Source organism: Neolamprologus multifasciatus, chromosome 6 (assembly GCF_963576455.1).
Source record: "Neolamprologus multifasciatus chromosome 6, fNeoMul1.2, whole genome shotgun sequence".
NCBI lineage: Eukaryota > Metazoa > Chordata > Actinopteri > Cichliformes > Cichlidae > Neolamprologus > Neolamprologus multifasciatus.
This window is the reverse complement of record NC_140444.1, coordinates 20805478-20918325: the sequence shown is the minus strand read 5'-3', so window position 1 is coordinate 20918325 and position 112848 is coordinate 20805478. Positions and strand designations below refer to the sequence as shown.

The following is a 112848-nucleotide window of genomic DNA, read 5'->3' as shown; positions in this document are numbered from 1 at the left end:
TCACACCTTAGCTCAGGCGATTAGAGGATCATCAGGGGGTCCTTTTGTCCCTCTGTGGGGGGACACTCCCACCAGGTTTATATCTGGGACTCTCCACCATTTGACCTTAGAACTGAAGAAGCCTCTCGGAGGAGAGGTGAAACGTCTTCAAGTAACTTAAAGAAGTCCAGACGCTTTTCTTTGCAAGCTCCTTTGACTACGATGACCTGGATGACTGAGAACCTTCACAGACATATCTTAGTGTTTGTCTCTTTCATGTGTATTATGTATACTCAGTTAACCCTACTTTGTATTCTTTAGTTAATTGAGTGTCTTTCCTTGAGATGTACAATATGTGGTTTTTAAAGGCATAAGAACTGCTGGATAAGATTTTTACTGCAGTCCTAGTTTTGATTGCCAAATTTACGCCTTGGAAGCAGGATGTTGACAGTATTTCTACTGGAATATTTAGTCTTGGTATTTTTCTAGAATGTGTTGTCATTACTTTGGGTGTGTGTGTTAACACTAAGAGCAAGTTTGACTGCATTACACTGTAATCCCAGTTACTGGCAAAGGCAAAAAGAAAAACAAAAGAACATTTCTAACATTACTATTTCTAACGACATAGTAATGATAAAACCTCCGCAGACTAGGCAGAGAAAACAAAATGCAATGCAGAAAAGGATCATAACTAGGGCGACCAACCGTCTTCTTTTCCCCGGACATGTCCTCTTTTCACGTTCTGTCTGGGGCGTCCGGGGGGATTTTCGAGATTGATAAAAATGTCCGGGTTTTCCAATAGGGCTTTGGAGTTGACGTTTCGTCGCAATGTGTTGTGGGAGCGCGGCGCCATTTTCCGGGTCCACAAATCAAAACAAACACACTGTGTTGGAACGACGACAACAAGAAACATGCTTAAAAGCAGCTGAAAAGAAAACAGACGGTATAGAGACCGATTGCGTCCAGAGGTGAAGTGGCGGTACTTGCAGAAAATTGCGTGCATTGGAAATGTGGACCTGTATGAAATACGGCCGTGGAGTAGAAAGACCAACTGCTATTGAGGCAGCCTGATATACAGGGTGGGCCATTTATATGGATACACCGTAAGAATAAAGTTACGTTGAAACCAAGCACACCATTGTTTTTCTTGTGACATTACCAATAAGTTTGATGTGTCACAGGGCCCTCTTCGTATTGAAAAAACAAAAATTGTATCCAAGATGGCCGACTTCTAAATGGCCACCATGGTCACCACCCATCTTGAGGGGTTTGCCCCCTCACATATACTAATGTGCCACAAACAGGACTTTAATATCACCAAACATTCCCATGTTATTGTGGTGTATCCATATAAATGGCCCACCCTGTATTTTCGTACCTTGTCTGTGGAGTATGTAATTTTATACATTGATTAATGACCTGCAGAATATCCTTATCATATTAAGTGATTCATAATTGTCCCTTTATGCTTGTCTGTGTGTGTTTCAGGTCCTGCACTCTCAAAGACTGAATCAGCCAGCATTGCAGCCACGGGTCACTGTGAGCATCACAGGAAAGGTTGAAGCCGCCCACTGCACCTGTTTGGCCGGAGTCGCAGAGACCTGCAGCCATGTCACTGCTCTTCTGTTTAATGTAGAAGCAACAGTGTTGATCGTGGCACAAGGACTGTTACAGATGAACCTGCATACTGGGTTTTGCCTGGTAATATGACCAAGATACAGCCAGAGGTTGGCCATAAGATAGACTTCTCCTCTTCAGCTGGCGCCCAAAAAAGGCTCTGGATCAAAACATAAACAGACCATCCGTATTGAAAGGTAAAAGGAGCCGTCCTCAAAAAAGAAAAATCCCACCTGCTACTGTGGAGGAGTTGTCACCACTATTGGATACTTTGCTGGAACACAGTAAAGCTGTGGGTTGTGGGAATGACCCATAATGTTTTATCTAGATTTATGCCTCAAGTGCACTGCCGTGTAAATAATTTGCATTTACTGAATATGTACTGACTGAGTACCACTGTTCAAAAGTTGAATAAAGAAACAAAATAATTTTTGCCTCTTTTTTTAAATTACAACCACTTTATAGAACATCACATCAGTTACGATGTAGAATCCATGTCATTTATAGTTTATAAAAGACAATGTTTACACAAAATCATGACAGTGTTTACATGATATCACCCACTACTAACACCACTTAATTTACTGTATCTTTTGAAAAATTACCACTATTTATACAGCACAAGACTTAAGAATATTTAACAGGAGCAAGTTTAATTTTTCCCTGGTTTTACTACCACACTGTTCACCAAACGCAGCAAACCTTCAACATCTTATCCAGAAGGGTCACCTCTTCACCCTCACATGGAAGAAGTAATCTGATTGTCATGGTGGTATGTTTGAAGCAGGTCCCTTGTGTAGCGCTGGAACCCAGTCACGATGTGTTTCATCCATTTCATTGGCTGGTTTGCTCCAATAATGCCAAATAATTAGCAACTCTATAAATAGAAGGTAGTTCTACAAAATCACTCAGTAGGACGTTTGTTCTAATTTGCTATGAGCTCAGAGCACATCGAAAATAAAACTAATAGGCTATAAAGAGTGATATGAACATATTTAGAACTTACTGGAATGAAAATGTCTGGAGCACACCAAAATATATTTGGAGATGGAAGAGAACTGGATATCAGCTCGTCTCACAGCTGCTATCCAGGCTAGACGCCTTCGTTTGGTAACATCCGATACATGAGCTCCCTCATGTTGCTTCCAGGTGGGGAAATAATGAAAAGACAAACCCTTTTTAAGCTTATTCTCTTGCCGGTCGTGTGATCAAACATTGCAGCAGACCGCACAGCAAGAACGAACCATGGCTGTTGTGTGTGCCTTCGCTCCTTTTTCACTTGCACTTTGGTTGGACCCGGAAAATGGCGCATCAGGCCAAAATCCTTTCCACGCCCACCCCCGTGACATCACGCTCCAAAGCCCTATATTCTGACAGAGGACCCATGTGTGTGACGTCATCCCCAAACTTCTGCTTTGTGAGTGCTTGTTCTGCACTCACAGACAGGACAGGCAGTGCGCAGCAACGCGCCTAATGATGTTTAAAAGATCCCAAAGCGCAAGTCCATCTTTCAGATGAACTGCAAAAGAAATTTACCTCGTACCGACTGTATATGGGCTGATGGTGATTTTTTGTTTTTATGGGCTGATGGGGGGTTTTTTTGGTAACGGTATAAACAATGAAAGGTGGTGGATTGGCCAGATGCTGGCCAATGTGTAAAAATAACTCAGTTGTTTGGTGGTGGTTGTGGCGGAGCTTCCACAGAGGCCAGCAGATGGATGAGAGAAAGGGGAGGCAGGAGGAGGAGAGACCCGAGGCGGCCACCTGTCCGAGTTTCAGGTGAGCTGAACTTCAGGTAAGAAGTTATGACCTGCAGTCTATCTGGGTCAGATATAAACCAAGTTTAGGTGTAGTTTATTTTTGTTATGCTGACTTTTTACAGTCAGTTACAATAACTCGTACTGCGTAAGAGCTAGCATGATGGAGTTTCTACAGCTGGGTGGGTGCTATGATGTTACTGATGTTGAACTTTATTCATAAGTTTAGTAGAGTTGCCAACCGTCCGTAAAAAACGGAATCGTCTCGTATTCAGAGAAAATATTACGCATTTCGTATTGAGGTGAAAAGGAACACACTTTGTCCCGTACTTCAGCTAGAATGGAAAAAGACACAAAGCTGGAGTTATTCTGTGTCTTTACGCTGTCAGCTGCCTCTTCTTCTCTCATTATCTCCCCCTCCCTCTCCTGTTGCTACTTCAATCATGAAACTGATCAATGATCAGCTGATCGGCTTTTCTGTCGCAAGTCCTGTCTCTCTTGTTTGTTTATTTTCCACTTTGCGCAAGAAACAGGAAACCAGCGGATGCCTCGCTAAACAACAGCAGCACGTTTAAGCTTGGTCAGCTGTTGTTAGAATTTATCATGACCAGCAGCTTTTTTATGGCTGTGGCTCCAGCAAACCTCAGCTGATACTAGAAATTAATATTAAATATCGGTTTGGATATCTGTTGAGAGGGAAACATGAAGATGAAACCAGGAGATGTCCTTACTGAATCATCAGAGCTGAACAGGTGATGGAAAAACAGGTTTACCTTTTAGGTGACATGAATGAGTTGAAGGGAAGTTATGAACTGTTTCTGAGAGACAAATAACACCAGGATCCTTTTTTACATAGCTGAAAGCTGATAACTATGCAGGGGCGGCTCTAGCAAAGCTTTGCCAGAGGACCAGGTAGGGCATTAACAGGGAAAGGGGGGCACAAAGAAATAGTTTTCTTTCTTATTCCCATTTAAAAAGTCTCCACGTATGGTCAATAGACAGTAAAGCTATTGTTTTGAATGACATTACTTTTCATAATATTGACCTTTTATGATTGAGTCTTTGCTTTCTCCTGCAAAAGAGTGAAGACGAAGGGGTAACAAGACATCAGATGTTGTGCAGAGGAATGTCCTTTTTGAAAGTGAGATAGATCAAGCAAGAAAATGTTTGGGAGATTTAGGGAGGAGTTAATGTTAAGTAAATATTAAACTCATTCAAATAAAGACTAAACAAGGATTTTTGTAACATTTCTGTCTGCATCATTTCAGGGAAACAACACAGCTAACGATTGATTACATCTTAAATGCAATATAGACTTCCTGTTTCTATGCATACCGTACAATACGACTTCGGATAATCCCACTAAATCAGGTTTTCCAACATTCTAGCAAGACAAGTTTAAATCCTCAGGGACTTTCCAACATTATAACTGCAGGTTTCGATGTTTGTTAACTGCTGAAAACTGTAAAAAGTTATACACACAAAATGTAAAACTTCCGAACACCTGGGAAGCAGACAGATGTGTGTACAGATCACCCTTATTGAACTTATGCATAAGCTTCCTTATAAATTTTTTTTTTAAGTTCCTATATATTAGGGAGTTATTTTCACATGAAAGCTAATGTTCTGCATTTATATTGTTTACATCAGCAAAACTCATTAGATGCCCATTAGACAACCTTTGCAGGGTTTATCATAACCTCTGGCCAAATGGCCTTGGGCAAGTTAAAAAATACTAGCAAGTCAACAGGACAACAGCTATGTTCATCTGTGACTTGGCTGAAGCAAAACCTGTTTCCTGAAAATGTGTTTGTTTTTCTTTTCATTAATCTATTTGTAGCTTCAGCATTCCACATAAAATGAAATATAGCAGGCCCCAAATATTAAGATAGTGGTATTGAAAACAAAACAGCAAGGTGACAGTGCTGGTATTAGGGCCAAATAGTGCACTTGCATTTGCAACTGAAAACAGAAAGAGTCAACATGCTAAAAATGATCTTCACTATGAGTCTCTGACAATTTGCTTAAACAAAACACTTTGTTGACAATAAAAGTATTAAACATCCTCACCCACATTGTTACCCAGTTTATGAATTTGACTACCATATAACTCAGTTATAACCACTGCTGATACAAGATGATTGCTTGGCTATTACTTTGGTAATTAATTGGTAATAACTTGCTATTACCATTTAAGAAGACACTTGCCTGTCAGGATATAATAAAACTTATTGGGATGGCAAGTCCCTTTTCCAGCAGGAATTAGAACTAGCCCAACACACCGACATTAATACCAAATAGTTTGTTGTCTATGATGTTTATGAGCTTGATTGACCAACCAACCAGTCCTTGGCTGAGCCCCACAGGAAATCTTTGAGCTGCTGTCAAGAGGAAGAGGAGAAACGTCGGACCTAACAATACAGGTAAATTCAAGGCTGCTATAAAAGCAACCAAGGCTTTGGTAACATCTCAGCAGTGCCACAAGCTGATCACATCCATGCTACTTTCTACTGATGCAGTAAATTGTGACAACCAATCACTGAGAGTATAACTGACCACACCTTCATAATTATTTCTATATTGTAAGCCTTTTTTTGACTGATTTAAAGATATACTCTGAAAAACTGAATTTCTGGTTTTCATCAGTTATACGCCATAACCATCAAAATAATAATTTCAAAAAATGCCTTAGCAGGTTTAATTTTATATATAATGAATTTAAAATAAAAAAAAATAAAAAAGGCTATGAAAAGCAATAATTAGACTCTGACACAAAGGACAAGATCATGACTCAGTTCTACTGGCAAGCTCAAGTGAAGGTCACAACACACACCCAATAGATAACCATTTAGGAAAGAATATAACACACTTGCTTGTCCGATAAGAAAAAAGACTGTCTCTGGTGAGTGGTTTAACCCTTACATAGTCTGCATTTGAACACAAAAACAAAAAAACACTGGTGACCGCCACTGCAATCCCTCAGCCTCCTAGTAATTTGAAAATCCTCTATGACTTCCTTCTTCAGTTATCACATTCACAAGATTTCCAGAAAACATGACATCTGACCTTGAGGTTTTCAAAAGTATTTAAAATTATTCATAAATCTTTATTTGCTTTTCCAGTTGCACAAAGTAACTTAAGCAAAACTGGTAAAGACCAAGATCGGTGGCTAAAATAAACTGCAGAGTTTGGTAGATCACTCTCATAATGTGGTTCATTCTTAACAACTTGGAACACAATACTTCTTACAGGAAAATATAATGAAAACACAAGAAATCTTGCCCCTTTCACAGCCATAAAGATTGGACACTTCAGCAGCTGGCTCTGTCTGATTACCCAATCACAGTCATGCTTGAAAGTTGATGTTAAATAAATCCTGCTAACGTGCACACAAACAGTGTTTGGCTCATGGCAACTAAAAGCCTCGAGGGCCAGTGTCCTGCAGGTTTCAGATGTGTCCTTGATCCAACAAAGCTGATTCAAATTGCTAAATTACCTCCTCAACATGTCTTGTAGTTCTCCAGAGGTCTGGTAATGAACTAGTCATTTGATTCAGGCATGTTGACCCAGGGTGACATCTAAAACCTGCAGGACACCGGACCTCGAGGCCTGGAGTTGCCCACCCCTGGTTTAGCAGATACTCTGTGATGGTTTTTGTTTTGTTTTCCGTCTTACTTTAGCTTTATGTGCGTACATTAGCTAATTAATTCATACTGAAAAGGATTTGAACGTTGTTAGGTTTTGTATTGTTTATTGTCATTTATGCTTAGAAATATCTACTTATATATGCTTAGAGTTTTATAATTAGTTGTAGATTGGTAGAGGTTTGATCCTTAATAGTCTGCAAACTTTGTGTGCATTCCAGAGCACATCCTGGGAGCATGGGTGAAGGCATACCTTTTCTTATTGTTTTATGGTAGGATAAACGTGTCTATATCTGGTTTAGGCTAAGTGCCTTTTGTTTAGATGAACTGCTGGACTTCCAGACCAGCAGGTTTAGGGAAGTCTTTATGGGGTCATACTCTGACCCCACACACACACACACACACACAGGCAAGGTGCTCTTTGTTTGTATGTAGACGTCATATGTTAATGAAGTTATGCATATTCATGTAACCTCAATAAAAGAGCAGTGTTACGGGGGAGCGGACGAGAGCAACTGGGGTCAAGTGAAGGAACGGCGTTTGTCTGGTTCTCTCCCATGCACGAGAAACATGAAGAACTTTGCCTACTTCGTGTCTTGCTTTGCTGTGTAATTATATTGTCTTGAACGTTCCAGCGAATAGGTTCAAGCTACAAACCTATCAAATGTAACATAATTTATTGTCATTTCACAAATGGTGGATTGAGCTACGACAATTTTATGGCTTGGGGCTTGGGGACACCTGTCTGATGTGGTCATTAGTAAAGTATTACATCACTTTAAACTTTATTTGTTGATCAACTCCAGAGTAAAGTTGCTAAAGTTAAGTAAAGAAAAACTGGAAACAAAAATGCAAAATAAATTGTGCTTTTTTTTTTTTTTTAAATAAAAGTTTGTAATTTTAGTCTGTCAGTTTGGTTACATTTGTGAACACAGCCTGTTTGGTGAGTTGTCTACATGACTGTGAGTACACCGCCTAAATACAGTGTTGTGATTGTTCTGTAATGCACTCTTAGCTTCATAAATCTTGACCCTGGTAAATAACCCACATATAATAACAATTAAAAAGATTGTAACTGACACTGAAACTAATGAAAACTAAACTGAAATGGACAAACTCATGCTTGAAACTAGCTGTAGTTAAAGTGCACTAAAATATCTCTTAATGAAACAAATTAAAAACTAATTACAAAACACATTTACCTTATAACTGTGCTCACTCAACTGAGTGTGAAGTTTCACAATGTGTATTGTGTTCCTCATGTTGTAACAAATTCCTTAGAACTCCTTTGCTGACATTCTTTCCACATACTTGACAGCATGCAGTAGAAGTGTGAACGCAACAGATAAGCAAATCAGTTAAAGTGATCAGGACATGCATGCTGTGCTAAACCAAAAATAAAGTACTTGTGAAGCCTGATAGAGACACGGATCTAACTTTCACTGTATGAAAGAGCCGTTTGCAGCAGCCATTATTTAAAATTAGCATACAAAATGTATACTAGTATACTAACAAGTCTCCCCCTCCATCTCACTCAGCACTGGAGTGCCTCAGGGCTGTGTTTTAAGCCCCCTGCTGTACTCACTGTACACTTATGACTGTGTAGCCACATCAGACACCACCTCCATTGTCAAGTTTGCTGACGACGCTGTTGTTGTGGGCCTGATCTCCGACAACATCGAGACGGCCTACCTGGAGGAGATTAGGAACCTGGAGACCTGGTGCCAGGAGAATTCAATTCAATTCAATTCAATTTTATTTATATAGCGCCAAATCACAACAAAAGTCGCCTCAAGGCGCTTCATAGATACAGAGAAAAACCCAACAATCATATGACCCCCTATGAGCAAGCACTTTGGCGACAGTGGGAAGGAAAAACTCCCTTTTAACAGGAAGAAACCTCCGGCAGAACCAGGCTCAGGGAGGGGCGGCCATCTGCTGCGACCGGTTGGGGTGAGAGAAGGAAGACAGGATAAAAGACATGCTGTGGAAGAGAGACAGAGGTTAATAACAGATATGATTCAACACAGAGAGGTCTGTTAACACATAGTGAGCGAGAAAGGTGACTGGAAAGGAAAAACTCAATGCATCATGGGAATCCCCCGGCAGCCTACATCTATTGCAGCATAACTAAGGGAGGATTCAGGGTCACCTGGTCCAGCCCTAACTATATGCTTTAGCAAAAAGGAAAGTTTTAAGCCTAATCTTAAAAGTAGAGATAGTGTCTGTCTCCCGAATCCAAACTGGAAGCTGGTTCCACAGAAGAGGGGCCTGAAAACTGAAGGCTCTCCCTCCCATTCTACTTTTAAATACTCAACAAGGAACAACAAGTAGGCCTGCAGAGCGGGAGCGAAGTGCTCTAATAGGGTGATATGGTACTACAAGGTCATTAAGATAAGATGGGGCCTGATTATTTAAGACCTTGTATGTGAGGAGCAGGATTTTGAATTCAATTCTGGATTTAACAGGAAGCCATTGAAGGGAAGCCAAAACAGGAGAAATATGCTCTCTCTTTCTAGTCCCTGTCAGTACTCTTGCTGCAGCATTTTGGATTAGCTGAAGGCTTTTCAGTGAGTTTTTTGGACATCCTGATAATAATGAATTGCAGTAGTCCAGCCTGGAAGTAATAAATGCATGAACTAGTTTTTCAGCGTCACTCTGAGACAGGATATTTCTAATTTTAGAGATGTTGCGCAAATGGAAGAACGCAGTCTTACATATTTGTTTAATATGTGCGTTGAAGGACATATCCTGGTCAAAAATGACTCCAAGGTTCCTCACAGTGTTACTGGAGGCCAAGGTAATGCCATCCAGAGTAAGAATCTGGTTAGATACCATATTTCTAAGCTTTTCAGCGCAGAGTACAATGACCTCAGTTTTATCTGAATTAAGGAGCAGAAAGTTAGTGGCCATCCAAGTCTTTATGTCTTTAAGACATTCCTGCAGTTTAACTAATTGGTGTGTGTTATCTGGCTTCATGGACAGATAGAGCTGGGTATCATCTGCATAGCAGTGAAAATGTATGCTATGTCTTCTAATGATGCTGCCTAGGGGAAGCATGTATAATGTAAACAGAATTGGTCCTAGCACTGAACCCTGTGGAACTCCATAATTAACCTCAGTGTGTGAAGAGGACTCTCCATTTACATGCACAAATTGGAGTCTATTAGATAGATATGATACAAACCACTGCAGTGCAATACCTGTAATACCTACAGCATGTTCTAATCGCTCTAATAGGATATTATGGTCAACAGTATCGAATGCTGCACTAAGGTCAAGAAGGACAAGCACAGAGATGAGTCCACTGCCAGACGCCATAAAAAGATCATTTGTAACCTTCACTAAAGCTGTTTCTGTGCTGTGATGAGCTCTGAAACCTGACTGAAACTCTTCAAATAAACCATTCCTCTGCAGATGATCTGTTAGCTGTTTGACAACTACTCTTTCAAGGATTTTTGATATGAAAGGAAGGTTGGAGATTGGCCTATAATTAGCTAAGACTGCTGGGTCTAGAGATGGCTTTTTGAGTAAAGGTTTAACTGCAGCCACCTTGAAGGCCTGTGGTACATAGCCGATTATTAGAGATAGGTTGATCATATATAAGATCGAAGAATTAATCAATGGCAGGACTTCTTTGAGCAGTTTTGTAGGAATGGGGTCTAAAAGACACGTTGATGGTTTGGAGGAAGTAATTATTGAAGTTAACTCAGAAAGATCGATTGGAGAAAAAGAGTCTAACTTAACATCAATGGTAGTAAGAGTAGCTGTAGATAATATTACATCTGTGGGATGATTATTGGTAATTTTTTCTCTAATGATAAAAATTTTATTTGTGAAGAAGTTCATGAAGTCATCACTAGTTAACGTTAAAGGGATGTTTGGCTCAAAATAGCTCTGACTTTTTGTCAGCCTGGCTACAGTGCTGAAGAGAAACCTGGGGTTGTTCTTATTTTCTTCAATCAGTGAAGAATCAGAATAACCTCCTCCTAAACATCAGCAAGACTAAGGAGCTGATCGTGGACTTCACCACAAAGCAGGCGAGGAATTACAAACCCCTCATCATCAGTGGCACGCCAGTGGAGAGAGTGGACAGTGTCTGATACCTGGGTGTCCACATCACTCAGGACCTGTCATGGTCCTGCCACATCAACACCCTGGTTAAGAAAGCCCGTCAGCGTCTCTTCTTCCTCAGAAGACTTAGAGACTTCCATCTGCCACTGAAGGTGCTCAAGAACTTCTACTGCTGCACCATTGAGAGCGTCCTGACGGCAAACATCTGCACCTGGTTTGGGAACAGCACCAAGCAGGATAGACGAGATCTGCAAAGAGTGGTGCGCTCAGCCGAACGCATCATTCAATCAGAGCTCCCTGACCTGCTGTCCATCTACACCAAGCGGTGCAAGTCCAAAGCTAGGAAGATTATGATGGACCTCTCCCATCCCAACAATGGACTCTTCTCACTGTTGAGGTCTGGGAAGCGCTTCCGCTCCCTTAAGGCCAAAACAGAGAGAATGAGGAGGAGCTTCTTCCCCCAGTCTATTCGGGCCCTGAACCAGGTGTAGGACTGGACTCTCCCACACACATCACTATAAGACTGGACTCTCACACACATCACATCACCACACGCACCACCACACATTTCCTATAATCCTATAATTCCTATTATTTATAATCTTTATAATCTCTTTCTGCTATTTGCACATTTTTTACTGTAAATTCCTAAGTTAATTTGTAAATTTTGTAGTAACCTGTAAATTGTAAATACTGTAAAACTTTTTTTTTTTCTGTCATTTAATGGTCGGGCATTGTACAGCTACAAGCATTTCACCCCCATGTCATACTGTGTATGGTTGTGTGTGTGTGACAAATAAAATTTGAATTTGAATTTACTGTAGTGCTGCAGTGAGGCAGCAGCTTTTTTTTTTTAGTATACTGCTGAAAAAATTGAGGGAAAACTCGACCGTCTCAATATAACAGGGTCATTGAAACTGATATCAACTGAATCAGTCCAGTTACAAAGCATAAGCTGCTGTTATTCACTCTCGCCTGCTTTGATGTAAATGGAAGTGACAGATAGATATCTGTGAAGTTTGACATTGAAGTTCATATACTGTGACCGAGTCTTACATTTTTTTGAGAAGTGTACAATTGGATTATCGTGACCCACATAATAATAATAATAATAAGGAAGTTTACTATTTCATCAACAATAACTACTGTTTGTTTTACTTTCCACTTACTTTCAATAACCTGTCTAAATATGAAACCCTGATCATCTTTATGAGTACATATATATTCATCTCCAAATACAAAAATCAATATGCAAACAGAAGTGGTGAGAATCTATTTTATTCAGGAAACTCTTATTCAATCTAATGTATATCCATGAAAAATATAAAGAAATCAAAATGATTAAAAAAGTAACCACACTGGCAAACTTTTCAACTTTTTCCATCTAAATCATTTACATACAAAAATGAGTTACGGATAAATCTTCAGACAAAACAAATGGAAGTTCCCACTATAGTGTGGATGGCATTAGTTCTTTACTCTACCGAGGTGGAAAGCCTCTATGTGGCCCTCCCCTACCCCTGAACCCTCCCCTGTCTCCACGGAAATTTGGTCGGTTTCTTTCTCGACCTCTGTCTCCCCCTCTTCCAGCATTTGGCCCACCACGCCCCCCTCTGGGTGCTCCGCCACCACGGTCCGACTTAAGTTTAACAGGGGGAGACTTGGGCCGGAGCCTCTCTATTTCTTCAGTGCAGCCAGACAGATGGCAGTTAGGTAAACCAAAATGTGCAGCGTAGGTTTCTGGGTTAAAGTTGGTGTTTGTCAAAGTAGGACCCACTGTCAGCCAGCCTAGAATGAGAGTGGAAAAAAAGAAACAATATGTGTAATGACAAACAAGAACAAAAGACAGAGAAATTGAATTGAAAATAAGTAAATAAAATGTTGTTGTCAACTAATTTTAAGTCAACATACTTTCCAAAGAAAAGCACATATCCATCGTACCTGGTCTGATGGTAGAGTCTCTTCCAAACAGGTGCAACCTCCTGCGGCCCAAACAGAAGTGCTCAATGATGTGGAAGATCTCCACAGGCTTCTCTACATTTCCCATCTCAGGCTCTTCAGTGATGATCAAGTCAATGTCTACATTGGCATGGATGAAGTCTCCATCAGTACTCCTACGCACTGTTCCTTTGATTCCCATTAGGCAGTGTTCCTGGAAGGATCGTGTTGTTTGTCATCATGCATCATACTATATAATTAGTCCCACAATTTACATCAATAATATACCAAATTTGTGTGTGTGTGTGTGTGTGTGTGTGTGCGTGCGCGCGCGCGCCCGGAAAATACCTTGGTTCTTTGGAATACTGCTTTTGGATCCAGTGCTTTGGTCTTTCCTGGGTTATTCTTGTTGGTCTTAATCCAGCAGATATCCTCACACCTCCTAAAGCCCCACTTCCTCAAACACTGAAAAAGAAGAAATAAACGGTAGGTATTATGACATCCCAATGTATTGTACAGACTGAACAAGCATTGTATTTAAAGCTGTTTAACTGAAAATAAATAAATAACATTTACTGTAGGCTAGGTCAATGGGTAACTCGTATATAATGTAAATTCAACTGCAAATCGTTATCTTTAAAAGAAAGCATATTTCTGAACTAATAATTAACTAATAATTGTCCTTATTGCTGTTTTAGAGAGGAGCGGTGCTTCAAAGGATAGTTGCAGATTTCTGTCAGAATCTGCAGATTATACAGTACAAATAAAATGTTCATGTTTCTCCAACATTGTCTTCCAAACAGTTTCACTGGATGGCCAGCAAGCGTTCGCAATGTCTTCTCCGGTGCTGATAATTGGCGTCTGTCTTGTGTCAGTGACATAGAAGACGGAGTCATGCAACATGACCGTCCAAAGAGCAGTCACTTTCTAAAACATCAGATATGTATCAGACTCAGTACCACATACGAAAGTGACCCTGATCGGATTTGAAAATATCGGATTTGTGCCGTTCACACTGTCATACCATGATCGGATATGGGTCGCGCTTTCGCCTGCAGTGTGAACGTAGCCTAAGAGGAATTTCCTCTTAACTTTGATACTATTCTGTGGCAATTTTATTTTTTAGAAAGTGCAAATGTTGAGGTTCAGACATTCATTCCAAATCATTTTATGCTTATGTCAACATGTGAACATATTTTTCTAAGGTCAGAACAGATCAGACTGTAAGTAATCTGTATTTAAAAACTGTAAAGCACATTTATGTCACAAGATTTATGTTGGTATGTGTTATATAATTTATTCTGAGTTTATTGGCAATCTGCGATGTCCGGCGATAACTTTCTCGGTCTTTACACTGATGACAGGGAACTGTTCCTTAGATAGAGAACAGCTGGATTGCAATTTAAGTGTTCGCCAAGACATTTCTACAGATTAAAGAATTCTAGGAAGTGTTCTGTTATCAACTCAATGAATGAGGAAACGAAACTGAGTCATACAGATTATTAAAACTGGGCAGGATAAGCTTGTTTTCTCTTTTCCAAAGACAACATACCAATATAAAGCACCTTGAGGCAACTGTTGTTATGATTTGGTGCTGTACATATACAATTGAATTGAATTGAATTAAATTGAATTCCTTCTCTCTTTCTTCCTGTACCTATCCTTCTAGATGGGAAAACCCACAGACCTCCCCTCATCTCTTGATTAACTCAGATTTTCCCTAAACCTGCTTTCTAGAACAGGATGCTGATATCAATAAATTTTCATTTCTCCAATTGTCAAAGAAAAATAACATTGACATAAACATTTTTAAGTTCAAAGCAAAAGTAGATATATTCTTCCCCTAAAACTCATAAGTCAGGCTTAGATTAATGTATCTCTATAAAATTATTACATAACCTAATTAATTAAAATTCACTTTTCTGATGTCTAACTCGGGGATAAGAAGCATACTGAATTAGGTTCTGAGCAACTGAAAATATGTCAATCTTTAATATGGCGAACCAGGAACCAGTAAATCAAATTATTATCTACTAAATTCTGGACAATTGTGGATTTTTCTGGCCACAACATTAAAACCACTAACAGGTAAAGTGTCTAAAATTGATCAACCTGTTACAATGAGAAATTTTGGCTCACTCCAGGACTGAATGCTTTTTTTAATTAATAAAAAATTGCGTTACCATCCTGCCCAGGTCCAATCCTTCACCAGAGCCACACCAGAGAAAGACAAAGGAACGTAGAGCAGATATCTCTTCTATCTCCAGTCTCATGAGCTATAATAGGAGAGTGAAGGGAATGGAAAGAGGAATAAGCGTAAATGAGAAGAACACTCCATGCTGAGTAAATAACTACTACTTACTCTTCTTTTCTAGCTCATAGGCTACCTTTGTATTTAAAAAAAACCCTGCAGGAGATAAAGCCATTCCTTTTTTTCCAGTCCTGTCTGGCAGCTTTTGCAATCAGAATTATGACACATTTTAACAGACTTTCACATCAGCAGATAAACAGTGCCATTTGGGATGCTGGCTGTTTTACAGGTCCAAACTGTTTGCTGTCCTTTGAGTCATGTTGCAAACCAACCCCTACCTCACCTTCACACATAAGATAACTTCTGCAGCTTATTTATTTTAGTTTTGTAGTGTTTTTTAAAAACAGTAAAAGTTTTCAGTATTCAATTACATGCTAGTCCAAATCAGTAAATGCAAACCAGACAGAAATAGTATACATACATCATCCCAGGTCCAGAAGCGTTCAGTGTGGCTTATGCCTGATTCTCTGTAGTATTCCTCTAGAGGAGGTTCAAGCAAAATCACATCGAATTTGCACTTCAAATCCTTCAGGTCAAAGTGCTCTGGGTCTGCCTGGAGGTACCTAAAAACACAGACAAACGTACCGAACTTGAAATGGTCAGTGACTACTTTACAGTGCATCTGGAACGTATTCACGGTGCTTCGCTTGTTCCATATCTTGTTATACACTTTTTACAGCTTTTTCCAAAATTGATTAAATTTATTTTTACCTCAAATTCAACAAACAATAAACCAGTGTCAAAGTAAAGAAAAAAAAAACTTTATTTGAAATTCTTGCAAAGTTAATAAAAATGTAAAACAAACAAACAAACAAAAATATAACATGCATATAAGTATATACAGCCTTCACTTAATACTTTGTTAAAACCTGCTTGGCAGCAATTACAGCCTCCAAGTAGGTTTTATTTTATGTATGAAGCTACAAGCTTGGTACATCTATTTTTGGGCAATTTCTCCCATTTGCTTTCATAGAACTTCTCTCAGGTTGATGTGCGACCAACCTATAAAACGTCCTAGTGGTTCCAAACTTCTTCCATTTGCAAACGATGGAGGCCATTGTGCTCATCGTGATCTTCAACCCTGTAGAAATGTTTATGTACCCTTCACCAGATCCTGTCTCAGATGTCTACAGACAATTTCATGGCTTGGTTTGTGCTCTGACATGACCTATCAACTATGGGACCTTATATAGACAGGTGTGCCTTTCCAAAGCATGTTCAATCAACTGAATTTAGAAAAAGTGGACTCCAATCTTTTGTAGAAACATTTGTAAGATGATCAGTGGAAAGAAGATGCACCAGAGCTCAAATTTAAATGTGTTAGCAAAAGCTGTAAATACTTCTGTAGATGTTATATTTTTGTTGTATTTTATTTTAATATATACATAAGAAAAACTTTTAAAAAATCAAATCAAATTAATGGATTTTGGGGTGAAAAATTAATTTTATCCCTTTTAAAATAAGGCTGTAACATGACAAAAGGCAGAATAAGTAAAGTGCTGTGAACACATTCCAGATGGACTGTAATTCAAGCATAAATTAATTGCACTCATCAGATAAACATTAGTATTCACTTAGCATACATGGGAGGGGTGTTGGTAGTGGCGATGAGTTCGTCCTTCAGTCTGATCAACTCTCGAAGTTTAGGGTATTCTTCAAATCGGTCGGCCAAGCCTTTACAACAGGCGACACAGAGGTCAGACTCACATACATGAATATAAAACAATCAAATAGCAAGCACACACTTACCAACATCTCTGATGAAGTTCTGTGGCCTATGCCCAGTGTCCACAAAATGCTGGCAGTAGTCATTGTGAGGATTCAATGACTGGGTACCCTGAGAATGAAAGAAAATTGCCATATAAAGACAAACAACATGTGAACCTGTGTTTTATCATACCTTTAATATGTGCCATTTTAAAATATTTAATATTTTTTTATAGCACATATTTTTCTTCATCCTGATTGGATGTAGATCATTGACAATCTTGTGCGTTTTGCACCGTCAAAGGCCCCTGAAGTAGCACCCAAAAGGCAGAGGAAGATGCTAACCATTGCACAAAAAGTTGGACTTCTGGACATGCTGAAGAAAGGCAGAAATTACCGTATTTTTCGGACTATAAGGCACACCAGATTATAAGATACATTAAGCAAAACAAAACAGTCAGATAAGTCAAACTTTACTCAACTCATTCTTCTTGCTTCCTCTACTTCCGTACCATTGATTCCTTAATGTTGACTTCTCTCGCAGCTGCTCTATTCCCATGTTCTGGACCCTGAACATGAACCCCTGAAAACAGGGTTCGATCTTTGGTTTCATTCTATAATACTGGACTTATTTTTCTATGAAGGTTTGAACTTTGAGAGTGTTTAAACAAGAGAAAAAAGTGTGAAAAGTTCACGCCTGTCTGAGAAAAGTGTATAAAGTGTGTAGTTAGGGGTTTTACAGCCTTAAAACATCTATAATAATTGTAAATAATAAAGCTGACTACTTGGCGGATTTCACTTATCGTGGGTTATTTTTAGAACGCAACTCCCGTGATAAACGACGGACCACTGTATTACAAAAATATAAAATTTATGGAACGTGAAAAAATGTGGAATCATATGTAAATATCAACACTTCACCGAGTTCTTTTGATTCTTCAGAGGCATCCAATGGAAGACAAAACACTGCTCAGTAGACCATTTAACACTTTATTACTTCTAGAAGGGAGATGCGTCCTGCATGACATGCTGCCGCGGATCTCAAAATGGCGGTGTGCCCCTAACAGTTTTATTACAGAAGCTCTCTCATTCTAGTCTAAACAACAGTGTCTCAGTAACTTTCCACTAGAGATGGTGCTCTCTTATGTGCATTTTCCCAGGCAAGCATGAGCGGGAGTCTGCAGCTTTCCACTCCCCAAGCACACATGGTCTAATGCCTTTATTTTTCAGGGCTGTGTCCACTTAATACTACACTATATAACTTTATAACACTTATTATTAATAAAAAGCATAGCATTATTGAGGCACTGCAAATTATTTAATTCCAACACATATTAGGAACAAACTGTGAAAACATGAATAATCCTGTTCATATATCCCTTGCTTGTCAGAGCTGATTTTTGTTTGTAACAGTGAGACTACTCACTGATTTTATTACACTCTTAAATCCTACTACTTATTCCTGCATCTTTTGTGATCTTACAAAGCTTCAAACGACGCGTCAACTATTAAATTAATCGTCGACAATTTTGATAGTCGACGTAATCGTGACTAGTTGACTAATTGGGGCAGCCCTAATTTAAATATAAGAGTACTCAAACAGCATAAATGTTTACAGTGCAAGTAGTATCGTGTTACAATAGAAACTGGCACTGAATGAATAATTTATTTAGTTAGGAAACATTCCACAGACTATCCTTAGTCCAAGTCAAATACTCATGCTGGCAAACAAAACTTTCACTTCTGGTTTGGCAACACCTGGGAGAATGAAACTTGTTTATCTTACATATGCTTGGCTGCTGATTACTTAAGAAGCAACTAAAAATGATATCGTTATAATTCTTCCTTCACTACTTCTTTTTTTCCGTTCTCTTTCAAGTTAACTCGTTGTCACATTGGTTGCACTAAATCTTCTGGGTAAAATCTAGGTTAGCATCACCAAAGCAATTTGAAAGGAAAAAAAAAAAATCAGTGCCTTTAAATTTAAAAATCTTTTACATATCATGTTACAGCACAGTGAAGTTTCCTGTTAGAAGCATGGCAGTGGCAGCTTGACAGTCATTTCAATTAGTTTTCTAGATTATTACATTTATTGTTTTTATGTTCAGTCTCAACTGTTACGAAGTTGATGTGCAGTTCATAAGTGCAATAAATATTTATATTGGAAAAGAAAATCGTGAGAGAATCGTAATCTCAATTCTAAGCAAAAAAATCATGATTCTCATTTTATACAAAATCGTGCAGCCCTAGTAAAAAACTATAACTTTAATCTCAGCTAAACCGATTTACTCAGGAACAAATAAAACACTGAAAAAACCGAACAATTTTTTAAGTTATCTAAGTGACTTATATATCATGTTTAACCTGAGTAGCAAAAGACAGCGGGGGGGTTGAAAACGATTTGCCGGGAGTTTGCTGTTCTCGCCGGCTCTAGTGAGCCTTGAACCCCGGCTAGCTATCGAGCTGGTGGATGACAGACATCTCCAAAAACGTCGGAGCGCTTTTGCAAATATGTGATGTCTTGATAAACCAAGCAGATATTTGAAGTTTGCACAGCTACATTCCCGCCTGAAAATAAGTTAAAAGTTTATTTTGTGACCCAGAAAGAGTAATAATAGTGATATTAAAACTAATTAGCTGCCGCCATTGATGGAATTGGCTGGGCCGCGCTATGAATCCTGGGATAGGTTGGGCCATGAAGGATACACCCAACCCATCCTTCAAATCTGGGGAAATGAAGGACGCATTTGTCGGCCGCAGTTACAGAAGTCGTCGAATTTGGACAGCCTTCGTCGCATTACTGTAACGTAACTGGCCTACAAATGCGGCCTCCGAAGGATGCGGCCTCTGAATTTGGACACAGCTACGATACCAGACACTGCTTCTTCTTCTTCTTCTGGGTTTAACGGCAGCTGGCATCCTTGTACATGCAGTGCTGCCATCTTCTGTTTCAGTCCGTTATTACACTCTTAAATACTATTACTTATTCCTGCGTCTTTTGGGATCTTACAAAGCTTCAAACGACGCGTCAACTATTAAATTAATCGTCGACGATTTTGATAGTTGACGTAATCGTGACTAGTTGACTAATTGGGGCAGCCCTAATTTAAATATAAGAGTACTCAAACAGCATAAATGTTTACAGTGCAAGTAGTATCGTGTTACAATAGAAACTGGCACTGAATTAATAATTTATTTAGTTAGGAAACATTCCACAGACTATCCTTAGTCCAAGTCAAATACTCATGCTGGCAAACAAAACTTTCACTTCTGGTTTGGCAACACCTGGGAGAATGAAACTTGTTTATCTTACATATGCTTGGCTGCTGATTACTTAAGAAGCAACTAAAAATGATATCGTTATAATTCTTCCTTCACTACTTCTTTTTTCTGTTCTCTTTCAAGTTAACTCGTTGTCACATTGGTTGCACTAAATCTTCTGGGTAAAATCTAGGTTAGCATCACCAAAGCAATTTGAAAGGAAAAAAAAAATCAGTGCCTTTAAATTTAAAAATCTTTTACATATCATGTTACAGCACAGTGAAGTTTCCTGTTAGAAGCATGGCAGTGGCAGCTCGACAGTCATTTCAATTAGTTTTCTAGATTATTACATTTATTGTTTTTATGTTCAGTCTCAACTGTTGCGAAGTTGATGTGCAGTTCATAAGTGCAATAAATATTTATATTGGAAAAGAAAATCGTGAGAGAATCGTAATCTCAATTCTAAGCAAAAAAATCATGATTCATTTTATACAAAATCGTGCAGCCCTAGTAAAAAGCTATAACTTTAATCTCAGCTAAACCGATTTACTCAGGAACAAATAAAACACTGAAAAAACCGAACAATAAAATTTTTAAGTTATCTAAGTGACTTATATATCATGTTTAACCTGAGTAGCAAAAGACAGCGGGGGGGTTGAAAACGATTTGCCGGGAGTTTGCTGTTCTCGCCGGCTCTAGTGAGCCTTGAACCCCGGCTAGCTATCGAGCTGGTGGATGACAGACATCTCCAAAAACGTCGGAGCGCTTTTGCAAATATGTGATGTCTTGATAAACCAAGCAGATATTTGAAGTTTGCACAGCTACATTCCCGCCTGAAAATAAGTTAAAAGTTTATTTTGTGACCCAGAAAGAGTAATAATAGTGATATTAAAACTAATTAGCTGCCGCCATTGATGGAATTGGCTGGGCCGCGCTATGAATCCTGGGATAGGTTGGGCCATGAAGGATACATCCAACCCATCCTTCAAATCTGGGGAAATGAAGGACGCATTTGTCGGCCGCAGTTACAGAAGTCGTCGAATTTGGACAGCCTTCGTCGCATTACTGTAACGTAACTGGCCTACAAATGCGGCCTCCGAAGGATGCGGCCTCTGAATTTGGACACAGCTACGATACCAGACGCTGCTTCTTCTTCTTCTTCTTCTGGGTTTAACGGCAGCTGGCATCCTTGTACATGCAGTGCTGCCATCTTCTGTTTCAGTCCGTTATTACACTCTTAAATACTATTACTTATTCCTGCGTCTTTTGGGATCTTACAAAGCTTCAAATGACGTGTCGACTATTAAATTAGTCGTCGACGATTTTGCTAGCCGCCGTAATCGTGACTTGTCGACTAATCGTGGTAGCCCTATTGTGCAGTAAGGTCAGATGCACTCCCTGGAAAAAGGTACACCATTTTTTCCTTGTGAAAATGCGACAAAATGTCATTGCTTGGAAGGAAGAAAAGAAAAAAAAACAGACATACGGGCAAGTTTGGCATTTGATGTCAAGGAAAATAATACACTTTGTAAACCATGTGGAACAACTCTCACTGGTAAAAACACAACAAACTTTAACACTTTATATTTTAGTCAACTGAATCAACTTTCAATTCATCCATCCATCCATTCGCTTCCGCTTATCCTTTTCAGGGTCGCGGGGGGCGCTGGAGCCTATCCCAGCTGTCATAGGGCGAGAGGCAGGGTACACCATGGACAGGTCGCCAGTCTGTCGCAGGGCCAACACACAGGGACAGACAACCATTCGCACTCACATTCACTCGCACATTCACACCTAGTGGCAATTTGGAACTTTCAATTCAGTCTACTAGAATTTTGTGATATTTGGTCAACTACAACTACACCAAAACCAAATCAAAATTTGCTGTCAAAATTAATAAGATGCCACACTAATGTGTGTGTGTGTGTGTGTGTGTGTGTGTGTGTGTGTGTGTGTGTGTGTGTGTGTGTGTGTGTATAAAATGCCCCAAAACAGACAAATGTAGACAGAGAGCAGTGACTGAGACATCCTGCTGCGTAATCTGTATCTCTAGGAAAGTCAAATTATAGTCCACTCAAAAATGTTCTTTTTCTCAAAGTTGCTGGATACTTTGTGTGGAAACAGGTTTTGCAAGTCCATATAAAAGTGACTGTGAATGTGAAGAAAGAATTTCCCAACCTTAAGAAAAGTACTTGAGTCCTTGTACACCTCTTCATATGGGTTGGTTTCATCTGGTTGCTGCACTTCCAGCTCATCCTAAAACACAAACAGCCCCACATATGCATGTGTGTACAAATTATGACTATGACTATAACTAAGACTAAGACAGACTATGACTATGGTTAGCAGACGAATGCAGCTGAATGTAATTGCAAAATAAAGCAAGAGAATGGTTAACTATATCGTCAACTATAACAAATACCACCACTGTTTAATATGAAGAAAAAGACTAAGACACAAACGTACAAAAAACATTAATCAGTTAGATGTTAATCAAAGAGTGAGATGGGACATTGTCAGCCAGCTAAATCTGTCCACATTTTCATATATTTGTTCTAATACATCTGAATTGATGCATTTTGCACTATATTAAAATACAACCCTAATTCCAAAAATGTTGGGGCACTTTGGGAAATGTAAATAAAAGCAGAATGCAATGATTTGCAAATCTTATAACCCATGTTTTATTTACTGCAGAAACTGAGAAAATGTACCATTTTAAGAAAAAAAATGCTCATTATGAATTTGATGGCAATAACACTTCCCAAAACCGCTGGAACAAGTCCATGTTTACAGACTTTGGGGCTGGAGCCTATCCCAGCTATCATATTTCACCAGCTCATTGCTGGCCTAACCATTTTGTTTAAATAAAATAGCAAAATGTCTCAATTTAAATATTTTACATGTTTTCTGTATTCTATTCGGTTCTATTGATTTGATTTATTAACACGCACAGCATGCAAACTTCTCTGAAATTGTGATTGTAAATCTATACTTCACCTTACAATTCATTAACTTCAGTTATAATCTGTTAAAACCTTTAATGGGTTGTAGTTTTAATAATACTTGAAAGTATTAAATGGAAAAATGAACTAATACTTCCACCTTTTTCATAAGTCATTTGTATTTACGTCATTATAGTCACGCAAAAGAACAAAGTCAAACTCTGGCTCAAAGACAACATTTACCAGACAAGATTTTAGTAGATTAGTTTTGTCCTCCAATCCAGTCCTTTACAAGCCTTTGTGTCCAAGTCACGCCACATTTCAAGGCACTCATGTATAGATGCTTGTAGAATAAGAGCCTTTATGTAATCACTAATGATGTCAGTGATAACTTTAACTATATTGTAAGAGAGACACTTTTGAACATAGCTTTGCTGTAGGCTCCACCACTTTATCACATATTACTTACTACTGCCTATGGCACAATGTTACAATACTTAACTCCTCCTAATGCATTCAGGCTTTTTAATTATGTTTTATTTATATAATGCCAAATCTCATAAACTCAACATTTATGTGGTTACACTCACCTTTTGCTCTTCCACATCCTCCTCTGTGTCCTCTCCTTCAGTCTGTGCTTTCCTTTTAGAAGAAGGGGCTGTGCTGTCATATGAAGCCCTGCAACAACAAATATACCTCAATATTTCAACATTTCCTAAGTCCCAAAGGAAGCATTTGGTACTGAAAAAATGACAACACAGAGCGCACAAGATGAAAAAAAAAAAAAAAAGTGTGCATGCAGTAAACCCAAAGAGAAAAATGCTTCTGAGCATTTCTGCAGTTTAGTAAACGGACTGGGACTCATAATGGTTCAGGGCAACTTGGGGGTTCAGTATGTTGTTAATGATGCTTTAACATGTGGCGTTGAGGAATGATCCGCCGACCTTCTGATGGGTGGATGCTCCTCTCTACCGCCTGAGCCACAGCCACCATCAACAGTACCAACACTACAGCTTACCTGCATGTTTCTCTAGTCTCCTCGATCTCTTTTAGTTCGTCTTTACTGTGTAGGACTGCTCCGATGCTGTCTGCGCTTTCAGCTCCCAGCTGTGGTAACGACAGAACAAGTAAATATAAAGGCCCTCCTGCTTGTGTTGTGTCAACCATACAGTGCCGACTATGAGGAAACATTTGCTTAATAAAACACCCCTTGGTGTTTTGTACTGCTGGTACGTGACTCCATAGCGTTATGGAGAATTGTAATGGGTCCTCAATGCGCTCAAATCTTTTTATTTAGGAGCAGACTCAATGTACGTGTAGTATTGAGTCTGCTCCTCTCGAGGGCGACCACTGTGAATGTTTGAAAGGGATAGGCAAGTTATCGGCACCCATGCATCGATGTGTTGGACGGAAAACTATATGAAAACCCATTTTGTATATAACACGCTTAGCTCCACGTTATTAATACAAATCCGTTAGGTATGTAGTTAAGTTGAGAGGCAGCTTGGGGGCTCGTTGTGTACTTGCCTGTTGAGCTAACAGCTGCCGCCTAAGTTTTTGTCTCTCGCGTATCTCTTGAAGACGACTGTTCATTGCGTCTCATATACTGTGTTCTGGCAAACTATTAAGTCCCCTTGGCCGCTGGTGTAAATAAAATATTTTCATATAACACTTACAGCTATCTGTAACAACAGTTAGCAACCGGCTAATGCAGGTTAACCGCTAAAAAAAAAAGGAAAAGTCGATAGATGCAATCGATTTCTACACCCGCACGCTCAGGCTCCATTTATTGCCCTTCCGCCGGTGGGGTTTGTTCAAAATGAAAGTCAAAGGCACATGTGTATTTGAATTTCGTTATAGCTCGTATACAGTTATGCCTAACTGTATTGTATACAGTTATGCCTAACTGTATTGGTTAAATCATCAAAGTATGAACAATATTTGGGTCTTAATAGAGCGATTTACCAGCTGTCTCGGCGACTGCCGGTGTACGCCGGTATTAACTAAAGAGTGAATGCCTTTGTGATTGAACGGACGCAGCGTGATGATGTCACAATCGCTGATGTCTCGTGAGTCGTCTTCCAATCAGAGACAGTTAGTTCTTCTCGCTCTTCAAGCAGCAGCGTACAGATCCCACGAGTGTTCCCGACTAATAATTTAAACACCAATCACAACAGAGAGCGCCCACGTTACCTCAAGGCGTACCAACCACTGACATGTAATGTTTTAGCAATTCCAGCTCACCTCACTGCGATAATTTCGTCGCTGACTTTATTGGCGATAAGTTTTCATGCACTGGTTCACTGATAAGTCATTCTTAGCATTTGTTATATTTCACAATATTTTAACTCGTGTTTTTAAACTCTTGCAGTCACAAAGGATTCAAGTTGCGATAGACACGCAGTGAAAGACAATTCATTTTTTAAAGGAGAAGATTGTGCAAAATGATAAAAGCAAGTGCTTCAGATAGCTCAACTGCAAGAACGCACCTCAAATTAAGTCCTTCCAAATCGGCTCCAAAAGACTGAATAATTATAATTCGAGCAATAAAAATGACAACAGCACGGTCTAAATTCATTAAAAAAAATTTTTTTAAGTAATTTTAAGTAAAAGCACAAATTTAAATACCATGCATTTTCATGTTTTATGTAATTGGAGCAAACGCCCTAATGTTTGAGAGCATTTGAATGCTGTGCGTCAGGAGGAGTTGTAGATTGTATTTTATAGAATATTTCTAAACTACTTGGTCGAGTGGGTAATGAGTTGTAAAGGGTGCTGAAACATATAACACAATGCCAAAAAAAAGATCTAAAAAAACATTCCTATTTGAAAATATAGGTACACTACAGTTGGTCAAATCAGTCATCTGAGGAAAATTACTTCCATCATGTAGCCCATGTTATTGAATTTTCGTTGGAGGACTGCCTTGCCTATGCAAAAAAGAAAAAGGGGTTTCATCGATCCGCAGCGTTCTCACTCTCGTCCCACGGCTGGGCGAGAGGCTGACTGGACGCGTGGAAACCCTTAGCTGATGATAGGATCCGTCATAGCCCTAACATGAATGTGCCATTTTTTGTTTTAAAAGCCGCTCTTTTGGCTGCGATCAGCACTCGCTGTTATGCCAGCAGCGTCCCTTCATTCATCCTGCCGTTCACCGACTGTGCCGGGAGTCGTGGGAAAGACGGCTTCTACCGGGGAGCGATAGACGTCACTGAGTCCGGCACCCGGTGTATGAACTGGACCGAAGTCTCCGGCTTCGACGAACGGTACCCGGGCAAAGGCATAGGCGAGCACAACCACTGTCGCAACCCGGACGGCCGAATCCGACCCTGGTGCTTTTTTAGGAACCACAGGGGCAGAGTAGACTGGGGGTACTGCGACTGTAAACAAGGTAAACACGCAGGCCTAGTAGCAGCAGCTTTATTGTGTTTTATAGGCGTTAACAGCCTCGAAATTGTACAACGTGGCTACAAATATTACACCTAGAAGAAGGTGAAATCCCCAGATGAGCAGGATTCAAGACATGCTACAGCAGATAAAAGGTCAATATGAATGGAATGAACATTTTTATATGGGCTGAGAAGCTGTTGATACATGTCTTTTTACAGTACTGTGCAGCTGAGTCATAGAGCATCCACCCATGGAATCATTAAAGCCTACCATACCTTTGGTTTACCAGGGTGTGAATGTAATTGTTCATATGAAAATATTTGTGTTTTCAGCTCTTCCTTTTTAAAAATCCATATGCAGCTGTATTACATTACAGTTTTGGTGTCAGTTATTGAACGTTTTAACAATTACATGCCGGTAAGTCAGGTGTTCAGATTCAGTGTGTTTACAATTGCACAAGGAAGACAGCCACAGGGTGCTCAGGCACCTATGAATATTTAGGGACATGCGATTGTGTAAGTGTGTGTTGGCATTGATGTGCACCCAGGCATTCGCTGTAAGCTTCTTACTTTACAATGTAAAGAAATCAGGTTACCCTGATGCATGCTGACACACTGAACGACTATACCTGCAAATAACAAATTTGGAAAACACATTCTTTAATATTTCACTTTTTGACATTACTGTCTTATTTTTTGTGTCTGATGTGGTGAAACATACATGAAAACATCACTGAAGCCATCTGGACAAATGGCTTCAGTGGCTCGCTTCTAAGCCGGTGATCTATGTGTGTTTTAGAGCTCGCATAGTGTCTCTTTTTCTCTCCTGACTTTGTGCCAGTTTTAGCTCCCCCCCCCCCCCCCCCCCCCCACACACACACACACACTTTAAACTCAGTGTTCCCCAAAAAGATTCTTTTGCACATTACATACAGTTTTACATCTACTTTTCTCCAACCGTCTTTCCATCTCAGGCTCTGTCCGTCTGCAAGGTGGCCGCTCCAAGCTAGATGGCAGGGTGGAAGTGTACCTTGGGGGAACGTGGGGGTCCATTTGTAGCAACGACTGGGGAGACGAAGATGCTACAGTGGTCTGCAGACAGCTGGGCAAGGGGTGAGAAAGCACAAACGCGTACACATATGCTTAAATGTGCAGTATTTATTTTATCCCTGCCTCTCACATACGTCTTTAGACAGAAGTGCAGGTTCTGTCACCATCGGCCGTTAAATTCATAACTGCTAACAGAGCTTCATTCAGGCACGCTCCTCTTTTCTGCTCGACGCTTCTTGTTTGACTCTTACATTCCAGCCCTCTATTCCCCAGAGGCACTTAAATACCTCGAGTGCCGTGCCGTTTACGTTGTTTCTCGCATACTCGTCCGCTCTCTGTTTCTGTTTCTCACATGTGCCTCTTACTGCGTCTCGTGGACTGGATTATGAGATGTTGTCATGCTTCTCAAGGGAGCCTGTAGTCAGATTGTATATAACAGCACAGTCCATAGTCAGTTGAGAAAGTGTCCTGTTCTCCCTGGAGAACAGAGAAACTCTTTGACTTATTGCACATGTTGCCACTAACACCAGCGCTGGCACACGTTCTGATACGAACACTTGCCTGGGTGTGTTTGTACTCACACAGGAGTCAATGAAAGTCCACAGCAGAAAGGAAAAAGGGCAAATGTCAGGCATATGTCATTTGGAGTGCTTGGTGATGACTTTCACATGCCTAATTATTGAAAGCTGTTGGGTGTAAGGACTACTGACGGCATTGGCCCAGAGCAACAGATTATGCATGTGCAGACAGCTCAAACTTACTGCTAGCAGGTTAATAAAACTGCCTGCTTGTAATTTGTAACTCTTGTTATCTAATGAGATTTGGATCAGTGTCAGTTGGCATGATGGTGCTGTGTGGAGCTTGCATGTTTTCCCTGTGCCTACTTCCAGGTTATCTGGTTTCCTTTAACACTCAAAAGACATGTTAGGTTAATGACTCCTTCTAAATTGGCCATAGAGAGGATGTGAGAGTGTAGTAGCCCTGTTATGGACTGCTTCTGGCCAAGTGTGAGTCAGAATAGTCTCCAGTCAACCCGTGACCATAATTATGAAAACGGATGGAGGGATGGATGGGTCATGTCAGCTGGAGTATAAAAAAGCTTTTCAAATTACTATAACTAACATGTTCCCCTTTTGATGTTCTTCCAGATTTTCAGGTCACGCTCGAGCAGTTCCTCTGTTCCGTCCAGGCACAGCCAAGCTCCACTGGACGGCAGTCCATTGCCAAGGCAAAGAGCCAGACCTGCTCCAGTGTCCCAAGGCTACCTGGAATGGAGAGGAGTGTTCTCTGGTTGCAGCTGTTACCTGCAACCAGCAGCCAGGTAATTATAGATCTGCCATGGGAGGTTTGTGAGAATAAGTTGAAAGAAATCAAATGATCTTACAAACGACAAATTTCAATAAATATATACTTTAAAAATATACAAATAAAAAAGCAGCATACTGTGTGTTTTTTGCTTGCTCACACTTCAGCAGGTGTGTCCCTTCCCATAAGGCTGGTGGGAGGCCGGTCAAAGTCAGAGGGCAGGGTTGAGGTCCTCCATGCCGGGGAGTGGGGTTCCATCTGCGATGACCAATGGGATGACAGTGACGCAGAGGTGGTGTGTCGACAGCTGGGGCTGAGGTTAAGTCGTATTGACACACACACAAAAATGCACGCATGCACACACACACACACACAACCACACACAATGATACAAATGTTCATATTCAAATTAGCATAAAGGAAATACACTGCCGGTGTGACAGAAGTGAGAAAAAAATGTGTGGCAGAAAGATACAGAAGGCAGCTGGAGATGAGTTTGTGTGGGTATCCTGCCGTCTTTCTCTCCCTCTGTCTCCAAAAGTATGACAAGTATTCTTTCTATTCAGACACACAGAAAGAGGAGCAAGCAGTAAAGAACATCTGGGGTCAGACAGTGAATCAGGCTCATTGTTCCTGCTAGAATTCTAGCACCACAGAGATATGCATATTTAGCAGCACTATACAGGGAGCAAATACATCGCAATGTTTACATTTGCAGGGATGTGCGTGACAAGCAGTTTCCTGATATTAAACATGACATATAATGTGCTCACTCTGTAAATCCTCTAAATTAAAGGAGAAAAGGATACGGTATTGTATGCACTGCATTTTGTACGTCATGTCCAATGAGCACATGTGTTTTGCATTAGTATTACTAGAGCCCAAATGTCTTAGAATTCTGCATCATTCCTTTTCTTTGTAGTGGCGTTGCAAGGGCATGGGGCCAGGCACATTTTGGCAAGGGTTCAGGCCGCTTGTGGTTGGACGAGGTGCGTTGCACAGGCAATGAGCTCACTCTGGAGCAATGTCCAAAAAGTGCATGGGGAGAACACAACTGTCTGCACTCTGAAGATGCAGGGGTCTCCTGCAATCCTCTTACAGGTAGGTCACCAAATAATCATTGTTAGGAGCAAAGACATCAAAGTGGGATACACACAGGCATGTTTATATATATAGAAATCAAAGCTTCTCACCTTATACCGGAAACATCAGGAAGTTCCCATGACCCTGAAAGATTTTGCTTTTTGCTTTTGTTGCTCTCTCTTCCCACATTTTTGACGTATCAAGCACAGGTGTAACTGATAACATTAACAACAAGAAGCACTCTGAGAGCGCAAACCTTCGCCAAGGCAGCTCAGCCTCTGGATTGTATTTACTTTTACGGGAGTAGAAGAGGTCTGTAGTAAAAACAACTGGCCTGTTTTAGTGCCCTGTGGAAACCCATTTTAATATCCTTGAATTAATTTAGATTTTAGACCCCCCCCCAAAAAAAGAAACTTATTCAGATCCATTGTATATGTATTCCAATTGTTATGTATTTAAAGAATTATAACCTCTTACTGTCATTTACATGAGAAAGTCATAATAAAATAATGTGATTTTTATAGTCTTACTATATCATCAGCTATATGTGTATATTTTGTCATTATAGCGGCAGTAAGAAACAGTTTTAAATAGTGCTATATAGCATTATTAACTCTTTGACCTTCATATCTAGTCAGTCTTTTGACCTTGAAGGAGTGGTCAAATGTGACATGATACTTTAAATTCTTACCAATAAATCCTTAGGCTGACCTTTGGTAACTTACATCTTGGTGCATTTGGTTCAGACAGGATTGACCAGAGGTTTTTTGTTCATTACAACATCAGTAATTACACTCTGAACGTTTACAGTGCAGTTAATAGCTGTGCTGTGCTGTTATTTCCTGCAAAACTTAAAAAAACGATAAAAGTAAAACATGTGACTTTTGGAAGAAATCTAGAAGAAATTAATTCACATTATCCCCAGTCACTCTCTCACTTTCTCTCCAGATGGTACTATTAGGTTGGTTGGGGGTGCCGGCAGCCACGAGGGACGTCTAGAAATCTTCTACCGTGGTCAGTGGGGAACGGTGTGTGACGACGGCTGGACAAACTCAAACACGCAAGTGGTGTGCCGACAGCTTGGCTACAGGTAATGTGAAGTATTTCCCACCCGTTCACACACCTTTGTATTTATTCCAAATCATTGCTCATAAATAACTTAAACATGTTTGTTCGATTGCGGATGTGTGTCTGCATGTGCAGGTTGGGAGAGACTCTCTCTCCTGGAGTGCCAGATACTCCAGTTCCACGCTTCGGGGTGGGCTTAGGTCCTATTCTGTTGGATGATGTGAGCTGCACGGGGAAAGAACCTAGTTTATTGCTGTGCAACAGGAGGGAGTGGCTGCACCACGACTGTACACACCAGGAAGATGTTAACATTGCATGCAGCCCTGAGCACAATGGAGAGGGTCTTCCAATCAGTAAGAGAATACATTAAAAGGTTATATATATGGGAGAGATGCATGGTTTTGTATGTGGTTATGTATACTGCAACTTGTATGTGACTATATATATGGCACAGTTTTTTTTGAAGCATAGTGCTAGTTGAAGCTTTAGGCTGGATTATTATAATAACATAGGAAATATATTGGGCGTGCAGGCATGCATAATCTCTAAATCTTTCTGGACAATGTTTTAGGAAAAGAGGTTGTTATGCACACATTCATACTGTTTTTTCAGAAATATAATTCAGGGCTCGTAGTTCATCATAAGAAAGAAGTGTATTTTTACATCCCCTTATAATATTTTAATGCTCTCCAGTTTTACTGATTTTAGTCCATATTAAGACTTTCAGTGTTGCTGATCAGTTGATTTTGTTTTTCCCCCTCTCATGTTTGGTTGGCCTTGGCCCAGTAGAGATTGCCTCATTGCATATATGGGATTCCCCAGGAGTCAATCAAACTGTTGTACTTTCCAAGAAATGAATTTAGTTTCCATTCATAAGTAGAATCTCAGAGATCAGTTTTCTTTTTATTACTGCGTGCATGAAGGTTAACATTAACATGAAGGTTAACACCGCCTACGCTTACACACCTAAACTGGTCTATGTAACAACAAATAAAGCAGACCATAATGTTCAACTCCTATTTGTAGACATTTGTAAATGGAATTTGGAAACAGCTTTGTCACTCATGTCTCAGTCAGTTATTCGGACCTATTACAGCTGAAAGATCAACATCAAAGATAATAAATCTGGTCTGTTGGGCATGCACCACACATTCAAAATTTCCTTAGGATGTTACACAACAGGCTTTGCTTCATTTCAAATACTGAACAGAAGGTCATTGCCAGTTTTCCATTGTTGCTGCTTACACAAAAACAAAGTGCAGAAAACACAGTGCAGAACTCCAGTGCAGTTCCATATTTAGTATAATTCTTTCATTTTACATAAATGTATTTTAAATTGCTGTTACAACAATATTACTTTATATCTGCCAGGCCCACTGATGGTGGCATCAGTGGGCCTGGCAGATATAATCTGCATGAGATATTCTGATAGATCCTTTTAGGATTAGTGGCCTAAGCAAATGTAACAAGGGAGACTAATAAATACACAAAATTATTACTCTTAGTAGCAAAAATACAAATTATAAAGGACTCTTGTATCCTGACTTTCCACTTGTAGGCCAACTTTATAATCAGGGAGAAATGGTTGTTTAATTTGATGGGTTTAGCCAAATGATTAAAACGTCTTTGTAATTTGCCTTTCCTTTCATTAAAACAGATAATGGAAGGGCAAGCTGATCTGAAATCTGTTCCTGACATGTCTGCCACAACCTGCAGGCAATTAGACACAGGGAGAGGATGATATAAGCCATGCTAACTCTAGTAAGCACAGCTGTCAGTTGGTTTTTCCAGCCTTAATAACTTGGCATCATGGTAAAGTCATCATGATCAAATGACTCCACTACAGACCCTTTACCTATAAGTCCTGATGGTACAATCACATCTGCCAGGCACCAGTGCACTAGTATGGCCAACCTATCGCATAACACAAGATCTATGTCTATAGCTTCCAGACAGCAATAAAGTTCTGCAAGGGTAAGAGATGCTGGAGGGCAAAGTTTCATACATCTCTGTATGGCTCAGATGGCTCAGGTTTCAGATCATTCTGCAAATGTCACATGCACAAGTCTAATAAGTCTAGCCCATGACACAGAAAACACTGTGTTTTTTACATCCTGAGTGAGGGCAGGTTTGAAGTTTGTGTAGAGAGAGCGCATACAAAATGAAATGGCTGCTTAATTTGGTGGGTTTAGATGGCTTACATTGTTTGGCAATAGCCTCAGGGACGCTCTTACCTTACAAAAATGCAACTCAAGAATTCTGTTATTACTGTGGAGCATTTGTATGCGCGTCTGATTACGTGTTTGTGTTTGAGTGTTTACATGTGTGAGCAAAACCCCGCTTCATCCCTCGGCATGCCGAAGACAGATCAGGCTGTGTTGTTTTTGGAAAAAGTAAAAAAGTAACCAGGCAGGCAGGATAAACCAGGCTCTCAGCCTTTCACTTCAACTCTCTGTTGTGATAGATCATCACATTAAGGCCATGTCAGAGCAGTAATGTAGCGTGTGTGCATATCTTTACTTTTGTTACTCATGCTGAGGGGATATAAATATGGCTCCACATAGTCACATTGAAAAGACCTTCCCTCCTGAACAGAGCTCACTGATGTAAATCATTAAAATGTACACTAAAGCCTTTTATGTTAATGTTGGCACTTGATACAGGTTATGATTAAAACTGGGGTAATCTGAAGAAAATTATATAGGTAATGTTCACTAGTTGATTAAACACAATTCTGTGTGTGTTTGTGTGTGTGTTAAGACAGGAAGAACTGTTTGTGTTTCTCAGGATGGACAAACATTTCCTTAATTGCCAACACCAACTAAGATGTAAACATTCCCACAATTAACTCTCCCTCCATTAAATCTCACCCTTCTAAATGTCCTATGTCCCAAAAGCACAGTCATTAAGAAAATTTTGGTATTTCATTTAATGTAATAGAGCCAGAATCATTTTATACTGAGGTTCCCTGCTTAGGAATGTTTAGACTACGAAACACAAAAAAATTATATCTCTGAAATGATCTCTTAAAGAAACACAGAAGGAAGCAAAGAAAGAAAATTCCATGAGAAAATCTTTCTTTTTTTGATCTAGGTATGTTGATTCAGTGGCAAAACAAAAAAAATCAGATTTAGCTGAAACTTGAAACTTGAAAGAATGTAAACTGATCCTGAAAATGTCTACAGACGGGAAAGACATTAGTACACACTTAAATGTGTTTGGTGTGAGTGTGTGCGTTTGTGTGTGCATTTTGGGGCATCTGTATGCTCACAACTATTAGATCAATGTAGAGCTTATACTGATTTGATTAACAGTGTGAGTGAACACTTGAAAGAAAGAACGAGAGAAAGTGTGTGCGTGTGAAAAAAATGAGATGAGAACCAGTAAAGATAAACAATCTTACACTGAGACACACACACACACACACACACACACACACACACACACACACACACACACACACACAGACTGTGTTTTTGTGCAAGAAAATAGACAGGTGTTCCAGCTACTTCATTTGTAGAGGGCATGTACACACATGCTTCTATTCACTAGACAGATCAGGTTTGTTAGAGGAATGTTTGCTTCCTTGAACATTTCAAGACTCTGGGTGTTAGACATCTTCAATCAACTGAGCCAACATGTGATCTTCATGCACTGTCAGCCTAAACTGTTGTGTCTGTATGTGTTCTTCAGGTGTACCAGTGAGACTAGTAGGAGGAGAGAGCCCTAGGGAAGGGCGTGTCGAGCTCTATCTGTCCGGTCAGTGGGGGACTGTCTGTGATGATGGATGGACTGATCATGATGCTGAGGTGGTCTGTAGGCAGTTGGGATATAGGTATGTAAGTTGGAATTGGCTAATTTCACACACACACAGCATTGATTCACTAGCTCATTATGTCCCAACCAATCCTTTGATTGACAGTATGTCAGAAAATAATAAAACTGGTTAAAAAGAAAAAAGTGCAAGCACTTATGGACAGGATCAGCATTTTGAAACAGAGGTAAAGCTTAGCTGAAAGTTGTAGAAATGCAATGTGATCTCCTCGTACATTATACTCACTTAAGTGAATCCAGACTGAATCTACTCGGTTTGCAAAATCCATCACCCCATCACTCATTTCTTCATCTCACAATCCTTACCTGCTTCCACGTTGCCACTTCACTCGTCATCACACGTCTGAAATGCTCAAGTTTATTTACAGTTTTTTTTAAAAAAAAAAGCTACCGTGGATTATAAATCATAAAAAATGACTGCATTTCATTATTTATTCATTTTCTTTCTTTGATTGTAGTTGTTAAGATGTTTTGTTATTAGCTTTTCATGGTGACCTTTCTGTTACCTTTACAAAAATAAACATTTGATTTAAAACACAGGCTAATGATGCAAAAGTCACGTTTGAAGTCTCGGATATGTTTCCTGGCACTGAACAGCTTGTCCAGAGGCCTCCTTTTCATTTTCTTCTGAGACGCCTTTTTGTTTTCAAGAACAATGACAATGAGATGACAAGGGAAAACCTTACTATAACAAACTGTCTTATTTCCTTTCTCATCACTCCTCAGCAAAAGATATTCATGCCTTAGTCACCAAGTTTTCTGTGACACATCTGTTTGCAGATGAAAGCCACATCTGGAATGCATAAATGTTAGAGAGTTAGTGGAAAGTGTGTTAAAGGCATGTAAAGCCATGTTGGAATTATCATTCTGTCTCATACGGGATGTAGTGAATGGTCTGCAAGGGTTGTAGGTTGCTCTGCTGGTGATAAAAATATACACATATATGTATATGTACACAACTATACAGATTACCCCGCCTCCCACTCAATGGCAGCTGGGATAGGCTCCAAACTCCAACAAACCTGAATTGGATGAGCAGAAAAGATGGATGTATGGATGTTTTTTTCCACAGCTTTGTCATGCACAAATGCGGAAGTCTTGTGGCAGAGACATGGCTCTTGTCAACAACTCAGCAAGAGTACTTGCTAACAAAGATTGTCCTAATATCAAGAGCTTCACTTCCAATAATATAAACTGAGAAAAAAATGTTCTTTAGCTAATGGGTACATTTACAATGGGGCTGAACGCAAGGAATATTAATGGAAGCACATGAAATATGATGCCTGAGAAAACACTTGGCCCTCCTTTCCAACTTGAGTGGTTTATAGCCAAAGCAGCTCTTTTTTTTCAACTGTTATTGTACGTTAACCGCGGGTTGCCTCGGAGATACACCAAGCCAGCATGATGTCAGTCTTTAGGCGTTGCTCCAAGCAACTCGGAGGGTCACTTTCTACATACATTGTCTAGGGAGCTATTGAGCACACAGATACAACATTAGATGAGTAAGTAAGAGACACAAGGTTCCCAGTGGATAACGAGACCTGTCCCCCAACTTACTCCAGGGATGCAACATAAGACCTTCTCTTTCTGTTATCTATCAGTCTTAATTAAATTCACAGTTACAGTCTGTACCTACACAAGTTCATCCTACAGGCCAGTGTGTGTTAGGTCTTTGCTAATTTAAGTCAGGGGTGAGATAATGGTGCAAAGTTTTGCAATCCTTTGTCAACCTGGTTTGCGTCACATTCTGAGAAGGTCAAATGTTGACATCTAAACCAATTTGTTGTCACCGCCTTCACTTACGCACCTAAACAGGTCTATGTCACAACAAATAATGTTCAACTCTTATTTATAGACATTTGTAAATGGAATTTTGAAAAAAGCCTCATCACTCACGTCAGTCAGTTTGTCTGACTTGTTACAGCTGAAAGGTAAACAAAAGATGTATGTTCTGCATGCGCCGCACATTCAAAATTTCCTTAGAATGTTACACAACAGACTTTGCTCCATTTCAAATACCAACAGAAGCTCATTGTCAGAGTTTTCCATTGTTGCTGCTTGTGCAAAAACAAGTGCAGAGCTCCAGTGCAGTTCCATATTTAGTATAATTCTTTTATTTTACATCAATATATTTTAAATTGCTGTGGCCATAATAGAACTTTATATCTGTCAGGTCCACTGATGGTGGGCACTAACTCTTCTTCGGAACTACCATCAGATCTCCCACGTTATCTAAATATTTTTACTAAGACTTACTTTTTTACTTAATTTGTGCCACTTAATTTTCCCTCTGATCATAAAGAACATGTGTTTCTCAGAATGTGTTACTTTTTGGACAGTTCTGCCTGTTCTTGTGTTTGTTTTCTATAATTGAGAAAGCGATGTAGTGAAATGCGTATACGTCTGTCCTCTCAAGTGGCGTGGCAAAGGCCCGCGTGATGGCATACTTCGGTGAAGGGATGGGGCCCATCCACGTGGACAATGTAAAGTGCACTGGTGAAGAGCTTTCTTTAGCTGATTGTATCAAAGATGTTCCAGGAACACACAACTGCCGCCACAGCGAGGACGCTGGGGTCATATGCGACTACGGAGCTCCGCAGCCCAGCTACAAAGTGGTGAAAGGTCAGTCAGTTAGTCAGGACCTGCTTTTCACTTTATAACTCTGAAAATAAATAGAGCTTCTATTATTCATCTGGAAACTATACTGTGTTTAGCAAACACTTCCAAAATGTTATACACACCAGAAAACTCAAAAGATATAAATGGCTGAAGAAAGGACCAGCGTAAGAGTTTAAGCAGAAAGTGTGGGACTTTGATGACTGTGTGTATCCAGATGGTAAAATGGAGAGTTTTACAGTATTATTGCTTCATCCTGTCAGCGACACGTCAGGGCAGACGCACACAATGCATTACCATTACCTGCACATGTTCTGATGCTTTGCCATCATGCTGAACCATTTCTCACATAACCAGTGCAGGACTGTATTTTGTCTCGTTTTGCATGTAGTTTTGGACATCACATAGACACAAACAGTGAAAGGAATCACTTTATTTATTTGTTAATTGAATTCAGGTTCATATTATAGTAGGAAAAGAAGAATTATGCTTTTGACCAGACTAAACATTTAATAAAACCAACACTGGAGCTGAGATGTATGGTTTAGCAATCATCACCCTCCCACAGGATCTCAAATATACACAACCACTGGTCCCTCTTTTGTCTCTGTCAGATCCTGTGGACTCAATTTGCGGTCTGCGGCTCATACACACTCGCCAGAGGAGAATCATAGGAGGAGAAAACTCTCTGAGGTAAGTTGGCAGGGAAAGCAGGGATTAATACCAGCATGGAAAAATCCTGTCAGAGATATAGAGTAAAGAATAATGGCCACATTTTCATGCAAATCTTAGATGGAAAACAGCTGATCTGAGGGCTATAGGCAAAGAAAACTGTGTATGCAGACAAACATCAAGATACATTGTGTGGGGACGCATGTTTTAAAACAAAGCAGGTCCATACACAGCACTGTGAAACAGTATTGAGCCATCCCTTATTTCATTTTATTTAACTAAGAAAATGGGAAATCCACCTCTCTTTTTTGGATGTCGGCTGCCTTTTGGTTCTATACTCTATCGAGATGATCCCACGCTTCATTAATGGTGAACGTCCTGCACTTGTCCAGTATTCTTAATTTGTTTAAGAGCACACACCATGCCAAGATGTGCCACGTTTTCAGTCAATAGCTCTTTGTTTTTGTAAAAATACAATTTTACCTTTAAGTTATTCAAAGTATGTGTTTATTTGATGTTTTTGTCATGAGCTGCTAGTAAGAAAGTGCCTAAAGATACAATTTAAAATTATTTGGCTGTTTTCTTTGTAGGGGTGGCTGGCCATGGCAGGCTGCTATCCGTTTGCGAGGATCTCGAGTAGATGGGAGGTTGGTTTGTGGAGCAACTCTCATTGACACCTGTTGGGTCCTCACTTCGGCACACTGCTTCAAAAGGTCAAAAACACACATCCGCTATTACACAAATACACTGACTTTTTTCATATCGCACATATTAGACTTTTGAAGTGGAAATGTGGATTGTGCTTACACATATATTTTGCTAAGTCTTAAAAGTGTTTTGCATAAAGTAGGATATTTGAATTCACCCCAAAGCAGCTCGACAATGTGTGCGCATGCACAAGACTGATGAAGGGCTGAGAACTGAACATTTGAGCGTTATTCAGTGCTGGTTTGGCTTTGGTTATGGTGCAGGTGGCAGGAAGAAAGGCAATTGCTTCATCTCAACTTCATCTGGACTAGAGGCCTCCACATGATGCCACAAACCGAAAATCTATCACCTAACGCATACAGTAGAGAAGGCAGTGGAAAAACAAATAGTCCACATTAAATGTTTACACAGTACATGTTGGATTGTCAGGCTTTATTTTACTGATAATATATTTTAGTTGTTACTGGGTTTTAGTTCCAGTGGTGGGGTTTGGTGGGAGAACCACAGCCCCGTAAAGACCCCAGAAGGTCCATGACTATAAATCCAAGTGTTTCCACATTTCAGAGAGGAAGAAGTCTTTCACTAAATCTTTCCCAGTGCCGTTTCCTGAGCCATTTCCAGACCACTTTAGCTGTCAGAAGCTGTATATGCAAGAACTCCTCTTTTCTGTGAAAGTGCTACTTTCAGCTACTTCGAAACGATACACAGGAAGTGCTCCAAATTAACTATACTTACTTACAGGAGGTAGATTTAGGTAGTAGTGATTACTTGGTGATTAGTAAATCACCAGGGTAAGATTAAACTGACGACTGTTATACTTGCTCAAAAGCTGCATTGTAAGCCTTGTGGAACCTTCGACAGTTATCCTCAAACATAATGCTTTAATTGTTCTTGCGCTGCAAGAGAACATTTTTCATAGTTTTTGTGTGGCTGCTGTTTTACTGATTCAGACAGCCAGAGCTGCTTAAGAAACAACCTAAAGGAACTCACCTTTTTAACTTGCGAGGTGGGGCTGACATGGAAGACTGATGAATGAGAGCCAAGTTTATCTAATATTAGCATCTCATTATTAGCCTATCCCTTGAACAGTACAGCTTCTTGACGTGTTTTCACTGCAATTTTAAGGCTTATCTGTATTTCATGAAGTCTAAACTGCAGTCACCTGAAGGCACTTTTCATTGTGAAAGTCATCACAGGTGTGAAAATCATATGTGCTGTTTTGTGTTGCACTCGCTGTTTAACCTTTGCGAGTCTTTGTGCATTTATGGTGTGACCTACAGGCCATAAATGCACATATGGGCACAGAAACCAGAATAGAACAGTTCCGCCCTGCAGGTCTCACCGTTGCCACAGGCACCCAGTTCTGCTATTTATGACTTCAATAGTGACAGTCAGTCATCTTAATTCCCTGATATCGGTTTTCAATGCCTCAAGCTGCTGGCCTCGGTCATGACAGCTATGAAAAGAAATTTGCTGTATGCGAGCCAAAGGACATAGACCTGTGAAGACTTCCGACTTCACGGTGTCGCCTTTCATCGAGTATACTCCAAAATAGAGCGATAAACAAGCACAAAGTTACACACAGCAACAAGCAACGTAATACTATGCGGCCCTTTTAGGTCAGAGAAATTAGATGAGCAACTTGGTGTATTCACTTATGTTCGCTCGATTTTGCCTACAAGTACAGATGGCTTAAATATGAAATAAGTGCAGCTGTTCAACCTTAGTAGCATGACCATGTTGTTTGATTCTCTGCAATGCCCTTAGTATGTTTATGAAAAATGGTCTCATCTTATTTCAGCCAACACATAAACCAATTATTTTGTTGTAGCTGTACAGCTGCAGGTGTGCCAACAATAATATTACACACAGATTTTAGCAGCAGCAGCAATATGTGAAAAATCCATCATATTCCGGAGATTTTGCCTTAAGCGCAGGAAGCCTGGTTGCTCGTGCCACTTCATTTACTTTTTTAATGTAAATAGTCAGTGTGAGCTTGTGGATATCAAAGTATTTGTGACTGTGTGCTTGTGAAGATTTACGTAGTCAAAAGGCTGGTCAGCAGTGTCTCTGCTCTGCCAGGGACCCGGTAGCATTCCCAGGTCAGAAGATCTTTCTGGAAAGACTGCACCATATGTAACGAGACACGGAGACTTGGCTCCTTCTTTAACTCTTCTTCATTTACCCGTTTCTTCGCACTCTGGTGCACCTTTCTATGTCCCTCCCTTTCCATTCCAAAGACACCAGACACCAAAGAATTAAATTGAATGTGTGAAAAATGCTGGTATGTCATGCTATGAGTCAGATAATCACAGCTTTGCACAGATGGAGTGACAGATTTGCTGTCACTCTTGTCTTTAGTCATACTCTGTTTGTTTAGACCAGGTTTAGGCAACTCCAGGCCTCGAGTGCCGGTGTCCTGCAGGTTTTAGATCGCACCCTGGGTTAACACACCTGAATCAAATGATTAGTTCATTACCAGGCCTCTGGAGAACTTCAAGAAATGCTGTGGAGTCATTTAGCCCTTTAAATCAGCTGTGATGGATCATGGACACATCTAAAACCTCCAGGACACCGGCACTCGAGGCCTGGAGTTGCCTACCCCTGGTTTAGACCTTAGTACAAGCATTTATGAGATAGATGAGATTTTTGCGTGAATATTTTGTGCTGGATTGTTCCCCCCAACATTTAAACATACTTTTGTGAATGTTGCTGAGAGAATAGTATTGTGTATTTGTACTGAAACCTGAAAGTCAGAGCCAGTCACTTTAGAGGATTGTACAGCTTTGTGAGCTTTGTGCATGCATGCATTTTAATCTCTTTCTACCATAACTCATAAAACTACTGTGTCTATATATAGATATATATAGATGATATATATATATGTGTGTGTGTAGATAGATAGATAGATAGATAGATAGATATACATATACATACATAATATGTATATATACATATATATCTACAATTCTCTGCAGGTATGGAAACAGTACCAAGCAGTATAAAGTTAGAGTGGGAGATTACCACTCCCTCGTCCCTGAGGAATATGAAGAGGAGTATGGTGTCGATCAAATTGTCCTCCATCCAAGCTACCACACCCATAGCAATGATTACGACCTGGCCCTGGTTCATCTGTCACAGGGGGCAGTGGACAAGATGCCGGGAGAGTGTGTGTCATTCAGCCGTCATATCCTTCCCGCCTGCCTGCCCGTGAGGAAAGAGCGAGTGCTCAAACAAGCCAGCAACTGTCACATTACCGGCTGGGGCGACACAGGTGAGGGTGTGTATGTGTATTTGAGTTTTGAGTGGATAGCCTAGGGTGCATAACCTGAATTCACAAAACATTATGCAATGTTACGCAAAATACCCATTAATCTTCATTCATAACTCTTTAACGCCACAGGGCCACAGTATTGTAGTGATTCCAAGAGGTCAAATGCACTGCAACTTAAAATAACACCAGCAAATACAAAAACGCTGCAACAGCACACAAAACACAACAGAAGTTGAATAAATCACAGTAGAAGAAAAAAAATCTCTTAAACCACAACAGGGTTTTTCTGGGGAGGCGATATCATGATGGACCAGCTGCGGAAGTGACAAAAACCAAATGATGAGATTTTCAGACCAAGTTTGAAACACTCAAAAAAGTGGAGGATTCATCTGTGGGAGATATGAGGAAGGAAAAAGATGGAGGCAATGTGTGTTTTAATCACATGCTTCATTTCATATTGTAGATATGTGTTTGCTGTTAGCTTGCCACTTTTTGAGCTGGTCCATCACGTTATTGTCTCCCTCTCCATTTTGTTTTATGGTTTTGTTATTTATTTCTAAATAACACAACAAAAACGAAGCAAATATTTATTCTATTTGCTGGTGTTTTCTTACATTGCAGTGCTTTTCACCTCTCAAGGCCAACATAGATTTCACAAGAATCTCACATTTGCACGTTTTCAGTTCCATGTTAATTGTTAACTGAATAGTTTGTCACAATTACTTCTGCTGTCAAAAAACGTATTTAAAAACTAAAAGAGACCTCCAGATGCCCCTCAGTGTTAAAAAAAAGAAAACCCTCAACAGTAAGGCGATAAAGGGAAACAAGTGCACCCAAAGGGTTGTTTCTGTATTCAGTTAAGGGTGATTCTCCAAAGAGCAGAAAAATTCTATTCTCAATTGAATGTGTTTTGAAAGGTCACCTGCAAAGCCAGATGAAGTAAAGACGAGTCCGTCATCAGTGCTGTAAATTGTACTTGTTTGACTTCATTTTCTGTCTCTGTCCATACACCTGACCAAATGCGCACATGCACATCTGTTAGTGATCTTTAAATTACACGCTGATGTCATTAATCACAGTGAGTCAAAAGAACACAGGACACGGTCAAGCTAGAACACACACTCCCTAAGATCCAGAGCGTGTTTCACACATGGATTCTAAGTAGTGGACTGTACGTGTGATAGAACATTGATGTTTGTGGAAAAGAGCGTTTTTATTAGCTTATTTAAGTGAGGCAATGCAGGCTATTCAGAGGGTGTGAGGACATGTGTGCTCAGTACAGCTGTTAGTGCCCCTCTGATATCACACACGCAAGCAAATTTTACACGTCTGCCATCCTAAGCTGCCTTGGATAGTTAGCAGTACTATGTTGCATTGGAGAGCATCAGAGAAAGAAACCACTCACAACTCCAGAGCTCTGAGCTGCAGAGCTCGGGGTGGCTGTAGCTCAGCTGGGAGAGCAGGTTCATCAGAGTATGAATGTGTGTGAATGTCAGTTAGATAGCACCTAGGAAAAATGTGCTTGTGCGAATGGGTGTGAATGGGTGTGAATGGGTGAATGCACAAGTTGTATAAAGCGCTTTGAGTGCTCAGAAGAGTAGAAAAGCGCTATATAAGAACCAGTCCATTAGTTTGGTTGTTTGTCCCAGCGACACAATTGTAGAAATCTACGGGTTGCTGTGGTCACAGTTCTTTTTGCTTCAATGCAAAAATGGGTTGCTGCTTGTTGTTTGGCCTTTAGGAGGCTTTGTATGCTGTAAAAGGTGTAAAATGGCTGTTTTTTTATAAAAGAGACGCAGCGTGGGAACCATGTGGAATAAAGAAAGCCACAAAGTTCAAAACTGACTTGTCTCCAAGTTCCCCTTCATACTGGCCAGTCAAGTTTCAGAAATTTAAACTTGACTGGCAAAAGTGATACTCGTGTGAAACACTGCTTCATAACCACAAGGATTAAAGGCTGTCTGGCACTGTGATCTAAATGTTTAAAACAGCATGCTACCATGTGATAATATTACTCAACGGAGTAAACATTTAACAGCTCAACATCATGTTGAGCCATGCAAACTTTATATTTACGTTTTGCACTAACCACATGCAGTCATGTGTTCTAGGTCATGTTTTGTGTCTAAGTTGATGGATAAACAGAAATTCTTGATGATGGCACTAAATGAGAATTCACTGTGAATAATCGTCATAAACACATCGTTTTTGTATGTTTGCCTCACTTTCCTTGAAATCCAATCATGATCGCACACACAATCTATCCAAATTTAATCTCACAACCCACACATCATACAGCATGTAGCAGCTGCTGTCAGTCAGAGTTAAAAGCTGAATCTGTGTCTGAGAACCATGAGATGCTGATGTTGCCGAAGATGCAGAAGAAAGTGCAGTTTTTCCTCCTGCTGCCCATTGAAACCTTGTTCTCTTTCTTTGGAGCATACATTCAGGCGCACCTTTGAAACCTGCTGTTCTCTGCTCTCTCCTTTTCCAGGCCGTTCATACTCCAAGACCTTGCAGCAGGCTCCTCTGTCTCTGTTTCCACGCCGCCATTGCCAGGAGCATTTTCACACAGCCTTCACAAGCCGCATGCTCTGTGCCGGCAGCATCCACTCAGAAAGGCGTGTGGACAGTTGCCGTGGAGACAGTGGAGGTCCATTGGTGTGTGAGCGCCCAGGAGGGGGTTGGGTCGTTTACGGGGTCACATCCTGGGGTCATGCCTGCAGGACACAGCAGTCCCCTGGTGTCTACACCAAAGTCTCCGCATTTAGCTCCTGGATACGCAAAGTAATTGGACGCGATGAAAAAAAGAAGTAATAAACTGAAAACAACGGTCTAAATCAAGAGGATTCATTGTCAGCCAGCTACTTGCATAAAAGGATATTTCAGTTACGAATACTTAATGTCATTCTTAATAATCCTGTGAGGTATATCACAATCTGACCTTTAGTGACATAAAGACAATGTTGGACTTTATTGTATTTTGTTTTTTGTCAAGGGAAATTATTCTTTAGCACTTATTTTACTAATTTAACATTTTTATGAGGTTTTCATTTCAAATGGTATATTCTGTAAGCTAAGCATCTCTTTGTTTATGTAGCATCACATGCAGCCCTTGATTATTGTTTTTTAAACTGTGTTTTCTGTGCTCGTTTTTGTTATGAAGTTATACCTTGTAACTTATGTCATGAAATATGCTATTAAAACGTTGAAAAGGGACCACTGTGTTAGAACAAGCATACTGTAAATGTGCATGTACTCATGCTGAAACAGTATGTAATAGCACAATATTGCATACTTGCACTACGAAATCCTTTTTGGTACTTAATGCATGACATCTAGTGCTTCTGTGTTAAGTATTTTAGTCATATTGTCAAAGTGAAATATGATTTTTAACCTCATTTAATACTTGTTTGTGGAACGTTTTTGTGTGATTTCAGGTCTTGGTAATTCTCAGGCTTTTGCAATTGTTATCCAGTCAGTATTTGTCCTTGACTTAGCACTATGTGACGTATGCAGAAAAAGGAAGGGGCGTAAGTCCTTCTGATTTAAAGCACAAAGCATTTTTGAAGTGTTGATCTATCACAGTGACTCAAAGGTCTTAGTCAGATAGTTGAGGATTGTCATGCTTCTAACAACAGTGAAAGGAGACAATCTGTTACACTTGAAAAAAAAAACACCCACTGCCTCCTTATTGTTAAATGATAAATGACCATGTTTTTTGTCTCAACATTTCTGGGTAAGCACAAATTTTGATAAAATTTATATTAAAAAAGATCTGAGTTTGTGTTTTTAATTTAGATGCCAACATATGTGCACAGTGTTCATATTTTATTTTTGAAGTAAAAAAAAAAACCCCAACGCATTCACGTCACTTTAGACGACATGTCTCGTCTTTCCACCACACCTAATAGGTCACAGCTGCTGGAACAACAGAGCTCTTTCAGGGTTTTTGTTTTTACTGCAAAGTGTCAAAGCAAGCATCCCCTTGTCAGATGATGTGTATGCACACCCACTGGAAAACAATGCCACTGGTATGTCGCAAAGTGTTTGCGGGAACTCCAGCCGGTACTCCTGATTTATGAGAAAAGGTGTAGAAGTTGTTGTGAATGCAAAACCAGCATTTTGTGTTTCTTTATGTTCTTCAAAATGTTTTAAAAGGTTACTTGAGGTTACTCAAGTATCTCATCATACTTTTTCAGCATGAGTAAATGCAACTTTGCTTTCACATGAGACAGTATACACTATAAAACTGTAGTGGTGGGGTTTTGGTTTTTGTATCTAATCCTGCTTTCTCATGTATCCAGAAGTATACGCCTCCCTCACGAATTAGTATCTCGACAGATTCCTACTTTCAATATACAACAAGAACACTCGTATTTTAAAATAAAACATTTTTTGGCAAAGATTTGGAAAATTTTTAAGATCTACAAACAAAGAATACTACACTCCTGTAAGTTCATGCTCACTTCTGTGCCTAAAGGCACATTGCAAGAAATGGTAAAATATACTTAATTTATCCCAAAAGGTTGGGATTAAACGTTAACATTATTTTAAATTTGCTATCACCTGCTGATCAGCAGGGAAAGAGGTGCCGTTTTCAGAGCTCTAAGTCTGACAGCCCCCTCTTGTGGTCATTATTTGACATTGCAAAGTTATAAAACTAGTCTTGTGTTGAATTCGGAAATGCTTTAATTCTTCATGTCAAGATGCTGAAAAACATTCCTCAGTGTTTTGGTCCATATTGACATGGTCATGCATCACAGAGTTGCTGCAGATTTGAATGTTGCAGCAGATACCAAGACTCATTAGATCCTTTTTCCAATTTTCTGTTATCCAAGTGAACCCATATGAATTGTAGTCTCACTTTTCTGTTTTTATCTAGCAAGAGTGGTGTGGTCTTCTGCTGCTGTAGCCCATCGTTTCAAGGTTGAACATGTTGATGTCTTCTGCGTGCCTTACTTGTAAAAATGTTGTTATTTGAACTGCTACTCAGTAATGACCTCGAGCATCAACTATTACTTCATATTTTCTGAAATATTCTCTGTAAACCTTAGAAATGTTTACTGGGAAAATCCATGCTAATCAGCAGTTTATGAAATACTTTGACGAGCCTGTCTGGCATCATCAACCATACCATGTTCAAAGTCACGTAAATCCCCCCTCCCCAATTGTGATGCTTGAGTGAAACTTCAGCAGGTTGTCTTGACTTGTTTCCGTGCAAGGATGCATGCCATATTGCCATGTGATTGGCGGCTCTGATGTTTGTTTGAAGGAGCAGCTGAACAGTGGTCCCTTATACAGTGGATAGTGAGTGTAAACACACACACACATTGTAATAATCAAAGGTTTAAACAGCTCTCAAAATGTCATTCAACAACATTTATGGTTTCGTGGCTTGGATGATATTCAAGCCCCCCCTTGCTATTTCATTTATATTTATATTCCACCAAGATACTATGTCACAACTAAAAGTCACTGACTCAAAACATCCTTCCAAGTGGACTAAAGATTAAGGATTCAGGTCTCTCCTTTAATTTCCATTCATCTGTTATAGCCTGTATATGTTGTATATTAATATTTGCAAAAAATAAAATAAAATAAAATAAAATCAGTAACATCAAAAGTAAAATATTGATCTCATAACAATAAAAAAATAAAAAGTGTTAGCAAGTATGCAAAGCAGAAAAGTATTGTTGTATTGATTAAATGTTCTCTGATACAATACCAGATGCACTGCATACTTTCATCATGTCATTTTCACTTACCTGAGAAGAGTAGAAACAGCATAGTGTAAGTTCACAAATGTGGTTTCAGGTATGATCCCGCATTTAGGTAATACAATAATATAATACTCGTTAAAAAATATCAGCTGTCAGTCATATCCATTTCTTTAATTTTGGTTTTTGTGTTTGACATTTAGGGATTTTGCATTCAAACTGAAGCTAAAGAACAGAGGCCACTGCTTTTAAAAGGGGGAAGAAAAAGTCAAGTTGAGACTTAACTGAGACACCGACAAAACAAAAACTGCCTGCAGTTAGCATAGCTACTTTAACTGTCATAGCCACTAGGCTGACTTCCACCCACAAACTCGTATCTCCTCAGAGCTGAAATCATCAGCACTCATTCTTTGCTTAATGGACACAATGTTCCCCTGGATGTCTTGTCACAGTAAAATAATGAGCAGGCAATTCTTTTTGCTTCAGTGACTCATGTACAGTCCAAACTTTCCCACTAAAGCCACGAGTGACATCTCTAGGGGTTAACAAAGCTACCAGATCTACCAAAAACTAGCTGTACTTAAAAAAAAAAGAAAAATCACAAAAAATGAGAACCTATCATGAAAAGTAACAGTTTTTCTCTCACCCTGAGTCTATGCATGTGTCCTCCTTGCTTTCTTTCTTTCATTAAAACAGAAAACTTAAAAAAAAAGGTAAAAAGAGACCTTATAGCATGTGTTTTTGTATTGGAGATACATAGAGCAGAACATAGTGCAAACTCATGTCTATGAGAACCACGCACAGCTGACCAGCGCTGTTCTGGCAACATAATTTAAGGTGATAATAAAATAAAAATTATTGATCACTGAATTTACTGCAGGTGTGCACGAGAATTCACCGGTACAGGGTTTGGGCATCAAAGACTTTCCAAATTCTCTTTGTCCCCCACAGTTTGCGTCACTGTTGTCATGTGGTTCTTTCCTTTAGTCCCATTTTCTTCAGAGCTGTCTATTCACCTGACAGATCCATCCACCCACCCATCTACCCATCCATCCAAGAGTTCTGTATCAGCTCACAAAGTTTCTTTGCGCTTTCATTACTTCTGGTCCCTTCAGCAGGGTCACAGCTCTTCGGTGAACCAAGGCGCTCCGTCCTCGCTTTCACCTCAGGGTGCACTAAAAGGCCACAGACAGTGCATCTGAAGGTCAGGTGCTCCTGGTCGCTTTCCTGGTCCCTGACCCCAAGACTTTTAACCATGGCTCATGGATGCAAAGGTTATCTAACCTTCAGGAAGCAGCAAAGGGAGAGGGAGGGGATTCAGAGGGAAATGCAGAGACAAGGGAAAGAAATGGGATAAAGTAATTTAATTGCACTTTGTTGATTTATTGATCTACAGTGGGGCAAAAAAGTATTTAGTCAGCCACCGATTGTGCAAGTTCCCCCACTTAAAATGATGACAGAGGTCAGTAATTTGCACCAGAGGTACACTTCAACTGTGAGAGACAGAATGTGAAAAAAAAATCCATGAATTCACATGGTAGGATTTGTAAAGAATTTATTCGTAAATCAGGGTGGAAAATAAGTATTTGGTCACCTCAAACAAGGAAAATCCCTGGCTCTCACAGACCTGTAACGTCTTCTGTAAGAAGCTTTTCTGTCCCCCACTCGTTACCTGTATGAATGGCACCTGTTTGACCTCATCATCTGTATAAAAGACACCTGTCCACAGCCTCAACCAGTCAGACTCCAAACTCCGCCATGGCCAAGACCAAAGAGCTTTCGAAGGACACCAGGGAAAGAATTGTAGACCTGCACCAGACTGGGAAGAGTGAATCTACAATAGGCAAGCAGCTTGGTGTGAAAAAATCAACTGTGGGAGCAATCATCAGAAAATGGAAGACATACAAGACCACTGATAATCTCCCTCGATCTGGGGCTCCACGCAAGATCTCATCCCGTGGGGTCAAAATGATCATGAGAACGGTGAGCAAAGATCCCAGAACCACACGGGGGGACCTGGTGAATGACCTGCAGAGAGCTGGGACCAAAGTAACAAAGGTCACCATCAGTAACACACTACAACGGCAGGGAATCAAATCCCGCAGTGCCAGACGTGTTCCGCTGCTGAAGCCAGTGCATGTCCAGGCCCGTCTGAAGTTTGCCAGAGAGCACATGGATGATACAGCAGAGGATTGGGAGAATGTCATGTGGTCAGATGAAACCAAAGTAGAACTTTTTGGTATAAACTCAACTCGTCGTGTTTGGAGGAAGAAGAATACTGAGTTGCATCCCAAGAACACCATACCTACTGTGAAGCATGGGGGTGGAAACATCATGCTATGGGGCTGTTTTTCTGCCAAGGGGACAGGACGACTGATCCGTGTTAAGGACAGAATGAATGGGGCCAAGTATCGTGAGATTTTGAGCCAAAACCTCCTTCCATCAGTGAGAACTTTGAAGATGAAACGAGGCTGGGTCTTCCAACATGACAATGATCCAAAACACACCGCCCGGGCAACAAAGGAGTGGCTCCGTAAGAAGCATTTGAAAGTCCTGGAGTGGCCTAGCCAGTCTCCAGACCTCAACCCCATAGAAAATCTGTGGCGGGAGTTGAAAGTCCGTGTTGCTCGGCGACAGTCCCAAAACATCACTGCTCTTGAGAAGATCTGCATGGAGGAATGGGCCAAAATACCAGCTACTGTGTGTGCAAACCTGGTAAAGACCTATAGTAAACGTTTGACCTCTGTTATTGCCAACAAAGGTTATGTTACAAAGTATTGAGTTGTATTTTTGTTATTGACCAAATACTTATTTTCCACCCTGATTTACGAATAAATTCTTTACAAATCCTACCATGTGAATTCATGGATTTTTTTTTCACATTCTGTCTCTCACAGTTGAAGTGTACCTCTGGTGCAAATTACTGACCTCTGTCATCATTTTAAGTGGGGTAACTTGCACAATCGGTGGCTGACTAAATACTTTTTTGCCCCACTGTAAATGCTAACCACGTTAATAGAACGGGAGCATGATGTGAATGCTGTCAGTGGACTGGAAAACTTATATGTCATGTGGCTGGCTGCCTTTGACTCATAAACCGTGATAAAAATGCAGCACATTCAAGTGTGCCAAAAAAAGAGAACAACAACATTATGAAGCTTCGTGTATCTTCTATGCTTTGAATATCTATTGGATTGTTTTGGGGTTTTTTCAGCAGGGCAACGTCACAAACCGTGACACACACTCAGCATTTTCATTGCACTGCATTGTCCATTACCAGGGTGGAAAGTAACAAAGTACAAATACTTCGTTACTGCACTTAAGTGCAATTTTTTGGTATCTGTATTTAACTTGAGAAGTTTTTTTTGTCAACTTATTTCTTTTGCTCCCTACATTTTAAACAAATATCTGTACTTTCAACTCATTACTCATTACTTTTGCTTTAACGCTTTTGGGGGGAGTTATTGTTTTATCACTGCGAGTACTCAATTACTTTTTTATTTGAGTAAAGAACTTGAATGAGTGCTTCAACTTTTAGTAGAGTATTTTTTAACAGTAGTATTTATACTTCTACATAAGTACAGAATGTCTGTACTTTTTCCAGCCATCCATGAAAAAATAATTTATTAAATTTAACAGCGGTAGAAGTTAGCAGGAAGTTAGCTCGCTAGTTTCCACCTAAACATGATATATCATCTTCTGACTGAGGGGTTTCTGAAAAAATTAAAACGTACAGCTCTGCTATCACAGAGAACATAAATGAAGACTAAAATGCAGTGACGCTTTGTAGGGTTACTGAAGTTGGACTAGCTGGTATACAATGATGTACTACATGATCGCTAGCGACATAGCTATGTTAGCATAACATAAAAACAGTGAAGCTGGAGGATGAATGCTAACTTTTTTCCACAAGTTAACGTGAGGGTCCCCGATGGTTAGAGAGTAATGTAATCGCATGGCATAATGCTGTAAACGGACTAAACTTCTGTCAGCAGAACAACTGAGATAATCAAATCCACAATACAAGGTTAGTCATTAATATACTGTTGCATTGGCTTGGCTGTAGTTACATCATAAGGTTTTAAAAACTGAGCTTTAAAATGAATAGCTGTAATAAAAACCGAGAGAGGCCGACAGGGATCACTGACTGTTTTTAGGGGCTTGTTGAGATTAAATAGAACAAGATGCAAAGCATTAAACCATGTTAAAAACACAACAGCCTTAGTAGTTTAGGCCTGGAAGCAGGTTTCATATCATCACTTAGAGACCGGATTATACTGAGCATCTCATAGTTGTTTTAACTACATTCTGCAGGCCATTTTAAATTCTGTTTTGTTTGATCGATATTTAATATTCACAATTATTCAACTTTATTGTATTTATACTGATTCCGGGTTAATTTTTATCTTGTTATTATTTTGTTTGGTCATGTTGTGTTCCGTTTTATTGATCTTATTTAAGCTCGTTGTCATATTTGTGTATACCTTAAGTATAACTGCTGTACTCAAGGTGTTTCCCACCTTTGAGATGAAAAAAGTATGTCTTTTGTTAAACGGGGGTTGTGACAACATTTTCCCCCAAAATATATTACAACTGGTTATATAAGTTTGTGCTGAGTTCTGTCTTGTTGAAATCATTGATGACCGTTGATTGCTTTCAGCACTATCACCTCTAAACATACTCGAAAGCCAGGAGGTAAAACTCATTTTGAAAAGAAATGTGTAAAACTGCTCATTGGCAAGACTGCCCTGCAATTATAAACTCAATTACTTTGGTGTTGTATAAATGGGCATGAGGGAAGTTTTTATCAGAAGAATAGGGTGTAAAACTTTTGATGATACATCTGAAAACTCAAAATTTATGCCCTACTTCACTTTTTTCAAAGCCATCCAGTGACCAGATCGGAGTTTTTGCCTTGCTAATTCTGGCCTCCAGGCCTTATGTTTGCCTAAAAATCCCCTGTTTAAAACTGGGCTAGTGTGGATATTTATATGCAATATTTACATATTATTCTGACTCAGGTTTATACTCAAGTTTTCGTATCATCATTAAGTTGTAAATGATGAGCAGAGGACAAACAAAACTGTGACTGGCAGACTAAAGGTACAACCATGTTATAACAATTTAGTTTTAGTTCGTTTGATTAACCCCAACATTAACAATTCTGCCAACACAGAGTCCAGTGAACCATTGTCTTGAATAGTTTTCTAAACATGGAAGCTCAATAAAGTTAACCCATTTTAGCCTTGGGCATTTTAAGTCTGCAGTGTTTTCAACTGTAAAATTAAAATTAAATCAATAAAAAAAAACTATAAAACTTGAATTGCTGCTGTATATTTCACTGCTCAGTTTAATACACTATTAATTTGTTCAGACTCTTTAACATATACTGTGTAGTCTGGTGAGATGAGCAATCTGCTGACCTTCTGCAACTCCTCTCTCAGCCAAGAGGGAAGAGGCTGTCCGAGCCGGTGCAGCAGCTTTGACAGCTCCACGTTGTGTTCTCTGTAGTACCTGGAGAGATATGCCCGTGCCTGAAGAGAGTAGCACAGGAGAGACAATGAAAGAATGAAAATAGAGAAGACCAAGAGATGGGGGAGTAAGGGAGACAAAGAGGCAGCAACACAAATAGGAACGGTTGGTCCATCAGGATTCGATACGTTGTAGATTGGAAAGACAACACAGGAAAATAAAGAAATGGGAAGGAAAGCAGAAAAGGTATAGGGTGAAAAGGAGAAAAGAAGCACAAGAGGAGGAAAAGGGGTTGAAAAGGAGGGATATGTAGAGGCATTTTGGGAAGAGACAAACAATAAAAGCGAGACAGGGGGAGAGATATATATAGAGAGAAATTAATGATGAGCCACAAAACAAGATCAGTTTATTTCTCCTCTGTAGGACTTTAGGGCCACTAAGTGCCAAGTGGTACCAACAGAGCTAAAAAATGAAGTTATAAAGGGAAGAAAATTACATGAAGGATGCATGAGATCCATTATTTCTCTCGCCCCCCTGTGTGAATTCCTCATCTCTCTACTTCTCTTGTCTCCCCAGTGCTACCTCCACCTCCTCCCTCCCCATCCCTGCTTTGCCCTCTACCTCCGTCCCCCTGGTGGAAACTCAGAAACAGTTTAATTATAGGCGACAGTGAGGCGCAGCCATTAGCCATGTGTGAGTACATGTGGGAAGACAAATTGCATCTATGTGTTTGTCTTCACGTGAGAGCAAATGTGTGATTCATTGTCTGCAGGTCTGGTCTCCTCTGTGGAATCAGTAGCCAGGACAAAGATTTATGGATTGGATTTTCTCCTTCCACCTTACTCTCCTTCATCCCACTCTCTCTCTCTCTCCCCCTCTCACAGAGGTTGTGTCACTATCGAGTCCTCATGATTAGGTTGTAAGTTTCTGGCTAGATCTGATTGGGTGACAGTTTCCATCCAATGCTGAGTCCTGTGGGAAATTTTGCCACAATGATAGAGGGGATTGTGGGCTGTCACTGTCAATCAGTCTGGCAGCTCTTTTTTTTCTTTTTTGTACATCTTTTTCAAACATTTCATTCAGGGAGTATGTAAGTACTTTCATGAGCATAATATGTTCTAATTAAAGTAAAAACCATCTTACCTCTGGCTCCATAGGGGGGTACTTCCTTCCTTTGCTTTTCCCCAAACATTTAGTCTTTCCTCCATCAAGGAGCTGGCACCAAAAGCCCTTCTGAGGGTCAAAGCTGTGACAACAGGAAGAAAAAAATTAAATACTTAAAAAAATAAACCTCAGTGCTACTGTCAAGGCCATCCTTTTTAGAAGTGCTCCATTTTTTAGCAGCTATAGCTGAAAAAGAGGACACATCTTATTTGCACAAACTAAACAGAAAGGTTGCATTCAGCTCCCATCTTTTCTGTCATCATCATCTATGTTATGCCCACTCTCTCTTCACCTTTCCTGCTCTCTCGTCGTCTTAACGGAGTCACGCAGTAGGAAGAAGTACAGTTTATTGATTGGTTAATACAGTAATCCTCTTCTGCGGTGGAAAAAGAAATACGGGAATATGCATAGGCTATAGCCTGTTTATTCACTGGAACGGTTTCTGTTTTCTATGTAAAAAAAGAAAAAGCCCTGGAGCACGCAAGTTAGAACCATTAAATGGTATGTTTGTTTAATCCACTTTAACCAATCCATATTTATGGCATTGCATTTAAGATGTCATGCATCTTATATTCAGCAGCAAACAGCTAATACTTGTTCATTGTGACAGAAACAACTGCAAGGACAACTGCAAGACGTTCCTGACTGCCATGAATAAGAGGTAAATGATCAGGCACAGAGTGGCTAATTGCAATCTTGCACTTTGAAAGAGCAGCCATCAGGAAACATGGCTTCTGATAGAAGAGGTAGTGTCACAGGTAAATGAATGTGCTGCTTTTGGCCACTATGTGACCTCAGTATCATTTCTCCACCCTGTGTTACATTTTCCTTGTGAGTTTTGTTGAAATTAGAACACTGAGAAAAAAAAGCATTGCACCCCCTCCCTGTTTTTTAAGACAAGAAGATAGTGGGTGACCTTCACAGCAAAGTGCCTTTGTGAATTACTGTACTCTGCTGGAGGGATTGGACTACTTTTGCAAAACTCATTCCCCAATAGATTTTGATGGTGGTGGTGGAGCGTGCTCTCTGAGGCGTCAGGCAAAGATCTTCAACTGGGTTGACATCATGCCATAACATACGATCCATCAAACCATTCAAGGACCCCTCATGCTCCGGACAGGGGTATAATCACTATGAAAGAAACCAATTTCCACCAGAATAGGAAAAAAATGACTCATCAAATACACAGAAAAACTTGAATATTGATCTGCAGTGACTCTTTCCTGTAAGGGGCATGTAGACACAAATTATGCTGATAATAGCATAACAACGCCATCAGAACCCTTGACTGTATGGCTCAAAGATTCTGATATTTTCCATAGTTTGGCACGTGTCATTATCTGGGCATGTACACCACTGATGGAAACCTATCTCAGAAGTACAGCTATTTCATATCAATCTACCTGATGTCTAATCTTATAGCTCTTTAAATAATAATAAAAACATTAGTAAAACATCCAATTTTGCGAATGTGGCCATTTACCGATAAGGAACTTGTATCTTGAGATTCATATAACATTAAAACCAGCCAATCCAACATGATAACCCCCGCAAAACTGTCCAGCAGAAGATCATGTAACACAATAAAACCCAATGTGTTGTCCTAGCCTCCACACTTCATACAGACCTGCCCCACAATGCACAGGACACATGGGATCAGCTGCCAAAGGATTCCTGTGTCCATAACCTGACCAGTCAGAACTATTTTTTTTAAAACAATACTAGATCATTTTAGTTTCATGGAAGATTTTTGTCGATTACAGTAGCACAAATAAAGAGATAAAAGAGGTGAAAAGGAGATAAATATTAAAAAAAAGATGCATATTATTGTTAACTGCTTTTGACAGACGGAGGATCAGGGCTAATGTGGATATGATTGAAAGATGCAAATATTTTCTTTATTTGCATGCATCAGCGGGTATAGAAGTATAAAAAAAAGAGTTAAGTGGTTCTTCTTCAGTTTTCCTCTGACAGGACAGGAGGAAGAAATGAAAGAGGGATTAAATAAATAGGCTCCAGCGTTGAGGATCTGTCAGACTGCTGCCATGTCAAAAGAATGAGAAGGAGAAAAGAAAGATTAGGCTTTTGTGTAAGTCGGTCTTCAGCCAAAACACAACCTCGCAAGCGCACACACAGCTTCCTTATTATTCTGTCAAAATGCATCTCTTTACAAATTATTTGTATGCATGTGGGTGTGTGATCCAAGACAGATGCACTCTGTCCCAATCTGAGCTACAAATTCTAGATGTCCCTGTCTGTAGACTCGAGGGCTTGCAAGCAGATTGCATTCTGATGAGTGGTGCTTGAGAAATAAACAGTTTAGCGCTCCTCCAAAATGTAAAGGTCAAATGCAACATCTCTAATGGAGAATGAGTTGAAACAGAGCATCCACAGGCGGAAGCTAATTCTCTTAAGTTATGTACATTAAAACTCATTTTTGTTCATGCGCCACATACAGCTAAATTTGAGCTCAAGTGGGCTGGAGCAGTTGTACTACTATATAATAATTTATCAAAAATCAATTATTTAATGAATAATGTATTTTGAAAAACAGGTACTATATGATAGACAAGGACAACAAGGACCCTCTTTGGCTATGGCAAACCATCTGTAACATCTTTGCCACAATAATAAGTCAGCTCTCACAACTGCTCTCTTGATCAATTCTTAATGTTTTTCTGCACAATCATTCCAGCTGCATCACCCCCCCCCCCCCAAAACAAACAAACAAACAAACAAACAAACAAACAAACAAACAAACTAAACAGTAAGAAGTCCAAAAGAAATTATGCTTTTTTTCTCTGTGATTTTCACACTTTTAAAAACCATCTAGTGGGCCAGATTGCATCCAGCCGGCCTGTGTTGTTATCCCAGCTCGGCAGAGTTCGATTGACATATTTTAGGCAGCTCAACCAACATATTAGATGTACTCGTCTCTGAAAACATTTGATATGCAGTGTATTATATCGATCTGCATGATTAAAAATGAACCTGGTGTCATTTTAGTGACTACACGTGAAAAGAAATTTGAGCACATACTTGGAACATGCTGTCTTTGAGGTTGCAAACAGCATGCATTGGCTACACAACTGAAACCATCTTTCTGACTTGCTTGGTGCACAGGCCTTTTTTATCTGCTGTGAAAGACTGCAATGGATGTGTTCATTATTTATCTTGGTAACTGGCACTGTTGTCGTTGCTATTTTAGTTCTTTTGGATTGACACTGTGCAGCAGACTTACCCTTTTTTTTTATTCAGGCAGCTGAAACACAAAATACTCAAGCAGCAGATACAGTATGTGAGGACAGCTACTGTCCTGTGTTTAAAGAAGGTGGAAGCTTCACCAGCTGAATAGCTTTTACCAAAAATATGCATTAATTATTCCCTTCTTTCTTGCACAAATACATCTAGAAATGTGGTACACAGTGATTATGTAATTCTTACATACTTGTTCAGAAATATACATACACAATACTTTCATGTCTAATGTCTAATTGCATTACTTCCAAAATGCAAGTAATGCAATTAGACATTAATATACCCAATGATGGGGTGTGATATCACTAAGTGTGGCCCAAAGGTAAACATCTAATAGTATTTGCAAATCAGAATATTTCAGACTTCCTCAACAAATTTAAAGCATTAAAAATATTTTGTTATATCTTAATTTGCCATTGCACTAAAAAAGTATTCACCTCTCTCTTATGCACATAAACTTCTTCTATCATTCTACTGCCACTTTACTCTTTAAGGTTTACATTCTCGTTTATATCTTGTGTCCATCTACACATATCCTCATACACCAGGGACGTCAAATTCATTTTGTAACGTGAGCCAATGCATCCCACTTTGATCTTATGAGGGCTGAACCAAAGTCCCCTTTCTGTCCATGTAAAGAAATTTAAATATAAAAATATCTCAGTGTAAAAAAACCCCACCTCTATTTCTTTTCTACACCATAAAGAAATGCTGATGTAGCAAACCAAATACATTTATCAGTTTATCAGCTTGGGGCTAAATTGTATGAACTATGTTAAAATTACAGAAATAAATTCTTGTAGCTCACTGACTTGATTGTCCTGTAATTATAAAATGGAAAGTTTTTGTTAATTCAGCAAAATTTCAGTTTTTTTTCCTGTGGGTACATTGTAAAAAACTGAAATTTCTATATTAGATAGTGAAAAAAATTCATGTTAAGTATAATTTAATTGTTTATCTGTTATTTAATTCTGTTGATATATATGCATAACCATGGTGGAGGTCTTTATCAACAGGAAAACTTGTGAATATATTCCAAAATTGATTCCCTGCTTCACATTTTCCAAAACTGTCCAGTGGTCTGGATTGGAGTCTCTCTAATAAGCACACAAACTCCAAGGTTGACCTTTAATAACTCTTAAGCAACAGGCATATGATGTCACTGTTGTGTTTTTTTCAGAGAATGACACCACTTGGTAAGCTGTCCCCACCGTTCACCAGTAGATGTCAGGCTTCACACAAATTTGGAGTAGGGTCTTGTTATGGGTTTAATTTGTTTAAATATTTCCACCTCAGTGCACACTCGGTTACTCCAGCATGCCAGAGATGGAAGACAGTCATGACTGACACTAAGAAAAAAGAAGAGAGTCAGCGAGATACTGTGGGAGAGACTTACGTAAGTGCCTGGGAGTAGTTGAAATGGGGAGTGACACCAAGGAACTTCTGAACTTCATCCATCACTGCTGCAGGGTCAGTTCTCAGCTGATGGCCATCTATGATCATCAACTACACACAGATACACTCAGATCTGAACTCTGACTTTTAACACTTTAAAGCTTGAACCATAGAATAGTTGCCACAAAATTAAATTTTTCTTTTTTAAATGTTTATTTATTATTATTTAATTCTAAAAAATAAAAAAAAATGATCATATGTTATTTAGCATATATGAATTTTAATTTGCATCATATTCGCTACATCCAGCAGTTTTTTTCTTTCTTTTTTTTTGCAAATGTCTTATGCAATTTATTTAGTTTTTAACTTTTATGTTTTTACTATTCATCAAATAGTCATCAAATATGACACATTAGGCATTTAAATTTACTTAATTTTTTTTCATAAGCTGAATCAATAATTTCTCATTTTGTCAAGGCAAAATCGAATCACTAAAATGAAGACGCGATTACCATTGTTTCAGCCATGTCTTTTTACGACAATCACAATTCACAGAGAGCTGTTAAGAAGCTAATCTCACTTCTTATTTACTTTTTTCAAGTGCATAGCCCTGTGTCTGTGTCTTTGCTTACCTGGTTAGCAGGGTAGTACGTGAGCCACCTCTCTAGGTGTGTAGAGTACAGACCAGGGATGAGACAGCGGTTCTGCAGGGAGCGCAGCTCGGCTGGCGCACCCTTTTTCGCACTGATGACATCATAGAAGGTGAAGCGCAGGGCTGTATGGTCCTCGTGAGCCCTCTGATGCTGGAGAAGGATCACAACTACCAAATGAGCTTCACAGAATACTCTGGACGATTAATACGTTCACACCTTTTGTGTGAGTGCGTGTTTTCATTGTGGTCAGTGATATAACATTTACGCTGGCACATAGTTGACATTCATATCTCATTAATTAAGCAGGCTTAAAGATTTCGGGATCTTGTGACATTTCCTGTAATGATATTCATAGATAAATATATAGATAATTAGGCTCATTAACTCTGTGCATGCAAGCGACTCCAAGCACAGTCTTGGATAAAGAACTCAATTTTAAATCAATACAGAGATGCAGCAGATGAAGCAGGCAACTGTAGCAAGTTTTTTTTTTAAAAATAAGTGAGCAGCCAAAAGCATCTAATGTATTCTGTGTGTGTTTGTGCACAGTACTTACCTGATACCAGCTGTAGGCCCTGTCAGAAGGGTTGATGAGCAGGGTGATGATCTTGGCCTTGGGTAGCAGGGCAGCAGCTCGCCGTGGGGTCTCCTCTGAGGGGAAATAGTTGGCGCTCTTCTCAAATAGGAAGTCTGTGCTAACATTGGAGGGCACGGGGAAAAACTCCATGTACCTGAGGCAGTAGACACAGGGAAAATTAAGTAGTCATATAAACATATGCACACACTCAAGACGTACCCCTCATGCACAAGCATTAATCATCACTGCAAACGCACCCAACCGCATTTAAGCAGTTTTTTTTTTTCAAAGTCACTTCTAAAGTCACAAAGTTACAGCCTTTACAGCTCAGACAATGATCCTGAAATAAACGTGATATATTTTAAACTGTGTTTAATGAAGAATTTTCACAGTCAGGTCTTTATGGATGACTTTGGAGAATGCACCAGCTGTGTCTCTGTCAGCTAAGCAACCCATTTATGGGTCAATTTGGGCAGCCATATGTCTGTTGGCTTATGTTTGCAGACTTAAAAAGATCATTTGGAAGACGCTGCTAAACTGCTTAATGGATCACTCGAGTCTGCAAGACATAGGACAATCCATAACAACTTCACAAAAATGCTTGTAATCTTTCATTTCACCTTAAGCACTGACTAATAAAAGGCAAAGACAACAAACAGAGGTTAGGCTGTGTGTGTGTGTGTGTTTGTGCTTGTTCTTACCAGTCAATTCCTTTGTGGTAGTTGTTGGTATTGAAGAACTGGACCTCCTCATAAGTCTTTGGACTTGGGAAATTGCTGGAGATGGAGGGATGCATGAGTAGGAAGAGATAAAGTGCTGTCGTTCCTGGAAGAAAGGGCATAATTCATAACTGGCTTGTTAATTCAGCTCAGGAGAGAGTAGTCAGTGTGTGTGTGAGTGTGTGTGTTCATCAGTGTGTGTGAGAGCTGTCATCCACTGATCCATACTGGATGAGTTTTCCCTCCGCAAGATTTATATCTTGCGGAGAACTGATTATGTGTGTGTGTGTGTGTGTGTGTGTGTGTAGTGATCATAGGCCTTCCCATCAAATGATTTAAAACCATTTGACACCAATCAGCACTGGGGCTCTGGTCGTGCCCTCTGTCTCGCCCTGAGCAGCTCTTTTCACCCAGTCCCCCTCACACTATCTCATGCACAATCCTGCTACTTTTCCCTCAAGTCTTGTTTCCTGTTTGTTCCAACATCTCTGACTTACCCTCTAACAAAATGAGGATGTAGAGGGCTGCAATTATTGTTGTTTGGTTGCTAATGTTGCTATAATGACCCCCTCCTCCCATTAGGGAGATTATCACCTGGTTAATGAGCGGCTAGAACCTCCTAACCTTTCACACCAAACAGCAGCAATTAGAGGACTTAACTCAGGACTTGTGTAATGTATACACACTACCTTGTTTTTAAGTCTTTGAAGGACCCCCAGTGAAAGAAAAAGGAAAAAATGGAGAGGTTCTCTATCTGTGCATCTAAAGTAGATCACATGTGGGTGGAAGAAAGGTGGTAAGAGCCTCCTCCTTTGTCTGCCTCTGACAGGACCACAAGAGCGAGGGAGGATTAAATGAATAGGCTCTGATGTGGTAGTTCCAGACACCTGGGCACACAGAAGCAGTCTCTTTGTTGCTTGTGCATGTCTGATTGTGGGCTTTTTTTTCTGCATCTTTACCTGTTTTCTGTGGTCCTATTACCATGAACTTGGGTAATCTGTCACAGGTTTTTTCTTTAGACCAGATGTCTTTATGTCGCTTGTCATCACACGGGTTCTACATCACAGAAAAAAAGGGATTAGAGGTTAAAGCAATCATGCACATATTATACACAGAAACACAAACATGCCCCTGAAAATCCATACCACAGAGGATTTGCAGCACAAAAAGGAGGAGATAAGCATTTGTTTTTGTTTTATGCATACTGCTCATAAGTCCCTACAAATTTGTGTAAGCTTATATACTGTACACTCTCAAACAGTATTATTAAAAGCATCATATTTGAAGAAAAAATCCTATTAGGAATACCCCTTGATATTTGTAATATTTAAACAAAAATCATGATCATACGCAAGCAAAAACAATTACAATCAACCAAAGCAAATACCACCTAAGTACTGTTTTCTGACCATGACATTACTAATCTAATTTTAGATCATTTGTACATCTGAATATTTCAGGATTTCTTTTTCTTTGTCCTCCAGAATATGTTTTAATCTTAGTAATAAGAACATCTTATTACTCCCAACAGCACCGATAAAACCGTACAAATGCAAGCAGCAATACAAGTCCATACCTGTAGGAAAATACCATAGCAAACACACCTGCCAGAGTGGGTTTCTTTGCTCAGGAAAGAGCTGAAAGTACTTGTGTGCAAGCTGGAGCGGCGGGAGGGTGTGAAGCTTCAGGTTCGTCCATGAGCGAAGGAAGGAGGCCAGGTGGACAAATGTGTAGAGCCCCAGTCGATCATTGCCGTAGTTAGATAGGTGGGTCATGAATATACTTATCTGGAAAGGACACAAGCAGAGAAGGTGGTGGTGGAGAGGGAAAGGGATGTAAATAGAGAGTGGGAAATATGTACTTATTATATTTTGCAAAATTGAGATAAAGTCAAAAACCCATTTCCCAAGTTCCCCATGTTTGTTGATGTTGGTGCAGTGGAAGCAAACAGATTATTTCTCAGAGTGCGATGGCTTTGAATTCCCTCACAGAGCAGCTGTCCAGCAAGTATAAATATTTGCTATCACTTTGCAAAGTGACACAGTCACTTTTGTTATGTAAGATTGTACATTAACTTTTAGCACAACGCCGCTTTCAAGTACAAAGAGGCAAACAGATAAAGTGAAACTGATGTATTCACCACTCCTAGATAAAGCTGAGGAGGCAGCACAATGCTCCTCGTAGCCACCGGGTGATCGGAAAGATGCACCTACACATGGGGGAGTGTTTCAGATTGTGTTCACGACAGTGAATGTCTGTGAGGAAGAAGGTAAGACTCAGAGGGAGCGAAGGAGCGATAGTGTGCCGGTCCGGGCTATCTGTCCACGGCTCAGTGCTTTTATAGGCTGATCAAAGAGACAAGCTAAGATAGCTGCTACAGACAAATGCACGTGAGTCAGTGTGCGCACATAAACTCACACACACATGCTTCTTTTGTGATTGCACAGAGCTTGAGAATGTGTCCGGATGAAACGGTAACATCAGCCATTAAGGTATGAATTATTTGTTGAATGTGAGCTTGTGTGTCAGTATGCATGAATAAATGTGTCTGTGTAGAAGTATGTGTGTGGATGCGTGCGTGCACGCGCGCACACACACACACACACACACACACACACACACACACACACAGCCGTGTATCTATGATTTCTTTAGACTACATTGATTTCTTGGAGACTAACAATAACTATGATATAACCATAGCGGTTATATCAGTGTTGTAGTGTTGCCTTAATTAGAACCTCTCTTTACCCCAACCATAACCCGAACCTTACTACAACCTCAAAACAACCTCGCCTTTAAAATACATCACATTACAGAGTTACATTGCATTATCTACTTTCATTCCCTGGGGAGTTACCCGGACCCTACCAGTACCATTTTCCTTGCCTCCCCTTTATGTTAATATTGACCTTATGCTTTTTTTTGTTCCTAAAATGAAAGTAGTTCGTGCACATGCACAAACATACAACGACTCATTCAAGCACAGAGAGTGAATTTCCTGATGACAGAGGACTGTTGTTGCTCGTCTCTAACGGCGAAGGTTGCTGTAGATACAGAGCGACACAGTGTCGGGGGTTTGATGGATCAGCGTCCGGCTGACCTGGAAAGCTGCTCAGAATACTGATCGCCTCTGAACATTGATGTGAGTGTGTTAGCATGAGAGACACAGTGGAAAGGAGACAAGGGGAACAGATGAATTGTGGGATACTTGTGTGAAAATGCAATGGTATCCACGTCAGACAAATTTTTCTTTCTTTTTTTTGGTGCACGCGAGTGTCTGTGTGTATGCCGCCGCAAATGTTTTTGCATTTGTGCATTTGTGTATTACAACGCAATTGAGCGCATCCGCCGGTGTCTTCTTATCTTGTGCTCACTGTAAGCAGCCAGCAGTGCACCACCCAGGCCTGCCTGCTTCATATCAATCTACTTGATGTTAGAGCAACAATGTGGAACCACTGTCAAGGCATCACCGAGCACTCAGCCAGGAACAACAACAGAAAGGCACTCCACTAAAAACTGTTTGCTAGCTCATCCTCTCCAATGAATTGTAATGTGAAAACCTCAAAACCTTTTTCCTTGGAAGATGAACCAAAAAAAAAAAAAAAAAAAAAAAAACCATAGCTGAAGCACTACTCTTAGAATAGTGTAAAATTAAATCCAACCATGTCTCACTGGAAACAGCCCCACTTGGGATTGAGAATGAATATTGTGGCTCAGTATTTAGGGTGAAGCGTGTGGGTTGCGAATATAAATGAAGAGGATTTGGAGTGGCATAAATTGAGTGCAGGCAAATCCTACCTGTGTAAATAAGAATGATTTCAAAATCTCCTTTTTTGTGTTGTTTTGTGCTTTTTTTGAGTGATTTATGTTCCTTTCAAACCACTCAATAGCCTATGATGGCTGTAACGGGATAGGCTGTGCTGTATGTGTGTGTGTGTGTGTGTGTGTGTGTGTGTGTGTGTGTGTGTGTGTGTGTGTGTGTGCGCACACTCGTGTGTTTATGTGGCGTATGTGCAGGTGTATATGCATGAAAGACAAAGAGAGCAAGAGAGAGAATCCCAGTGTTACTGAACATGGAAATTATTCATTATGGAGCTTAAGCACTGGCTGCCAAATTAAACAAAGGGGGAAAGGAAAGATGATTTGTGTTTGTAATTGGAGAGCTGCAGAAAAAGAGAAAAAGTACAGAGAGGGCTAACAAAGGAAGGAGACAGCAGGAGTAACCTTGGCAGGTGAGTCTGAATTAAAAACAACAAAAAAAAGCCACTTGAGAGAATGTTAATCTCCCGACACAGCAAAACCTCCAAACCCTTTCGGTGGAAGCGCTCGCTCTGGCTAAGAATTCAATTACCAGAACCATATAAACCTTTTCTTGTTGAATATTGGATACTTTTCCTGAATACTGGATAGCTTTGAGCCCCATATGTGCGTTTAATAAAGAATACTATCCTAATAATTTAACAGCAGAATTGGGCTTGAATCATACTCGGCGCTAGACTGGAAGAGAAGTATAAAAATGAGGGAAATAAACCCAACTCCTCGGTCTCCCTCTTTTAATCTTTGTCCCCTGTCTTTTTCCCCTCATTCCCCCCGCGTACATTCATTTCCTTCCTCTTCTCTCATTCATTTAATGTCTTCCTCTCACTTTCTCATCTGCCTGAAAAAGTCACTTTTTCATCATCTTTTTTTCCCCTCCTCTCTCCAATCTCATGCTGACCTAGATGATCTGATGAGGCGTGTCAGTCCAACATGGAGTGATGTTCTTCAAACGCCATGCACACATGAACACGCGGGCACAGAAACACTCACGTACAAACATAAATACCATGTCCTAGAAGATTATGGGTCATGTATTTTAGGTTTGTAACATGCACCAATCTTCTTGAACATTATTGCATTTTGGAAGAAATTACTTGTTTTACTGATCTATCTATCTTTGTATCTACTTTGTATCTATCTATGAGAATATATATATATATATATATATATATATATATATATATATATATATATATATATATATATATATGGGGTGCAACAATACACAAAATTCACGGTTTGGTTTGGTTCGATACTTTGGTGTCACGGTTTGATATTTTTTCGATACAAAAAAATGTTCATGCTTTTTTAATTTGTCATTTATTAAAATTATAAATATATATTTTAACTCAAACGTACAGTTTTTAAATTTAATGTTGCTGAAACAAGAAAGTAATAAAATAATAAATCTATCTGATCAAGAAATCACTCATCTTTGGAAAAGAGAGTTTATTACAGAGAAATGTCTCTTTCCTAAATAAAAGCTATACTATACGCTTCTTCTGGGCTATACTCTCAGCAGCATATTAAACATATCAGGTCCCCATAAGGAGAATCATGTGCTAACGGCTGTCTAAATGACTCCGGTAAAGTTTGTAGCATGCGTGCTTGTTGTTTTTGTCCGCTTCCACTTGTCTTTGCACTAGGATGATGTCAGAGTAAATGTGCAGTCATATTCATTTTGTTCCCACTAGTGCTGTCAGCGTTAATCTGAAATGACGTTAACGCCACAACAGGCAAATCTCCGTTAACGAGCTACTGCGGATCGCCCTGTGGGTGGGGCTGGACGGCGTCAACACCTTAATGAGCAAACTGCTCTAACGCACTAGTTCCCACCAATTGAGCATTGCGTGGCACATTCGATATACTGTTTTACTTTTGTCCATGACAGGCTTACCTTCGGGGTCATACTTCACATGAAGACCAAAATAGTTCCAAAGGCCAGATCTGAATGAGGGTGGGGGAGGATCAATTTGTCATGTTGCAACGAGCGTAGCTTTTGTCTTGCTAGCTTGCGCTGCGCTCCGTGGATCTGCCCTCGACAGTGCAGCCTAGGCGGAGTAGTCGAACGCAGATCCACTGAGCGCTCAACACAGACAGCATCGTCAGAAGAAAAGTTGATAAAATAAATAAATTTTTTTTACATAAGCCAAAAGGGGAAAGGTTTTAAAGCTGGGGCTGTGTTTATATATATATATATATATATATATATATATATATATATATATATATATATATATATATATATAGTCAAGACAGTACAATGCAATATGTAGACTGTCATGGATTTTGTTGTAAGTGCGTTAAGTGCAGTATTACAACACTGACCATCCTCATTCATGTGCCGGCTGGTGCGACTGTAAAATGCTTACCTGATGCACATCGATATTCTGTTATACTCAAGGTGTATAGATGTAATTACAACTATACGATACCATAGTTGTGACTGACACTGACTAGAAGTCACATCTCAGTGAAGTTCAAGGGTAAACTGATACCATACATGTAAGTTTAGCAGGTAATACTATAGATGCACTGATAGAGGGATCAGAGTCAGCTGATATCCAGAGTTCTGAGTTTGTAAGCGTCACGTACATCCGATTACAAGCTGGTCCATTTCATGCCTATGCTGTAAGTGCACAATGGCCCAGACAGATAGTTGCGTGCATACTCACATAATATGCTAAGCTGTCATTAGAGCAAAAGCTCTGCACTGACACTAAATTTGCTAAAGTGACTACGAAGGTACCAACATGAAAACATTTGTATCTACAAACCTAATCAGACATTTAAATCACCCTCACACAGCCGGACATTTAAAAGAAGCTAATAGCTGATAGCTGAAGCGCTCCAGAGCTCAGAGCCAGCCACAAGCCAGAAGCCATAGTATGAGCGAAGGATCAAAGCTAAAGGAAATTTATAAGGAGCGAAGAAGAGAAAAGGGTTGATGGCCTGCTATCTGGTGAATTCATAAAAAACTGCTGGGAAATGATGTAAGAACCAGTTATCTGTTTTGTGATATAAATCTATTGGTTTGGAAGTGTAAAGATGTCGGGTAAAGGTAGGTGTACAGCACATCTTTTCAGTTATTTCAGTACGAGAAGATCCTATAAGTTATTGCAGTTTGAGGGAAATTGTCAAGTTTAATATTTGATTTTATTATAAAAATAATATTTTGCATTGAATGAAAGTTGTTTTGTTTTGTTAGTTAGTTTGTAAATGCTGTCATGTTATAGTTCTTAGAAGAAAATCTGAATTGGCAGGTCACAAAAAACAGAAATCACAATGGCCAGAAAAACTGCAATCGGTGCATCCTGATGACAGAGCTGTGGAAGGATCAGATTTTGATGAGTCACACAATGGAATAATTTAATGTTTTGGGGAGTAAAACTGACACTGGGCTGGCTCAGCCCCATCTTTAAAACCTTTCCCCTTTTGGCTTAATCCCCTCATTAATATGCACACCAGTAAACGAAGTCAGATTTCCAAAACGGATATGAAAAAAACGCAAGGGAGAGACTGCAAAAAACAGTCATGTGCGTGCTACAGGCCCTTTTCAGGATGTCACCACCATCCCTGCCGACAATAGTGGTGGCAGGCAGCACAAAGAGCAGGATGAGGAGAAAGAGAGAGATGAAGGTGACAGAGAAGGAAGTGTAAAACTTTAAGCAAGCTATAATAATGGCTGGCTGCTGACTGACTAAACAGTATGTCATTCAAGGCCCCTTGATGAGACTGGTGGTGACCACAGAAGCTGAAGTTTATAAATTCATTCAGAGAAAGCGACACAGACTCAAATTCTGCAGATTTAACTCTGCCTCGCTTTGTCTAAGTTGCTGGTTTTGTGAAAATTACTTTTTCTGCAGCTCTGAAATGTTGTCTTATTGGAAGAATGTCACAGTTTTGTTCACCGCCATTCCTCAACATTAACGTTAAGCCAGCTGGCAGCATTTCTTGTTTTGTTCATTCATTTATTTGGGTACTGGGCGAGTAGCGTTTGTTTGAGATGTGGAAAAAAATGTGTTTCTGAGCCATCGCTTGTTAGGACGATTATAGAAAATATACTGAATTGACATCTATGCTTTCTTTCACTTATTAAACAACAACTTCTCTATTCTTTGGAGTATATTGATATATCAAAAAACTACATATACTTTCAACAATAGGATATAATCCCTTATTATTTAAATATCCCTTATTATTTAAATAATAATAATAAATATCCCTTATTATTTAAATAATAAGGGATTATGGGAGTTTACACTTTACTCGTGTTAATTTTGTGATCTGTCATGCGTCACACGAATTCTTTGTCTCTCAAACACACTTTCTTAAGGAATTTTTCAAGACGTTCACATTGCACACTCAGTATCATATTCACTAAGTGGGTTTGTCTGGAAAACATTTCTGATCTGATCATGATACCTTAATTATTTATCATAATGTACAATTTTAACAATGTCACTTTTAAAAATACATTTATCCCATTTCCTCTTTTTTTAATTTTACTTGATTTCATTGTTCAAAGTCAGCACTTAATATAATTTTTGATACCATGGAGGAAAAAAATGACAAAATTAACGTCCATGCTTTTAAAAAAAACTAAGATTACACATTTTTTTTGTCTGGTGACTTGGATTTTGTTACTGATCAAAGAAAGTTGGTCAACTTGATTGCCACAGGTTTTGCTAGGTTACTGGAAGACTTTTATCTTTATCTGGAGTTTTAGGAAGAAAATAACACTTTTTACACACAAATAATTGTGTTACCCTGTTAACACTGCACAATTGAGCAGGACTGATAACACTTGCTGCCACTTTAATGTTATCATTTTATTAATAGCCATAGCCGCTAGCCTAATGGTAACTTCAAATGCAGATTGCTAAATGTTAAATGGCTAATGTGTGGGCCAGCCAGGTTAACATTCATGATCACAGTTCATACTTAAAGCTTCACCAACCTCATGAATTCTGCACAAAGACAGGAGTGCCAGCCTTAAAATGTTTCACTGTGTTTGTTGTGCTACTGTTCGTGTGTGTAGCTGCTAATGAGGTTAAGATGTGTGCCATGTGAAGCTGTGTGTCAACTATCCTGCATAGTACTAACACCCCCCCCACACACACACACACACACACACTAAATAAAATTAGAAAATAAAATTTAAAAAAAACACATTTGTAAAAGATCAGTGGTCGCTAATTAAAAATGTCACGGTTTTATCTAACAGTTAACTTCATATTAAGTTTAGTAAACAGAAAATAATAAGATCAGTACCTCTTTTGTGAACACACTTTCCAACAGAAGCTTCTCAAACAGCAGAAACTTTCCAGCGTAGAAGTGCCTTGAAAGACTGTGTAAAACTTCACCTAAGTTCTCCATAGGTCTGCTGATGATTTATGCAGCCTTAATTGCTTCTGTTTACTCATGCTCTCCCAGACCTACTCCATTATTTTGAATATATATGCGTATATATGTGTGTGTGTCTGTGTCTGTGTGTTAGTCTCCCCTCAACCATTTCCAAACCAGCACAACCAATCTCTGGTGCTTTTATTCTCCTAAATGTGTAGCTGTAGTAGCCTGTTTCCCATTACAGACCACTTAGTTCCACATACATTCCTCCCTGATTGAACTGTTATTGCTACTAAACAGAAGCCTAAATCCCTACCCCCAGTTCTTCCTCCTTCTTCGCTATCATCCTCTCTCTTCTTATTGCTCTCGCAGTGGCTCTCTCTATTCCCGTCTCACAGGCCATCTCACTGTCTCTGCCTCATCAGTGAATAATTGAAAGCTGAACATCAATACAGCAAATGATTTCATTTCAATTTATTCTGCCCGCTCGAGTCAACATTTACTGGCCCCGTCCATACTGGCATTTCACAGGTTTATTCTCACTTTGTAATTTCTCTCCCTGTTTGGACTGTGGCTCATTTTGTGTGAGCATGTGTGTGTTTGAGGGGCCTTGATGTGTTGACGAGCTGCCAAAGCCTTCAGTTGCAATCAGCAGGAAAAAAGGAAGGTGGAAAGGAGTGGAAATGAGACAAAAAGGAAAACGAGTGGAAAGATTCACACGTGTGAGCACAGTCAACATGCAAATGTTGAAAATTAGAAAAAAGAGAAAAAAACAAAACGATAAGATGAAGAGAGAAGGGAGGCCTCGAGACAGCCTGACAGGAGAAGAAGGAAGAAGCATGTGAGGGTGAGAAGTGGGTAAAACAGAGGGCTAGGAGGGAGGGAGATTGTGCTGATATTTGGTGTTTGGCTAATAAGCTTAGTGGCAGAGCTAAGCGCTAAATGTCAGCCCTGATATATGTCTATAGCTCTGCTTATGCCAGCTCGACACACATTTATACAAGAAAGAAAGACACACACACACACACACGTACTGCAGTAAGATGCCTGGGATGCACAAACATTGCATCGGTGTGTGTTTGCGTGTGTGTGTGTGTGTGTGAGAGAGAGAGAGAGAGAGAGAGAGACCCTATATGTGCATCACTTCCTCCCTGTATGTGTCTGGATTCTCAAGTGACACAAGATGCCGTGACCTGAAAATTAAATCTCAATCTGTCTGCCACCTTCTCACCCTGCTCCCCCTTTTCTCTCTCTCCCATCTTTCTCGACATCTCTCTGGCCATTTATTGGGGAATGAATTGTGGCCTATTGGCTGTTTGCAGAGTCCAATCAATTGCTGAGTGTACTGTTTACTGTATATGAGAGTTGAGCTCAGTAAACGTTAATGCAGACTGGATTGACGCAAAAGTATCCAGACCCTACAAACACACATGCATGCACATGCGTGCTTTTGATTGTTGCCAGGAGTGAATGGCTACAAAAGGTCAGTTAAAATCACTTCACAGAAAGTGTCAATGTTACCAATGTGCAGATCGTCGAACAATAGGAAACCCTCGGGGACTAAAGCAGCAAGCTAGAGAACGCTATTGATTACATGGGCAAAGTGCACACACTAATTACGTTTTTACGTCTGCAAAATGGAAACATAGCAGCGAGAAAGCAAAAATGATTCATCAGTCTGTATGTGTATGGACTGTGTGTGTGCAGATGTATTCATGGCAGATAGCTCCCACTTAGAGCTAAAATTGCTTTTTTTTTCTTGATATAACAAGAGGAGAGTTTCATCTCCCTTTTTAAACTGATTAAGAAAGTGAAAGAGAGGACAAAAGATAGTGGAAATAGAGGGGGGGTTGGGAGGGTGTAATTAGCTTGTGTGTGTGTGTGTGTGTGGGGGGGGGGGGTGTTTCTGGCTCTCAAAAGGAACTTCAAATTCTTGTATAGATCCTGTGTGTGTGTGTGTGTGTGTGTGTGTGTGTGTAGGTGTGTGTGTACAAGAGAGGGACAAAGAGGACAAAGTGTTTTCGGATTATGCTGAGTTCACATTATTTATTTTACTTCAATGTGTCCCTGAATATGCTGGAGGTTGGTTTATTTGTGTTATATATTCATTAAGAATTAATGCTACACAATTGTATTAATGTATACTGCTATTAAAGCATAACATTAATACATTTTTAATGAGGATTGTCAGAATTTAGATGACAGAAATTAGGGCCTAAATCTGGAGCATGTCAGTTTGACGACATGCTCGGCCTTACTGCGTCAAACAGCGCTGCACTCCTGTGTTTACTAGGGAATGGTGTAAGTAGTCCAGTATTTTCATAGTAATTTTCTACTCTTAGTGAGCACCCAACTACATTCACAGACATGAAGACTTGAGGAAGCAAACCTCCAATCTTCCAACGCACTCACTCCTGTGCCACAATAATAGAAAGGAGTTGCATGTTGGAGTCGTCAAAATGTTCCATCAAAGTTTGTGGAGGCAATTAAAAAAATATGATTAAATCCGTGATGTTTTTCATTTTCAGGTGGCACTTTCTCAGTAAAGCTACTTTCAGCTGCTCCCTTGTCACAAGGCGTGACTACTGCTGATAGCGCCACATGGTTTGATTTGGTAGAGGATGCCCATCAGCAAGCAAATATGTAAACCGTTACACAGCGGAGCAAGGCTGTCATAGCTAACTGAATCAAAACTAAAAACTTACACTAGATGTGAAAAATACTTTTGATCAGCTAAAATAGAAATAGAAATTGGAGAAATTGAAACATTTTTGTGAACTTGTAAAACTATCTAAAACTAAAAAAAAGGATCTGACATTTGTTAAGTATTTGTTAGTTTGGTAAAACTTTATCACAACTTGCCTGATGAGGCTTTGATGGACGAGATTATTGAGACTCGCGATGTCGATGAAGCCTGTGAGTCAACTGCTTTTTAATGTTCTGTGTTTACATTGAACACAGTCACCCCAGTCGCCCAGCACATGGACTCTTCACCCTCCGGACTAAGACCACCAGGTACCAGAACAGCTTCTTCCCCACAGCTGTCAGACTCCTGAACTCTGCCTCCTGACATCTGACCCACGTTAACACATGGACTGGACATACACACACCCACAACCACCTACACACACACACAATGGACAACTGTACCCTCATACACACAATAATAACATGGACTGAACCACCACTCTCAACCACTAGCACTTTATAGCCTCTGTAGAAATTACCCACATATCTCACTTATCTTAACTGCACTACTGTATAATTCTGTATAAATAATAATTTTGTAAAATATGATAATTTTTAATTCTACAACTGTTTATAACCTGCATAGTTCACATTTCTGTATAGCTGTATATCTCATATTTCTGTATAGTTTTTTTAATTTCATATTTCTGTATAGTTTGTCATATTTATATCCTGTTCATAGCCTGTACATAGCTTGTACTCACTACAGCCTGTACATACTTATAGTTATAACATATTCATAACATACCTTCATACCGTGTACATTATAACATACCATAATAGACCCATTTCTGTAATATACTTACATATCTATATTATTGTTATATATATTTGTAATATATCTATATCATGGCTAAAGCACTTCTGGATGGATGCAAACTGCATTTCGTTGCCTTGTACCTGTGACATGTGCAGTGACAATAAAGTTGAATTCTATTCTATTCTATTCTATTCTATTGTAATACCTGTACTGATTGCTCTAAATCCTGCCTCTGACATATGCCCTCCATTCAATAATAATTAAAAAGAGTAAAACTAACACTGAAACTAATAAAAACACGTACCAGGTACATTCTTGGCATCATCATAGATTCCCGAGCAGTTCAATTTCACAGATATCAGGGAAAAGTCAAACTTATAAGCTGGAGCCAGCCCATATATCACTCAGCTGATGTTGGCTTATCACAGACATACTCGTGCCACTGTTTGCATTATCCAGCATTTACCGCTATCCTTTTCTTTTGACAGAAAGCAATGCAATAAAAGATGCTCGGGGTGATGTCAACACATAGTTTGTCCAGTACAACAGTCCCAACTCTATAGTCTGCAGTATTTACAGCAGTATGTCCGCACCACGTAGAAGAGTAGCATCACAACTGGGCATGACAGAAACAATAGAGCCAAATTGAGGTGTGGATGCAGGTGAGGAGTGATGTCTTCACAGAATAGAAAAGATTTCTCAGCATCAGACCCAAAAGTCCTGAATCAATTGGGCTCCAATTTAAGCCATGGCATGAATTAGACAGGCTCTTGCTAAATAGCATGTAATTAACATGACTGATGTGACATGTTCAAAGTGGCCATACTTTTAGAGCCACAGGTGACCCTTTCTGCTGCTACACTTTTCCTGCTAACTCAGTGTATTAATACAATCTGTCTCACTCATCGTAACAATACATAACAAGCAGCGCCCCTAATCACGATGCTGGTTAGACAGAAAAAATTGTGCTCCCTCTAGTATTTGTTCCGTGCCAACCACCTAGTTTTGTCTATTATTAGAAAGCTATTGTTGCTGCAAGGGGAAATGTAAAACACTTCATGTTTGCTGGAGACTTACCTGATTCAAAGCAATTATAAAAATTATGTAGAACTCAATACATACTGATTCCTATTAAGTGTCATTTGAAAGCAGAGCAGCAATTATTGCAATGGAAACGTTGTGCATTATTTCCTTTTAAAACACTTCAGACTTTGTGCTTAAAAGAAGAAAATGGGAAGTACTGAGGAAAAACAGAGAAAATGAGATGAAAAGAAGGAAAGAAAAGAAAAGAAAAGAAGAAAGAAAGCCTGAGCAAGAAAAAAGAAAGACAGACGGAGACAAAGCGGTGCAGAGACAGAAAAAAAAGAGGCAGATTGGGTTGTTGTATGGAGCCGCACTTGACTCTCTGATGTTCGGTGAGTTCTGACAGCTCCTCTAGTTCAGTGCTCCCCTACCTGACACTTCAGTAGAGCCTACTGCTGGTCTATGAGCGTCGCTGTGTGCGTCTGTGCACGTGCACGCTTGTGTGGCTTGAGACACAGGCGGAGAGAGAAAGAGATTGTTTGGGGACAATTCCTGTGAATTTCTCTTGTGTGAGTGCGTACACTCGTGAGGATGTGCACATGGATGAGTATCTTAACTGCCACCAAAACCTAATTTTGTTCCTTAATTCAAAGCAAAATCGAGTTTAGCTGACATACACAGCAGGGGTAAGCGAGAGGGGGAGGATGCGTGCGCGGAGTGTGCGTGCATGCACGCCCGTGTTTGTGTGTGTGAGACAGCAACCCCCCTGTGGTGAGACCTAATTTAAAGTGGGGAGATGAACACAGCTCCACAGTGAGAAGCAGCTCCTGACAGGAACAGAGACAGACAGACACACACAGCAAAAATAAAACAGAATGAACCAGACAGAGAGGAAGCTACCTTGAACCCTGTTGGTTCTATAAGGTGAAAAAAAACCTAACTAAAGTGCTGTCTTTCCCTCCCTATATCTATTTGCATGAGAAGTTGTGTGTTTGATTGTGGGCGTGTTTTCTCTGACTCACTGGGTTGAGCAGCACGGTGAGAAACAGCTCTCCCCCACGGATGCTTTTGTCCAGTTCTTTTGGTCCTCCGGGGTATTCCTTATAGTAGATGGTGTGAGTAAACAAGCCACACGTTTGGCGAGGCAGCACCTACACACAAAAACACAGACATATAATATATTTTCATTTTACTTCCAGGCTGGACTACTGCAATTCATTATTATCAGGATGTCCAAAAAACTCACTGAAAAGCCTTCAGTTAATCCAAAATGCTGCAGCAAGAGTACTGACAGGGACTAGAAGGAGAGAGCATATTTCTCCTGTTTTGGCTTCCCTTCATTGGCTTCCTGTTAAATCCAGAATTGAATTCAAAATCCTGCTCCTCACATACAAGGTCTTAAATAATCAGGCCCCATCTTATCTTAATGACCTTGTAGTACCATATCACCCTATTAGAGCACTTCGCTCCCGCTCTGCAGGCCTACTTGTTGTTCCTAGAGTATTTAAAAGTAGAATGGGAGGGAGAGCCTTCAGTTTTCAGGCCCCTCTTCTGTGGAACCAGCTTCCAGTTTGGATTCAGGAGACAGACACTATCTCTACTTTTAAGATTAGGCTTAAAACCTTCCTTTTTGCTAAAGCATATAGTTAGGGCTGGACCAGGTGACCCTGAATCCTCCCTTAGTTATGCTGCAATAGATGTAGGCTGCCGGGGGATTCCCATGATGCATTGAGTTTTTCCTTTCCAGTCACCTTTCTCACTCACTATGTATTAACAGACCTCTCTGTATTGAATCGTATCTGTTATTAATCTCTGTCTCTCTTCCACAGCATGTCTTTATCCTGTCTTCCTTCTCTCACCCCAACCGGTCGCAGCAGATGGCCGCCCCTCCCTGAGCCTGGTTCTGCCGGAGGTTTCTTCCTGTTAAAAGGGAGTTTTTCCTTCCCACTGTCGCCAAAGTGCTTGCTCATAGGGGGTCATATGATTGTTGGGCTTTTCTCTGTATCTATGAAGCGCCTTGAGGCGACATTTGTTGTGATTTGGCGCTATATAAATAAAATTGAATTGAATTGAATTTTAAATCAAAAGTGCGAATAAATAAGACAAATATCATTATCCAGCACTCATTCATGGCAATAATAATAATAATGGCATTGGGACATCTCTAGCCTTGTTAGACTCCTGGGATGTGACCAAAATTATTCACTCGTTCAGTATTCCCAGCTCCTTTTTCAGTGTTTTTTATGTTGAGAACTGGATGTATGTGTAAGTCAGTTTACTGGCAAAATAAAGAAACTCTGACACTACTTGGGTATTCTGTTAATTATATAACTAACGCTGCACCATGAAAACATGGCACAACAATGCTGGTCAAAAAAAATAAATGCATTTTTGTGCTAAATACATATTTTCGGAGTGTACTTGCCCAAATCAATGTATAGAAAACTTCCAGGTTTGCATGCAAATCTTGGGTGGAGATGTTGTGTGAACCTTTTCTCAATTAAGTTTTGGATACCTTTAGTGCAGCATTTAGGCTATATTGATGTTAAAAAAACACTACAAAATGTTGAATTCACTCTGTCCACTATAATAATGACTAATGGGTGAATTTGGGCTTACAGTTTTCACAGAGCATCAAAAAAAAAGTGACAGCAAAATAGTTCTGATTTTTGGTAGAGGCTAATGTAGCCTTGAGCCTCTGGCTTCAAGCACAGATGAGGAGCAAGCTACAGACATCTGGTGACCTGGTTTTCATTTTCAGACTTGTAATCTTCATATGACATCACTTTAAGCAGTTTATCCAATTTCAAACCGTAAAGCACTTTATATATATTTTTTTTTTAATATGGTGTGATCTCAATATTCCTGTGATCACACCTTGTTAAAGTGAGGGAATTCCCATTTAAGAGGCATATGAAACCAACGTGATGCAATGATCTGAAATCAAAAAGCTACAACAGCTGGTCCTATGTGAGCTTCTTTTTTAAAGTACCGATCACTCATCCGTTTCAAATTCAACATACAAACAAACCAGGTACAAAGATGGCGTAAAAAATAACAGCAATGACTCGGATGACAGATGTAAAGATTAAATGATGATAAGATTAAATGTGCAGCTGTGTGTCTGTGTGGTGTTATCCAAACAGAAAATGCAGACATCTGAGCAGGTCATTCTGATGTGTCACACAGCATATGGCATTGTTAACTGCGTTCATCTGCAGATGGCTCAAATCACAGTCTTGCGCAGTTCAGCAGACCTTATTCACAACTAGCGCTTCGACTTGGCGTAGGATTAAAAGGAAAGGCGTAATTACTAATGATTTTATTCAGTTCACTTGTTCCACTTCCAGGCCCTTTGGTATTGTCCGCGCTGGCTAACTGGAATGTAGTCATAATAGAGACATTATTATTATTATTATTATTAGGTTTTTAGCTCTACCTTTACTTTCCTTGTAATGACAAGTCAACATGCCGACTGTGAAAAAGGTTTATCAGAGCCCAATTAATGGTGTCAAAAGACACACCACCCCCTACATCAAGTGCGCTTGAGCTGTGTGCTATCCAGCCGAGATGTCTTCACCAAAGCAACAGAGACCTTGTTTTCATGCAGGTGTGCAGCACAAGGCATTGGTGATTAGTTAAATCTTCCTCAGGCACTGTTCAATTTTTTTCACCTCACCTGCACCTGTTTGGTATTTTGGTAACTTGCTGTTTACTGAAGCAGGAGGAGATGATAACAGATTACTTTTAATCCCACTCCAAGCAGGTGCACTGTGCACCTTTGGCCATAAAAATACATAATAAAAACACCCCACCCCCACACCCTGTGCAAACTGTGTAGCTAGGAACCTAGATACAAAAACTGGTCCAAAACGTCAGAAAACTGAAGAGACTTTTTTTTCACCCCAAAAGAAGTACTAGACGTTAGACTGTTCATGCAAACAAACATTATTTCTGTTCATTTAAATGATTTTCCTGCAGAGATATGGAACAATGGGGAAAAATGAGAGGTTTCCAGATCGAGGGTTTTAATGGTTGATAAACTAAATGTCTTTTAATTAGTCCATTAAATGATTAAATGAAGAGAAGAGAAGAGAAGACAAGACAAGACAAGACAAGACAAGAGAAAGGGTCTTTCAAAATAAGTGCATTAACTTCTTGTGAAGCACTTCTCTGTGTGAAATAGAGAGTAAAAGGCTGGAAGCACAGATATTGGTTTATCTATAAAACACTGCAGAGTCAAAAAGAGAAAGAGGGAGAGAGAGAAAGAGAGATGGAACTGGAGAGAGTGAGAGAGAAGGCCACCAGAGCCACAGACACTCAGCACTATTTCACCAAACCAATTATCCACAGAGCTATAGCTCAAACTGATATAGTACATTTTAAAAAGAAATACACACACACACACAAGTATGCATGTTTGCACAACTGCACGCGCATGCATACACACAAACACGCAGAGACACACACGCAGCACAGCCCCATATCTCAGTGTGATTTGTTCTGATACTGTGGGTCCAGTGGGTGGCTCTCAATCTGCTGACAGAGACACACGCGTACGCCAATTTTACAGCCTTAAGACAACTTCCTGTCCTCCTCGGAACAAACAAAGATGGAGCGAGCGGCAGAGGAGAAAGAGATTAATCGACAGAAATTGCGGGAAAAATTGGAAGTGAAAAATGTGAAAGGTAAAGACAACGGGAAGGATGTGAGTGATGTCCCAGAATAGCAAGACAATAGGTCGGGAAGCGAGATGAAGCGTCAGAATCTTAAAGTTCATCAGCTAATTTATGGTGAGCTCATTCGAAACGTCATTTTTAACTTGCGTGGAAGTGCACATTTATACACACATGAACCACCACACAAGCTGCCTCTCAGAAAAACTGTTCTGCCTCCGTGAGCTGATTTTGTTTGTTTTTTTCTGGCCTCCCTTTGCTATTTAGTCAGTGTAGCGTGCAATGTCTTGGAGCGAGAGATGGGCCTTTTCAACACACTGGTTACACTTTAAACACGGTTTTTAAATACAGTTTGATGTCACCACAGTAATGTCGCCTAAGTAGCTGTCGTGTAGCTTTCAGTCACATCACTTGATCTTAATAAAGATCTTGATGAAGCTCGTATGACACGGGTGCATGGGTGGCGTGGCATGGCAGCGGTTTGAGCCCAGGCTGGAGCCTTTCTGTGAGGAGCTTTGATGTTCCTCCAGTACAGTAGGTTACCTCCGGGTACTCCAGCATCCTCCCACACTCCCAAAGACATGCATGTTAGGCAAACTGGCTGATTGGATGGACGTGAGGTATGGCCATGGAAGTGCTTTAAATGCACAGAATAGTCTTCTGTGGATAAAAGACTTGTAGTCTGCAGTGCCTTGAGTGGGGTGTAGGGCTAGAAAAGCGCTATGTAAATGCAAGTACTTTACATTATGAAAAAAGCTTCAGAACAGCTAATAAATTCAGCTCGAGGTGAAATTAATTTTTTAAACTGTATTTTTCCAAAAACCAAAAGCTGGGCAAGTTCATCAAAATGAACATTCTAAGACATCCAATAATATTACTTCCTTTAAACACAGAGTTAATGAGGTTAAATTGAGCTTTTTTTATATTATACAATTAATGTGCATTGTTTTGAAGGCTTCTATAGGAGTGATTTAGTCGCAGCATGTTTGGGTTACCTCACAGATTATTCTGATTCACAGACCTGCGGCTTAGTGTAGGATGCCGGAGGCAATGTCACCACATGTTTTTTTTTAAATACCATTTCCTCCAACATGTAAATGCAGAGTCTGTACTTAGCAGTGACGGGCAAGTCCATCGGTCTGCGGTCTGATTTTGTGGAAGCAACACGATCAGGAAATCAGTCCCTTCATTTCCTGCCTGAGCTCATCTGAATATATCTAATTTGCATATGTCCTTGCCCACTGTCAATGTGGATGAATATTTCCAACTGAGAAAACACAAAACAAGTTTGTTTCACTATTCAAAAGTGTGTCATTACAGCCTTCACTTAGGTTTGAAAGACAAAAGGAACAAGTGTTTCAAAAGCAACGCTTGGACAGCGATATCACTCCTGTCAGCTGTAAGCACGGAAATCTCTTTGTTTTTGTTTCTGAGCATCTGAAATTGTTTCAGTTTTTCTGTCAGCAGCTTTTCAAGTTCTTCTGACATAAAACACAAACAATTTTATTTGTGGCTTTTCTTCTTTTCCATCTTTCGTTGTGATGTGTCGTTTCGTAAAATTGTTTAACAGGTATGTATCCGCTTTTTCCCCCTCATCTTTTGCTTTTCTCTTTATTGAATTCATTGATTCATAAGTTTTCATAAATCCTTACTATTGATCACGCACAATAACTTATTATAGCCTGTCAAAAAGTGAGCGTGCCATTGTAATGAGAGAAAGCAGGATTACGCCGATGTCTTTTATGATGCTGTCATGAGAAAATAAAAGTAGACTTCAGGGACTGATTAGAAAATTGACATAGCTGTCTGTTCAAATTGTTTGTTCGAGACCCTTATATGACAGAACAACACGGACCGGTAATTATGGTGTCAGATGTGATTGGTTCTTTTGTCAATAGGGGAACTGTTGTGCACACTGACAAAGAGCCTGACTGACAAGTGAATGAAGAAAAGACGGGGAGGCAGGGGGAGGGATGAAGGCAATTTGCTTAGGTGAAATGGGTGACAAAAGTTTTATTCTATTGTCATCTCAAATGGCGACTGATGAAATATTTACTGAAGCATAAAAGTGCTAAAAATGCTCTCATTACCAAACCTTTTTAGTACATCCTGCACATATAGAAAATAAACCCAAAGAAAAGCCCAGCCCGTCGACTGCACTGGGAAGCCATTAAATGTTAAATTAACGTGAAGCTGAGCATGCGGTGAGACAAGGTCAAAGAATTCATATCACATACACCTCTGCGTACACAGAGAGGTTACACACCATGCACAGCATCATTGATTTTTTGTTTAGGGGGCCGCAAGAAACAATCATCACGCAATTTACTATTCAGCAAAGACTTATTTAAACACAGACGGGAGTCATGTGGGTTTTTTCAAAGCAGGATAAAAGAACAGAGCCACAAAGCAAAACATTCAAACAGATTTAAGCTTTTTTTTTTTTAGTTCATCTGCTCCACAAATTTAGAATCCGTTGTTTTAATTCCAGTCAGAGATCTAATATTATTTTCATCTGCAGGGAAGGACACTTGTTAATGTGCCTTGAGTGCAACCTGACTCACCAGCTTTTGTCAGAATATACTGAGGTGGGCAGATCAATCCAAATATTGATAGTACCGACACCAATACTGGTATTGGATATATGCTAGCACGATATGATCAATACTTTGTTATAACTCTAACTGAATTGTGTTAAATTAATTACTTTTTCAAAGATGAAAACTATACCTCTAATGTGCTCTATGAAAAATATCTGAACCTTTTTGTGTTGACTGTCACATCTGTTTTATTTATAGACTATTGCACGAACCAAATTCCTTTAGAGACAGGCACATTTACATTTACAGTTTAAAAAATACACGAAAAACTGATTTCTTTTTTTGTACTTTTGTTGAAATTAAAAATCACAGTAATTTAGTGGCCATTAAAATATGTTCAGAATTTCCAAATTGATGATGATTCATCGCAAAAGTTATGACACACTGATCTCCTCTAGATAACTTGCCTTTATAAGTTAAAAGTATCGTTATTGGCCATCCTGTTTACTTAGTATCGGATCGATACCAAAATCGGCAGCGTGACACAGCACTAGAAAATGCACATCTATGCATTGTCTGCCAGGCTAAAGTGTTTTATTAAAAACATGTCTGCACACAGCACCAGCTCTGACTTCTATCAAAGAGGAACCCGGCACAACACAGAGCTGTGCAACAACAAGCTTAATGACTACTACTTCCAGCCCGAGAGAAGATGAAAATAGCAAAAAAAAAAAAAGAAAAAAGAAAGAAACAGCAGGAAAAATACAAAATAATGAAATAATCAGAAATATGTTTTCAGGAAAAAAAACATGTTTTGAAATGAGATATTTGACAGCCTGTTTTTTGGAGCGGGGGGGGGGGGGGGGGGGGGGGGGGGTGTTGGCATTTAGCTGCACACAAAACGAGGCATGCTCAGCTATAAATATCTAACAGGTAGATGGGAAGAGCCTAATTGGTTTTCATGCATTTGCAGCAATATGTCAATTAATCAATGTGTATTTATCCACACGAGCAAGTAGGGGTGCATTTGCATGTATGTGCTGAAAGTGAAGCTGATCGCCTGCGTCATCTCCTCACCATTATGCTGTTCTGGATGAAGCCCTTACGGTAGCGGGCAGGTTTGAGGTGGGGGTACTCTTCAGTGCTGGTGACCCGAATGTTCCACACACGTTTCCAAGCCTCATACAGCTGCAGGTGGACCGGGTAGACACCCGAATGGTGAGGGGCCACAGCGTAGCCCATATCCACCGGGATGTTGTGGTTCTGGAGAGGGGAGACGTGCAAAGACATGGAAAATGAGGGTTATACACATAAACTAAGAAATAATGGCATGTTCGCAGCTCCCAAACAAAGGACTTTGTAGCACATAAACAGCCTGACCTTGCAGATGAAGCACGTGCCTTGTACCGTGTTTGTTATGATGCTGGCCTTCGGGTTGGAAATTTAAAAAAAAATATAGTTTGTACGAGCATGTGTGTGTGTGTGTGTGTGTGAGGGTGGATGGTTGCCGGGTGCATCCCGAAGACTGATGGTGTTGTCCTTTGCTCTGACACACACCTACACACACTGTCAAAGCTAAGCATCGACGACCAAAGGGAATGAAGGAGTGAAGTGTGCATGTGTGTGTGTGTGTACAGCAGAGGCTAGTGATCAGACTTTATGTTCACGCTCACCTTCAACAGCATGAACCAACCCCTCCTCGTTGTCTCGTGTGTGTGACAACGAATTCCAGCACGGTCATACAAATCATCTTTTGCTCGCTCACACAAACACAAACACAAACACACAGGTACTAACAAAGCAGACAAAATAAAGCAGTGCAGAGTAACAAAAAGCACTCAACCTTGAGGGCTTCAGATTAACCAGGAGACATTAAATAGGACTCAGGTGTCTTTTAAAATAAGTGCATCATTCCCAGCAGGGATATTACATTTTATTTGTCTGTCGGAAGCAAAATTGTTCCTTTGCTGCTGCGCCCCAAAGTCTCAGTCTGTTAAAACATGCCCATATGCAACTAATTTGTTTAGCAGGAAGTGTAATCTCCCCAAACATTTGTAAATATATCATCAAACATAAAATAGCACAGTTTACATGGCATATGTTATCGTGTTTGATGTCACATCGCAATATGAAAAAGGCACCAAAACCTCCAATACACTTTTTAATGACTACAATTTATTAAATCCAGACACACCTATATTATTGCATGATTTTAAGCATGAAAACAATTCAAACTGGTGACTTATAAACAGTGTTGGGAAGGTTACTTTTAAAATGTATTCCATTACAGAATACAGAATACATGCCCCAAAATGTATTCTGTAACGTATTCCGTTACGTTACTCAATGAGAGTAACGTATTCTGAATACTTTGGATTACTTAATATATTATCATGCTGTTTACAACTACATGAATGTACTATTGCTGTGATTTATTACTGTTACTGAAGGTCCGCGGCTCCGAACTGTAGTAAAGGGACCTCTGACTAATACGGTTCGTGTCAGGCTCGTAGCCGAAAAATAGCTTTACTTTGTTGTCTGGGTCAACTCTGCTTGCGAGAGACAGAGAGAGGCGTTGAAAGGCTGCTCCAACGGAACTGTTCTGTTGTTCCGGAGGAAAACATGAACACGATGTACAGTCGAGTTTTAATAGCTTACTTACAACTGGGCTCGTCAGGCACTCTTCTTGGCTGCAGTGGTTATTATTATATTTACATGCTTCCAGCTCCCGTTTTTGCTCGATGACAACTCGTACTTTTCCACTCACATTTTTCTCCCTCCCTCACTCACAGACACATAACGGGTACAGCAGTCCATTCTCCCTGCAGCACGGACTACACTGCCCATGATGCTACATTCTTTAGAGCTATACCGGTAGCATTCTGCCTATTAGCTTAGCACAACAACAACAAAAAGGCCTCTCTCACCCAGGAAACACACAGAGCCAGAGCGTCACCCTGTAACCATGGCAACCGTAACGCTGCCGCTTGGAACAACAGAACGTAGCTGTCAAACAAAACCCAAACAGGCCTGACCCGCGACAATATGAAACAGGGAAGTACCGCCGTGTAATCCATTTATTTCAACAAAGTAACTGTATTCTAAATACCACCTTTTTAAACGGTAACTGTAACGGAATACAGTTACTCATATTTTGTATTTTAAATACGTAACGGCGGTACATGTATTCCGTTACTCCCCAACACTGCTTATAAAAATGTACTTCCCCGCAAAGTCGGCACAAAAAGGAAAATTATCTATAGGGACAGAAAGTGGCTGTAAAAATGTTTACACGCGCTCTGAAGTTGAGCAATTTATCACGGGAATAATCTTTCGGCACTGACTCGCTTTTGAAGCCAACCTCATGTGGCCACTCAAGGAACTGCAGTTTTGCAATGGCTTCATTTTCAGCCCCACACGTCAACATAGGTGCCCTTGAAAAAAGTGCAGTCTTGGGAAATTCGTATGATCAAGGACCCACAAGACGAAATCCACACTGACAGAGACGGTGAAAGAAATATGTGTGCGTGCTTGCCCATCCATCTCACCAGAGCAAACTCTTTGTTGAGGACCATCTGCTCCAGCAGTGAGGACTCATTGTGGAAGAGGTGAGGCTGCATGTGGCTCCACATGTGGGGGAACCACCAGAACTCATCTACATACTTCAGTAGCAGATCGTCTCCCTCATCCTCCTCTGCTGTGCCTACGCTCACAAAAACGCACAAACAGAACAGGGCAAAAGGAGAAATAAAGCATTAAGCACCTTACAACAACAGGCAGATTCAGATTACATCCAAATGACTGCTATCCATAGCTTCCTGCTGGTGCAGGGTTAGATAAGAATCACTATGCAACCCAATTGTCTTAAGGTTGTGTTGCTAAATATGGTAGTCCGATACCATGGAGATGATGCCATAGCAATAACAGATGCGATGGAGATGTGTTCTAGTCGGCATCAGATTTCTTCTAATTATAATCATGTTCGGCCTCACCTCGATTTTTCTTTTCCAGTGAATCCCACACCTTCATTCTCTTACTGCAGATTTAGACAATTTAAGTAGAAAATCAATAAGCACTGTCCTTGGAGCCAGAAGGCAGCGGAGGATCCAATGCTGTATGTCATAACCTCATAAATGTGTTAAATGTGTTACTGTGCAACTTTAAATCTAAAGCTATTAAATAACATATATTGGTTTTAGTGATGATGTGATAACATATGCACACTATAATTATAATTAGAACCATGTGGGTCACGTTATCCCTGCTAACATGCCTGTAAAAAAATAGTTTCTATGTAAAGGATGGATGTAGCTACCCTGTTCTGTTGGTTAGTCCCATCCTAAAGCCTGTCACCATCCTGGTGCTTTGCAAACAAGTGTGACCTGTCATTTGTGGATCGAACTAAGAAACTGAGGTGCATTCTTCATACGCCAGATACTTGAAAATTATATGGTAGCTATTCCCAAATGCATATTCTGATTGCTGGTCTCTAACTATGGCCATAATTTCAAAAATTACAGTTTTTCTAAATCGCTTTGGTGCAACTCTCACACCAGAAACGTCATTCTCACTGTTCTTAACGCATTTCCCCACCGACATTAGGCTTTCTCATTATTTTTATGCACACTGCTGTAATTTTACACGAGCTTCACCGATATTCGTATTTCAACGCTAAAAGTATTTGTTAGTGTGTCGACGCAGTTCTCATTTGGATGCCACAGCTTGTTAAAACAGTGTGTACTTTTGTGTGTCAGTACCCTTCATCTCTCACTTTCCTGAATACTGTCCAGTATTGCATTAGTGTTCTCAATCAAATTACTTCAAACTTATTTCTAATATTTTTTGAAAGAGCAAGGCCAGCAACACACTGTCAGTGCTCGCAAAAATAAACACATGTTCTCAATAGTCACAGCTACATGCCATGTCACTGCTAATTAGACACAAGGATATACTATACATATACACCCACTGGTCACTTTATTAGTTACACCTTGCTAGTACTGGGTTGGACCCTCTATTGCCTTAAGAATAGTTTGTGGCATAGATTCAGGAAAGCGCTGGAAATATTCCTCGGAAATTTTTCTTCGTGCTGACACGACAGCAACTGCGTGATGCTGTCAGCTGCTTATTCAAATTTCCCCTTCCACTACATCCCAAACGTGTTCTGGAGCACTGAGATCCACATTCAGTTGTCTTTCTTCCATATTGTGATGCTCAGTTTGAACTTTGCATATGCACATATGATTGGTTGATTAGATATTTGCATTAGCGAGTAGTTCAACAGGCGTACCTAATAAAGTGTTTGCTAAATGTAAGTAGTGTGATTTTAGTGGACTACACAGTACTTGGTGGTGTGTTCTGAGACTGTTTTCTGTGTTCTGATGCATATAGTTACACATGCATCATTTTGCATTCATTTGAAGTTTCAAATAAATCCTTCACATTTCTTCTTTGTGACTGAACACTTGTTACTCCACATTATGCCTACATTTTTGCAGTATTCTTTATAAAGTCACTAAGGCTTATCATAAAAATGCCAAACTATTTGGTGTCCAAGTCCTAAAATGGTGATGAAAGGGTTTGTATTCGTTGGTTCATTGCAGCTGCTAACTGTACCAAAACAGTGTAGTTTATACTTCTCTGCAATAAGTTTCCCTTTCTTAGTGTCACCTTAGTGGAATATTAATTAAACTATAAAGATGTATTTGTGCCATGTTGATTCATGTATGGAAAAACTCCCTTTCAACAGGAGAAAACCTCCAGCGGAAACAGGCTCAGGGAGGGGCGGCCATCTGCCGTGACCGGTTGGGTGGGGAAAGGAATAGTTGGTGTGGAGCACCCACAATTTCATTGTACATGTACAACGACAATAAAGGCTATCCTATTCTATTTTATTTGATTCTCTTAAATATGTACACATCATTTTTGTATTTATTTAAAGTATTTTGCAAAGTTTAGATAGAAAAACATGAGAGAACCCACCTGTGTGGTAGAACTTCCCAGAGAAGCCCAGATTAAAGGTAAAGTTGGAGATCTGAGAACGAAGCTGCTTCTGAGTATCAAGGAGAGCCTGTAAACACAGACAGACAGTCAGACAGACAGATAGACAGATGCAAAATAAAAGCAATATGTTACGTTTATTTCTCCCCAGCGGGTCTACACATACAAATTGGTTTTAGATCTTGTGTTTCTTTGATGTATATTTAAGTGAGCACTTGTTCCTTCGACAGCTGCCAGGATGGCCTTGTGCTCGCGTCAGTACTTGGCCTCTCAATGGAAGCAGTCACCAATGTGCTATTGCACTGTGTCTCATTATTAGAGTCTCCTCTTTTGTTTTCTACATGCACAAGTCTTCCGTTCCCGTACTTAAAGTTTCTGCAATCTCTAGTTTCAGTGCTCGAATCAGGATTTTCCTCACTTATTTAATGACTTCATTAGTTTACTGGCCTTTAAACAAAGACTCTGTAATGAGTGTTAACTAAAGAGAGCCGCACACTCTGCACACACACACACACACACACACACACCGACAGTAATGCAAGTTAATGAAGGTCAGTGCATTAGTAGCCTCTGGAGGGTGGACTAATACCCCCACCCCACTACACACACACACACACACACACACACACACACACAGAGTCTCCTCCCTTCTGATCACTGTTTCCATCCATCCCTAACATTACCAAGTGAAACCCCGAATATCCCTGCTGCCTCTCTCTGTCTCCCTTTCTCCTTCTATTTTTCCATCTTCCCACTCCTGAGAACCTGCAGCTGCCTCTCTGCCCCCCTTCCCCATTTGTCTTCCACCCCTCCCACCCTTCTCTCAAACTCCATCTCTCCTTCGCTTGCTCCGTGAAAATGTCACATTCTCAGGAGACAGGACTGCTCTAATTTGAAAGGAAGGCTAAAGCACCATGGAGGAAAGAGCGCTCACTCTCCCTTTCTATAGCCCTCTACCCCTGCTCCCTCTCCCGCGCTCTCACACTCTTCTTGCTATCGTTGCACTTCCTCGCCATTTGCGCCCACAAATATTTTGTTTATACATAAAACTCTTGTAATTCTCTTTATATCTCAGTCTGCTGGGTCTTTCCGTTGGGCTATAAGCTCCACATCTCCACTACCAATCTTTGTCGTGCCGCTTTTAATCGATCCCCAGGAACCCTCCGTGATTTACGAGACCTGAGCACAGCTGAACTGAGAGCAAGGAATTGGTTCCAGGCAGTCTTCCCCACTCCCGCTCTCCGTTTTCCCCTCTCTTATTTCCTCCCGAGTGTGTCTCTCAAACCAACAAATACACAGACACATGCGTGGAGTGTCTTCATTAACTCTAATCTAATGGTGCTGAAGATGGCTGCATGCTGACAGATGTGCACAACTCCCTAATCTGATCCCCTGTCTACTCTGCTATGACATCCTCTATATCTTACGCACACATGCACACGCGAGCCAACGTGTGGATAGAAAGACTTAAGAATTAAATTAAGTTTGTAGCTGAGTGCTTTGCATGGTAACTCAATCTACACTGCCTGATGCACTTGGTCAAAATGTATTATTAACGCGTGTGTAGATAACTGTGAGACTCGGCGTAGGTGTGTGTCCAAGTGTGCGGTATATTAGTTTGAACGTCTCATTTGTATTCTGTTACCAAACATCCACAGAGGAAACAGAAGAGTCACAAAGAAAATGTTTGCTGCTTTTAGCATGTTTGGCTATGAAAGTCAGTATCATGGCATCTCTGTTTTAATCGTATGGATTTTTGGGACTTTATCCCTCTGCTTTGGAGGCCTGAAGGGGTCATGTCTGGTAAGAGGTAGAGACTGAAACGCGATGACCCGACTGTCTTCCAGTCCTCGTCTTGTGTTTTACTTCTGTAGAGACCTCAAAGACAGTTTTGTGTGCAGATACTTCAGGATCTCACGGTTTTCTCTTATCTAGAGGGTAAGAGAAACCTATCTGTGGAAGGATAAACTTATAGCTGGATAATCACTAACACCAGTGCTCATCGCTCTTCTCCTTTGCCTTTGAAACCCTTTACATGCAGGTCTTCTGAAAGATTAGACCCGCATAAGGGTAAACCTGTGTCTCACTAAATATTTTTCTCCCATTTCTGACTCGTCACATACTTTTATTGTGTCGCAGCATAATTGTGAACAGAATGTGTTTTTAAACTCTTTCTTTTTTTGATGTTCCATTTTTTGGGGATTCTAATTTGAGTCCTCCTGAAAAGGATTATTCTGACACACAGCGCTGTGAAAGGGACAATGTGATGTGGACAAATTGTTGCATCAAAGAAACTGTTATTCAGGAGCCAACTCTCACATTGTAAACATCAGAGAAGCAACTGACAGGGTGATGTTTTTTTCTTTTCAAAATTCTCGGCAATTACAAAAAAAACTTTACCAGCAACAAATAACTGAGACAGGGTTCTCAACCGTGCGTCAGTTCTCGAGTGGCTTTCCAAATCCATTCAAAAGCTAGATTTTGGTGGGAAATTAATAAAGAAAGCTGAAGAGAAACAAAGAAGACAGAGTGTTTTGTTAATGGCTCGGTGATAGCAAAGCAAAACAAAACACAGCAAACACTAATCGGAAAAAACCAAACAAAAAAAAAGAACCCAGTGCGCTCGGTGAATGATTGCTTTACTGCTTTCAAATTAGACCCAGCTTCTCAGAGTTTATGAACCACTAAAGTATGTGCAGGTATGAGCAGGGAGAAGCGTGGGTACATGGTGAGCAATAAATAAAATAATAATAATAAAGGAAGTTCACTTCCTTCCTTTAATTCTGTCTCTCAGAGGGACAGAGATGTCTCCTTGTGCTGGTTTTCTTAGCGGAGCTGAAAAACACAGAGCCCGAGTGTCTGCTGGATCCTGAGAATAGTTTTGAAATTGGCCAAAAGTGATTCTTTCCGGTAGGCAAAGTGAGAGTTGGGAGGCAGGACTATGCAGGGTGCGAGAGATCCTTCCAATCCGAGCGATGAAGGTAAACGCACACACTGGGATTAACGGTCGAGCAATAGCCCTAATTTCTGTGCCCAATCCCACTGCTTCCTAACACTGCTAGTGTCAGAAGCGATGCCAGTTGTTTCTGTGTATGTGCGAGCGGTAGTGTGCGTCGGCGCGTGTACTTTCATGTGTGTGTGGAGGAAGAGTTGCCAGCTAGATGTTGGAGTTCAAACAGATGGGAGACAGGCATCTGGACAGCTGGCACTCACTGCCTTTCAAAAACCCTTTACAGCAACCACCTCTTCACCATATCCCCATTCTGTCATTCTAGCATTTGCACTGCTTCTTTTTCTCCTATTCCTTTTCCTTTCCACAGCTCTAAGGCTCACTGGGATATCTAAAATAATAAGAGCAATTATAAAATAACTTATTTTAAGTCGATTTTTTTTTTTTAACACACAAGTAAATTCGAAGGCGAGAGAAACAACAAACAAGAGAGGAACACTTATCGAGTTTTAATTCCTCTGCGAAAACGAAGCGGGTCAAAGTTCTTGATTCATCTACATGAGTGCTTTGTGCCTACACTGTATGTGCGTGTAATGTTAACACTAGACCAGCAGATTTAACTGGGTCAGGCATCTCTATTTGATGAGCAGAAAGAAAACCGCACTAGTTAATGCCAGCCTTCCCTTCGCTCACTCTTCCCGTCCCTATTCCACTTCCACGCTCACTTGTCAGCTTCAAGTCAGTGTAGCCTATTATATTGAAGCATTTTTACTAAATCATCTATTCACTTGCATTTACGTTTCCAAGGTACTTGTGATTGCTTTGGCATCGCCATACTTACGCTAAATTCTACTTGGCAGCCCCTCAAGGAGTTTGAGTTTCAGTGATTGCAGTGACTGCAAAACCTGCCTCATTTTGTGGGAGAAAATAATGGCCCGCGGCCACATTTTTAGAGTTTAATTGGAGTAAAACTAGAGGACTGACAACAACTGTTAATTAAACCAAATGAGTTATAAAGATATATATGCATATATGTTTTTTTTTAATAGGTAAATGCTTTCTTTGCAGTACTCTTTACAACACTGGTGACTGTCTTAAAAAATAATTAAATAAAGACAATTTAATCTTGCAAATTCATTTCCCTAATAGCATATCTGTAAAAGTTCTCTGCAGGCCTGGCTGTGATCATTTCTCTCGCCCTGATCGGGGGGATGAGTGAGAGCAGATGTCAGGATGCATCATGCTGGAAGCATTATCCCGCTCTCCTCTGGCATCCTCTATATAATTTCTTTTTCTTCTTTCCCACCTGCAATGTTGTCATTTACCTAAAGGGTACGTGCTTTAAATGATTGTAGCACAGACAAAAACAAAGAGCTTTGTGTGCCTGTTGTAACAAAAGACCCTAATCAATCCTCTTTCTCGAATTTCCTTGGCTCTGCACAGATTTTTTTGTTGTTGTTTAATCTTTCATCCACTGTTTATGTCTTTTTTAATTCATTAGTTACGTAACAGCATTTGGCAAACTGGCAAACGGATATGGAAAGAGCTTAGTTTGATTGACTTAAGTTGCAAATGTGCATCATACTTAATTGGGTCTAAAGATTAACTAGAAATTGGATTGCACAATAAATTAGAGACAACTAAGCCAAAAACCTTCACTGAAATCTGTATATTGCTCATTTTGTGTAATGCCATTTTTGTTTTCAATTTAAGGTTAAATCAAAGCGATTATAAGGATATTTTCAAATAAAAGACTTTAGCTCAGACATTTATTTCAAACTGGCGTGCCGCGTATTGTTTTCGGCCCTGTGTCAGGGAACGCTGCAAAAACTGGGCCTTCTAATCAATCTTACAGACAAAATGATACTTTACGGTTTATTAGGCCACATGAAAGTGGCAACTATTTGACTCGCTAAATTAAAAAAAAAAAAATCATGAAAATGGCAAAAAAGAATTGCCTGATTCTGTTTCCGTAAACACAATTTAATCTTATTTACTCAACAATTTGTTTCTTACAAATGCAAGATGTGGACCGGGGGTACATAAAAAATGGCAAACTGTGGGCAGTTTCCTCAGATATGATGACATTTCTAGCGCTGGACAATTGAATATATACGCATAAGAATATGAGGGGAGAGGTTATACAACACGGAAAAGTTCTGTGTTGGCATGAGGCAACCGTGCAAATCACAACAATCCAAAAAAATCTTTTTCAGATGACTGCAGCCCCGTGTTCTGAAAGAGTGTGCATGTCATGGCTTCTGAATCCACAAGCAAGATGGATGTTTACACTAGTGTTTCTTCTAAACTTGATGATGCCACTACAGAAAACACCTTGGAGAGGAAGCGAACGAGAAGGGAGTCGAGAGAGAGGCTTAGAGAGGAATACAGATAGGCCAGAGATAGTGATCAATGACTCAGGCGAGGAAGAAGGTGTGTGGAGGAGGAGGAGGTGGAAGGGTGGAAAGGTGGATGTGATAAAGAGAGATCTGAAGATGAGGATCTGACACCTCCCTCAGGACCACTCTGAGGCGGAGGAGAGGAGAAAACCTACACGCATGAATTAAAAAACACAACCACTGGCACAAGTATCATTGATGGGAGCTTTTGACTGGCATCATTCCTCATTTTGAGAAATGTCATCTGTGGGGTGCCTCCCTGTGAATCATTTTAATAGAGGAAATACAGCTGTGTGTGTAAGTGTGTGTGCAGACAGAAAGGGTGGGGGGGGGGTGTAGGTATTGTTTGTCACCAGATGAACTCGTGGGGTGAGACTAATGACGAGTGTAGAGAGAAGGAGGGTGGCATTTTAATTGGTCTCTCTCTCTCTGTCTCACTCCAGTCTCCTCTCGGAGAGAACATGAGACTGAATGTTGGCTCTGCAGAGGTAAAAAGGGATTTCGAGCACTGCTCCTGCAAACATCTTGTTCCACTAATTGATCGATAACATTCCGTGTTACATACTTTGCTGCGATGTTGAACATAAGCTGCCTTCAAAGCACCGGGGAGGATTGTATTTGTCCTTCAAAAGTAGTTATTGTGGTATCTTTCATTTATTTTTTCATATCATATGTCATATGTCACATGGTTGAATGAAACCATTATGAAATATGAAAAAAAAAATGCTTGGACAGACCTTCGAGGCGCTTGATTATGGGAGATAAAAGCGTCCTTTAATATCATCACAGTCATCAGTCGGTCACTTCTGACCCAAATCGAATCAACAACAATTTACATATTTTACTCCATTAAGCTATCTCCATCAGACCTTGGCAGACAGCTCGCTTTTGTGATTAAAATGATTTCGCTGAATTCTGCTAGTGTTCATCTTTTTCAGCTGTCACCTTCACACAAAGCCAGATGTATATTACGCACAGGGTCATCTAATATGAGTCATCCCTTTCAACAGCTTTTCAGTGACATCCTGCTCGAAGGGACGGGGTTGTTTTTAAGAGCCCATCTGAAATCTAAGCAACAGCTTTTACTACTCAGTCTCTGCACCGTGACAGACGTAGCAGAAAACAGGGGAAATGAATGGGTGGATCACATCATTATGAATGTTAAAGCCCTAACATCACCTAATATTGCCTCCAAAAAAACGACTTCAACACATAAGAGCAGGTTTGCCTCTGTCAGTCGGGATTGTTCTGGCTCATTCTGCAGATGCTCAGTCGATTTTTGCTGGCTGGCTCAACACCTTTGTGTTTTTTTCTTTTTTGTCATTTTTCAACTGGACCACTTTTTGCAGTGTGCACTTTACCCCCGCTGGGGTAGGCCGCTGCTGCTGAATGTCAACACCCAAGGTTTCCCAGCAAAAACACTGCATTGTGACGATGTGATTAAAGTTCTTCGCTTATTTGTCAGTGGTTTTAATGTTGTGGCTGCTGGTGCATGTGGTAAGTTGCCTTACTCATGCTGTAATCTGACAACTTCACCCGAGGCTGTCCATCTCTGAGGGGACAGCTGCTACAAATCATCATATCCCTGCTCCCTTACTTCCTCCCTTGTGATTTCTCATTTCCCTTCAGCATTTTGTTTCTCTGAAAATGCAAAGTTAGCTTCTAGCTCTTCCCTTGGGCGCAGCGCTCTAACTTTCTCTACCTCCCCCCTCCCGCCCTCAAACTATTTTCCTTTTTGATCTTTTTCTTGAGCTATCCTGTCTGCAATTGCCAGCTATCCTGAAGTATAGAGAGACGAGTCAAAATATGGAGGTAATGTGTTTCAAATGGCATCCCTCCCTTTTGTTCCCCCGATCCTATCTCTCTCTATCTATCTATCCATCTCCTCCTCTCCATCGCTTACTCCGTGCGCATCTCCCTGCCCTTCTCTTATGGCACTGGTTCATCCTCATGTATATTTATGCTACAAAGCTGAAGAGTCAGGCAGACTTAAAATGAAAACTCCAACTAGGGAGCATTTGTGTGTTCATTTTGTGAACGCGCATGCGCTCAGCAATGTGTGCGAGAGTGTGCCCGCGTCGCTGCGTGGAGGTACATGTGTGTGACTGTGTGTGAATATGCACTCTTTTATCCTTTTTGGATAGAAGCATCTTTTTTATATTCAAGGGTGGGATTCCTCTCCACTTCGCCACACACTGCATTCCTGCTTTTTCAGCCCTCTCCATTCCTCTCATCTCCGGCCCAAATTTCCGCCACGGACAGGTGCCTCATTTTTTTGTCAGTGCCTGACAGGACAGGTGAAAGTGACATTCTAATCTAAAGCAGTAATTCAGGAAGCAACCAACCACACACACACACACACACACACATTTCTATATCACGTATATATATCCTGTGACTGCAGGGGGATGAGCAAACTCTTCTCTTCTTAGCTCGTGCATGTAACCACATAACAGCAAAAATCTCACCTTCCTTAGAGTCCTCCCCCGACACGCACACAAACATCTCCGACAGTCGCACGGACAGACACACTGCCATGCATGAAAACCCCCCAAAACACAATTTATTTTGCTTGAACCTCTCGGAGCGAGAACGCACTGGGAGAATGTGACCAATGATTTCAAACAAAATTCCTCCTGCTGGGAAGATTTATCCACCCTCCAGCAAACATGAAATACTTTTTCTCTCATAAATATTACATTCACTCAAGATTTTAAGTCTTTGGAAATATTTTACTTTGCCACGCATACATCACATAGGTTGACGGCTCTTTATCTGCATATATATATATATGTGTGTGTGTGCGTGTGTGTATGTGTGTGTTTGTTCATGCAAGCGTGTGTTTTGAAACAATAGCTGTCCTGAGAGGCAGGCTGCATGGCTGACTCTCCTTTAGTTTTCCTAAGAGGAGGAACGTGGGAAATAGGAATAAATGCCATTCATCTTTTGACTGGCTCATTCACTACCTCTCTTTCTCTCTCTCCCCCTCTCTCTCTTACCCCTCCTGTTTCCCCCTTTCACACCACATCTTTGTTCCTTTAAATGGCCTCTTTTGGCTAAATCTCCATTTGAGAATACCCTCTCGTTGTACCCCAACAAATATGCACTTGATACAACAAACACACAGGGGCCTTACACACATACAAAAGCTCCTCCAAATATCTCCTCAGAGCACTCATGCCCGAGCTAAAAAAAAAAAAAAATCCTCTAAAATACTCTCCTGGAACAATCTTCTGCTGAGGTGACTTACAGTGCAATCGGAAAAACCTCCTTATCTCCACCGCTGCACTGCCATCAATTACTGTTTTTAGAAGTTGATACCAGAATGAAAAATCTAATCCAATTCAACTGACCCGACATGAATTCATCCTCCTTATCCCTATCTTTCTCTCTCTAATTCACATTATCTCTCTCACACACACATGCCCCAGCACCATCATACCTTCACATCCTTGGCATTCATGCGTGTCCCTTCTTTCCCCACAAAAATGTCATCTATATCCACCAGTATGTGCCGGTCCAGACCCAAAGTAAGCTTCCTGTCTGTGAGGTAGGAAATGGCATCCACCAGGATGAGTCTGTGGAGCCAGTAAGCCAGTCCCTGGCCAAAAAGCACTCTCCTCACCCCATCGTATAGTCCCATGTCCTGTACCACTGTGGCCTGGAGGCCTTGACTGAACCCAGGCCCTGAATTATCACCGCTGCCTGCGCCTCCACCCTCCTTAGCCCGTGCGTGCAGCACCGCCTGGTATGTGGAGTGATTAGAGGAGAATGAAGTCCAGTCTTCACCGGGTAAAGGTCCTCGATCTGTCCCGGGTTTGGTAAGGTGGAGAAGAGGTGAACTAGAGACCACACAACAGTCCCAAAGTGCCTGGTTGGTCCTAAGCACCAGCGGTAGTCCTCGCAGTTTGAGAGTAGATGGGGAGTTTTCCGTGGAGCGATAGAAACCGATGATGCCCACTCTATACTCAGTACAGTACTGATGCAACAGCTGTCTGTTCCACGTGTCTGCATTTGCATACTTTAACAGATTCTCATAAATGATGAGTGAAAATCGTCCACGGCCCTTTTCTGTAAGTGGCGGAAGGTCGCCCTTTCCTGAAACAATCTCCATACGGAACTGGAAATGTGCAGACTCCAGTATAGCTACAATGTCTTGGCCAAGCTGGGAGTACTGGGACTCCACCAGCACCAAAACTAATTGGTCAGTGTAGACATGTGTGTGAGGAGGGTTGGGAGGGTAGGGGTACGGGAGCTGACGATACGGGGACATGGAGAGCGGCTGAGAGCAGGCGGGCTCAGGGGATTGTCCGAGCTGCATGGAAGGGGAGGAGTTCGTAAAGAGAAAATAGGCAGAGAGGAGCAGGGAGACGAGACAGCAAGAGGCCAATAAGAGCAAGAGCCTTCGTAAATGGCGGCGGAATCGGACGGCCACAGTCATTGCAACCTGTTGAGGGGTCGTGCGCAGGAAGAAGTGACGTCTTTTGTAGTTTGTTGAAGTCTAGCGAGCGAGTCCAGGAGACAGAGTGTTTCTGGAAACCTGAGCGATTGACTAGGCGTGAGACAGGAGCAAACCCACAAAGCCACTCAGGTGTGTGTCATGTCACCATGGCAGTCGGATCAGGGAGCTGTGCCGGATGTCAGGGAACAAAGGTCTTGATTGAAGCAAAGTAGCCGAGGTGCTCGACTCCCAGACCTCGTAGTGGAATCACGTGCGCAGATGGAGGTGGGCGATGATTAATATCTGCAGGGAAAGGGGACAAGGAGAAAAGAAGAAAGAGTGAATTTGCAGGGCAAGGTTGAATAGTATGCATTAGTTCTCTGCGTGCCTGCTTGCGGGTGTGTGTGTACCTTGGTTGTGCCACCCTGGGGAATGTGAGGGCACAGCTGGTAACTACTGTGCTGATTGAAAACAACTCGCATCCTTAGGGCTTAGCCAACCTCTGGCACACACACACACACAAATAACATCACAGTTAAAAAAGCACAGACACAACACAAAAGTCAATCCCCGCGAATAAACAACAGCTGGTTGTGTGTTAATATGGCTGTGCAGGGAGGTGGATATGGGCTCAACTAATCACTCCTATAAAGTTCCGCTGAGAATACATCTAATTGCGCCAAACTCTGTGCACCTCTGTCCTATTTCTGAGCCTAATCATCTGAAATACCACAAAATTAGAGTCGGAATCCTTTTGCCAGGAGCACTAATCTGGGGGGAGTCCATGACAGTACAGAGGAAATGAAGAGTGGGAGAAAAGCGTAAGAATAAGAGAGACAGAGAAAAAGAGCAGAGAGGGGGAAAAAATGCAATGAATTATAGAAAGAGACAAAAAAGACCAGGATTAGCATCTTAATGTATTTGCCGGGAGCCAGGGAGAGAAAAAGATCCCACAGCATCTCTTACTCTTTCTCCCCCCCATCCTCCAATCCAAGTTCTGTCATTTTGCACCCTTCTTCTTCTCTCCTTCTGTCTCTTTGAATATCAATAGTCTTTCCTCATGTTCTCCACCCTTCTGTGTTCCTTGCTTTTAGTGAACACGAGAAACAAGAAGGTCGCAGAGGAAGGGGGCTTTAAATATAACACCAGAAAATGAAACAGGGATGATGTGAAAATGTATTCTTTTTATCTCTACGCCAACATGAAGAAGATAGTTGTGTGATTTACTTGAAAAAAATATATGTCATCCTAACTGGGACTTGAATTGGGAGTAGTAGCTCTGATAAATGTGTTCAAAAGTTACGCACGCCTGAAAATGCGGAGGACACTCTTAGAAGCAGAGCGTAAGAGGCGGATAAAAAAGCGCCTATGACTTAGGGACAGGTGAGTTTCTCAACAGCATGGTTGAGCTGATTGAACCTGTTACTCTATGCATGCATGTGCCCCACTGTTGGAACCACAGGAGGGCGCTGGAATTGGATTAACATGGACAGTTGGACGCCTCATGTGGAAGTTTTCGCCCCTTTTTTAATAACTTAAAGCGCTGTTGTCGTTAGTAAGAAAAACAGAATAGGAAACAGCTCTTGCTTTGCACATTTTGTCAATTTTAATATGAAACAAAAAGTTTGTGAAGCTTTGAATTTTTTAAAACTGCAGTTTTTAGCTAAAAAAATCAAATTTTGGTGTTTGTCACAAAATAACTGTTGATGGTTTATAACTGATGATATTTTTTATCTGCGACCTTTCTTTAAAATCCGAAAGAAAAAAAGGAAGCTTTAGAATAACAGTGTAGTTCTTCTACCTATATTAGGAAGGCTGAAGAGGGTGGGAGAAAAAACACAAATTTAGTGTTGCGTCTGTTGGACCCACGGAGACAACAATACCTCTTAAAAAAAAAAGCAGGTGACACGCACCACAGATTCAGGCAGATCGAATGAAAAAGGGCTAACTCAAACTTAACAGCAGGCAACAAAAGAGTTTTCCAATCCGCTTTCTCACGCTGGACTTTATGTAAAGAACCGATTCGCCCACTTACCTTTAACCGACCACGAGGCACCGCCGTGCGGGGAGAGGGGAGCGGTGAGTGTGCGACGCTGCTTCGGATGAGTCCAGAGCTCCGGTGTCGGTGGCGCACCACTCCCGTGTGTTTCGGATGCTGAGGCGTTGTGCCATCTCTCTCTCTCCTTCTCTCCCTCTCTCTCACTCTCTCCCCTCCACTAGAGCAGTAGGGGCGGCCAGCCGGAATGATCCGCTCTCCTCCCCTCTTTCATCATTCTTCGCTCTCTCTTACTCTCCCTCCCCCCGCTGTCTCCTCTCTCGGTGCGAGCTATGCTCACTTGTCCCTTTATCTCAGCTTATTAAGGTGGAGATTAGCTGGTAGATATCCGTAGACGCAGGAGGTGCCCGTAAACGACTGGCTGCCGCGCGTAAACGCCGCGGTTTAAGAGCGCCTACACGAGTGGAGGCGAGCTAGGGAGGGAGAGAGAGAGAGAGAGAGGGAGGTGGGAGATAGAAGAAGAGAAGAGGAAGGAGGGGTGGGTTGGGGGCTGGGTTTGATTGACACAAACAGCCTTTTTCTCGGGCATCAGCGATCACGGACCCGGTAAAAGCTCAACGGCCCTTTAGTTGGTGTTAGTTGGATGAGGGATGTCACACACGGATACGCACCGGTGCAAGTTAATGGCGCGCTTTTACCGACTCTCTCTCCCTCTCATCGGACAAGTTATAGTACTCAAGGATGAAAGAATAAGAAGAAAGGAGTAACGCTTTAGACTGCAGCCAGGTTCGCGTCACAAAGAATATGACCAGTGCCGGGAAATGTCTTATAATCACTATTCAAAGCACCCTGACTCATGCATATTTGCCCACATGTGATTCAGCCTCAACGTGACTGATTTTGTACATGTCCATCAAACAGTCACAGCCTGTCAACCATGAGGGGTATTGGTGGGGTGGGGAGTGTTCGTGTTTCTTTCTTTCTTTTTTAATCTTTTCTTTAAGTTGTTCCCTTTTTACATTCTAGTAGTTCATCAATCTCTTTAACCTAATTGTAGCGACACACTCTAGCTCACACAAGTCTCCATGGAGCTGGTGGGCCCCTCATTCACATCACAATGGAGCTTGTTGTAGTAGTGTGTGTTCGACAGAGAACATACGGCATAAAGATAATGTATCAGCTTTAGAGAGAGAAGAGAGCCTCACCGGAAACTTTATGCAAAGAACTTTAAGGTGCACATAGTAGCGCGGTGGAAAAAACATTCAAACTGTTAACATGTGAGTTCTCACACACTTTGAGAATTTTTCCCCCACTCTTGGGTCATACTCTGAGTCGATAGTTCCACAATTCGTGGCTCCCACTTTAGCCATAATAACTGAGTGGTGATGGTGAGTAACAGAGCCTGAATGAAATACCGTATAACAGCCAAATATCATGCCCTACAGAATGGAATCCAGAGATAATGAAGGTTTGGAGTGTGATTGTGTTTGTATGTAAATTAGTGTCAGTGGGTGAAGTGTAATTAGAGAGGCTGTTCACCCATTTCCTCCACATTACAAGTGAAGAAGAGGCCCTTGTTATGGTGCTAGTTGGAGACAATAAGCCAGAAATGAAAACCAGACAGCTGTGTGCAGGGTGCAAGCGGGACTGCGCTAACCCTAAAGGTAATTACAGACTTGCCCGTTGCCATAAACCCCAAGAATAATAAGTGCTGAGAATGCTAAGCTCACACATGCATAAGTATACGCTGTCTCCAACTCGCAGCGGAACACAAAAGGATGCAGCCGCTCGCACAAATGCACGTGAGAGCGCACACGCAACAAAGGACTATGTGAAAAGTGTCAGAGCTGCCATGTTCAACTAGCACCCTGACTGTTCAACAGAGGAGAGCATGGAGATAAATGAGAGAGAGCAAGAGAGATGGAGAGCGGGAGGCAGAATGCTTGTTGTCTTCATCAGAGGCTTTTGTTAAGTGAGAGATAAGAGAGGAGGAGCGACCGATTCCCCCTCTTTTCTCTCTCCCTGCTGAGAGCTAAATGGTGGCTCTGCGAGTCTCTGGTCCTGTGCGAGGCCCTGAAGAGAGCAAATGGAGCTCAAGTGCAAAAGCAGGAGGGGGACGAGGGGACGTTATCACCACGATGCATCACATAGTCGCACGAGTCGGAGCAGCAGGCATCTACACAGAGCATTGTTCACACTATACAGTCCTAATTAAAAACACAACAAAACACTGGACAGATTGTTGCATGCTCGCACTGAACACACAGTGGAACCTGTGCCCAGGCACTACTAACGATACTCTCTTCTGCTGGCTGTTTCCACAAAGCGCAGGATCTATGGCTCTAAGCAGCAGCTCTCTGAGATGTATCAGCTCTTTGCCTCCCACAGTGTAAACAACAACATGCTCGCTTTGCTAAGGTGTGTTGGCTGCTTGATGCTGGTGCTATTTCAATGATTCCTGCTCCTTCTTTTTCTTCTTCTTCTTCTTCGTGTGTGTGTGTGTGTGTGTGTGTGTAGGTGTGTGTGTGTGTGTGTGTAGGTGTGCGTGTAAGTGAGTAAGATCAAACTACCTACCCGCTCCTGACCCCTCCCCTTGCCTGGAAATGTTGATAGATAGATGTTCTCTTAAGAGCTTGGAAGCTAAGTGAAAGCTGCCTCCCCCCTTACCCATCATCCCCAAGCACATTAGAGGAAATATCTTTTGGCCAATCAATACAGCACTCGCAGATTGATAAGCCAAAGATACGCGTACACAACAGTAAACAAGCACATGCATGCACACACGCACACGGAGAAAGAAAGATTTTCTTCTCCCATCTTTGGGTCTACTGTATTGGTATAGAATAACCAGTCCTGGATCAATCTATCACTGGAAGGCTGCCAGGAGCAGGATTACCATAGCAACATACAGTAGCAACTATAGTCTGTTATGAATAATATCACATTTTTTTTCTTTTTAATTTTACAAACACGGATAAATTGCTAATTTTATCCTGCCTCATACCACATATATAACATACTCATATAGCACAACTGTACACGTTCTCTCTCATTACAAGAAAAAGCCAGAGTGAAAGCAGGGCTCAGTGATGCTTTGTAGAGCAATTTACAGAAAAATTATAAATGAAATTAACAGGCCTGAAGCTATGTCATTCAATAAGCCCACAGCTACTGTGTATTCACTGAAGCAGGGGTGTCAAACATAAGGCCTAGGGGTCACAATGAGCCCGGTTAGGGCTCCAATCCGACCCACTGGATGGCTTTGGAAAATTTGAAGTAGGACATAAATTTTGGACTTTAACTGTATTTTCATAAATTCTACAGCTTGTCCTACTGATAAAGCCTTCCCCGACAGCCATTCATTCTACAGTAATGAAGTATTAATTAAATTACTTAAAAGTTTCTATTTTCTAAACTGTCTACTATAGAAATGTCTGTTTTTTTGCAATGTACCCATAGTAAAATAAATAAATAAACAGATATATAACTAAATAAAACTGCATATTTTTGTGAATAAGCAAAAAAAAAAAAAAAAAGCTTTAGAATTACAGTAAACAACTTTTTATGTAATTTTACACATGGCTTTCTAACAATTTAAGCCCAAAGAGTCAGATTTCTTGGATTACTTTAGTAGCATTTCTTTATTATGTAGAAAATCTGAGACGTACTGTTGAAATTGCACTTCTGATTCCTTATATTGAGATATCTCAGGGATTAAATGTGCAGTTGAGCTAATTCACAATGACAGAAATGGGAGTCTCACTGGTCCGGCCCACTTAAGATCAAAGCGGGCTGCATGTGGCCCTCGATGCAAAATTCGTTTGACATCCGAGCACTACAGGGTGCAAAGGTGTAAGACCAAAAACGGCAACAATGAGTTTTGAATGTCAGACACCTGGAAAAATGTTCAAATCACCGGTGCAGAGAGAGAATTCTAAAAACTCCAGCAAACACAAGAGAATTTTACTCCTGACGAATTAAAATTGTAAATCAGGGAATAAACAAGAGGCTTGAATAATTCGGTTACCGACGTGAGTACTGTGCCATCTCCCTCTGCTGCTGTCACTCCTGAGGTGTTTACTTGGTGGAGCAACAGCTTTTCAGGTGAGGTTTAGTAGCATTTAATCTGATTAATGATTAGATAAATTCACAGCTATTTCACAGGTATCTGCGTCAGTGTGATACAGCCAGACAGTTTATGATCAGTGCTTGCTGCCATTGTCTCTGCCTCTAGTCTTAATATGCTCCCCTCACCCCCACCCAAAAAAACACCACAAAAAACTTTTTTTAAAAATCAAGAAATAAAAACATGTTACTTGAAGCTAATCCTAGTGCTCTGCACACCCAGTAAACCTATATTAAGTGTTGGGTCAGATAGCGAGCTTGTTGTGAAGTTAAGACTTGTGTGTTTCACAGTTATTTATTTATTTTTCCCAAGTACTAAAGTTTGACAATACAGTTGGAGCAGCAACAGAGAACTGAGAGAGTACCACATAATACATAATAGAAAGCAAAGGTTAAAATGCAAGAAGTCATTGCAGTAATGGAGACTTGTTTACCTCCCATGCTTCCTGGGATTTCTGTATAATGTGAGGGGGGAAAATATGGAGGCTATTAAAGTTCTCAGCTCCAACAAATTTTATACAGCAGAAATGAAGCAAAACAGATTTTACATCCAGCTCCTTCTGGGTGTGCTTGGGAATTTTGTGTGTGTGTGGGGGGAATGGTTTTCTTTTACATTTTTTAAACTCTTACATCTTCCATTTTAAGACTGTTTTTCTGCTTGTAATCATTTTTATCGCTAGGAAGTATTTTACTACAGAGATGCAACCTCGTTAGATTACATTTAGTGGTCAGGTGGAAAAGATCTCCATGTCTCAGCAGTGCAAACAGTGAGCAGGATCGCAGCAGTGTGTTTTGGTAAGACTTTGTTTACTCCGTGTGACTCATTGACAGACAGGATGTGGTTCGCCAATAAGAACACAGGCTTTTTTTTGACAAATTCAGGAACAATATTGCCTCCACGCAAACAGAAACACACATAAATGCGTACCCACAAGATCATGCTTGACGCCCACACATCTCTGTAAACAACCCAACACTCCCACACTTTTACAAGCCACAAACACTGGCAGGCTTGTTGCTTGTTAGAGTGACGGAGCGCACCTTCATTTCATATCATATCAACACTTCATCTCAGCGCTGATTAGAAGTGATGTTTCTGACAGACAAAAAGCCACCGAGTAGCGGTAAGACTAGACGTGTGCGCAAGCGTTTAAGAAAAACAAACACCAGTCTGGCGGTGTTGTAGCCGCATATCATGTGGTTGTATGAGAATTTAAACAACAGAAAATTAGGAAGGAGTACAGAGAGATAGAGAAAGTACAGGGGGAGGATGTCAGAAAGCACAACAGCGATCAGATCACACAGTGCTCAAGGGAAGGAAGGGTAAAGTGATCCGTCTCTGTCTCTCTGACCTTGTTCACGCTCGCCAAAAACCTGACTTACAACCCCAAACTAAATATGATACCTCCTCCTCTGCTTCCTCACCCATCTTCCTCTAGTAATAAATCGTGCTGTAATTACCAGACAGGATCAATAACAGTCACATCACTCCTGTCCTCTGCTCGCCTTTCACATCTTCAGCTGACACTAACGAGTTCATCCCTTGCTGTGCACCGCTATGACAGACGAGTTGGCCGCTGTTTTCGTCCGCACACGCATAAACACGCGTGCAAGAACACAGTTTAAAGGCGGCACACACAGAGGGATGAATCCATGCAGACGTGGACACTCACAGCCACAAGTATGAGTGCTGGACGCCACGGGGGGCAGGCCATAGGTCTCAGTTGCTATTGGAGACGTCTCTTCAGCTGAGCAACCAACAAAGAGTTACCATTCTCTCCCAGAATAGCTCTCTCAGCCCCCTGTCTAATGAAATGAAGGACAAGGATGAGAATCACATGGTCAGTCACGCAATGTGAACTTGCCGAGTTTGTCAGGGGGTGCGTGTGCATCGGGAGCGTGAGTGTGTGAGCACGTGCATAGGTGTGGCTTTCATGTATAATCATGCAAGCGTAATGATGTTTAATAGGAAATTAAAAATATCCCGGAGAGCAAGAGCAATTTTCGCACCTCAAAATTGCTGACTTTAATATTCGCTCACGCCCACACTTTCATGTGCACTTTGGGTGTGTGCGTGTTTGACGTGTGAGTGTGCGAGGCAGAGGATGTGTGTCCCTAAGCATATTATATCAGCACAAAGGAGAAGAAAGATGGTTTGCCCTGCAGACTCCAGTTGAGGACATGTAACACGAGAATGTGAGAAGGTGGTCTGGAGAAGTTCAGCGTTTTGGTTGACTACTTTAGCAAATGTTAATCCAAACGCTCTTCCACATGTTACGTGAAAAAGCAATTCATTTTTCTCCTCATGGATACACTTTAAAGAACAAAGTCATCTTGACTGCACTGGTCTTAATAATCATGTTTGCCTTCACTGATGGAAAAACATTAAAATGAGTGAAAATGTTAGTAACTAAAATCTGCACATATGCATCCAAGTATCAACAATGCAATAACCAAACTAGAAGCACTCAGAGAGGACAAACCTCTGCTAACTCCCTGGGCAGTATTTACTGTGGAATAAAACTGTATACATCCATTTAGTTTTCTTGGTTCTTTTTTAAAGTACTTTAAGTTTGTAGTGCTAACAAATCAGAAAAAGGTGACACGTGTCTACTTTGATTACACAAACATTATGTAGGTGAAGGTAATGCTCAATAGGCACTGTTCTGTAAATGACCGAACATGAATAATTTGAGTTTATTATATAATATTATACTGATATATATTTCTAATTAACTTGGAAGCTCATTCTCTTTCTCCTGACATTATTTTATTTAAAGCTATAACACATTTTGGGGTCAACTTGAAAGAAAGGCAGATGTGAAATCTTTTATCCTGTCTTCCTTCTCTCACCCAACCAGTCGCAGCAGATGGCCGCCCCTCCCTGAGCCTGGTTCTGCCGGAGGTTTCTTCCTGTTAAAAGGGAGTTTTTCCTTCCCACTGTCGCCAAAGTGCTTGCTCATAGGGGGTCATATGATTGTTGGGTTTTTCTTTGTATCTATGAAGCGCCTTGAGGCGACTTTTGTTGTGATTTGGCGCTATATAAATAAAATTGAATTGAATTGAAATGTAAAAGTGAGGTCAGAGGTCAAATGTGACATCATATTTCGATATAAACTATAATGTGATATTTACAATCCCCATATGCCAGTATTGCCTATATATTACCAATACAAAAAAGGCAGTGGAATTTTAAAAATAGTTTTGAAGATAAAAAAAATCATGAAAATTTGATTAAAAAATTTTTTGTAATGAATTTACGTGACATTAAAGAAGAAGTCTGAGATTTAAATCCACATATATCGTTGCCTATATGCATATACGTTGTCAATACAAATAATGGCAGTAAGAAGTACTATTGTATTTTCTATATATATTTTTTCATTGTTCTCTGTAAATGAACTTTAAGAAGTTTGTAGTGCAGTAAACATATAACTGCAAAGAACTGCAGCATTTTGTTACTTGCCCTGTTGAAATCCATTTGACATATTTTTGAGTAGTATAATTTTTTTATTGTTATTTTTCATGTGGATTTAAAACAAGTACAGCATTCATTTCAGTGTTTAGTATCAATCAATCAATCAAGTTTAGTACATTTGTTTTAATGGTTGGTAGTAATGACAAGTTTTTGATCACAAATTTATTTATTTATTACCCTAAAAATACAAATATTCAGTTGTTATTCATTTAAAAGGTTATAACCTGTTGCTGTAATATATAAAACAAAGTCATAATCTGTTACTCAATCTCTCCCCATAAATCTATATTTCCTGTATGCCTATATGTTGTCAGTACAAACAATGGCAGTAAGAAACACTGTATTAAATAGAGGTTTTTTTTCACTTTGACCTTCTGATCAATCTGTTGACCTTGAGGGAGAGTTCAGAGATCAGATGTGACAAACTTTTAAATCTTTATAAGGTGCATTTTGTTAATGTTGATTAACACTAGCAAGAATCATAGTTTCTAAATTATAAGTCTTTTTGTCAATTTTCAACCAATCAATCGTTGAGTACACCTTGAAGACCTTCGTGGATGTGAGCCAAATTTCAGTGGATTGTTAACATGGCTCCACTCAGCACGCCTACAAAGTTTTATTAGAATTCATTCAAAACATTTCGAGTTTTCATGTTTCCACACAGAATGACACGAACGCCACCAAAAACATAATCTCCTTGGCAGAGATAAAAGCTTGTAACAGGTTTGCCTGGTGAACGAAATCTATAAAACACATCAAAGTTATGTTCATTTATTTATAAAAATTTAACTGAAAATACCCAAAACATAAGGTGTGTGTCAGAGAGCTGCAAGTGGAAGATTTCCATTCCAGAGACAATTACAAGCAAATCACGTTGTTTTTGGCGATATTTGATATTTGTTGTGGCTCATCCTCTCTGCACTTTGATGAATGTTTTTTGCACCCTTTCTGTTTGTTTCAAAGGCGCACACACCTGTCTGAAATTAATGTAGTCATTTTTTTTTTAAATCCCGTAGATCTCTTCTAAAAACCAAAAGCCATAAAGCTTTTAAAATCATACACTGTGAAGATATTTATTTGTGCTGCAGCATCAAAAACAGTTTTAAAGTTCAGACATTAATGGAAATTCTCTGGTCGGTTACTGAGTTGATCAGATAGTCGACAGGTTGCTCCTCTCTTGGCTGACAGCGCCAATAAAAGTCCACTTAAAATCGAACCAGCATACTGAAAGAGACACATTTCGCACCACATTTGTAGTTTCACGCATCAAAGTCGAGCATAAGCCCAGTGGGTTCACACTTCACTAGCTGAGATATTTTCCAAGTCTTGCAAGAGCTGATTCAAATAAAACACAGGCTTCCTCACAACTCCCTCCTATAACAACTTGGTCTGCATTGCTGGAGATCGCTCACTACGCGCAAAGGTGGCAACGTTGAGTGTAAGTAACAGGTTTCCATTTTAAAAAGGTTTTTTTTTCTGTTTTCGAGACAGTAGGACTTCTCCACATCCTCCACCCTCCTCCACAGACAAGATTTCACATCATTTTGCTTCCGATTAAAGGCGCACTCCACCACACGCCGAAATCACTTCACAGCAAACACATGCGACCGACTCTCTCTGCTACTATAACAGCCTGATCAAGAATATATGCAGGCCTTAATTATATATTAATTGATTTATTTATTTAACATTACTCATGCGCTGCTTTCATGTTTCACTCTGAGTGGAATTTCGCAGAAATTCTGAAAAAGTGCGTGGAAGGAATCAAGCTCAACAGCCTCTTTCTTTGATCTAATCAACAACCTCCTGTAGCTGTGAATGAAATGAAAATGAACGATTAATTATGAAACCAATCAGCTAGGAAGCCAGAGAGAAATTCTCACCAAACGGCGAGCTTTTCTTTTCCGCTGTAACGTCCGGTATTTGAAAAGAAAAACTTTGTTTGAGTTGCATGTGCTTGTTCATGAAGGCGTGGACATAAGGATTCTTTAAGTGAAATAAAATGAGAAAAATAGCTGTGAGAAAGATGAATCTTCTGCTTTGCTGAAAATGAAGGTGTACATCTGGACACACACACACAGACACACACGTGCGCACGCACACACACACACCCTCGCCTCATGCACGCACCTAGGATGAGACCCTGCAGAGAGTGTATGATTAACTGTTCTGTCAGAACTGAGAACTCGCTGGGGCGGGAAGGGCAGAGGAGGGGGAGGGACAGAACTGAGGAGAGGATGAATTGGAAAGGGATGGAGGAGTATTAGGATGGAGGCTGAGGTCTCTGGGGTCTCTGAAAGGAGGTCTTGTGGGGTTTCTGGTGGCAAGTTAGAGCCAACTGTTGCTCATGCAGCACTTGTGTGTGCTTTTCCGTGTGGAAAGAGATCATGTTTCTCTGAGGGTCCCTTTCCTGTGACACTCCTGCAGAAACTCTGATGCAGATTATCTTGGTTGCAGTCTACTATATATGCAGAGCAACAATGCAGTGCAGTAAGGAATGGAGTTAGAGATTAGATGAATGATTGTGTGTGTGTGTGTGTGTGTGTGTGTGGTCCTTATCGCAATTCTGCAGTGCAACAGAGTCAGAGTGGTCAACTAAATCTCCCTTTCTCAACAAATAAGAATGGCAGACATGTAGCTAAGGACACACACATGCACACACACACACACACACAAACACACACACACACACACACACACACACACACACACACCAACACACACTGCTACTTGTCTATTTTCTCTCATTCGTCACGGGGCTTGTTTTTCTAATGTCATGGCTAGGTCTGAATTCAGGGTCCCCAAGCTGGGAGGTTTTGCTCATAATTACTGGCATTTCAATTTTTTTTTACTGAGTGTGAGGGAAAAGCTGACAGAGAAAGTGAGAAGCTGAGAGAGAGAGAGAAATGTGCGGTTGAAAATATAATTAGCAAAATACAATCCCCACTGCCAGGGATACACCCTAAATGCACACAAATCCAGCTGTGTGATACATGTGAACACTGCTGATATGATGATAACCACCTCTTCATCTTCCATCAGTTCTCTTATGGAATTCAGGACTTAAACAATGCACTGGAAAAGTCACTAAAATCTCCCTGATTTTTCAGTTTTCAGTCATCCGCCTGGGTAGCATTTGCCCCTGCATTCACCCTCTCTAGCGAAGCATCCTCCCAAACACTTTGCTCCACTTCTGATCCTGATCAGAGTCCTGCACGGTTCTTCTAGTTGGTAAATGTTGCTTGCGAAAGGGCATTGTTTGGCCACTTCAGCTGATATGGCCTTGGAGCAGTAAATCACCAGTTACTACTTAGCTTACTAACACTCCATTCAGGGGCCGGGCACAATAGATTCACAACACATTCATTCACCCGCTCTCCAACTCCCGCCCTCCTGCTATTCAACTTTACTCTCCTTCTGCGTTCCCCTTCTTTCTCTCTCCTCCCTCCTGCTACGCTAATCTGTTTTCTCTCCTTCCCCTTCTTTCTTCTGCGTTTCTTCCCCCATCAATTCCGCCACTCTAGTTCCTGATGTGGTTTTGTCTGTTGTAGAGGCCAACAGTTTCCCATGCACCTGCTCGGTTGTACACATGTCAGCAAGCACATGCAGGCGTGCACACAGAGAAATGCGCACATGGGCACGCACGTGCACAGAGCATGTCTTTAACCTCAAAATGTTTTTCTTTTTGCACAGCTTTTGATTGAAATTTCAGACAGTAGATTCCATCTGTTACCAGAGCATGCTCTTGTTGTGTTGGCAAAAAGGTTGACGTACACACACACACACACACACACACACACACACACACACACACACACACACACACACACACACAGAGTTGCAAACTGCACCGCAGAGAGAAGCATCACTTCTGATTGGTCTTGACATTTTAACAGTCTTTTCTTATTGGCTGTGGCACTTCCAGAGTATGCAGTTTCACTCTCTATATGTTGGACGTTAAAGAAGTGATAACCACACACAAGCATGCATATAAAGAACACCAGCATTGACTGTCAGGCACAATAACCTCAAAGTATACTCTATGTCTGAGCAGCAGGTAAGAGCAAGGAAAAGGGAGAGAGAGAAGAAGGGAGAGAGAGAGATAGAGAAAGAGGAAGAGAGAGAGAGAGAGACGCCAAGCAGTGATTTATGACCTGAAAAGACAGATTAACTCCACTGGCTGCCTAACTGGCCCTGAAACAAGCTGAATTACAGCCTAGACCAGGAGGAAAGGAGAGGCAGAGAAATGTAGGAAGAATGAAACTGAAAGGTCAGTAGTATGGCGGGATTGAGAAAGAATAGACGACATGATGAAAGAGCAGATTGGTATGAAGGATCTCAAAAGTGAAAAGGTCAGAGGTAGGGAGGAAAAGATAGATTGAAGACAGCAGGGGTAAATAGAGATTGAGAGGCTCGGGTATTGTCCAAAAAAAGAGACTTTGGTAGATCTGGTTTTGGGTTCGGCCCTATGGTTTGTGTGATCTTGATGAACCCTCTGAGATTCCATTTCCTTTGCATGTTGCAGCAAAACAGCATCAGGGTCAACTCTATTTCACCTGCTTCTTGGCATGAGGTGAAGAGCCAACATACTGCGAGAGCACTTCACACAAATCATCAGATGCTTGAAGCCCCCCACCCTCATAGCACCCCTGTGGGTTGAACAGAAGTGCTTTTCTGTTCAGGGGACAGAGGAATGTGATGGTCTTGTTTGACTCTACCCTAATATGTTTGTGTGAGATGCAAAACCTTTGAAATCCATGTAGCTGTAGTGCTTTAGGATCCCTAAAATGGAGACTTTTGGTTACTCTGTGGACTCATTTTAACTTTGAAAGCTTTGGAAGTGATGCAGACACCCACATTTGCTGCGTGACTGCATGACTTCATCAGTTCCTATTGCGACCCTTTTCCAAAGCAAACCAGAGATATGAGCCTCGACTAGCAGTGGTTAATTCAATGTGAATAACAAATGGCAGGATATGCTGACCTTGTTGTGCAACTACTTTTCCAGTGGGCAGGAGGCTTGCCCAGTATACGTGAATGTTCATATGATTTGCTTTGTAGGGTGTGTGTAAGACCAGACATAACCTGATTCATATAAAAACTGGAAACTATTTTAGCACAGCAAATAAAGTGGTATCGTGTGTAGAAAAGGGCCAGGGAACTTTTGACTGGCTGGTTCCCAGCCAGCTAATATCTTAGTATTAAGTATGTGTCAGTACTAACCTCAGGAGTAGATCTGAAAGACAAACAGAGGAGTTTGTTAAAGCTTAGTGGGGAGGCAAAATCAATGATTAAGAGGGGAGGAAGAAAATATGAAATTACATGACGGCAAATTCATTAGACACATCACA

The 112848-nt window shown here is 40.5% G+C and overlaps 3 protein-coding genes across 6 annotated transcripts; 1 reads left to right on the top strand and 2 right to left on the bottom strand.

The window, feature by feature from the left end:
* Positions 1-11959: 11959 nt before the first annotated feature.
* Positions 11960-25076, bottom strand: mettl14 (methyltransferase 14, N6-adenosine-methyltransferase non-catalytic subunit). Its single transcript, XM_085162448.1, has 11 exons — positions 24761-25076; positions 24252-24340; positions 23824-23911; positions 22467-22544; positions 17070-17157; positions 16904-16994; positions 15742-15883; positions 15193-15285; positions 13358-13474; positions 13013-13223; positions 11960-12859 (listed from the first exon to the last, which is right to left on the bottom strand). Exons 1-11 carry the CDS (start codon positions 24824-24826, stop codon positions 12552-12554), a joined length of 1371 nt encoding a protein of 456 aa, XP_085018574.1. The 5' UTR covers positions 24827-25076; the 3' UTR covers positions 11960-12551.
* A 250-nt stretch (positions 25077-25326) lies between these two features.
* On the top strand, positions 25327-45994 carry prss12 (serine protease 12). 2 transcript variants are annotated; one of them, XM_085162447.1, is made up of 13 exons: positions 25327-26624; positions 27597-27735; positions 28821-28993; positions 29148-29295; positions 29900-30078; positions 31009-31150; positions 31264-31481; positions 34822-34963; positions 37379-37584; positions 38193-38271; positions 38841-38963; positions 41937-42232; positions 44727-45994. In XM_085162447.1, exons 1-13 carry the CDS (start codon positions 26291-26293, stop codon positions 45047-45049), a joined length of 2502 nt encoding a protein of 833 aa, XP_085018573.1. In that variant the 5' UTR covers positions 25327-26290; the 3' UTR covers positions 45050-45994. The 2 variants fall into 2 exon arrangements, with proteins under 2 accessions (XP_085018573.1, XP_085018572.1); XM_085162446.1 differs by having other exon boundaries at positions 25329-26624; positions 29145-29295.
* Positions 45995-48455: 2461 nt separating this feature from the next.
* On the bottom strand, positions 48456-100393 carry ndst3 (N-deacetylase/N-sulfotransferase (heparan glucosaminyl) 3). 3 transcript variants are annotated; one of them, XM_085162444.1, is made up of 16 exons: positions 99934-100393; positions 98309-98400; positions 96900-98201; positions 88091-88178; positions 85657-85811; positions 83186-83371; positions 75915-76043; positions 62795-62977; positions 62150-62246; positions 61173-61296; positions 60451-60625; positions 59874-60044; positions 59243-59352; positions 54568-54670; positions 53376-53486; positions 48456-49231 (listed from the first exon to the last, which is right to left on the bottom strand). In XM_085162444.1, exons 3-16 carry the CDS (start codon positions 97896-97898, stop codon positions 49202-49204), a joined length of 2661 nt encoding a protein of 886 aa, XP_085018570.1. In that variant the 5' UTR covers positions 97899-98201; positions 98309-98400; positions 99934-100393; the 3' UTR covers positions 48456-49201. The 3 variants fall into 3 exon arrangements, with proteins under 3 accessions (XP_085018570.1, XP_085018569.1, XP_085018571.1); XM_085162443.1 differs by lacking the exon at positions 98309-98400; XM_085162445.1 differs by lacking the exon at positions 98309-98400 and having other exon boundaries at positions 48456-49236; positions 99934-100392.
* Positions 100394-112848: the final 12455 nt, after the last annotated feature.

Excerpts from the sequence above, each read along its gene's own strand:
- mettl14 (XM_085162448.1), bottom strand. The coding sequence starts at position 24,826 with ATGAACAGTCGTCTTCAAGAGATACGCGAGAGACAAAAACTTAGGCGG. Across the intron at positions 13,475-15,192 it reads GATTGGACCTGGGCAGGATG|TGTTTGAGGAAGTGGGGCTT; the intron begins GTAACGCAATTT and ends CTTCTTTTTCAG. Across the intron at positions 12,860-13,012 it reads AGACTCTACCATCAGACCAG|GCTGGCTGACAGTGGGTCCT; the intron begins GTACGATGGATA and ends CTCTCATTCTAG.
- prss12 (XM_085162446.1), top strand. The coding sequence starts at position 26,291 with ATGAATGTGCCATTTTTTGTTTTAAAAGCCGCTCTTTTGGCTGCGATC. Across the intron at positions 27,736-28,820 it reads TGCAGACAGCTGGGCAAGGG|ATTTTCAGGTCACGCTCGAG; the intron begins GTGAGAAAGCAC and ends ATGTTCTTCCAG. Across the intron at positions 37,585-38,192 it reads CAGCTACAAAGTGGTGAAAG|ATCCTGTGGACTCAATTTGC; the intron begins GTCAGTCAGTTA and ends TGTCTCTGTCAG.
- ndst3 (XM_085162444.1), bottom strand. The coding sequence starts at position 97,898 with ATGACTGTGGCCGTCCGATTCCGCCGCCATTTACGAAGGCTCTTGCTC. Across the intron at positions 85,812-88,090 it reads TGGGAAGTTCTACCACACAG|GCACAGCAGAGGAGGATGAG; the intron begins GTGGGTTCTCTC and ends TTGTGAGCGTAG. Across the intron at positions 60,045-60,450 it reads GGGCCTACAGCTGGTATCAG|CATCAGAGGGCTCACGAGGA; the intron begins GTAAGTACTGTG and ends ATCCTTCTCCAG.